Here is a 144,179-nt window from a genome sequence, read left to right as displayed (position 1 = left end):
CTAGATAGGTTTTAAGGACTAGAACTTTACATTTTTAAATGATCTGCATAGGCACAACACCTTAAACAAGAGTAGAAACACATATACAGTATGTTCTCACAAAAATAACTTTAAATTTGTGTCAATATACAAAAATCCATACCAATGTAAAATATTTAAGATTAATAGTTGATTTTTAGTTTAAAAATAGATTCAATAATCTACCTTTTGTCCTATCATTCCTATATCCCCACTTTTCCTTTTCAGAACAAAATCCCTGAATATAATAACTTTTGCTTAGTTTCTTCCCTGACCGTGACGAATAACACCTTGCAACCAACCCCCCTAAATAATGATGAACATCTAAAACCCACCAGCAGACCAAAAAACACCCACCCCACCTCTTGGGAATATGGATATCATGTTCTTAAAATAACTTCCTTTTGCCTCGGGGTGATGGTATCTTTAAGAGATCCTGAGAAAATTGAGAACATGGTCAAATTCTGGGAGAGCTAGCTGCTGTCCAGTCTTGATGTGATGGCAAAATGTAAGGCTTATTTGAAGTCCTGCCTGAAGTAGACTATGAGGCTAGACCATTTTAGCTAATGCTTTAAAGTTGTCCTGAACAGTTTGTAGTCCAAAGTTCATCTTTGGATGGTGTTTGACAGCTTAACGTTGTTATCACAGTCCAGGTAAATTTGTCATTTCAGGGTCCCATCTGCTTCTTGGGGACCTCCATGGCAAATGTCAGAAATGGTTACAGTTCACTATAGAAAATTTAAACCTGTTCACTGCCATATGCAGCAGATCTTAGAGAGGTTAAAGGATCACAATTTGTTAAACACATCTAGGGGTAAAAAATGTGGTTCCTAGTCACCTGTTTCAGACACAAGCCCAAAAATCACATACAGGAAGCTAAATGAAGCCTATTTCTAGAATTAGCTAGTATTCTATATGCCCATAAATATCACATCAGAAAGTTTATATATATATATATATATATATATATATATATATATATATATATATTAGTCTTATAAATATTGAGATAATACTTATACCTTAAAAAAATTTTTAAAGAATCAAAATAAAACCAAAAGATTAAGAGATTAGTGGCAATAGAATAGTCCCTTAATGTTGATTTTTCTGCTGTCCCATACCAGATGACTCTTCTGACATGAGACAGAGATCTTGGATTTTTATTTAACAAACATGCTTGGGTTTAGAAAAGAAGAGAGCCACACTACAATTCCAAAGCCAGCTTTAATTTTTAATTGACTTGAGAATACTAAAAGACCATTTGCCCTACATGTCTATAGAGAACAGCAAAAGCAAACAGTTGGCAAGATGTATGAAAATGTATCCTGTTGGAAGTGTGCTATACTATTAGGCCAATTTATTCTTTTCCGTGGAACATTTTCCTTGATGTTTTGTCCTTCTTCCAATGTCTCATTTGCTCAGTTGTCTTCCAATTCTTTAAATGAATCCTTTTGTTTTCCTGGAAACACACACACACACACACACACACACACACACACACACACACACACACAAATCCTGCCCCAACCCTAACTTTTGGGAATTCAATTTTGGCAGGTTATATCTGATTAAATAAAAAGCATTTGTTAGTTTCTTAAATTAGTTTAGATTGAGGGGCCAAACTGTTTGATGAATTAGTACCCCTTCTAATGAAGAGGTCTCTCCTGTTCAAATCTAATCTTTATCAATCTTGATAGTGTCCATATCTTTTCTTCTCCTGTAGAAACAAAAGCAAAACTTCTTCCCCAACATACCACATAACCTGTTTTCTATCCTGAGGTCAACTCATCTTTAAAGTATACAGGATAATTTAATTCAACAGGTTTTTTTCTCTACTATCCAATGTCTCACCATAGCTGTCATTCCTTTCTCACTAGCATTTAAAAAATTTAAAGTCAGGTGTGGGAGAGCTGGCATGGGCCTAGGAGAGCTAGCTCTGCTCCTCACATGAGAGGGTTGTCCCAACGGCCCGGACTGAACACCTCAGCTACCACCCAGACCCCACATCCTGGGCCTTGGATTGACCATCCTAACTCTCTCTACAATATGCTGGGGTATTCAAGTGGTCTGGTCCTGCAGAACAGCAACTGCACAATCTCCATGACTTGAGGCAACAACAGGGTATCCTAGAGGAGTTTGATGAGGTCCCAGTGATGATGGTGCGCTAGAAAGAAGAGGCCTTGAACCAGATGAATGAATCATTGCAATGAACATTTTGTGGGTGGGGCTGACTGGAAAAAAGGCGTATATAGAGTAACAAACCACAGCTCAAAATGCCACTCTGATGAATGAAGAAGTATTTGAAAGATGTAGGAGCGCGGTGGGTTTTTGATTGTTTGTTTTGTTTTGCTTTTAATTAATGTGGGGGCATAGTGCAGGGGCAAAGGACAGTTATGGAGAGACTGGGAGGTGAATGAGATTGGGGTGCATGGTGTGAAATTTCCAAAGAATCAATAAAGAATTATGTTTAAAATTTTAGAAAAAAAAATCAGAGAGAAAATAAATAAATAATTTAGAGTTACTAAAGCTACCAAAAGGGGCTCTTTCCTATTTAACCTGTGCCTTTATTGCCTTGCTGCTCTGCCGTCTCATTGGCTCTTAGCCCAGCTACCTCACTTCCTTGTCACTGCCTGTCTGTACAGACCTCCAGGTCTCTACGGTTGGCACTGGGATCAAAGGCGTGTGTTACCACACTTGGCTCTTCCCTAGTGTGTCCTTGAACACACAGAGCCCCTGCCTGCCAAGTGATTGGATTAAGGGCGTGTGCTACCACTGCCTGACTTTTGTGTTAATGGCTTGCTGTTACCTCTGATCTCTAGGCAAACTTTATTTATTAACATAAAAATAAAATATCACCACAGGATGGAAATAAAAAGAACTATTTTTTTTTTCATCAGAGAAGAAACACTTCATGAGTAAAATATAATCTGAAATTAGGGAACCAATGAACATACTTTTACAAATATAAAGCAAACTGTAGTAGGATATGCAATATTTATATTAATAGAATGGAATTTAAGTCAAAAGCATAAAATGTGGCAAATGAAGTAATTATATAATAAAGGAAACAGTTTAACAAAGAATATTTCTCGGTTTCCTGTCTACTGAATAATTGTGAATGATGAAGGCAAACAAGGCCTGTTGTATAAGAATGGGTTTTCACTCATTCTTTATCCCATCCTTTCTCCTGCTGAGAGGGCACCTGTTCACCATTCTCTGAGGCAGATACAATATCATTGTTGTTGCAGCTGATAAGGGCAGAAATGGATGACCAGTGAGGTGTTAATATCCAAGGAGCCCATGCCCCAAGGCCCTCAGCTGCAACTAATGCTCTGGAGATCTTTAGAGCTTCTCTCTAACACAGAAAAGTAACATATGTGGCAGCTGGGGCACCCAAAGCAAGCATGTTTTTGTTAGAGTCTGCATCACTGTGGGAGGATAATGTGAAGTTTGGAGGCAGTAATAAACTCCCAAATCCTCAGGCTCCACTCTGCTGATCTTGAGTGTGAAATCTGTGCCTGACCCACTGCCACTGAACCTGTCTGGGACCCCAGATAATCTGTTGGAAACCTTGTAGACAAGGATCTGTGGAAACTGGCCTGGCTTCTGCAGGTACCAATGCAAATATGTGTGTCCACTACTTAGTAGGAGGCTCTGACTAGACATGCAAGAAATGGAGGTTTGATCTCCAAGGCTAACAGGCAGGGAGGTTGGAGTTTGGGTCATCACAACATCACCTCTGGAAGCTGACATAAAGACAGAGAAGTATAAAGTTAAAGATACACTTCATGAACAATTTTTTGGATTCTTTTTTGATATTTATTTTAACTGAGATATTTATTTTACATATAGTTCTTTATACACTAAAATTCTCTTTTTGACAAACAAGTGAATTGAAATCCTAAGACCATCCCATTCAATCTGTATCATACTCTTCATTATAGAACAGGTTCTTTCTAGTCAGAAACCTTCCTTTCACAGATGTAAACCCCACAGGCCCCATCCTGGAGGTTAAGACCCATCTTCTCACACATGGACAGAACACATGTGATTATCAGTAGAACCCTGGGCTTACTCTCCCTACCCATCCTCCTTTCTCACTTTCCTCTGTCCTCACCAGGCATCCAGAGCAACAGCAGCACTAATAGCATAACAGGCAACTTCATTTTGAGGAGGAAGCCTGAGGAGACTGGTAAGTCACTGCAAGATGATGACTGAGCTTTTATACAAGAGTAGCCAGGGTGTGTCCTCCTTAGGGAGCAATATGTAAAGGATGGGTCAGTGCTGTGATATAGAAGGAAGACTGATGCAGATTTTTCATGGTTTCAAAAACCACAGAAAGTATCTTCTATTTCAAGGGTGACAATAGTAAAACAAAATGTGGTGCTTGTTGGGAAAATGCTCAAAACTGTCAATCTGGAAGACAATAGACACAAGTGCTGTATTACAGAAACCCTGGAAGGAGTAATGAAGAGATGTATGCAACCTATCAGAGGGTCTATGACTTTTCTAGCTACAGGTTCTTGGTCCCAATAATTGTGTCAGGTATTGGTTTTGTCTTATGGAATATTAATTTAAGATGTGTTACATGAGTTCGTGGGGTGACGGCCTCCCATCCAGCGCGGCCACGATGCCCAAGAGGAAGGTTAATGCGGACAGAGTGGCGAAGGCGGAGCGCCGAGACTGCCTGCCAAGTCTGCCAAGCCCGCCCCTGCCAAGGTGGACGCTAAGCCGAAGAAGGCCACGGGAAAGGATAAACCATCAGACAAAAAAGTGCAAACAAAAGGGAAGAGGGAAGCAAAGGGTAAACAGGCTGAGGTGGCACACCAGCAAACCACAGATGTGCCTGCAGAAAATGGAGAGGCTGAAAATCAGAGTCCAGCCTCTGAAGTCGAAGAGAAAGAAGCCAAGTCCCACTATCCATCGTGTCTGTCAGTGTCCCCGTCTTCCTTCTTGTACAATCCAAAGGAATATTTTTATCAACTATTTTGTAAATGGGCACCTTAATTTACTTGGAGATACCAGTAGAAGAGTCTATGTAATAAAATTGTCTTCAGTGTGAATAAGCGTTTTCTCATCTTCATGACCTAGTGTAACAGATGACTAATGTAGCTAAAGTTTTTTTCCCAATCAAACAGAAGTTCCAGCAAATGAATGGCTAATGTTCACAGACACGAACTTCATGGAGATGGGGGAGTGGCTGTGCAGTTACTTCTGTGTACTTCCCGGGTTAAATGATGCTGAGGTGGGGAGTGAATCAAAACATACAGCACACTATGAGAGAGTGGCCCACACAAAGTGGTGGATTAAGCTGTCAGATGCCCTGAGGAGGTTCCTCTGACAAGGTTCAGCCCAGATGCTGACAAGACAGTAACTTGACACAGGAAATGAAAGGTACTGGACAAGTGGATCCTGTCTCTAGCCACTGTGAGCATTAGGAGGTATAAGGTTAAGCACTGGGGATTTCATTGTCTGAGGCTTTTCTGTTGCTTAGAAATATGGATGAGGTTTCCTTACTCTATAAACCAAACTGTGACTAAATAATTAATGGTCAAATTTAGGGACATTTGTAAGCAATAACTAGAACTGTATGTTTTGAATTTTATAATGGTAGTTTGGAAATAAGTCAACTCAAGGTAAATTCACACAGGCAGCTTTGGCTGGTTTACATAACATTACTGTGCATTGGATAAACTTGGTTAAGTGGAATCTGTGCAACCAAACTGCCCCAAACCACACTCCTTTAGAGTTGAATAGATATTCAAATTCATCATCACCATCTCTGGACTCAATGAATGTTATCTTTAAATTAAAAAGAGAGTTTTTGTTTGATTAAGAAAATCAATAAGTAAGGGAGTATCAGAATGAATGTGAACACAGGAAACCGTTGGAACTAAGGTCTGGATTTCGGCATAGACAGTAGTGATGGCTTCATGAACTTGTACACTGTCCTCCAAACTCCATCACATTGTGAAGTTGACATATATATTATATATATATATATATATATATATATATATATATATATATATATTCTACTCATGTAGCCACACTTCAGTAAAATGACTTTCAGAAGATGGCAAAGAATTCCAAGGAACAGAGAGAGATTTGATAATTGCAGGTTGGTGGAACACGTTCTGGGTTCTAAGCAACTATGATAAAAGCAGGTGGCCTATTCTAAAAACTGTAAATCTTTCTTCTTTTTCCTATCATGGTAAAATTTCCATTTAGGGAGCTCGAGAAATGGGTCAGTGGTTAAGAGAACTGTATTTTCTTCCTAGAACCAACTTGATAGCTTATGACCATCTATAATTTCACATCCAGAAGTTCTGACACCCTCTTCTGGGCTTCACAGGCACCAGGCACTCATGTGCTGCACATGCTGGAAGAATACTGATGCACATAAAACAATTTTTATTTATTTATTTGTTTGTTTGTTTGTTTATTTATTTATTTATTTATTTATTCATTGGTTTTTCAAGGCAGGGTTTCTCTGTGTAGTGTTGATGCCTGTCCTGGATCTTGCTCTGTAGACCAGGCTAGCCTCGGAACTCACTGAGATCCACCTGGCTCTATCTCCCCAGTGCTGGGATTAAAGATGTGTGCCACCACTGCCCAGACTCATAATTTATTTTTAATTTGCAGTAGTATCTATTTTACTGTCTCCCATAGGTTTTTGCATTTGTCATTATTTTATATAGCTTATAGAATATTGGTATTAATTATTTTTAATAAAATCTCTACACAATAATTTCATTACACTTAAAAAATGAGGAGAAAGGTATGTAATATTTATAGGAAATGTTAGAAGACAACTACTCTTGGTGGCACTGTCTGTATTGAGACAGGAGTGCAAAGTACTTTAAAGGAACGTGTCTTGAAAAGCGAAAAAAACAATACTGACCACCTCAAAATTATATTCTGAATTTTGAAGTTTTCAATTATTGAATTAAATAAATACTACTTATTTTGTTAGATTTTTTTTTCAGAGCTGAGGACCGAACCCAGGGCCTTGCGCTTGCTAGGCAAGCACTCTACCACTGAGCTAAATCCCCAACCCAAGATTTTTAAATAATTATGTGAAGTTTTTAAGTTTTATTTTACCAATTCCACTATAGTCTAATTGCATTTTTCCTAAGATTAAATATGAGATATTTAATTCTCTGTATTTATAATTATAATTTACTTTTTATTGTAGTTACATGAAATCAATTTTTTTAACTTTGAGTCAAATGATTTCATATTCTCTTGTTGATTCTAATAATTTAATTATAGATTAATTTGCATTTTTCATATACATAATCCTTTCACCTGTAAAGTATAATAGTTTCCCTCTTTCTTTTTTATATTTGTCATTTGTAGTTAAAGCTACTCTATTATCATGGCATGAATACCTTCAAAGATATCTGTTCAAATATATTTGATTAAAATATCCAAGAATGACAGAGAAAATCTTGTTAGCAAATTTCTCTTGACTATGGAACATCTCTATATATTCTTACTTATCTTTGAAAATTTCCAAGCTCTTTCCCCCTTTTTCTTTTGAATGTAACTATATTTAGCTATTCATTATGTCACATGTCAAAAATTTCCAAATGTCTATCTTCCTCCTGAAGTGTCATTAATCTCCTTTGTGTTAGTTTCTACTTCTATGAAACTATGAAAATAATAACACTTATTTAGTAGTATACTTTTGTAGTTTTCAAGTATCTTTGATCCATAGCTGTGGTGGAGGTCATCATTCTAGTGATTTTACTTTAATTCACAAATCATACAGGCATTCAATCTTGGATTTTCTCAAGTATCTTCTTATTAATGTACTGTCAAAATTCTATCTTCAGAAACTGACATGTGACATTGTCCTCCTGTCTTACACACTCTTTACTCAGATTTTTATTCTTATCTTTCACTGATTTCAACCCCATGGCTTGTGTTACTGAAAAGTGACCATTGTCATTCTGGTTTATACATTGTATGATTTCTCAAACAATTCCCTTATGATTTTATCATATATTATACTTATGGGCAATTATATAGCACAATGTTTCATGAAATAAGGCTTTTTTATAAATCACTGATATAATAAATTTAACTTTGCTTATTCATTGGGCCACATTCTGACGAAGCCTCTAAATTTCTATCATCCCAGGAGTCCCATTAATCACCTTAATGAATTTAAAGAGTCATAACAAGGCACATAATGACATAAAATTTAATAACAACCTATAGCAAAATGGAATAGAAAATCTTGGCTTGTTTTCCATAGATTAATTATGTGCTTTTCTTTATGGATGGATAGTTGGATGGACAGAGAAATAGACATTATCTATCTTTCATGTAACTTGTCAACATGCGTGCACTGGAAGTCTCAGAACCTGAGGGTTACTAATTTAAAAAATAGTTATGTTGTCTCTAGGCGTTCAGACTTATTTCTATTATAAATATCATAACTGTAATGATGGCTACCACATTGCCCTAGCTTTGAAAATAGCTAAGGAATTAGTTAGCACAGCAAATTAGAAGAACAACAAACATTCTCTGAAATGGAAACAATGGAAGAAGTAAAGGCTCATATTGTGATCCTCTTGCTGTTATGGTTAAGGACCACAAGAAGTGCACATAGTAAACAAAAACCAATATGGCTCCCCTTAGAGATGAGCATATATCATTACTATTATCCTCTGACACCATAGAAAAATGTTGTCATTTTATTTAAAATATCTTTTCTACTAAAGTAGTTTGATGTGTAGTGCGACAGGGATGTAATGGAAAAGAAGACATTTTATTTTAATATCTCTTCCTCATTTTTCTGCTCCTCACCTTCCTCTTCTGATTCTCCACCTTTACCACCTTATTTACCTATGATGCATCATGGCCTAGTTGAATATATTTCACAAGACAAAGGACATATTAATATTATACAATGTATCCACATAGTATGCTTCTGAAAATTAAGAATTGTACAATTCTTATATTTTTGGTTGTGAGCCTAGCCTTTAACGGCTGAGCTATCCCTCTGTTTGGGAGGCATCTAGGCAGTGGTACCAGGTTCTGGGCTCATTGCATTAGTTAGCTGTGTGAAACCTGGGACTTATGCAGGGTCGTTGGCTCATTCTGGGAGGAGGGGACTGGACCTGCCTGGACTGAGTCTACCAGGTTGATCTCAGTCTTTGTGGGAGGCTTTGCCCGGGAGGAGGTGGGAATGGGGAGTGGACTGGGGGGAAGGGGAGGAGGGCAGGAAGGGGGAGAACAAGGGAATCTGTGGCTGTTATGTAGAACTTAATGGTATTGTAAAATAAAATAAAATAAGAAAAACAAAGAAAAAAAAGAATTGTATAATTATCTCTATAGTATCTTAAAAACCATTTTATGTGAGTGTCTTAGAGTTTCTATTTCTGTAAAGAGACACCATGATGACAGCAAATCAAATGAAGAAAACATTTAATATTGATGGCTTGTTTATAGTTCAGAGGTTCATTCCATTATCATCATGGCAGGGAGTATGGTAGCATGCAGGCAGACATGGTGCTGGCTACAACTTCATCAGAAGGCAATACAAAGTTGACTGAGCACATCATCTTAAGCATATATGAGACCTTCAAGCCCACCTCTATACTGACACACTTCCTCCAAGACCACATCAACTCCGACATGACCACAACTCTTAATAATGCCACTGCTTTGGGGGACCATTTTCTTTTAAACCACCACAGGAGTAATAGGTAGTCATGATAAATCTCTAAAGAAGCAAAGCATAGTGACAAAATTATCTTACTGTCATGTGCTGTCTATAAAGCTCAGGAAAATATAATGCCTAGTAAAAAAAAATGTTGGACATTTTATACCTCAGATTACAAAACAAAACAAAACAAAACAACAACAACAAAAATCAAAATGTCTGCTGTCACCATTTGTATCTAAACCAATAGCACCAATAGCACAATGTATGAAATGTGTGGGGTCATGCCTCACTCTCCAGATAAGGGATCTGGGACCAAGGAACAGTAAGTACACCACTCGCCCTTTCCCTAGCCTCCCTTTTTCCCCTGGGAGATAATCAGATGCAGCAGGGAGCCAAGTTAAGCAAGGACTCATTTATTTAAAAACAAGCTCTTTTTAAGCATAAAGAAAAGAAGGCTGGGGGGAGTAGATGCCCTGTTGGACCAATCAGCTTAAGGGTTAACCAAACATGTGCCTACTCTAAGGTATTTATAGTGTTGCCAATGAGGGAATCATGTACTGACATCATCTTTCTTGACCTGAAGCTCCAATCATATCTTTTTGTAAACAACTTGGGTTCCACCCTCTACACTTTCCCTCTGAGCCATCTTTTCTAGCACCTGGATCCATAGGCCCCCTCCACAGAATGTGGTAAGAATTGAGCAAGGAAAGACATGAAATAAAATATTTGCTAATAAGTTTAGTACACAAATTAATAAAAAATGGAATCTCAACATGAATATTTATAGGTGATTGCAAAAAAACTCTACATACAACAAGGATAGCCAAATTACCTACTTATTAAAGATTATACAAGTGAATAGAGAATATATGTGTGTTCATAATATGAACCAATTCTAAAAAATATTTCATATGTCTGCCTGCTTGCATGTTTTTAAGAACATTCTGTGCATGTCTGGTGCCCTCAAAGGCAAGAAGAGGGTGCTGGGTCCCTGGGAACTTAAATTTAATATAGCTGTGATTCACCATGTGGATGTTGAGAATCAAACCTAGGTCCTCCTACACACTGGGAATTTTCTCCAGCTCAACAAACCACTTTCAAATGTATATTCTCCATTTGGCATATAAACTCAATATAACACAACTAACATTTCTGAAGGGGTTTCTAAGGTTGATTAACTCAATATAGAATTTATTTAGAAAATCAGACAGCATAAGAAAGAAAATCTGAATCTTTAAAAGTAGTATTATATCTTCTGACCTGATTGTTTTGTTTCATGTAAAACTACAGGAATTAAGTCTGCAGGTTACTGTAGATATATAGATAGGTATGTAGATTAAGGAAGATCATGAAGACACAGGGAATAGATCTTACACCCCTAAAAAAAAGAATAGTGAATAGATCACTGTTGTAGTGTTGTTTCTAAAATTATGTTCTGAAATGTCAATTATTCATTAATATTTTGGAAAGCATGTGAAAGATAACCCTTTCCAACACTTACAATGTCATATAGACAAATCTATATTCTACTTCATGCTGTGGGATTAAAAGCCATAGGAGTGAGGTTCAATATTATTTGATTCTTGTAAGCTACCAGTGGACATAGGAACCATTAGAATTCTATGGGAATTGCTGCAGAAAGCTGAGAACATCAACACTCACTGCTGGAATTTAAGTCACAGCAGAGGATCATAGTTAGACAGCCTTCTCTTTCTCTGACATTTGTGCTCTAGCTGTTCTGGGAAATCCAGGAATGCTCTCTGCTGTCAACTTCTCTCTATAGTATTTCTCTTCCTTTAAATACTGGCGCTTAGAAACTAATTTTCTGTATTTAAGTAATGTATTCTGGGATGTTCAGAATAGTTTCCACTGTTCTATGTGAGTCCAAGATGGAGATACAATTCAGATTCCACACAGGGAATGACTGTGTGCTCTGTTAAAGCAGAAGGGCATTGGTACACTGTAGGGATGGAGATGATGAAGGAAGATATTTATTGTACAGAAAAGACTGTTTAGCCTCTTCTACAAAAACAAATGATTTTCTGTGAACTTTACTAAAAATCGTGTGACATCTGAGAAATTGTTTCAGTGAGTGATTCATAAGGAGGAACACCAGCAGCCCAGCCTCTCACTTCTGCTTCCATGGAGGTTTATGTTATGACTTGTATCACTGTGGGAGGTGTATAACCTTGTTGACAGTAATAAGTTGCAATGTCTTCAGACTCCAGGCTGCCAATGGTGAGGGAATAATCTGTCCCAGACCCACTGCCACTGAACCTTGATGGGACCCTTTCTACCAAACTATTTGTATTATAGATAAGGAGTTTAGGAGCTTTCCCTGGTTTCTGCTGGTACCAGTTTAAATAATTGCTAATGCCCTGACTGGCCTTGCAAGTGATGGTGACTCTGTCTCCCAGAGATGCAGACAGAGAGGATGGAGACTGGGTCATCTGGATGTCACATCTGGCACCTAGGAGTGGAGACATAATAATAAATGCCCACATAGTTAAGCATGAAAACAAAGAACTGAACCCAAATGCCAATCAACAATAATCACAGTGTAACAATGAAATTTCCATTTTAGTCCTTTTTCACCTGGAAGCCATAGCAGCAGGAGCCCGAGGAGCTGAGCAGGGGCCCTCATGTCCATGCTGAGTCCTGACTGCAGTGACAACTGTACAGGGTGTGACTGGTATATGAAGAAGTCCTCAAGGCTGTGCAGTGAGTGCATGCAAATCACTGGGAACCAGTTAGTATGGGCACAGTTGCAAGGCTTGCTCAACTCAGCAACTTGGCAAATGTCCGTGGTTCCTTGATACCCAAGGTCAGACCACAGTTAATCCCTTCTAAGAAGGGAGCTACTGTAAAGGAAATATTACAATCAGAGAAGTGAGATCATCTCAAAATAATCCTGACCTCAGCCAGTACATGACCTAGTAATATTTATAGATGCTTCCAAATAACATTACAACCATTTCTTGAAATGTTTTTAGGGAAAAAGCTTTTGTGGGTACCTGAAAAAAGACTCTATGGCCATCTTGACCCAGCCTTGGTCCCTCTTCATACAAGGGAGGTTTATGGTGGCTGTGAATATTTGCCCACTAAACCCTTCTCCTAAAACTCTGCAGCATTTTCAGCTAAGACTACTGGGTTTCCCCTCCTCTCATGGCACCTTAGCTGTATTTAACACAGTGAGAGACTGAGTCAGTAACATTCTCCATCAGCAAGTGTATCACTAACAGACAGGCCCACCATCATTCAAACTGCAGGACTCTTTCACACTCAGGTTAAGAGGACTTGGTTTAGATACCACTCCAATGTTGTGGGATATTTGATCACATTGTGAACCATGAATTTGTGTTCATTAAATGAAACCATGGATCAGAAGGTGGAGCCAGCAACTAGTTGACAGGAAGAAGCTATACAGAGTTAAGGAAGTCCAAAGAATGGATAGAGAAACATACAGGAAGTCATAGGGAGGAATTTTGAGTTTGGCCATCTTTTTTGGTTTAGTATCATGGAAGAGAATCCTTCTTGCTGGGTCACTATCTAAGGAGGAAGATAACTAATTGTTTCTCTGTGTTTCTGAGCTAGCAGATTTTCACCTAAGCATCTGATTGCCGGATCTTTATTGGTAAAATAGAATGATAGAGACTTAGTTAAAAACTAAATATTCCTGGAGAGGCATAGGCAGTTCTGACAGGATGTATAAATTCACTCAGCATCTACATGAGCAGTGGAGCAGTGATTGTGGAATCACAGTCAGTAGCTGAAATAACAGTAGATTCAGGAGCAGCCACTGTGGTGACAATAAAACAACACCCGATTATACATTATCCTAATGCTTATAGAAAATCTATGACCTGAACTGTCACTCCTCCTTTTCTAAATGCATAAGATCACTCTAAAAAGGCTTGATGTGCACTTCACAATTGCTCATTTTAAATAATATTTTTAATAATTCAAAAATATTTTCAAAGTCTCTCTCTCTCTCCTCTCTCTCTCTCTCTCTCTCTCTCTCTCTCTCTCTCTCTCTCTCTCTCTCTCTCTCTCTCTCTCTACCTGTGTGTCATGAAAAGACCATCGCCCCCACTTTTGATCATCTGTATCTTACAAACTTTTCTCCCCTCTTCATTGGTGTTACAGCTGGATAGGAGATGAGTAGAACTATTGATTGCTTTTCTCCACTAGGAGTTTTTCAGTGAATTAAAACTTAAATTTATTTTTACTCTCTCCAAAAGGGGGAAGCATTTAGCAAGAAGCAAAAATCTGTGTAGGAATCACTCAGGCCCTGCAACAAATAGATCAAAGGTCACAAATCACATTCATCCATCTTCCATACATATTAAAATCCCACATGATTTTTTGAATTATTTTATTCTTTAGAGATCCTTTGTCACATTAAAAGTTGAAGGAGATATTTCTTTGATGAGGAGTGATGTGAGTATAAGGAGAAATATTGAAAATGTGGTTAGGGATTACACTGGTTTAGTTAAGTGTGAGTTGTTATGGTTCTCCAAGGTGACCTAACTATCTCCAGGAAGTTGAATAGTTTTCCACTACCAGACATGATTTCCTTTTTGTTTAGTGGGCCTTATACTCAATTAAAAAGCTGCTGGTAACCTCCAAGGTATGTGGATGACTACTGTACTGCACCTGTTTTAGTTCATAGTCATCACAACTGATAGGACTATTGTAATGTCAAGGTGGATTCCCTTCCTTGACAGCTTGCTTAGCACCTTCTAGAACCATAAACGCAAATAACTTGGAGGAGGCTTGCTATACTTATGTTTTAATTTCAAAACAAGTGTTTAAGCTAAAGAAAGAAATTTATAAAATCTCTATCACAAAATATATCTATGACAATGTATGGAAACTAGGAATGCTGAATTTCAATTAGTATTAAATTATAATATAAAAAGGAATTTGATATATAACATAAAGTAGTTTCATATTTTGAACACATAGTTAAGATCAGTATACTTATGAGGTCCTCATACAACTGGTGGAGAATTGTCATCACAAGGGCAGTGAAAAGGCATGTTGTAGTGAGGAAAAAGGACCTTAGAACAGAGTTTGGGGAATCTTAGAGAAGAGAAGGCAGAAACTGATTCTTTTATGAGGACATTCATCCTGGTTTGCTTTTAGCTCAGAAACAGAACTAGGAGATCATCACTTTCTGATTCTGGAAGATGGTGAGGTTGTAGTCATTTATCACAGAAGATACAGAAAACAGATGAATTAAATGTCCTTTTCTTCTTTGTTAGAACCCATTTGGGTTTCCTTGTGGCTTTACCCAGCAGGTCTGCGTAGAGAGGATGATTGGACCACAGGCCTGAGTACAGGTGTCTGAGGTGGCCTGCACTTGGCTGTGTTGGGGGGAGGTCTCTTGCTCCACCCCTTGGCATTTCTTTAAATACCCTAGGGCAGAGACAGTCAAGGCCTGATGGATTAGGGATCCAGGTTCTCCCAAGTCTATCCTGTGTTTTCTCTCTATTTCTCCCTGCTCTAGCCTTCCATCTAATATTTTCTGATGCTCCTACTTATGAGTACTCTGGGGAAATGTGGGGGTGAGGGATAAACCCCACACAGATGGCACTACTGAACAGAGACTAAGAAAATAATAATAATAATAATTATTATTATTATTATTATTAATAATAATATAATAACCAGAGTTTGGTAAAGTAAAAGTTAGGGTCTGCCAGTTGAAGAGGTACCAGGTCAGTGTTATAGTGAAAAAAGTTAAATAGGCCAGGGGGTTTCATCCTCAGGAGAAAAGGAAAAAAATGAACTGGAAGGATGTCCAAAGCTACAGCATTGAATCTTCTCTATCAAGATTTCTCTCCTTTGGTCTCTCTTAATTTTTATCTATGAAAAATAAGGAAGAAATTTAGAGTAAGGTAGTACAGAAAAATTTAGTAAAATAGCATAAAGGAAACTTGGGATACAACAGAGAAACTAAATTTGTAATTTTCTAGCTATGAGCACAAACTTGGAAAAATCTGTCCTCTTTGAGCTTAATGGATGAAAAAAAGCTCTTCTTTGAGCTTATGCAGCAGAAAAAAGATCCCCGTGGGAAGCTTTTGGTCCCAAGCAGCCGGAGAAAGTAATTCTTCCTGAAGCAAAATGTGGGTGTAATAAGTCAAAGTTGGAAGTTTTGGGAAAGCTCGGTGGTCTTTCTCTCAAACAAAAAACTTTCTTAAAAAAAAAAAAAAACTTAATCTGCCTTTTAAAAACTAAAAGCCTTTCAGAACTTTCTCTCTCAGAATTTCTTTCTGTAAGGACAAAAATAAGAATCATCTTGGATATTTGTATGTGGAAAAAAAAAACTGATTAGTTCTAAGAAAAAAGAAAGACCTCTTTATTAAAATGGGGCATGAAAATAGCATGCAAATCTTCAAAGAATCACTTGTAGAAAGATTAAAAATAAAGGGGTTAAGGTGGAACTGCAACAAGTACAGAGGTTCTTAAAGTTTGTAGAAGAATTGTGTCCTTGGTTGTTTGATTATGGGAAGCTGAAGGAAGATTCCTGGGGGTGGGGGATTGGAGTTGAAATGCAAAAATATTGTGGAGAACATGGACCTGAAAAAAATTCCAATGGAATCCCTTGACCTGTGAGCATTGATTCAGGACAATTTAGATCCAAACCTTGAAAAACAGGAGGGGTCTTTTCCTAAGGTAGACAAGGCAAAGACAAAACCCTCTGCTCTGCCATCAGAACCTGAAAACCCTTGTACAACACTGTTTAAACAGAGTTTCTATTGGCCATGAAGCTAAGTTTAAGGAAAGAAGTCTTGGGATAAGGCAAGGGAGGAACTGAAAAGCTTGAAAAGCTTAGTAACTTCTTTCACTCAAAAAATTAGGAACTCTTCAAGTCTCTCCTCTTCCCTCTGTATGGGTGAAATTAGACTGACCTGGGGTGACATCTTTTTTAATGTAAAAGCCACCTGTAATTGTCCTAGTGCAAAGATCCTCTGAAGCAATATGAACCCTCTCTGTTGACACTGCACCTCCTCTTCAAGCTAGCCTTCTGGAAGCTGCTATTAAGGGGAAGAAATTCAAAGTTTTCAAATGTGCCCTGTCCTGGAAGAGCAGGATGGCCAGGATAATATTAGATCATGTTCCATTTCCTTTCAAATAGCTTAAGGAGCTAAAAACAGCATGTAGTCGATATGGTGACACAATCACTCCTTTCACAACAGCATTGTTAAAAATCCTTGCCTTAGATGCTTTGCCCCTGGGTTATTGGAAACAAATGGCTCAAGCATACCTATCTGGAGGTGACTATCTGCTGTGGGAAAGTGAGTTTGTGGAGCATTGTCAGGCCACAGCTGAAATAAATCAGGCACAACAGATTCTCAACACCTTTTATATGCTTTCTGGGGAAGTCCCTTATGGTGAGACAGATCAACAATCAAATTTTGAAATACCAGTGTATACTTAGTTTAATGCTACGGCCAAGAGAGTTTGGAATACGATTCTGTCATCAGGAAGGCAAACTGAGGATCTGTCTAAAATAGGATAAGGGTCTGATGAGTTACTTTAAGATTTTGTTTCCAGATTAATGCAAATGTCAGGCAGATAATTAGTGATTCAGAAGCTGGACTTTTACTTTTAAAACAACTTACATATGAAAATACCAATGCAGCATGCCAGAACACAATATGCTCTTTTAGAAAGAAGGGAAACATTTCTGACTATATCCAACTTTGTTCTGACACAGGGCCTGAAGTTTTCCTTTGACCCTGCCTGCCATCAGTCAGGATAAATCTCTCCCAATTGGGTTACCAAGTAAACACACAGAGACTTATATTACTTATAAACTGTATGGCTGTGGCAGGCTTCTTGCTATCTGTTCTTATATCTTAAATTAACCCATTTCTATAATTCTATATCTTGCCATGTGGCTCATGGCTTACCAGTATCTTACATCATGCTTCTCCTTGTGGCAGCTGCCTGACTGAGCCTTCTTTCACCCAGCATTCTCCTCTCCTTGTCCTGCCTACACTATTCTTCCTGCCTAGCTACTGGCCAATCAGCATTTCATTTATCAATCAATCATAGCAACATATATTCACAGCATACAGGACATCCCACAGCAAGGGCCATCAGACAATCAAGGGATAGTCATGGCAACAGCATTGCAAGGAAAAACAGTTAGGGATGTTCTGTACCAGCAAGGACATGCTAATTCTAGACAAGAGAAAGTCTCTCTAAAGGAGCTGTAGGCAAGCTTTGCTTTAAGTGCTTTTGTTTCTTTTCACTGTCTGGCTGAGGCAAATGAACAAGCCTTGAGGCAATTTTAGAATTAGTAATGCCTACCTCAGCATGCGCTAATAAGGCAGGTGTGATCTGGGGCCAGTGTTGGATGAAAGAGAAACACCTGTTGAGCCCAGCTCAGGGAGAACAAAAAATCTTTTGACTCAAGAAACCTCATGTAGTCAAGAAAAAAAGTTCATTTACTCTTGACTTTTCAATACAAAAGCAAACCTAAAAGGGAACAGGAAATTGACTCCTGGGCCTGAAAAGAACTATGAGAAATAAAGTCCAAAAGGTAGTGCTTAACAGCAGGCTGATATAAGAGAAATGCATTCTAGGAAAGGTAGTTTTCTGCTAAAGATGGCAGTGTTGCCTGGAAAAACGTTTCAGCTAAAAAATGCACATAGTAAACTTAAAATATAGTTTTTAAATACCTTAGGCCAGAGACAGTGGATTCCCAGTGGACTAGGATCCAGGCCCTCCCAAGTCTATCCTGTATTTTCTATATATTTCTCCTCCCTCTATCCTTCTATCTAATATTTCCTGCTGCTCCTACTCAAGAGTACTCTGGAGAAATATGGGGGTGAGGGATAAACCCTCATACTACTTTGAGAGGCAGGTTGCCCTATGATTTTGGAAATCTTTTCACATAGTCCCACCTAAGAGGGACAACTTCAGTTTAAGTATATACTAAGAGAAAGAAGAAGTAAGAGGATTGAAGAGGAAAGATTGGTAACATTTTAGTTACATCAAATGATTTCATATAAACCGGGGCCACATAAAATTGCTTGACCAAAAATAACACACCAAAAGTTATTTCTCTACATCTATATCTATATATTTTTAAATTTGGCTACCATGAACCATCTTACCTCTTAGCTATGCAGCTAGACTCATAAACAAATTTTGTCACTATTTATACAAGGTAGGGAGGATTCAAACAGACATAAAGTCAGCTTTTCTCTCTTCATGCTCAGCTGATCTGAAGGTCCTAGGACATTCTTCATGTTGCTGCTTCTTATATAATAAAAGAATGTAGGTATTATCAAGTGGTTCCTAAGGAATAGACAAGGCTGTTCTTGTCTACTAGTCTCAAGTTTAACCTACTCTCTGGATGTTTCAGTCTGATCCTCCTACATACACTTGAGAATAATGTTGCACTGTTCCCATAATTAAAACACGTGAGACAAGTGAGCCATGTAAGGCAAGATTTTTGTTGCAGTCTGTATCACAGTGGTAGTAATACACATAGCACGCTTGTGACTATAAACTTCCAGGCAATTCAGGCTCCATTCAGCTGATTTGCACTTTGAAATTAGTCATTGACTCAGTGTCACTGAATTGGTCTATGATACCAAGAAACATGTTGGAAAGTCTATTGCTGAAGATCTAAGGAAACTGGTCTGGCTCTAGCATGCACCAGTCTAAATTGTGTTTCCATTACTCTGTATGTGATCCTGACTTGATCTGAAGATATGGAAACAGCTTCTCCAGGGCCAACTGGCAGAGTGTACACAGTCTGGGTTATCATGGTATTACCACTGGATACTAAAAGTATAAAAGAGAAGTGTTATTTCATATACAGACATAGCAGAATATTTAAAAATTATTTCCTCTTATTCTTTAATATCTACTAATCATGTTCAGAGCTTTGGTTCATATTATAAAGAGAAGCACATTCAAAAAGAAGAATGCTAATATTTACAAATCATAAAATGTGCTCCAGAATTAACCTGTACCATACTCTTCCATCAATAGCAGATCTATGACAAGAACACCAATTCCTGTTCATTCTGGCACCTCTTTCAGTTAGATAACCAAACCCACATATCCATACTAGAGCATTACCTACCATCTCATACATTAACAGATCATGGATAAACAGTGGTGGAATCTCATAGCATTTTATTCTGGATATCTGTCTTAGTTAGTGTCTCTATTGTGGCAAAAAAATGACAAAAAACAAGTTTAAAGACTAAAGGGTTTATTTGTCTTATATTTCAACATTGTTGTTCATCACTGAAGGATGTCAGAACAGAAACTCAAACAGAGCAGGATCCTGGAGGCAGGAGCTGATGCAGAAGTCATGGAGGGAAGCTGCTACTGGCTTGCTTTTCCTGACTTACTTATCCTGCTTGTTATGGAATCCAGGACCACCAGCCCAAGGATGGCATCACCCGCCATGGTCTGGGACCTCTCCCATTGGTCACTCATTGAGAAAATGCCTTACAGCTGGATCTCATGAAGGCATTTTCTCAACTAAGGCTCCTTTCTTTCTGATGACTCTAGTTTGTGTCAAGTTGACACACAAAACCAGCCAGTACAACATCCATCTTGGCACCCATTAGTTATCTGTCTCTGACTCCAATTCCTGAAAGATAAGTTCCCAGTAATTCTAACTCAGTGACTCTCACCCCCAAAATGTGTAACCTTGAACATCTACTTGTTATGATATCACCTTTTTATTCATAAGTGAATTTTAACTTTGAACTGTCATATTTGAACAATTAATATGGTATCTGTAAGGTTGGATTTAGAAAGATCTGGTTAGAGAATGATTGAGAAGAGAACATGAAGGGAGAAAATAGTAGAATGTGTATTGTGTGAAAGCAGACAGTACGAATAGTAGGGGCCAAGATGTTTAAGTAGGAATAGGGCAGGGAATAGTGGGGAGGAGAAGTTGAGTAACCAAAAATAAGGGTGTATGAAAAAACCCTATGGAAACACACTATTTTCTTACTCTATTTTAAAAGGAGTACAATTAACATAGGTGAAAGTTCATTATATTAATAGATATAAAACTATAGGCAAAATAATAATTAAAAATTCAAGGTATAAGTGTGTATATCAGAATGAACATAATAATTCCTAAACATAAAAAGAAACTTTTTAAATATTCATTGATTCTAAAATTAAAATAAATCAAATTGAGATAAAATGTTATGATATACATACGCAATGTGCTGTGCTTCTCGTGGAACACTTGAAGTCTGGGCCATACCAAAAAGAAAGTTTTCGTTAGTGTCTTTGTTTTTGTGGGTGGAATATGTGTAGCTTCCATGCAGTAATGAACTCAAATATCCTCAGCCTCCACTCTGCCCAGATTTCACTGTGACTGACTCTGTGGTGGTTTGAAAGAAATTGGCCCACAAAGGGAGTGGAATATTAGAAGTTATGGCTACGTTGGAATGAATATGGCCTTATTATTGGAAGTGTGTCACTGTGAGGGCATGCTTTGGGGTTTCCTATGCTCCGGATACCAACCAGTATCTCAGTTCATTTCTTGTTGCCTGCAAGATATAGGACTCTTAGCTACTTCTCCAGTACCATGTCTGTCTGCACGCCACCATTCTCCCTGCCACGATGATAATGGACTGCACCACTGAACTGTGGGCCACCACCTCAATTAAATGTTTTCCTTTATAAGAGTTGCTGTGGTCATGGTGTCTCTTCATAGCAATAGAAACTATAACTAAGATAGGCCCACTGCTACTGAACTTGTCAGGAAAAACAGATTTTTGGCCAGAAGCCTCATATATAAGGAGCTAGGATGACAATCCCTGTTTCTGTTCATATCACTTCAAATTTATGTCACCATCACTATCCAGATAGCTCTGAAAAGACCTGCAGGAGATGGAAGCTGTCCATTCACAGGTGATTAGCAGGGAGACTAGAGTCTGGATCATCACAACATCAATTATGGTAGCTCAAATAATAAGATCATCTTGAAAAGATCATCTTGAAAATTCATGAGCAATATTTAATATTATCTTCATGTCATAATTTCAAGTGAGATTTTTACATGTTGTGAATAAAATGTTTGTCACTATAACAAACACTTTTTAGAAAAGCACGTGAGTATATCATTCTAAAGGGATTCTCGAGTTAATATAGACTAGATCATTCAATTACATCTCTGTTAAAATCCTCCCTGTATAATACATACTGTTTCATCTGACATCTTACTTTTACAGATCTAAACCTCACAAGTCCATCATAGAAGACAGGACCTTCCATTTCAAATGTGGGTAGTAAATACTTGGACTAGCCGGGCATGCCTTTAATCCCAGCACTCGGGAGGCAGAAGCAGGCGGATCTCTGTGAGTTCGAGGCCAGCCTGGGCTACCAAGTGAGTCCCAGGAAAGGCACAAAGCTACACAGAGAAACCCTGTCTTGAAAAATAAAAAAAAAAAAAAAAAAAAAAAAAAAAAGACTTGGACTTTAGCTACCCTAGAGATCATCCTCTCTGTTTTCTTTCTTTATCTCCTTTATATCCTTATCAGGCATAAATAGTAACAGTCAGCCTAGTGACTGAAAGGGGCTTCTCATTGTGAGAAGATGAACTTAGGAAACTAAACAGTCAAGGCAAGAGTACTGATGAACTTTTATTTTAGACCAGCAAGGGAAGGTCCTCCTATATACAAATATCATGGTAGATGTAGCAGTAGATAGAGGGAACAATTATTCACAATTTTTTTTTTTTTTTTTTTTCTTTGTTTTGATTTTATATTGTAGGTCTGATACGAGATATGTCTGTGATTATTATTGTCACAGGATTTTTCTTATGTTTGAAAAGTCACATAGAATAGCTTGAATATCAGGGACAAAAAGAGTAAAATTGGCTCATGAATGCTGAATAGCAAAATCCTGAAAGATAGTCAAGATGGAAACACAGTACCTGAGACTCTAGTTCTCCTCTTGGTGATGTGTTACAGGTAGATGAGATGGAATGGTGGTAAAGAAAAATGTTTTCAGGTCAGTCTGTGGGGGGTGAGCAACCGTGATGCTTTCTGCTGTCTAATTGATTTTACAGATTAAGAGCTGATCCTAGTTCTTGGGCTGATCTGAGGAGTCAGTCAGAATTGGAACAAGAGAGTTGAGAGGTTTTTGTTCCAAATCTGGTACCTTGTAAACCTTTACAAAATGTTAATTGAAGGAGTTAGGGACTATCATTACTGAAAATGAAATGAATTACTCTCTTGTGACTATAAAAGTAAGCAAAAATAGTAGAAAAGTATTTCTTAATTGTTTATCACAAAAACATAAAAGCAAAAATGAAAATTAGAAATAATAGCAATATAAATAGAGTTGAGAAAACTCTGGGACATTACAGAAACGTATCATCTATGGGGTCACTGTTAATGTTTATACAACTTTATCTCATACACATTTTTTTACATGCACAAAATATACATTGCATTTATATGAAGGTCATAAATCAGTGAAGGGCTTTCAATACCATATTGTGACATAAGGTTGAAATCCCCTGTCATACATATATAGAGATCTAATTTGAAAATAATGGGTTACACTTATAATAGCCATGCCATAATTTCACTATGAATCATGTATTCTTTACTTTTATAACAATAGGGAAGCATTGGGAGTTTGCATAGCCTTTTTGTGCTATAAAATCCATGTGCGTGAAGTTTTCAGGTCTGACCCCATCTGAATTCTCTACATGCTTCACCAAATGTGTCTCCACCATAATGAATCTCCATCTAGTTCTGGTGCACAACTAAGAGCAGTGTAAATGGCCTGTATCATATGAGGAGCCTTAAGGATCCCCTGGACAATAAATCAAAGGATGGTAACTCTCCCCTAACATTGTATATTTATTCATCCAGTAGCTTTGTTAGCTACCTTTCAGTGACTATGAATTAAGAGCTCTTGCAACCTCATTTTCCTGAGTAGAATGTTACATACCTATTATCCATTTGTATGCTTTGAGAAATGGCTATTTAAATCCATTGCACAATTTTGAATTTATTTGTTGTTATGATTGAGTTTTGATTAAGCATACTGATCTATAATATTTCCTTTTGTCCTTTTATTTTGCATAGTTGTCTAGGTTTTCTATCAAGGTTATGCAAACTGTGTGGAATGTACTTAGGAGTGTTCTTTGTCTTTGATGCTGTATAATAAAACGAGGAATATTTGTATTATTTCTTCAAATTCTTATTAGAATTCAGCAATATGAGTGAGTAGGAAAGCTACAAAAAATTCACCAACTTGTCTGTTTTATAGAATTTGCTTTTATCTCTGAAAATAGTAACTTTAATATTTTAGTCACATGCAAATGAGGCAAAATAACATAATCAACTCTGCTGTGATTACCTCTACACAGACAACACTAGTTAGTCATACTGGCAGCCACATACTCAAGTCTGCATCTCCCATCTTCCCTCTGCACAGTGATATGGGATAACGACTGTGTGAAACTTTTATCACAAGAGGAGGTGTTTGAACAAACTGCTTTAGTTGGGTTCAGTGTGTGGTAGTGTCATATTGTAGAAATGGGCCAAATGTGCACTGTTTTCTCCTTTCCTTCACTTGTGAAAGACCAGTTCATTTGTTCTCTGCTGGGAAATTGTACCTATTATTCATTTGTCACATGGTTGACAATGCTTTAAAGTAGCATGGGACTTTTGAATGATTCTATTTCTCCTAAAGGTTGGATGCAATTCAAATCCAAGAACACATCAAAAATCATACACCATACTCAAGTGTGCTGCATCCCAGAACCTGTTAGTTTTCTACTGAGAGGTAGAAAGGGCGTGGATCCTGATGGAATGGTAGGAGGGGACAGACTGGAAGAAGTAGAGGAAGGGAAAACCATAATGAGGTTATAACATGTGAGAAAAAGCTATTTTCAATAAAATGATTAAAAAGAAAAATATATAGTCTAAATTAAATAAATAGAAATAGTTCTGTTGTCTCAAGACATATTTTTTCTATTATGAGCATCATAGTTATTATGATGACCACCACAAATCTTTTAAAATAGTCAAGGAATTAAAACAGTGAATATTTACTAAGATGGAAACATTGGAAGTAGGAAAGGCTCATCCAGTGATTTCATTGTCATGGTTAGGGACCATAGGGAGTGCACACAGTAAACAGAGATGAGCTAATATTAGCACTAAAACAGCTGTCACCATAGAGAAATGTTGATATTTTATTAAAATGTCTTGATAACAAAGTTGTTTTGAAGGATGTAAGGTGAGACAGGGATATAAAGGAAAGGAACAAATAAAGGAAAGGAACAAAATAAATTTTATATTAGTGTGTCTTCCTCCTCTTCCTTCCCTCCTCTTCCTCCTTTTAGCCTCTGCCTTTACCTCCCTGTCTTCATCTCCCATAATGCATCAAAACCAAGTTGAATGTATTTTACAAGAAAAAGTCATTTTAAAGATGTATTGATATAGTTCATCCTTCTGACAATTAAGAAAGAAAACTATATACTTATCTCTATAGTGTCTTAAAAATCATTTCTATTGGAGTCAAGAGCTATTTATGATAAACTTCTAAGGAAGCAAGCATAGTCACAAAAATATCTTGCTTTCATGTATCGTCTATATAGGTTAGGCAAATAGCATAGTCATAAGTGAAAGAACATAGGGCATTTTTATCTCAGATTACACAAAAGACCAAGATGTCTACTGTCACCACTTGTATCTAAAATAATAGCAAAGATACACCAATTGTATTCAGAAATGAGCAGTGAAAGACATGAAATAAAATTTCTGATAATATTTCATACAAGTTCATAAATAAGGAATCTCAAAATAAAGATTTAGAAATAATTACAATAAAATCTATACATATACAAATGGTAGTAAAATAATCCCTGTATGTTAATAGGCATACAAATAAATACATCATTATCTGTGGCATAGCATGAATCATTTTTAAAAATATTTTTACATGCAGAAGTGTTTTGCTGGCATGTTTATAAGAACATTGTTTGCATGTTTGGTGCCCTAAGAGGCCATAAGAGCATTATGGACTTCCTGGAAGTGAAGTCAAAGATAGCTGTGGGTCACCATGTGGGGGCTGAGAATCAAACCCAGATCCTCTTCAAGAGCATCAAGTGTTCTTAACCACTGGTCATTCTCTCCAGCTCTATGAACCACTTTTAAATGTATATTATCCCAATTTTTGCACATAAACTCAATGCAATTCAACTAATATTCTGGAAGGAGTTTCTAAAGTTGATTAACTCAGTTCAAAATTTATGTAGACATTCCAAAAACAGCAATACTTAAAAAAATGTGAAGCCCAGGAATGTTGTATTGTATCTTGTGACTTGCTCTCCTTTGTTCAAAATCATACTAATTAAGTCTGTGTGTACTCTACATGCACAGACAGACACATATACGAATGAGACATCATTAAAAAAAAAAAAACACGGGAAATAGATATTACCCAACACAATGTAAAAAAAAAAAAAAAGACTTGGAGATAGATCACTGTTGTTGGGCTGATGTTTCGTTTCTAAAACTATGCAATGGGATATAAATTCTTCAACAATATCACTTCTGGAGACATGTTCAAAACAGCCCATTACTCTCTAAAATTTCATATCAACAAATCTACAGTGAACTTCACACAGAGGGATTGGGTCATATGAGGGTGATTCAATTTTGTTTGATACTTGTAAGCAGACCAGTGGGCATCAGAGCCAGAAGAGTCCTAGGTGGAGTGCTGCAGACAGCTGAGAGTATCAGCACCCGGGGGCTGCAATATCAAGGCACCAAGGAGATCACCATTAGGCAAATTCTCCTTTCTCTGACACATGTGCTCTAGCTTTTGTGAGAAAATCAGGAATTCTTTCTGTTGTCAGCTTCTCTCAGTAATATTTCCATGCCATTTAAATGCTGATGCTTAGAAGCAAATTCATTGAATTTAAACTTAAGTGTGCTTAGAATGTCCACAGAAGCTTCTACTCTTTTGTATGAGTTCCAGCTGGTAATACAATGCAGACTCTCACAGGGAATGGCTGTGTTCTCTGCTAAAGCAGAAAAGGCGTTTTTAATCTATAGTGCTGGAAATAACGAGAAGGAAGATATTTAAGGTACAGAGAGGATTTTTTAGCCTCTTCCAGAAAAACTAATGTCTCTCTGTGAGATTTTGTAAAAATCCTGTGACATCTCAGAAACAGTTTCAGTGAGTGAGTCATGAGGAACAGCTGAGGGAGCCCAGCCTCTCACTTCTGCTTCCCTAGAGGTTTATGTTATGACTTGTATCACTGTGCGAGGAAACTCAGAATACTGTAGACAGTAATATGTTGCCATATCTTCAGACTCCATGTTGCTGATGGTGAGGGAATAATCTGTCCCAGACCCACTGCCACTGAACCTCGATGGGACTCCTGTGTGCAAGTTGGATGTCTTATAGATTAAGGGTTTAGGAGCATTCCCTGGTTTCTGCTGATACCAGTTTAAATTATTGTAAATGTCCTGACTGGCCCTGCAAGTGAGAGTGACTCTCTCTCCCAGAGATGCAGACAGAGAAGATGGAGACTGGGTCATCTGGATGTCACATCTGGCACCTAGGAATGGAGACATAATAAATGCCCACATAGTTAAGCATGATAAAACAGGACCTTGCCCAAAATCTAATCTTCACTAATCACAGTGTAACAGTGAAATTCCCATTGTAGTCCTTTTTTACCTGGAAGCCAGAGCAGCAGGAGCCCAAGGAGCTGAGCAGGGGCCCTCATGTCCATGCTGAGTCCTGACTGCAGTGACAACTGTACAGGGTGTGACTGGTATATGAAGAAGTCCTCAAGGCTGTGCAGTGAGTGCATGCAAATCACTGGGAACCAGTTAGGGTGGGCACAGCTGCAAAGCTTGCTCATCTCAGTAACTGAGTACAAGTCCTGTGTCCCAAGATGCCCGAGGTCAGACTACACATTTGCCTTCAGAGAATGCATTTCATTTTTTAAGTTTTGGATGTTTTTGAATTTTTTTACTGTACCTAAGCTCTTTTTTAATAATATATTTTGAATATATATTAGCAGTAATATAGACAAATATCTGACTATCAATGAATATACAACAGAGGAGGGACTATTAAATTTTTAACTCACTCAAATAACTCCTATGGATTAAAAAAAACTGTGTCCTTCTTGTGAACTCTTTGTTTGTTTGTAGTGATCATTTCTACAAATTAAAAGAATAATTTATCAGAACCATTTAGATTGCATTCTTCTTTCATATATCTCAACCACAGTTTTCTTCCCCTCCTCTTCCCTCAGTCTGTTCCCCTATCTCCTCTCTTCCCCAGGTTCATCCCCCCTCTTCATCTACACTCAGAAAAGAGCAGGCCTCCCAGGTTAATCAACCAAACACAGCATAATATGCTACAATAAGACCAGTCATGGGCCATAACGTCAAGGCTGGATGAGGTAACCAAGTAGCAGGAAAAGAGTGTCATAGGCAAACAAAAGAGTCAGAGACAGTCCCTGCTCCCACTGTTAGGAATCCCACAGGAACACTAAGCTACTCAGTCATCACATATATATAAAGGATCTTTGTAAGACCTATACAAGCTCCCTGATCTTTCTTAGCCCTCGTGAGTCCTGGTCAGTTGATTCTGTGGGCCATGTGTCATTACATGTATGTGAAGGATCGATGTAAGATTCATACAGGCTCCCTGATCTTTCTGAACCCCCATTAGTCCTGGTCAGTTCATTTGGTAAGAAATGCTTGTCTGATGTCCCTGAATGGTCTGATTTCTCTGATTTATTCTCTCTCTTCAACAGGACTACAAGAGTTCTGCCTAATGTTTGGCTTTGAGACTCTGTGTCTGCTTCATTAGTTGCTGAATGAAGTCTCTCTGGTCTCTTCGATGACCTGTGAACTGCAATAGTGACACAGATATTATGCATAAGCATAAGATGGTAAATAGGAGATTCTCCCTAAAAGTTCACTTAGAGGAGAATCAGCCTTCTTGCACATAGACTAACAAGAGATGATTCAGACCAGTCCATCTCTCTTGGCTTCTGGTTGTGTTCCATCAGTGTCATTAAGGGTTTACTAAGAGTAATAATTTATTTCAGTTATTTGAAACAGGTATATGTGCAGCCTGACACAAGTGGAAAGTCTCAGGATGTGGGAAAAAACTAGAGAAACACTGGATATGTGCCTCACAGAGGGCAAGATGTGGGAGGAAACAAGAGATGGCAGCTTCAGTGAACATTCCAGCTTGTCTCTGACTCCTCAGCAATGAACAGCTCCCTGGTCTGTCCACAGGGAAAGGTAACGTGTCCCTTTCATAAAGCTTAGGCTCAATGGGAGGATATGTGGTGATGTCGCTATGGTGGGTCACTAATCATGATGTTTCCTTTGTCAGAATTAGTAATAATATGTTATACAAACAATAAAATAATTACTTAATATAATAATTTAATAATTGCTTATATACAGTGGGTCTAGAGTTTCATTCTTTCTTTTTTTCCACAATTGCTATCCTCACTAAGTGAAATACACTAGAACTGAGACCTTATTCTGGCAGGGTATTGTTTTCTGATCCTCTTTGTCTTTGGACCTTGAAGATCAATGAGAACTAAACTTTAGAGAGCAGGGTCAGCAGAATTGTGCACACCTTTGAGGTGCTGATTCCCATCAAAATATGTAAGCCATAGTCTGAGTAATAAACAATGCCAGACTATGTGTCTTCCGTGTTCTCACTAACTAAAACCTTTCCAATCTTTTGATTGACTTTTTCTTAGAAATAAATACATACTTTTTTCTATTGCCCACTAAAGATGTTTTTATTAAAAATTTTTTCATTCATTTTATACACACCAATCAAATATCCCCCTCTTCCCTCATCCTGCCCCCCCAGTCTCTCCCCTCAACCCATTCCCCACTCCCCTCACTAGAAGACAAGGCCTCCCATGGAAAGGCACATCCAGTAGAGGCAAGTCCAAGTCCTTCCCCCTGCCTCAAGGCTGCATGAGGTGTCCCATCATAGGTAGTGGGCTCCAAAAAGCCCCTGCATGCACCAGGCATGGATTCTGAATCTATTGCCTGCCCCCCTCCCAAGCAAATCAAGTTGTTGACCAGCAGGGAAAAATCCTTCAGTCAGCCCCCCATCAAAACCCCCCATCAAAACTCCCCATCAAAACCTCCCATCAGATCCTGCAATCTATAAGTTCCATGCCCTACCCCAATATCCATCTTCCTGTGACCAATAAAGACTTGATTCATAAGTCTGATTACCATATTAAAATTACAGACTTAATTTTTTATTTTTAAAATTCTTCTGGGAAATTTGAAATGCACCCACCCTTTTATATTAATATGTTGTGGTTGAGAATATTCAATTTTTTGACAACAGTTTTTTGTAACTTTTTAAAACTCCAATGACAAAAAAAACTTAGAATATGAAAACCAAGTATTTTCATTGAACAGTTGTACATAGTGGTGAAAGCACCATAGTAAAGAATTACATGTGCTATGAGAAAATAGAAGTAGGGACTATAGTGTGTATAATATGGAAGGAACCAGGATAATTTGCAGTCTTTTCTTTGTAATTGAAGTCTTTTTAACAAAATAATTTTAAAACATACTGGAAAGAAGTCTTGTTAAAATTGGAGACTCAAACAATACAGTAAGTAAATTGTGTATCTCAATAGCTGACAGAAGAGAAATGGAAAAGAGGTGGAGAGGAAGCCAAACCCTTTGAGTTACCATGGAGGTCAGTAAGCAGCTTTGTGGCTGAAGAAGTAAAGGAACTTCAGACAACAATGAGAAAAGCCAAGAGTGAATGGAAGAATGCTTAGGAAAGAGAAAGAGAAAAGGACAATTTTCACTTTTCTTAGCAGCTAAGAAAAGATGGCAGGCACTCCATGGAGACCTCTATAGGAGATTTTACAGTGGGCAGTCTGGGAAGGACAAAAAGACATTGTCCCATTAAGGAGCAGTCTGTCTTTCTGTGTTCTCCTTGTTCATGTCTGCTGTTATATCAGCCATCAGAATATCAGCAGTCTCAGAAACAAGGCTGAATGCCTCAATCTTAATATTGGAGCTGAGAAGCCATGGACAGACAAAATAAGTCTACAACTGAGCTTTGGTCTCAGACTTGCATGGATGGATCACCCTAGGGAAAAAATATTCAATGTTCACACATATGCAGCTCTTTGAGAAAAGCAGAACATTAATAAGGACCACCTTTCTAAGGAAATTAATGTAAAATGTCTTCTTGTCTTCAGCACTGAACAAAAAGGACATCAGGGTGAAATTCTGGATTAGTGATAGGAGCACTAAGTGCACAAAGCAATTGCTTTCTAAGACAGTATCAGAGACACAGGCATTGGACAATGTTTGGAAAGGCTGTGGAAAATCTGCATGGAGTGCACCTAACCTACAGAAATACAAATCACATACCCTCTTTCATATTGATACTCAATGGATTTTATTCATTAAAAACATGAACTGTAGCTTTAAAGGTTTTCTGATATTTGTTTCTCCCAAGATAACCATTCAGCAATATGGTCAACAAATCTCAGAAACAGTCATTCTGTGAGACATATTAAATCCAACTGTAAGAACACACAGGCCTAAAATAGAAGGTACTATAAAATTTGACAACAGGAACAAAACAGCATTTAAAGATAATATGCTAAATTTTCATGCATACTATATTATCTTTGATGTTATTTCCTACTATACCTCCTCTGTACTTCCTTTTCTTCCCATTCCCATTAGTCTCTTTTCTACAAAAATGTGATGTTTGAATCCAGTGGCAACTTTAGAACAGCTCTCTAAACACTCGTGGATACTGACTTTGTGCTCTACAGGGACATTGAAGATGGAAGCTCTCACCAGGGAAATGAGGTAAGATAAAATGATTCTGGTCTTAAGATATTGGTACCAGGCACATGCTGGTACGCACTCTCTTCTTTACCTGGGAATCAAAGAGCTTGGCTGCAGGCTCTTGCTGTAAATTTTAGCAGTCTTTAGAAACAAGTCCCACTTCTCTCAGGTGTTCTCTGATTCCCTGCAGAGACCCTGCCATGCTGTTTGTCTCTGGTGCTGGGAACTAAATTCTCCCTGCAGCACCCTGCCACACTATTTCCCTTGGTTTGTCTGTCCACAGTATTGATAACTGTTAGGGTAAATACCTTAAACCTCGGTTATTCACCTTAGTCTACTCTGAAACCAAAATGCCACATCCAAAACCTAAAAATTTGTTCATATAGAAAGTTTCATTTCTAAATTGTGTCATATGCACATATGTGATTATATGTATCTATTTAATAAATAATAAATAAAAATGAGAGTAAAAAATGTGATAGTTCTCATTCTGGTACTCACTTAATTCAAGTAATATATTTACCTTCAGTTACATTCAGTTTCCTGCAATCACAATAACTTGATTTCTTCATTGTTAACAATCCATTTCTTTATTTGGATACAGAGAAAGGGAAATCATAAAATTTCTAGGGAAATAGATATAGATAGGAAAGATTGTATTGTGTAAGGTAATATTTTGAATTGTGTGGTTAATGTGGAGTAGTTGATGAATCCTGAAACCATTGTAGTGGGGAAGGGAAAGGAAGATACTAAGTCGGGGCGATAGTGCACAGGTGACATGAAAGGGGAAAAGAAATAATAGACAGGCAATGTGAAGTGTGGGGATGCATGGGAGGATGAGGCTATTGTGGGAGTTAGGGAAGGGAAAACTATCATTAAGGATGTTGTAAAAGGCCATAAAATAACCTATTATTTGATAGTTATCATACATATTCTTACTAATATAAAAGAGTTTAAGTAGTTAAACTATGCTGAGCATTATGCTCATTCCGGAAGCTATAGGTTGCCAAATAAAAATCCCTGAACCAGGTTTGAGACACTTCTCTTCAAGACATTAATCAGAAGCATACTGAAGATTCCCAAAACAGTGAGGGAGGTTACCATTGTTCTTGGTTGCTGTAGTGGTTTGAATGAGAAAGTACCCCAGGGTTTCAAGTGTTTGAATATTTGGTTGGTCACCAGTTGCTCTCACTGTACATACTGGGTTTTCAGGTTGCTGGAAGAAGTATATTACTGGTGGCAAGATTGAAATTTCAAAACTATACATCATTCAATTTTTGTTCTTTACTTCCTACATGTAGTTCAAGAATTGAGCTCTTACCCGCTGCTCCAGTCACCTGCTCTCCACTATCATGGATTCTAATCTTGAACTGTAAGTCAAAATAAATGTTTTCTGTAAATCGCTTGTGGTCATGATGTTTATCACAGATACTGTATTCAAAGTAAGACAGTTTCCAACCAGAATTTTATGGTAAGATATTATTTCTACAGACACTACCCACATTTGTAAAAGGATGTGGAGCAATCAAGTCAGTATTGACAAGAGAGAAGGGAGACAGTGAGGTTAGTTTTTGCTGTAGTGCAAGGTGTTATATGAGCTGCTGAGGGGCAAAATATAAATGAACATTCTTACAAAACTGTGAATGCTGTGAACTGCAATAATGACCTGGATGTAAGACTTGATCATTTGACCAACATTAGCACATATGTTATGTGTTATCCAAAGCTTTTTTAAATTCAGTTTAAGGCCTGCCCCACAGGAAGAAACACATTCCTGGTGATGCAAATCTGCCCAAGCTCCAAATGTTTCAGAGATCACAGGCCTCAAGAGCCAACCAACTATTATTATTTTGCTAAATAGACTCAGTGTCAAACTATCTTCCAAATTTATATCTATGCACATATATACTAGTGCATCTTTCAGACCTCAGTAGAGATGTTTCTTCTTGCAGTGGATGGTGATTCAGACAGAGACTCACAAATGGTGAAAGTGCAGAGAATAAGTTTCAGTGCTATGCTCAACTACAAATAGGGAATCTATATCAGATCTCACTTCCAAGGTTAGGGAAACATTACAGAAGAGGTTGGAGAAAGATTGTAAGAACAAAGATTGTTTATTGTTCATTTGTATTTTATTTTTTGAGAACTGTCATTTCATTCATGCATTTATGGATTGGGTTGTTAGATTTCTTGTTGATTAATGGGTTGGTTGCACTTTTAGCTCTTTGTCTATTTTAGATAATAATTCCTTTTTTAATATAATGAGTACCACTTGTTCTGAAGACTCAGCTACTTCTTAGTGGAAACTTTTAGCAACTTCCTCTGACAAAGTCTCAGAGAATCTCCTCTTGCTACATAATGTTGGATCATGTACTCTGCCCTGAGTCTGGCCTAGAAGCCTGTCCTTAACAAGCAAACTTGAGAGTAAAAATCAGAAAATAAAATTTTATTCAATGTGGGCACATTGTTGAGTGGGAAAAATATATCCATAGAATTATCTGAGTCTTTTGCAATCCTGAAATGAGATTAAAGTTTAAACACAGGGCCAAAAATATATCATCACTCAGGATGATTATTTTCTAGTTCCATTCATTTGCCTACAAATTTCATGATGTCATTGTTTTTCTCTGCTAAGTAGTACTCCTTTGTGTATATGTACCACATTTTCTTAGTCCATTCTTTGGTTTAGGGACATCTAGGTTGTTTCTAGGTTCTGGCTATTACAAATAATGCTACTATGAGTGTAGTTGAGCATGTGTCCTTGTAGTATGATTGAGCATTCCTTAGTTATATGCCCAAGAGTATTACAGCTGGGTCTTGAGGAAGATTGATTTCCAATTTTCTGAGAAAACTCCATACTGATTTCTAAAGTGGCTGTATAAGTTTGCACTCCCACCAACAGTGGAGGAGTGTTCCTCTTGCTCCATATCGTCTCCAACATAAGCTGTCTTCTGTGTTTTTATCTTAGACATTCTGACAGGTGTAAGATGTCAGAGTCATTTTGATTTGCATTTACCTAATGACTAAGAATATTAAGCAATTCCTTAAATGCCTTTCAGCCATTTGAGCTTCCTCTGTTGAGAATTCTCTGTTTAGCTCTATAGACCATTTCATAATTGGACTGTTGGGCATTTTGATGTCTAATTTCTTGAGTTCTTTATATATTCTGGATATCAGCCATCTGTCAGATGTGGGGTTGGTGAAGATCTTTTCCCATTCTGTAGGCTGTCACTTTGTCTTGTTGACCATGTCCTTTGCTCTACAAAAGCTTCTCAGTTTCAAGAAGTCCTATTGATTGATTGTTTCTCTCAGTGTCTGTGCTACTGGTGTTATATTTAGGAAGTGATCTTCTATGCCAGTGCATTCAAGACTACTTCCTACTTTCTCTTCTATCATGTTCAGAGAAACTGGATTTATGTTGAGGTATTTGATCCACTTGGGGTAACTCTAACTAAGCAAGTGAAGGACCTATATGACAAGAACTTTAAGTCCCTGAAAAAAGAAATTGGAGATGTCAGAAAAATGGAAAGAGCTCCCTTCTTGAAGCGGAAAGATTGTAAAGGCCAGTGATGGTAGTGACTTCAAAAAAAGAGCATCATTCCATCATGTGGCTGATATACACATAAACTCACAAAGACTGGCATAGTGCACCCAAACTTGCAGAACTTCAAACCAAACAAAATTCTAGCAGGGATAAGGGTAAGGGGAAGTAAACACAAAGTTCCATCTCTAACCAAGAAGCTATTTGCAACTAATACCTGCTGCAGGTATTATAAAAACAGAAAATACGTGAGGTAAGAAATAAACACAGCAAGATACTTTTATGATTTTTCTTTCATTATTTTCTTCCTTTATATCTTTACTCTATGAAATTTTTTAATATACAAGGAATATGTTTACAAATGAAGAGGGACTTTAGGTATCTTCTATGCTGGCTGTCACCATCTATCAGTGCCAGAGTATACCCCAGAACATGTATCCTGGATCCTTCTGACATTTTTTTTACCTCAATAGATCTACTCTCCACATGCTCCTTCTAAAGGAAATACCCCACATATTTCACATGTACACAGAACACGCACTGAAAGTGAAGGGTCAAGAAATATGAAACATCCACCCATTCTCATTTCACTTACCAAGGATCCATAACATCAGTAATCCCAGGAGCTGGCTTGGGCACCTCATCTTGTATAGTGTTTTATCTGTGAGGTTACAAATAAAGGAAAGAAAATAGAAGGAAAGGTCCTCCCTATCAAACAACATGCCAACCCCTTAGAAGAAGCGCAACAGTATTCAAAGCCAAAGAGAATTAAGGAAAGCTCTCATGAGGAATGGTCAAGTGTCACCTGTGTTTGGAGAAGACCAGTGCAGTCCATAGTACTACAGCAGTTGAAAGAAGGACTCCAGAGTAAGAGTGTTGATCTGTGGGAGGACATGATGCACACACCCCTTCCATCCTGAGACAGCACTAGACATAACCATACTGGCATGGACACTCATGTCAATCGCACAGAGGAAAATGACCACCCTGTGTGGTTCACAGTTATCTTTTCACTAAAATATAACACCCACACACAAACATGAGCTATTGATACTTCTGTTGAACTTTCATTGAGCCTTATTATGGCTTGAGCTCATTGAAGTATGATCTGATATCTTTTGTCATAAGGATAATTATTTTAGTGTGTTCAAAAATGTTTAGAAATTGTCTATCCATGAGACTTCTAAATATAACAATGCAGGAGAATTCAATGACAAAGGACTTGAGAGGACATGGAGAGCTCATGGCCTTTTGCAAGGCAAGAGGCACAGTAGAAATTATTTTATCCCACAGAATTCAAATATACATTCCATGTAAAAATTTAACAATGTAACCCTCTGTCATACTTCTTCATTGTGTTTGTATGTAATGAATACTTTCAAGCACTTCTTAAGAACTCTCTTCTAGAAAGTGATTTAGAATAATTAAGAAGGTTTTTACTTATTTTGTTTGAGTAGTGCATCTGAGTGGTCTTCATGTAGAATCATGTGGTTTAGTTTATTTTTTTTCTGCCCAATGGAAGAAACTCAGTCTCTCATCTACTCTCTATGTGGACTAGCTACATCCAAGGGTCCACAGTTCACGAAGTTTGTGTAACATTATAGCAAAGGAACAAGTAAATCCACATATTTTAGGTATGTATTTGTTAAATGCATTGGTAGAAATATCAAGTACGGAGGTTATATCAAAGTAAAAAAAGTTCTGTCCATGACCCATATGCTATATGATGACATTCTCAACTTTGGGGCAAGTGGAAGCTGTGTATCTGTTAATACATGAAAATTCATTTACATAATAGTCATAAACAAGTTAGGTCACACAAAGAATTAGACCATAAATGCCTGTCTAAGGGATTAACAGAACCCAAAATGATCTATTGCTGTATCTGTTATATTCTACCACCCCACAACCATCAGAAATTCTGATCATAACCAAAGCCTGACTACCTATCACAGGAGGAGATATGGCTGCATTCTGTCTAGCCCAATAATGCTCTAATTAAATAGGAAGGAACCAGATGAATTTTGAGTCTCACTAATCCCATAAGCCCTTTCCTATCTATTTTCCATGCATTCTTACAAAGCTGTTTTTAATATAAGCTATAATGCTGAAAATATTCAGCTCTAGATCCTCTTGTATAAGACACTTAAAGTGTAGGACATCTCTCTTCCTAAGAAACACTTAAGAGTAATTACCCAATTGTGTTTTGGGACAGGGACTGAAGTCTCTCTCTCTCTCTCTCTCTCTCTCTCTCTCTCTCTCTCTCTCTCTCTCTCTCTCTTTCTCTCTCTCTCTTTCTCTCTCTCTGTGTCTGTCTCTCTTTCTCTGTCTCTATCCCTTCTTCCCCCTTTCCCTCCTTCTCTCCCTCCCTCCCTCTCTCTCTCTCTCTTTCTCTCCTTGCCTATGTTGTCTATGGTGTTAACAACTCTTAATAAAGCCCTTTCCTTAAAGGATGCTCCATCTCTGCATCCTTCACTGTCAAACCTCTCCTCTTCCTCCCTAGAATCTAACACATGATAGACAGTATGTCTTCCTTCTTAAATGCTGATTTAAATTAAGTCCTTTCTTTAAGTTGTTTTAATCAGTTTCTTTTGTCATAGTGATGGGAGAACATAACTACTATGCATGGTAACAGGTATGCATGTTTAAACTGGTTCAACTTATGCTGTCAGGGCTCAAGTGATTAGTTCTATAAATGGTAACCAAACCAATCTCTAACCTGTGATTCATTTAATTAGACAGAGACAAAACTAACAATGACAACTTGGGGTAATGAGCAATCCCTGAGTTCAAACTACATGAACAATCATAAATCTTCTAATTGTGACACAAAATTTGCTTTTTAGAACAAATTTTAACTGAGTAATTCCAAAATTACTAAAACCATTCTTATAAGCTGTGAGTGTTAATGTCGACTGTTAACATAACAGAATATAGAAGCACCAAGGAGACACTTTTGAGCACATATGTGAAGGATTATGTAGATTGTTAACCTCAGGGCATGGCTGGTGGGGGATTTCTTTGTAGGTTAGTTGAAGTAGGAAAACCCTCCTTAAATGTGGCCGGCTCATCCTGTGGCTTGGGATGTGCACTGAATTAAAAGGAAAAAGTGAGTTTAACACAAGCCTTTGTGACTTGCTGGTGCCTACAGATCTTGCTACTGTTTTTTTCCTGGCATGAAAGACTGTGAGTTCCAACAATGAACCCAAATAAGCTTTCTCTCCCTTACGTTATTTCTATAATTTTATCATAGTAGTAGAGAAAGTAACTAACCTATCGAAAGCATGAAGCTATAACCATGAGAAGTGATCATAAATCTGAACTTGCATTATTAGAGTATTTAATTTTGTACTTTTAGAGAATGAAGTAAAATGTGTTTTCAACATGTGACCTGAAATATATTTTCTAAAACTTTCATTAGGTAAAGTAAATATCACCTAAATTACAGCTGCTTAAACCACCAGTGGATTCTTTTTACCTTGTTTAAGTAGAAATTTTCAGTCACTTGGTATAAGGTAGGTCTCTGCTTACATTTGTAGTGATCAATATTTAATGGCATGATTCTACTATTTTAATTGCCTTGGGTACACAAATATACATAGAGAGAAAGTATGTTGATAGCTTCATTTAACTTTTGGGTTTAAAATTTATTGTATTAACTAAAATAAAGGTCACACTCCTCAATTTGTTTGCCAAATGATTACTATTTGTGTTTGTAGTAATTTCTCATTATTTTATTTATTATATGTCAATGAACTTTTTTTTATATTATGCCAGAATGGTCAATAAAATTTGGAATACCTCATCCTTACACTTCTGTTGCTCTAGAACAACTTCTGTTCCCAAATTTGGTATTAACCAAAGTTCTCTAGAGAAGCAGAACTGATAGAATGAATATATATATGTGCATTTATGTATAAATGTTGTACATATATATGGTGTGTGTGTGTGTGTGTGTGTGTGTGTGTGTGTGTGTGATTTATTAAAATGGATTACAAGATGTGGTCCAGCTAGTTAGTTCAGCAATACCTCTTTTGAGAGTAAGTGAAAAAATCCAATAGTTGCCCCTTCAATCCATGAGGAATGGATGTCTGGCTGGTCTTCAGTATACATTGTATACATCTGCTGTGGATATTGCTCTATATAAATAAAGCACTGATTGGTCAGTGACCAGGCAGGAAGTATAGACGGGACAAGGAGAGGGGAAAATTGAGAAGGAGGAAGGAAAGAGAGAATGACCTGGAGCCGCTGCCAGGACAAGGAAGATGTAAAGTACTAGTAAGCCACGAGCCACGTGGCAAAGTAAAGATTAATAGAAATGGGCTAAATACAAGAGTAAGAGCTAGACAATGATAGGCCTGAGCTAATGGCCAAGCAGTTTAAATAATATAAGAGTCTGTGTGTTTATTTTATAAGTGGGCTCTGGGACTCACAGGACTTGGCGGCTAGAGCTGGAGAGAAATTCTCCAGCTACATATATGGTCATCCTAAAGAAGTAGACTCAAACACCAGAGAAATAATTAACTTGCTAACAACAGTGCAGGCAAACAGGTAGAGAAAGAGCTTCCTTCTTCCATGTCTTTATATAGGCAGCCACCAGAAGGGTTGACCCAGATTTAAGGAAGGCTTTCCCACCTCAAATGATATAATCAAGAATTCCTCACAGGTATACCTAGAAGTTTGAGGTTTAGTTAATTCCAGATGTAATGAAGTTGATGAAGAAGAGTAGTCATCACAAGTTTATCTTGGTTTAACATCTAACTGCCAAAATTCATGCTGGGACATGATGATCACAAAGGACCATAAGGTGTTAATTGCCAGCATGAAAATAATTCTGGAACCACATGTTTCACTTTCCTTTTGTCCTATTTGTTCTCCTAACAAAGTGTTCAATGGGAGGCCTCTGTGAGATTTAGAAGAAGAAAATCCAATACTATTCCATCAGGAGAGAAGGTAGGACATATGATGAAGATTGATAATCTCCAGAGAGTTGACCAGGCATCTGAGCAATCAGCTTTGTCACATTTGGTCTTCTCAGCAAAGTCTACAAGCTAGATGGCAAGAAAGTTTAGCTCTTGGGTGACAGATACAAGCTGGCCACTGGTGAAGTATCAGACAATTACCCTGTTATTAGTATTTGTACGCATTACCATATTCCCAAACTTTGTGTAGGTAATAATATAATCATTTTAATTTAATTTACTATTTACTTGTGGCTATATTTTCAACATTTGGGAATGCAGCCTCTCACTGTTTGGAACACAAAAATTTGACCACTAAGTGGTGCATGGATTATTGTCTAGGGTTCTTGATAGAGTTCATTTTCTCTGCCAGTTAAAGAATTAAAAGGCAGGAAAAGTCTTGAGGAAAACAAGTAAGAGCAAGGAAAACATCAGCTGCAGCAACAGAATCAATAGATGAAGGGGTGAAACACACAGCAAGGCACACAGCACACAGAGAAGAAGAGCCTCTGCAGAGCAGAGGGAGGACTCAGGAATTCCGGTGTCTCCCTGAGGGCTCTGCATTTTAAGAATGTCTGGGGGGTCTCCGCCGCCGCTGCCAGTTTATGATTGATCATCTTTCACTAGGACAGGGAGGCTGACAGTCTCACAACTTTGAGGCAAATGTGTCTTGATCCAGCCTTGAACTTGAACAGCAGTTCCTGGTGGCAGAAGAAAAAGCCTGCCATATCTTTAGACCTTGGCCACCTGTCAAATCAGAAAATGGGCAGAAGTTTACCATCTTTATCATCTGGATATTTATCATTTTTATTATCTATTTGTGGCCCCTGTTTTTGTCTTTCTGCCTATCAGTGATCTGTCTAACTCCTAATCCTTCACAAGATTGTATGTTCCAAAAAATCTTTTTAGAAGGCTGTAGACACTTATTCCCTTTCTTCCATCTTTTTGTAAATCTCCTTTGAATTTTTTCTTTGATGTGTAAATTCAAATAGATGTCTTAACCCAGAAGCCTTCTGAGTCCTGAACAGTATTACCAAATCAGAATTTACCTCTTGCGTCTTTGCTGCTAGAGTTTAAGAACAGGAGTAGCCTTCATAGTCTCTTATTCAAAGTCACTCAGAGCTCTTCAATACCAACTTCATATGCATAATGATCTCAGCAGGTGGAAGCACCAGGAGGAGCAGCTGAGGCAGCCTGGCTTGCACTTCTGTTTTGTTGAATGGTTTATGTTATGACTTGTTCCACTGTGGGTGGGTAACTGCTGTAATGTTGACAGTAATAAGTTCCAATATCTTCTGGTTTCAAACTGCTGATGGTGAGGGTAAAATCTGTCCCAGACCCACTGCCACTGAACCTGGATGGGACTCCAGCATGCAAACTGGATGCAGCATAGATCAGGAGCTTAGGTGAGTTCCCTGGTTTTTGCTGATACCAGGCTAATGCTGCACCAATGCTCTGACTGGCTTGACAGTTGATGGTGATTGTGTCTCCTAGTGATACAGTCTGAGATGGAGACTGGGTCATCTGGATGTCACATTTGGAACCTAGCATTGAGAAAGAAAGAAAAATACAACACAGCAACCAAAAACATATAATGCTGCCTTTAAAGGTCAATGTGTAGAGTTCCCAACAAGCCAGGCAGCTCTGACTGCACTGAGATAAGCACTGCTGTTCTCCATACCTGGGATCCAGAGCAGCAGAAGTCCCAGGAGATGAACAGGAGCCTTCATGGCTGTGCTGTGTCCTGAATAGTACTGAATCCTACACAGTGTATTATCAGCCTATTAAGAAATCCTCAGAAGTGTGGGATGTTCTGTTACATGCAAATTAGCAGGGTCTAGATGATGTGGTCACAGCTACACGGTTGTCTCTCCTCAGGGACTAACTCTATGCCAGCCTCAGGACCCTATGTTCTGGGGCAGATCAAGACATTGTGGGATTGTCTACAGAAATTTGGTTCTTTCCACAACTCAGAAGAAAGACTGACTCTGATGTCCTGAGAGTGAATTATTTTTTGTTTCTACATGATTTGTGACATGAATTTCTGGCTAGCCTTACATATTCATCCATCATCCCAAAGGCAATTCCAGAAACTGGAAGATGGTTTAGAAGTCATCTTCATTTTGACATGTGGATATTCTTGAGTCCAGAGAGAGCTCTTTAGACCATATTCCAGAATTCTGTACTATGTTTACCCCTGTATACCACCAATCAGTGGTGAAATATGAGATAAAAATATACTTTTAGCCTGGTGCTAGTGGCTCATACCTTTAATCCCAGCACTCGGGAGGCAGATCCAGGCAGATCTCTGTGAGTTTGAGGCCAGCCTGGTCTACAAAGCAATTTCCAGGACAGCAAGAGCTGTTACACAGAAGAACTCTTCTCACAAATTTAAATTTTGAAAAAGATAAAAATATGTGAACAAATAATATATGCAAAATTTTTTTATAGTCTTCCCAGTAGGGACCCGCCATAGAGCATATACCACTATGAACACATTGTCTTCAAACTGTGGTAGTTTTCCTCCCTTTTTAATGTTCTTTCCTCTTCTTTTTTTCTCAGCAAGTGTTCAGCTGTCCTACAATATACCTCATTCCTCAAAGCTACCCATCCTTCTGTGGCCATCCCTTAAAGTTCCTACTAAAAAATAGTTATTCATGCCTGGTTAAGATGTGTGACCATCCCACTTGAAACTTGCAACTGTTCACAAAGATAAAATATTATGTAAAGCAGAGGAATCCCTGAGTTAGTGAAGTTCTGTGTGAATGTGTATTGTTTACATGGGTATGGTCATGTTTCAGACCTTGAGCTCGTGAAACATTGGCAAAGCCAATTCCTAATATGAGTCAGGCACAAGAGGGTTGGCAAAGATCCTCTTGGGAGTCCAAGTGTGAGTCTTTATGAACAATTGAGCAGTGTGTGAAAGAACTTCCTACCCCTGGATTTTCATAGCCTGAGGCTTCTGGCCTACAGAGATGTCCTGTGGAGACCAGCTAACTCCTCCTTCTATACTTGACCTAATAAATATTCTGAGGTTCTTGGTTGTGGAGGGAAGCAGAATTCCATCTGTCTGTCTGTTTGTCTGTCTGTCTGTCCTTTCTTCATTCCCTCACTGCCCCCAGTCCGGTTCCAGGACTCAAACTGTGCTGGTCTAGCACGTGGTACAGGGCACTGGAACGAAGACTGTGTGTAAGGCATCCTCTCTATGACATAGGCAGAAAAACAGATGGTGAGATGTGAATATGAAGCAGCAATGGGGTGAAGAGAGTGTCTCTACATGGCAGTAGAGCATATAGGGCACCATCCACTCAGTAGTAGAAGACTGAACATTGGAGAAAGAGGATCAGGGCATTTATAAAGCACAGAATACCATCCCTCACCATATAAGAATAAGATATTTACTGCCAATGGACAAGACAACCTTGTCCTGGGGATGAGCCGCATCCATATGTTAACCGTGGTCTGAAATCATAGGGCTCATTGACAACAACTGCCAGTGGGCAGAGTCAATTCTTGATTTAAGAACATGCTAAATCCCATATCACTACTGCCATTTCTCTTAGTATCCTACAATCCACTAGTATGACTTCAATGGTTATTGATGGTCTATCTGTATTTTTGTCACAATAAAATCATGATTGCAGTATAAAGGAATGAGCATGAATTTTAGAACTAACCATGTTTAGTCCTGGAAAGGGAAATAGAGATGAACATGGTGAGCCTATGAATCTAAATTTAAAGGTTTTGGATTCTAGAATAACACCACTGTCCTAGAAAATTCTATTTGAATATTCCCAAGAAGATCAAATTTATCATTTTTCTCCACTGACATGAAGGTGCAGCTTTGAAACTATGCCTGGATTGTGAGGAACAGAAAAATTTGATTCAGACATGTTCTCCTGAGAATCAGCTATCCAAAAAATCATTTGATTCTGAAGCCATTTGCACAATAGCAGAACAATGGTTTAAAACTGGACATCAAAATGTAGAACATAACTAGCATCCTAATCTTCAAGTGCTGACCTCAAACATTTCCTAGTCTATGCTGTGCACACAATACACCAAACGTTTGAGGTTTTAAATTTATTAGTAATAGTTCCACCTAAAACTAATTTATTTTCTCTTAAGGAAGTCCTGTATATTTCATGAAGAAGAATGTACTGAGAAATGCTTATGTTATATAAAACATTGTTATGTCAGCCCCAATAGACCATTTTTATTAGCAATTTTGCTCTGATTTTTATCTAAAATATTTGTGTATGTTCAAGTCCATTTTCATTCTACATTGATTGTATATCAAGTTCCTGTTTATGTGAGTGATTGTGGCAGAGACAACTATTTGTGATTAAAAGTCAGGCTAAGAGGACCTAATTATTTCAAATCTCAAATATTTCTGTTACTATTGTGAAAAAAATATTTTCCATATATAGGAAATATGATTACATACAATTTTGTCCTGGGTTTTAAGTAATAACCTAGACTAAGGGTTGATCTATTTTAAAGCATGGCTCTTCCATGGTCTTTTTTGTTTATCCTGTAGGATGAGAAATTAAATGGGGATGTTTCCAAGCTCATAACCAAAATATACTCACTTAAATCAACACACATTCAACACAGACCCACTGACAATAGCACAAACCTCAACTTACATGCATTAAAGAGATTAATGAAACCAAAAATAATTCCACAGAGAAAGTCTTCAAGAAAGCTAAATCCAAGCCATTCTTGTGTTGCTGTAATTCAGTTCCTCCCCATGTGTATACCCTCTCCCTGTTGGTGTTCACTGACTGGCCCTTCAGCTCTGGGAACCCTTAACTGGAAAGACATGTGTTTATGGTGACCCCTGCTGGACAGACTGGCAAAGGGATGGAAAAACCAGCTCATTATTCAAGATTACCTGAAATCTATGTCCTTAGTGTTACTTACTTGTCCTTTTATTTTCATGCAGTGTTCACAACCATTTTCCATAGTACTTCTCATATCTACTAACAATCTTCTTACTTCTTTTATCCATTTCAAATTTCTCCAGTATTATGCATAAAATGGATTCTAGGATCTTGAAGATAAGCAGCTTAATAATATTGAAGAATGTATTTATCATTTCTTCCATCCATTTGCAGACCTAAGCATATTCAAGAGTCCCAGTATACTGGTTATTTTTGTCATGTTGAAACAAACATATATATAAAGAAGAAAATTTGGTTGAGGAATTACCTCCATCAGATTGCCCCAGGAGCAAGCTTGATTTTCATTCATGATTGATATGGAATGGTTCAACCCACTATGGGCAGTGTCATTGCTAGATGAGTGATTATAGGTCAGAGTCCATTGTCTCTCTTTCAGTTCCTGCCTATGGGTTTCTGCACTGAATTCATGCCTTGACTTAGCCCAATGGTGCACTATAAACTGTAAGCTGAGTGAACCTTCTCCAAATTAATGGTGTGTGGTTTTGATCCTCATAAAATGACAAAGATGTGACTTCAACCAATAGAAACAGGCTTGAGCACACTTACAGGTAAGGTGGTGGTTGGGAATAGGGGATTCTCATTGCTCCTTGTATGTGTCAGTACAAGTTGATCCAGCTTCATCCTTCCCAACCCAGAAACTCCCCCAGAACTGACTCTCCTGTTTCAGCCATTGCCATCTCTCTGATTCATTTACCCCAGTTTTTCTGTGATATGTGCAGGAAAGGGCCTCAGTTAAATTTTGGAGTCCAATTATGCCCCCTTCTCTGGTACCATTTTTTTCCTTTACTATGTCCCTGATCATTAAACTTATGATAGTTTTTATCACACCTCCCAGTAAAGATTTGCTATCATTTTTTATTTTTTTAAAAATGAACATGGAAGGTGGTACAGAATGGCTGTAACTGTGAGGCATAGAAGTTTTGGTTGAACTAACTGTGGCTCATCTGTAATGGGTGCTGTCTGGACACCACAAATATCAATTTGTTCTAGGGAACTCTGTGATTAGTGGTACCAAAGTAGAAAGAGGAAGAGATATCCAATGCTCACCATCAAAGGCCAAGTCCTCCCTCTGGGTATTTGCAGCTAACCTGAAGACGGGAAGAGATGTCTAAGACACATGATGAGGCAGTCCAGAAGAGTTGTTCATCAAAGGGGGAAGGAAAGAAGCAAAGGGAAACTAAAGCTTTTCTTGTGCTTTTAGAATCTTGTCTAAGAAAACAATTATGCCCCAAGCATTTCAGCTTTGTTTTCTTTTGCTATTTTCATACTTATATATCTTAGGTATAAGTCCTTATTTTAATATTTAGTAAGTTGCTTGTAAATGCTGTTTTCCTGACAACATTCATTTAAAAACTAAATGAACACACAGAGCAGCCAGCCAGCAGGTGAGAGATCTGCCTGTAGGCTGCACCAACACTGCTACCACCCATTGGGTTTTATTCCCCCAAGTCCCACTCTGCTGCCCACCCCACCTGCCTCATCATCTTCCCCATGGTCAGACACCCCCTGAAACTCCAGTAGGTTCCATAGACACAGGCACAACCTACAGCAGTTAGGAGAACAGGCAAGTGTCTGGCCTCCCAGCTGAACTGCCCCAGCCTCCAGATTTTAAGCCCCAGGGCACATCCTGTCACTCTCTCTCCCACCTCAACACCAGCAAGGCAGCTGGGCTCTGCCCCCAACTCTGGTTGAACTCCGCTACTCTGGTGCAGTACCCAGCAGCGGGCCAGAAGATGAGAAACCTGCCTGCAGGCTGCACCACCACTGCCACTACAATCCATTGGATTCTGTTCCCCAAGATCCACTCAGCCACCCAACCCCAACAACCTCATCATCTTCCCAGTGACCAGCCCTCCTGAGAACTTCAGCAGACTCCATAGGCACAGGCACAACTCAGGGTAGTTGGGAGAACAGCCCACATCAGTCAGAAGAACAGGAGGATACACTGGATTTAAGGCACCCAAACCCCAGCAAACCTAAGCTGAGATAAACCTACTGGACCTGAAGACTTGCCACTTACCAGAACTTTTGGCCATCCGGGCCAGAAAACAATAAAGAAAACAGATAATAAAGGAACAAAACACCTATCCAACAAGGACATCACAAGAATCAATACCCATAACTCTAATTATCCCAAACCCAGATGCACAAAAGCCAGTGTAAGAATTCGTTCAACAACAGAAAAGGAAATATTGTAGCACCAGACCCTGATCATCCTACAACAGCAAGACCTGAACATTCCAATGCAGCTGAAGCACAAGAAAACAACCTTAAAAATAATTTTATGAAGATAATAGAGGCCCTTAGAGGAAATAAAAAAATCCCTTAAATAAATTGAAGAAAATACAAACAAAAATTTGAAACAAATCAATAAATGCCTTAAAAGTAGCCAAGAAAAAACAATCAAATGTGTGAACGAAACAGTTTAAGACTTAAAAACTGAAATAGAAGCAATAAAGAAAACACAAACCAAGGAAATACTGGAAATTGATAATCTGGGTATGTGAACAGGAACTACAGATGCAAGCATCACCAACAGAATAAAAGAGAACAAAGAGAGAATCTCAGGCATTGAACATATTACAGAGGAAAGAGATTCATTGATCAAATGGACTGAACCAAAAAATAGTCCCCCTCACCACATGATACTCAAAATACATACAGAATAAAGAAAGACTATTAACAGCTGCAATGAGAAAGGGCCAAGTAACATAAAGGCCAATCCATCAGAATAACACCTGACTTCTCAATGGAGACTCTAAAAGCCAAAGGTTCTAGACAGATGTTCTGTAGACACTAAGAGACCACAGATGCCAGCCTGGACTACTATACCCAGCAAAACTTTGAATCATGACAGACAGAGAAAACAAGATATTTCATGACAAAACTAGATTTTAAAATACCTGTCTACAAATCCAGTCCTACAAAAAGTACTTGAAGAAATACTCCAACCCAAGGAAGTTAGTTGCACCCATGAAAACATAAGCAATAGATAATCCACAGCAGCAAAACAAAAAGAGGGAAAACACACACACACACACACACACACACACACACACATACACTACCACTAGCATCACCACCACAACAACAAAATAACAAGAATTAACAATCATTGGTCATCAATATCTCCTAATATCAATAAACTCAATTCACCAATAAACACATAGGCTAACAGAATGGATGTGAAAACATGATCTATCCTCCCGCTGTATACAGGAAATACACATCAACATCAAAGATAGTCATTACCTGAGAGTAAAGGTTTGAAAAAAGTTTTTCCAATCAAACACATCCAAGAAGCAAGCTCTTGTAGTGATTCTACTATCCAAAATCATAGACTTCCAACCAAAACTAATTAAAAGAGATGGGGAAAGACATAGCATATCTATCAAAGGTCAAATCCACCAAAATGATGACTCAATTCTGAATACCTAAGCCCCAAATGCAAGGGCACCCACATTTATAAAAAAATTACTAAACTTAAATCATAAATAGAACCACACACATTAATAGTGGGAGAGTTATCCCACTCACACTAATGGACAGGTCATCCAGAATGGTTCTAACAAACATTATGACTCAAGTGGATTTAACAGACATCTACAGAATATTTCACCCAAATGCAAAAGAATATACCTTCTTCTCAGCACCTCATGGAACCTTCTCTAAAATTGACCACATATTCAGTCACAAAGCAAATCTCAAAAGATATAAAAAACAATTGGAATAACCCCCTGTATTTTATCGGATCACCTTGGATTAAAGTTAGAGTTCAGCAGCACAAACTACACAAAGACCACAAACATGAAAAACTGAACAACTCTCAGTTGAATTAACACTGGGTCAAGGAAGAAGTAAAGAAAGAAATTAAAGATGTTCAGAATTCAATGAAAATGAATTCACAATATACCCAAACTTATGCTAAGAGGAAAGTTCATAGCACTAAGTGCCTATATAAATAATTTGGAGAAATCTCATATTAGGGACTTAACAGCACACTGGAGAGTTCTAAAACAAAAAGAAGCAAACTCATCCAGGAGGAATAGACAGCAGGAAATAATCAAACTCTGGACTGAAATCAATAAAATAAAAACAAAGAGAATGATACAAAGAATCAATGAAACAAAGAGTTGGTTCTTTGAGAAAATCAACAAGATATGTTAACCCTTACCCAATCAATCTAAAAGGCAGAGAGAAATTTTTCTTGGTAAATACCACCTCCCCAAAATAAATCAAGACCAAATAAACAATTTAAATAGACTTATAACCCCTAAGGAAATAGAAGCAGTCATTAAAAGTCTCCCGAGCATAAACAGCATAGGACCAGATGGTTTCAGTGCAGAATTCTACCAGAATTTCAAAGAAGAACTAATAGCAATACTCCTCAAGTTGTCTCATACAATAGAAACAGATGGAACATTTTCAAGTTCTTTTTATGAGGCTACAGTTATCCTGATACCCAAACCACACAAAGATGCAACAAAGGAAGAAAATTACAGACCAATCTCCCTCATCAACATTGATGCAAATATCCTCCATAAAATACTGACAAACTGAATTCAAGAACACATCAAATAAATCATCTACTATGATGAAGTAAGATTCATCCTAGAGATACAAGGATGTTTCAACATAGAAAAATCTGTCAGAGTAATCTACCATATAAAAATGGAAAGGAAAAAAAACACATGACCAACTCATTATATACTGAAAAAGTCTGAGACAGAATTCAACAGTCCTTCATGATAAATGTCTTGGAGAGATCAGGGATACAAGGAACATATCTAAACATAATAAAAGTAATATATAGCATGCCAACAGATAACATCAAATTAAATGGAGAGAAACTCAAAGCAATTACATTAAATTCAGGAACAAGACACAGCTTTCTACTCTCTCCATATCTAGTCAATATAGCACTGATATCAGGGTGAAAGCTGAAAGATCAGAGAAGCAGTACAGCCACCCACTAGTTCTTACCTCTACAAAATCTTCAGTTTAAAGAGAGTGAGTTCCTGTTTCCTCACCCCTTATAAGCCTTTCTCTGTCCTGCCATATTACTTCCTGTGATTAAAAGTATGTGTGCTTCCCAAGAAAATGCTTGAGATCTCAAGTACTGGGATTAAGAGTGTGTGCCACCACTGCCTGACCTTTATGTATAATCTAGTGGCTGGCTCTGTCCTCTGATCCTCAGGCAAGTTTATTAGGGTACACATTATATCACCAAACTGTACAGTTTATTTTGAATGCTGACTTCAATACCTATATCTAAACTACATTCTTTAGATTATTTAAATTATTCTTCCTTTTATTGTTATAAAATGTTATATATACTTAATGAACAGGGAAGAGGAGTTTTCATTCCCTTCCTCAATATTTAAATTTGTCTGTTTTTGCTGAAGAAAGCATCTGATAAGACATTCTGACATCTGAAATCTTCACATACCAGTGCAAGAGCACTTGCAGCATATTATTGAGACTATTATAATACTACATATTGCCAGGTGGTGGTGGCGCACGCCTTTAATCCCAGCACTCGGGAGGCAGAGCCAGGAGGATCTCTGTGAGTTCAAGGCCAGCCTGGGCTACCAAGTTAGCTCCAGGAAAGGCACAAAGCTACACAGAGAAACCCTGTCTCCAAAAACCAAAATAAAAAAAAAATACTGCATATTGTCTTCTAATCAGAGAATACCAATGAGCCAAAATTACTTGATGACAAGAAAGAAAGGCAGAGGCTTTAGCTTGTTTCATTTGAACAGGTGTTTAGTAATAAATAAAAAGACTCATGTGTTCATGGCAACCCCTAGTGGTCAAACTGGCAAAGTGATTTTCAGAATCACAGAAAAGTCAGAGCAGAATAAGCTCTACCGAAGCTTACCTGAAATCTGTTGTCCTTTTATTTTCATTCAGTGTTCACAGCCCTTTCCCACGTACTTCTTATATCTACTAATAATACATCCTCTCACTTCTTTTATTCTTGTATAATTTCTCCAGTGTTATGTGTAAGGTGGATTCTAGAAGCCTGATGGTAAACAGCTACAATCATGGAGAATGTATGTATTACTTCTTCCGTCCATTTGCAGACCTAATCACAGTCAAGTGCCTCAGTATACTGGTTATATTTGTCAACTTGACACAAACATAGATACATTTGAGAAGAGGGAAATTGTTTAAGGAATTACTTCCATTAGATTGTCCTGTGAGCAAGTTTGTTCTTTATTAATGATTGATGTGGAGGATTCAGTGAGTACTATTACTGCTGGACAGTCTTAGTTTGAAGTCCATTGTCCTATCTTCAGTTCTTGCCCACAGGATTCTGAACTGAATTTCTACCTTGATTAACCCAATGATGGACTATAAACTGCAAACTGAATAAAAACTATTCTTTTCAAATTAAAGGGCTAGGGTTTGTGATCCTCATGAAATAGCAAAGATGTGACTTCAGCAAATAGAGGGAGTCCTTAGAACACTTACAGGTAAGGTGATGATGATTAGGGAATGCTGAGTGCCCCTCGTGCAAGTTGAGCTAACCTAGAAACTCTCCCAGAGCTGACACTTCCCTTCCAGCTGTTGCCTTCCCTCTGATTCATTTACTCCAGTTTTGTGTGGCATGTGAAGGAATAGGCCTCAGTTAACTTTGGGAGCCCGTTTACTACCCCACATTTTTTGACATTTGTTTCCTTTAATATGACCCTGATCATCAAATTTGTGATAGTTATGATCACACACACCTCTCAGAAAAACATTCCAATTATTTTTCATTTAAAGAAATGAACATGGAAGTAGGCACAGAAGCTTTGACTGAATTATCAGTGACTCAGCTGGGGGAGTGTTTATTTGGCCATCACAAATATTAATTTATTCTAGGGAATTCTGTGATTAATGACACCAGAGCAGAAAGAAGAAGACATGTCCAATGATTACCTACAAAGGCCAAGTCAGAACAGCAAACTCCTTTCTCTGGGTATTTGCAGGTAACTTCAAGATGTCCAGGACACATGCTGAGGCAGTCTACAAAAGACATGCATTAAAAAGAATAGGAGAGAAGGAAAGGAAACATAAAGCTCTTCTTGTGCTTTTAAAATCTTGTGTGAGAAAATATAATGTCCTGAAGCCTTTCAACTTTTTATTCTTTTAGTATTATTTCATAATTATGTATCTTAGGCGTAAGTCCTTAGTTTGATATTTAGTAAGTTGCTTGTAACTGGTCAGTTTTCCTGACAACATTTGTTCTAAAAAGAGAGAGAAAGAAAGAAGGAAGGAAGGAAGGAAGGAAGGAAGGAAGGAAGGAAGGAAGGAAGGAAGGAAGGAAGGGGTTGAGAGAGGGAGGGAGGGAGAGAGAGAGAAAGAGAGAGAGAGAAGGAAGGAAGGAAAGAAAGGAAGAAAGAAAGAAAGAAAGAAAGAAAGAAAGAAAGAAAGAAAGAAAGAAAGAAAGAAAGAAATCCTATATCCCAGATGAGAAAAGAGAGATTTCTCCATGGAAAAATTTACAGGTAAAGACTCTTGCTCTACAAGAGGCCACAATAGTATTAGGGATCCCAAGTAAATCACTGCCTACTTCAGATTAATAACCTTTAAATTTAGACTATTAATCATCCCAGAGAAAGCAATCAATGTTTAAAAAGTACTAAAGCTTTTCGCTCAAATAAGAAGGGTAGTATTATAATATATAATGTTGTAAGAGAGAGAGAAATGTTTGTCAACCAAATAGGACCCATGAAAAAGCTAAAATAAATTTGACAAGAATTGGTTATTAGTTGAGAAACCAGTTTAAATCTAGCTCTCCAAAAAAGCTAGGTCAGAGGATCTATAATATCACTACTGATTAATTATTTATTTAGTTATTTGTGTTTTATAAATTGATTTTTTGGTACAGAGAGTCTAGTCTATAAGAGAACATTGGATGCAATATCCAAATTAGATAAGTAATACATAATACATATTCATAAATGAATTATTTGCTATAAACTGAGAAGACATTTTACATTGTGAAGTTATTCTAACATCTATAAGTCTTTCTGTATAGTTACATCTTATGTAAATGACTTTGAACTATTTCAGTTTAAAAACAGTATGAGAAAATAAGATGAATCCCTGGTCCCTTCTCTGAGTTTACAGTGTGTCCCTTTGCCTGTCAATGCCAAAGGTGATAGACATGATTCTCCAGATAGAATGCATGCTTCTCCAGATAGAGGAAGTCTGAGCATAATGAATAATCTAATACAGTCTTTGATGAATGTGCACCTCTCTGAAAGAACAGCACCTGATATTCTTGACCCGGTGCAGGCTTAAGTGAAGTTCCTTGCAGTTTTTCATACTATTGGCTGGCAAATATTTAATTAACCAAGCATTCCATAAAGAATCCTACCATACAGCATGATGATAACATTATGTTATTTAAAATTAATGAATTAAAAAAACTGCAAGAATTCCTGTGTCTCAGAATTATATTCTCTAGAGGTTGGTACAGAAATCTAAAATTTGTAGATTTGTGCCATTGGAGAAGAATTTCAGATGTCCAGATGTCAAAAATGTCCCTTTAACTTATGCCAGATTTAAAAAGAAAAAAAAAACTAATATTGTATCTTGTATATCTTACCACTGAGAATTACTCAGAGTGTTATGTGGGCAACTCATACCTAATACATAGGATTGATTGATGTGTCACATCATCTAAAAGACCCAATTGGATTCAAAATAGATCAGGAGAGGACAACTCCACATGTTTAAGTTTTGAGTAATGGCATTTCACTTGTCCCATTAACCAACCTGTGGCACATTTGTTATAAGGATAATGTCTTGATTAGGTCTGGACTTTGTGAAATTCTTTAATCAAGAGTCACAATATCAACTGCTGTGATTTTAGAGAAACACTGTACCATCATCATAAAACACAAACCAATAGTTCTTTACTCAGAAAAAATAATAGCTTCCAGGCTTCAGTGTCCTGTTAGATGTGTTTGTGAATTTTAAGTTTCAGCCAAAACTGGGAATGTTAGGCCTGCCCAAGATGACAGCTTGACTGAGCTGAACAATAGTTAGCTATAAGGTGGAAGGGGTAGTTTTACCATTAGATCCTAGCAGATAAAATGGCTACCTTAATTTACTTGGAGATGTTGGTAGAAGTTTCTAAGAGTTTGTAGTAAAAATTCCTCAGTGTGAATACCTTATTATTTATAAATTTGAATGCAAAGACTTGTATCCTGTTGTTAAGTCTAGTAAATTTATTGTAGACAAATTTCCATTTTTTCCTGTACAAAATTTTCTCACCTATGAATAATGATAGTTTCCCTCTTGCTTTCTTGTATTTCTTCTTTGCTGTTAAGGCTTCACATTGTCATGGCATGAATACCTTCAAAGTTATCCATTCAAATATGTCTGATTAAAATATCCAGAAATGACAGAGAAAATATTGTCAGCAAATTGTTCTTCAGAAACAAGATAGCAAAATAGATAAGAAGGGCTAAAAGTGAAGAGTGAGCAGGGCAGCTGTGGTTCAGAAAGGAAGCAACTGTAACAGAGGTAAACAACATTCATGTGGAAGTTTGTTTTTTTTTTTTCATGTTTAATCACTTTGGAATATTCTTGACCATACTGATAACAATGATAGACTGTAGTATCTTCAAGTTCCAGGCTACTGATTGTGAAGGTGAAAGCTATATCAGACCCACAACCACAGAAGCAGGCTAGGACTTCATTGACCTTGTGTTGCATCTTTGATGAGGAAACTAAGAGCATGGACAGGATTTTTGAGGTACCATGGCAAGTAGCTGCTGACACTCTGAGTGGCCCTGCAGGTGACAGTGGTTCTTTCTCCAACACAGAGAGAATGATGCATGTAAATAAAGCTTATCTGCTGTCTGAGATTGGAAATAAAACAGAAAAGTCACCATTGAAATCTAGATCACTTGTTGTACTGCACAAAAAGGCTCAGTGATTTACATTGGGATTTAGATTCTGTGCTAGCAAAGCTGAGTTAGAATGATGATGAACTCAACACTGAGTTTACATAAACTTGTAGAACAGTCAAAATTTGCCCTTACCTGGGATACAGAATAACTGGAGACAGATGAGTTGAGCTGGACTTTTCTTGGTTCAGTATGAGTTCTACCAGAGGCAGAGCTTCCACATGACTTCTTATCTTTTTAAAGGATGGCAATAAAAAGGTAAAAACAACCAGGGGACACTTCACTGTACCTTGGCCTGCCATGAGTGAAATGAACTAGGAAGGTGCTCTTAGCTGCATTAATAATCTCTTTAAGTTCTTTCAGGTTTTAGGTAGAAATTCCTGTCACCACCACATCTGAGTTTCCCTACTCAGAAACTGCTTTTCTACATTTAAATAAAATGTGTGCTGGAATGTTCACAGGAGTTTCCATTGTTATGTATGGGTTCCAACGAGTGATACAAATTCAGACTCCTCACAGGGAATGACTGTGTCCTTGGTTAATGTAGAAAACACTTTAGTACTCTAGTGCCAGAGATTAATGTAAAGAAAAATAGTTACAGTAAAGAGAGGACAGTTAACCTCTCTTTATTCTACAAAATCGCAACACATTTACAAAAACTAATGTCTCTGTGAGCTTTGCTAAAAATCCTATGACATATGAGAAAATGGTTCCAGTGAGTGACTCATGAGGACTAACAGTTGGGGCAGCCAGCCTCTCACTTCTGCTTCCACTGAGGTTTATGTTATGACTTGTATCACTGTGGGAGGAAGCTCATCATACTGTAGACAGTAATAAGTTGCAATGTCTTCAGACTCCAGGCTGCTGATGGTGAGAGAAAAATCTGTCCCAGACCCACTGCCACTGAACCTCGATGGGACCCCATCTTCCAAGTTGGATGCTCTGTAGATCAGGAGCTGAGGAGCTTTCCCTGGTTTCTGCTGGTACCAGCTTAAATAATTGCTAATGCCCTGACTGGCCTTGCAAGTGATGGTGACCCTGTCTCCCAGAGATGCAGACAAGGAGGATGGAGACTGGGTCATCTGGATGTCACATCTGGCACCTAGGAATGGAGACATAATAAATAGCCACATAGTTAAGTGTAATTAAAAAAAAGACTACCCCCAAATTTCTGTCAACAACAATTACAGTATAACAGCAAAAATTCTCATTATATTTGTTTTTTACCTGGTAACCAGAGCAGCAGGAGCCCAAGGAGCTGAGCAGGGGCCCTCATGTCCATGCTGAGTCCTGACTGCAGTGACAACTGTACAGGGTGTGACTGGTATATGAAGAAGTCCTCAAGGATGTGCAGTGAGTGCATGCAAATCATTGGGAACCAGTTAGGGCAGGGCACAGCTGCAAGGCTTGCTCATCTCAGCAACTGAACACAAATCCTGTGTCCCCAGATGCCCGAGGTCATACCACACATATGCCCACAGAGACTCTATTTCTTTTTTAAAGTTTTAAAATTATAGGTGACATTTTGTAAGTTATTTGAAAATTTCTACTATACCTAAGCTCTATTTTAAATAATATATTTCAAAGATATACTAGAGGTAATATAAACAAATATCTGACTGCCAAGGAATATGCAACAAAGAAGGGACTATTAAATCTTCAACTCATTAAATAATTCTTATAGATTAAAAAAAAAAACTAAGGCTGGGTGGTAGTGGTGCATGACTTTAATCCCAGCACTTGAGAGGCAAAAGCAAGTGGATATGAGTACAAGGATAGCCTGTACTGCAGAGTGAGTTCCAGGACAACCAGAGGTAGTAAACCCCATCTAGCAAAGCCAAACAAACAAACAAACAAACAAAAACAAAACAAAACAACTCTGTGCTCTCCCTTAAAAGTGTTTGTGTTTTTTGAGTAATCATTTTTTAAATTAAAATAATAATTTACAAAACCTCTTTTAGTGAATTGAATTAGCAGACTTAACCACACTTACTACAGTATAAAGAGAAGTACACAGTATGTGCACATTTAGCACTTTGATCCCAACAACTTGTGTTACTTGAACTTCTGACTCCAAGTGAACATGAAAGTACTTTCATACTCCCCAGATTTATATGGATTTCACCCTTTTCTCAGTTTAGGATCCTCCATATTTGGCCACTTTTCTGTCATTTGCCTCTGTTTCCAGAATTCCTCAGCATGGACTGACTAGTAACAACAGACGTAAATACCACAACAGAAAACATTACTACTCAGTACATGTCTCCCCTATGTTTCACTGCTATGTCTTGAGCAGTAACTGGAGACATCATCATGATTCAGGAATAGCCAGTCTGCATGTGTGTCTCAGTCTCCGAACTACAGGCTAGATTACAATACACCAGGAATTTAAGCGTTTCACTAAGTTTATGCTAGGTGATACTTCCAATAGTTGCTAATATTCTGATTGGCTAGCAAATGATGGTGACTCTGTGATGCAGACACAGTGGATGGAACTGGGTCCATATGGCACCTAGGATTGGATACGTAATAAATTTCAACAAAATTAAGCACAGTGAACAAGGACTTTCCAAGTGAACCTGGCAACATTGATCACAGTGTCACATTTAATTTCCTATAGTAGTCCTTGGGAATTAAGAGGGAGTTATCATGATCATGCCATGTTCTGTCTGGGCCAACACTTACCCATTGTGTTACCAGCCAATCAATTAGTCCTTGTAACAGTGGACTGTGCTTTGGACACATGCCAAAGAGCAGAATATCATCAGATCTAGGTAAAGCTGCAGAATTGTTTATCGTCTCAATAACTCAGTGCAGGCTTGTGCCCTAAGTGTCACAGGCTAGACCAGGACAATCCAAATTTGTCTCCAGAGGATGTATTTCTTCTATAAAGGTTCTACTCTACTAGAGACATTTTTGAGACTATTTTCTAAATTTGTAGGGAACATAGCACTAGTTGACACAATATTTAATTGTTAACAATAAATAAGGAGAATATTTTCAGTGGAATTACAGGAGATCACAGGCTACTAAATCATTAACTCACTCTTTCAGATTTTTTTTCATTTTAGGAAGATAAAAACTAGTACTACATTGTTGTATTGTGGAAGATTTTACAGGTAATACAACCTTTTTGGCTTTTTATTATTTATTTTACATCCCAATCACTGCTTCAACTCCCTCCTCTCCCTCATGTCCCCTCTCTTCTGACTTCCCCCTCCATGCCTCTTTCATTTTTTATTTATTTTATAAATTATACATACCAACCACAGATCCACCTCTCATCCCTCCTCCTGCCCCTCCCAACTCCCGCCTTCCTCCCCTACCCTTCATTCCCTCCTCCAACAAGATAAGTTCTCCCATGGGGGAAGTCAAGCCTGGAACATTCAGCCAAGGCAGGACCAAGCCACTCCCTGCTTTATCAGGGGTGAGCAAGGTGTTCAAACATAGGTAATGGGATCCAGAAAGCCTGCTCATGCACTAGGGATAGATCCTGATCATATTGCCTGGGACCCCTCAAACAGATCTAGCTACACAACTGTCTCCCATATGTAGAGGGTCTAGCCCAGTCCCATGTAGGTTCCACAGCTATTGGTCTCAAGCGCATGAGTTCTTTTGAGCTTGGTTCAGTTGCCTCTGTGAATTTCCCCATCATGTTTTTGCCCCACCCAAACAACCCCCTTGCTCATACCCTCTTCCCTTTCTTTGACTGGACCACCAGAGCTTGGGCTGGTGTGTGGTTGTGGATCTCCACATCTGCTCCATCAGTTACTGGATGAAGGCTCTATGGTGACAGGGTATTCACCAATCTGATTACCAGGGTAGGCACCAGTTCAGGCACCCTCACTATTGTTGCTAGTAGTCTAATCTGGGGTCATCCTTGTGGATTTCTGGGAATTTCCCTAGCACCAGGTTTCTCCCTTACCCCATAATGTCTCCCTCTATCAAGGTATCTCATTGCTTTCCCACTCTGTTCTTCCCCTTGCTCAACCATCATGTTCCCTCATGTTCTTATTCCCCATCCCCTAACCTCTATTCCGCCCCCCCCAAGTCCCCAGTTTACTCATTGGGATATCCTCTGTTTCGCTTTCCCAAGGTGATCCTTATTATTTCTCTTAGGGTCCTCCCTGTTAGCTAACCTCTCTGGAGCTATGGGTTGTAGTCTGATTATCCTTTGCTTTACATCTAGTATCCACTTATGAGTGAGCACATACCATACTTGTCTTTCTGAGTCTGGTTTACCTCACTCTGGATGATATTTTCTAGTTCCATCCATTTGCCTGAAAACCTCATGATGTCACTGTTTTTTACAGCTGAGTAATTCTCTATTGTGTATATATACTACATTTTCTTTATCCATTCTTCAGTTGAGGGTCGTCTAGGTTGTTTTCAGGCTCTGGTTATTATGAATAATGCTGCTATGAACATAGTTGAGCAAATGTCCTTGTGGTATACTTGAGCATCCCTTGGGTATATGACCAAGAGTGGTATAGCTCTGTCTTGAGGTAGATTGCTTCCCAATTTTCTGAGAAACCACCATACTGCTTTCCAAAGTGGCTGTACAAGTTTGCACTCCCACCAACAGTGGAGGAGTATTCCCATTGTTGCACATCCTCTCCAACATAAGTTGGCATCAGTGATTTGATCTTAGCCATTCTGATAGGTGTAAGATGGTATCTCAGAGTCATTTTGATTTGCTTTTCCCTGATGACTAAGGGAAATTACTTAAATGTCTTTAGGCCATTTGAGATTCATCTGTTGAGAATTTTTTATTACAATTGTTTGGTCTTTTGCGGTCTAGTTTCTTTAGTTCTTTATATATTTTGGAGATTAGCCCTCTGTCAGATGAGGTGAAGATCTTTTCCCATTCTGTAGGCTGTCAATTAGTCTTATTTACTATGTACTTTGCCTTACAGAAGCTTCTCAGTTTCAAGAGGTCCCATATCTTAATTGTTGCTCTCAGTATCTGTTCTACTGGTGTTATATTTAGGAAGTGATCTTGGGTGCCAATGCATTCTAAGATATTTCCTACTTTCTCCTCTTTTAGGTTCAATGTAGCTGAATTTATGTTGAGGTCTTTGAGCCACTTGGATTTGAGTTTTGTGTATGGTGATAGTTACTGATCTATTTTCAGTCTTCTACATGTTGACATCCAATTATGCCAGCACCATTTATTGAAGATGCTTTCTTTTTCTCCATTGTACAGTTTTGCTAACCCATTTTTAATTGGAATATTTGGTTTATTGGTATCTAGTTTCTTGAGTTATTTATATATTTTGGAAATCAGCCAGCTGTCAGATTTGGGAATGGAGAAGATCTTTTCCCACTCTGTAGGCTGCCATTTTGAGAGTGTCCTTTGCCTTAGAGAAGACTTTCATTTTCATGAAGTCCCACTTATTAATCATCAATATTTGTGTCTGTGCTATTCGTGTTCTTTTAAATAAGTTATCTCCTGTGCTAGTTACTCCTCGGCTGTTTCCCATATTCTTTTCTATCAGGTTCAATTATCTGGATAAGTGTTGAGGTCTCCATCATGTGGCTCAGCTTTGCTGGATCTTTGTCAAGCAGCTGTGCTAGCTTTATGACTTCTGCCATTGCATTCAGATAGGGCTGTGACAGAATATAATTCTTTCAAGATCTGTAAAGAATTGTTTTAGGATTTTGATGGGCATTCCATTGAATCTCTTTCAGTAAGAGGGCCATTATTACTATGTTAATCCTACCAATCCATGAGCATAGGAGATCTTCCCATCTTCTGATATCTTCTCCAATTTCATTTTTTCAAAGATTTTAAATTCTTGTCATACAAGTCTTTCATTTATGGTTAGAGTTACCCCAAGACATTTTATATTATTTGAGGCTATGGTCAAGGGTATTGATTCTCTGATTTCTTTGCCAGCCCATTTATAATTTGTATATAGGAGATTTACTGATTTTTAATCTTGTAGAGGTTTTGGGACTGCTTATATATAAGTTTGCAGGTTCATCCGCAAACAGTAATACTTTTACTTATTTTCCAATTTGTATCCCCTTTTTTCCTTTAGTTGTTTTTCTGCTCTGGCTAGAACTTCAAGTATTATATTGAATTTTGTAGAAAGTAGACACCTTGTATTGTTCCAGATTTTAGTGGAATTGCTTTGAGTTTCTCACCATTTATTCTGATGTTGTTAGTAATCAGCTTGCTGTATATTGCCTTTATTATATTTGCTTATGTCTCATATGTGGTTGATCTCTCCAAGGCTTTTATCATGAAGAGGTGTTTGATTTTGTCAATGGCTTCTTCAGCATTTAACAAGATGATCATGTGGGTTTTTTTCTTTCAGTTTGTTTATATGGTGGATTACATTGACAGATTTTTGTATATTGAACCATCCCTGTGTCTCTAGGATGAAACCTACTTGGTCACTGTGGATGAACTTTTTGATGTGTTCTTGGATTCTGTTTGCCAGTATTTTATTGAGTATTATTACATCAAAGTTCATGAGGAAAACTGGTCTATAATTGTTTCTTTGCTGAGTCTTTGTGTAGTTTGGGTATCAATGTGACTGTTGTTGCCTCACAGAAAGAATTTTGTAATGCTACTTCTGTTTCTGTTTCATAGAATATTTGAAGAGTAATGGTATTAGCTCTTCCTTGAAAGTCTACCTTAAAACCATTTTGCCCTGGGTTATTTTTTTTAATTGGGAGGTTTTAATGGCTGCTCCTATTTCCTTAAGGGTTATCAGTCTATTTAAATTGTTCATCTGATCTTGATTTAATTTTGGTAAATAGTATCAGGAAATTTGTCCATTTCTTTTAGATTTTCCAATTTTATTGAGTACAGGTTTTTGAATTATGACCTAATGATTGCCTGAATTTCCTCAGTGTCTGTTGTTATGTGCCACTTTTTCTGAATTTGTTGAATTGGTTACTGTCTCTACCTTTTAATTATTTTGAATAAGAGTTTAATCTATTTTTTTAATTTTCTTCAAGAATAAACACTTTGTTTCATTGATTATTTGTATTTTCCCTTTGTTTCTATTTTATTGATTTCAGCCCTCAGTTTGATTATTTCCTAATGCCTAGTCTTTGTAGGTGTGTTAGCTTCTTTTTGTCCTACAGCTTCAGGTGTGGTGCTAAGTTCCTTGTATGATTCTCTCCAAATTCTTCATGAAGGCGCTTAGAGCTATCAGCTTTCCTCTTAGCACTGCTTTCATAGTGTCCCATAAGTTTGGATATGTTGTGAGTTCCTTAAATTCTAAGAAGTCTTTAACTTCTTTCTTTATTTCTTCCTTGACCTAGCATAAATTCAGTAGAGAGTTATATAGTTTGCATGAGTCCATAGGCTTACTGTTGTTGTTGAAATCCAGTTTCAATACATAGTGGTCTGATAAGATACAGGGGTTTATTTCATTTGTGTGTGTGTGTGTCTGTTGAGACATGCTTTGTAGCTAAGTATATGGACAATATTGGAGAAGGTCCCAAGAGGTCCTGAGAAGAAGGTATATTATTTTGTATTTGAGTGAAATGTTCTGTAGATATCTGTTAGTTATATTTGATATCTGTTAGTTCTGTTATTTCTCTGTTTAGTTTCTGTCTGTATGACTGTTCATTGGTAAGAGTGGGGTATTAAGTCTCCCACTATTATTGTGTGGCCTATGTGTGGTAAATTTCAATAATGTTTCTTTTACAAATGTGCGTGCCCTTACATTTGGGACATAGATGTTCAGAATTGAGACCTCATCTTAGTAGTTTTGTTTTTCCTTTGATAAATATGAAATGCCTATCTTTATCTCTTTTGAAGAATTTTGTTTGGAAGTCTATTTTGTTAGATATTAAGATAGCTACATCAGCTTGCTTCTTAAATCCAATTGATTGGGAAATCTTTTTCCTACCCTTTACTGTGATGTAGTATCTATCTCTGATGTTGAGGTATGTTTCTTGTGTGCAACAGAATGACGGATCCTGTTTTCATATCCATCCTCTTAAACTGTGTCTTTTATTGGCAAATTGTGTCCATTGATATTGAGGAATATTTTTGACCAATGACTGTTAATTCCTATTTTGTTGTTGGTCATGGTTGTGTGTGTGTGTGTGTGTGTGTGTGTGTGTGTGTGTTTCTGTGTTTACCGTCTTTGTGTTTTGGTCCTGTGAGATTATCTATCATCTGTGATTTTGTATGTATAGTTAACCTCCTAGGGTTGGAGTTTTTCTTCTAATACCTTCCGTATGGCTGGGTTTATGCATAGATATTGTTTAAATTTGACTTTGCCATGAAATATCTCATTTTCTCCATCTATGGTGACTGACATTTTTTCTGGGTGAATTAAGAATATCTGATTTGACCCACATTATAGTATGGTACTATTTCTCCTAACCATTGCGTCGCATTATATATCTGGAATCTTGCTTAATGAACCTCTTCTCTCTGAGACTGCATTTATATCACGTCATATATTATTCAAATCCAAGCAGTCAACTTTGTGATTGATTCAGAGAAATAAATGCCAGTTTCCATAGTATTTCATACTGTAATTCTCACTCCACTACATCCCCATCAAAATTTATCAGCTATAGGATATATACTAAACAGTTCCAGACTACGTACCTACCATGGTCTCACTAACTAAAACCTTCCAATCTTCTGAATCACTTTTTCCCTATAAACAAACCCGTGTTTTTGGTTTGGTTTGGTTTGGTTTTACATTCCATTAAAGATTTGATGTGTAAGTCTGGTTCCCACACTTAATTTGCAGGCTTGATTTTTAATTTTGAAATTGATGGAAATTTGAGAAAATGTGTTCTTTTACATTAACACATTGTGGTGGAGAAAATCCAAAGTTCTTTGATCAGAGTCTTTGTCATGTTTAAAGAACACTTAGAATTTTGAAACCCCATTAATTTCATTGGACAGTTTTACCTAGTGGTATAACAGACCTTACTGAAGAATTATGTATGCTGTGGGAAAGCAAGAGGGATTGTAGAGTGTGAAGTTATGGAAAGAACCAGGAAAAGTTATGCTCTTTTCTTTGGAGGCAAAGTCTTGTTAATAAAATAATTTAAAATAATTTAAAAGCAAACTTGAAAGAAAGCTTATTGGAGAGTCAAGCAATAAGGTAATCAAAGTGTATATCTCAGTAGCTGACAGAGAAGAGAGATGGAAAAGAGGTGGAGAGGAACCAAGTCCTTTGAGTAGTTAGTCATGGAGACCAGCAAGCCACTACATGGCAGAAGGAGGAAGGGAACATCGGAAAACAGAGAGAAAAGCCAAAGAGTAAATGGAAGCATGCTTAGGAAAGAGAAAAGGGAAAGTTGGACTTTTCTTTCTTTCTTTCTTTTATTTTTATCTTTATTTTTCTTGTTGTTGTTCTTTCATCCCAATCAAAATTTCCCCTCCCTCCCCTCTTCTCAGTTCCTGATCACATTTCCTCTTCCCCCCAGCCCCATCCACTGCTCCTGGCCTGTTCTCCTCAGATACAGGTGAGCCTCCTATGGATATCAGCCAGCCATGGTATCTCAAGTTGCAGTGAGACTAGGGACCTCCTCTTCTATTAACACTGGATGAGGCAATCCAGTAGGAGGAAAGGGTCCCCTAATCAGGCAACACAGTCAGAGACAACGCCTGCTCTTACTGTAAGAGTCTCACAGAAAGACCAAGTTACACAACTGTAACAAAGTTGCACTTTTCTTAGCAACTAAGAAAAGCTAGCAGGCTTCCATGAAAAGCTCTGAGACTCTACCAAGAGCAATCTGGGAAGGACAAAAACACACTGTCCCATTAAGCAGTTGTCCTTCTGTGTTCTCCTTGTCCATATCTGCTGTTCTTATTAGCCATCCAAAATATCAGCAGTCTCAGGAACAATGCCTGACGCTCTGATCTTAATTTTGATTGAGGAGCCACTGGTAGTCAAGGTAAGACTACATCTGAGCATTGATCTCAGACTTGCATGCATGAATCTCCTTACAGAAAAATATGCATGCTCAGATGTATGCAGCTGTTTGAGAAGTGTCAAGCATTAAGTAAGGGCAACCTTTCTGAGTAAGACGATGTAAAATATCTTCATGCTTTAAGCACTGAACAAAGAGGACATTGTTATGAAATGCAGGATTAGTGATGGGGGCACTGGGTACAGAAAGCAGTGGCTTTCTAAGACAAGGGAGAGACCATTGTATTAGACACTCTTTGGAAAGATTATGGAAAATCATCTTTGACCACTCCTTAACATATAGAAGTACAAACACATACATACTCTCTCATATTAATATTTGAAAGTTTTTATTCAGTAAAAGCATGAACTTGATCTTAAGAAGTTTCCTGATATTTGTTCTTCCCAAGATAACCACTTAGGGATATGATCAACAAACCTTTGAAATAGTCATTCTATGAGACATATTAAATCTAACTCTGTAAGAACATTCAGGTCTAAGGAATAGAAGGTAGTATAAAATTTTACAGTAGGGATCAAACAGCATTTTAAAAAATATCACTAACTTTTCATGCTTGTAAATATTATCCTTGAGGTTATTTTGTCCCTTATGCCCTCTGTACTTCCTTTTCTCCCCTTTCTAAATAGTCACTTTCCACAAAAACTGTGATGTTTGAATCTAGTAGTGAATGTACAGCTGCTCTCCCACTCTTGTACATATTGACTGGTGCCCTAGATGGACATTGAAGATGGGAGCTCTCCACTGGGAAATGAGATAAAAGGATGCTTTTCTAAAGTATTGGCACCAGGCACATCCTGGTCCTCACACTCTTCTTTACATGGGAATCAGAGAAGTTGGCTGTAGGCTCTTGCTGTAAACCTCCCCAAATCCTTAAACTGTGTAGAAACAGATCCCACTTCTCTCATGGGAGCTCTGATTCCCTGCAGAGACCCTGCCCTGCTGTCTGTCTCTAGTGCTGAAGACGTCCCCACCATGTTATTTCCATCATTTGTCTGCACACAGCATTAATAACTTTTATGATAAATGCCTTGGTCCTTAGTTACTCACCTCAATTTTCTCTTAAACCATGACAGCACATCGAAAACCTGACAGTTTGCTCCTCTAAAAACTTTCACCCCAATTTGTGTCATATATACACACCTGATTATATGTTTCTATATAGAATCTAAAAACACACACATGAAACTATATGATAGTTGTCATTCTGATATTGACTTAATTCCGATAATATGGTTATCTTCACTTGCATTCATTCCTGCAATCATGTAACTTACTTTTCTTTATTGTTAAAAAATCAATTTCTTTCTGTCAGACCAAACCAGGAAAAGTAAGCTATAGTTCAGAGCTGTTCTATTCCATTTACTATGCAAAGCCATTCTTGGCGTTTGCAACTCTCAGCCCCTTTTGAGTATTCTTGCAAATGCTCTATCAAATACTGGAGAGAAATAAAATGTGGCTTATTCATACAATAGAATATTATTAAGAAATAAAAATGAATGAGAAACTGACAGATTAAATGACTTTGGTGAACCTTCATAATTTCATTTGTAGATCTTTCCATTTCTAATTTATAAATACATTTGGGGGTTATAAATTATAAATGTACTGCCTCCTGTCAACATTGTATACTTCTATTTGATGATTTCTGTGTCAAACATTATATGGAAATGTTCCCAAGTATTTTCTGTATTAACTGTGAATGAATAGAACAAAATAAATTGCCTGTGATGGAAAAAAATCAATTTCTTTACTTGAATTCAAAGAAATGTCAAATTATAAAATTTCTGTGAAAATGTATGTAGCTGGAAAATATTGTATTGTTTGAGGTATTCTGTAGAGTTATGTGCTTAAGGTGAAATAGTTGATGAATCTGGGAAACCAATGTGGTGGGAAGAGAGATCCTAAGCAGAGGAGTTAGCACCCAGGTTACATGAAAGGGGAAAGAAGAATAATAGATAGGCAGTGTGAAGTGTGAAGATGCACAGGAGGAAAGGACTAAGGAGGGAATTGGGGAAAAGAAAACTGTCATCAAGGATGTTGAAAAAATCCCTAAAATAAACAATTATTTGGTAATATTCATATATATTCTTACTAATATAAAAGAGTAATAATACAGTTAGCCTATGCTGGGCATTATGCTTGACCCAGAAGCTGTACCTTGCCAAACAAAAATCCCTGAGCCAGGTTTAGGATACTTCTTTTCAAGATGTTGATAAGAGGAACACTGAAGATCCCCCAAAACTGTGGGTGATTATCGTTGTTCTTGGTTGCTGTAGTGTTTTGAATGAGAATGTACGCAGAGGTTCAAGTGTTTGCATACTTGGTCACCAGTTGCTCTCACTGTACATATTGGAAAGGTGGGGGAAAGGTTTGAGATTTCAAAGCTGTACATCATTCAAGTTTTGTTCTTTACTTCCTACATGTAGTTAGAGAATTGAGCTCTCACCTGCTGCTCCAGCCACCATGCCTTCTCCACACTATCATGGATTCTAATCTTGAACTGTAAGTCAAAAGAAACCCTTTTTATAAATTAGTTGTGGTCATGATATTTATCACAAGTATTGTATGAAAACTTTTTTGCTGTAGTGAAAGGTGTTATATGAGCTGCTGAGGGGCAAAAATAAATTAACATTGTTACCAAACTGCAAAACCTGTGAACTGCAATAATGACGTGAATGTAAGATTTGATCACATGACCAAGAGTGGCACAGATGTTATGGGATTTCCAACAGCTTTTTAAAACTCAGCTTAAGGCCTTCCCCACAGGAAAAAACACATGCCTGATGATGCAAATCTGCACAATAATCAAAGGTTTCAGAGTGCACAGGTTTCAAGAGCCAACCAACTATTAATATTTTGCTAAACAGACTCAGTTTCAAACTGTCTTCCAAATTTATATCTCTCTACACATAGGTTAGTGCAACTTCCAGACCATATCAGAAAAGTATCTTTGAGCAGTGGATGGTGGCTGGGACAGAAACTCACAAATAGTGAAAGTGCAGAGAAAAAGTGTCAGTGCTATACTCGACTACAAATAGAGAATCTATATCGTGTCTCATTTCCAAGGCTCAGGGAACATTACAGAAGAGGTGGCAGAAAGATTGTAACAACAGAGGTTGTTTATTGTTCATTTGTTATTTTAGTTTTTCAAACTCTCTATTTCATTAGCCCATTTCTGGATTGGTTATTAGATTTCTTGTTAAATAATTGGTTGGTTGTATTTTTAGCTCTTTGTCTGTTTTTAGATAATAATTCCTTGTTAAATACATAAGTACCACTTGTTCTGAAGACTCAGTTACTTCTTAGTTTTAATTTTTCATCAGCTCCCTCTTACACAGTCTCAAAGCATCTCCTATTGCTCCATAATGTGGAATAATATACTGTGTCCCAAGCCTATCCTATCAACCTGTCCTCAATAAGCAAACTTGAAATTAAAGTAAAAAAAAAAAAAAGAAAAATTTATGCAATGTGACCATTTTGGAAAGTGGGACAAATACATCCATAGAACTATCTGAGGCTTGTGCAGTCATGAAAAGAAATGAAAGATTACACACACTGGGCAAAAAATATGCACACTGAAGTGGTCCTTCTCAAGATGCAGTCCCGTCTACCATCTTCCATAACTGACTACACTTTTAGAATCCAAGCTGCTGCCACTCCTTCTCCCAGCATGAATTCTCCTGAAACCCCCCTGTGGTGGTATTCTAATTGTACTGAAATGTGATTTTGATTGTATGTTAATAAATAAAGTTGCCCAGAGGTCGGAGCTATTAGAGCCCACAGCAAGAGTGTGGTGGTGGTGGTGGTGGTGGTGGTGGTGGTGGTGGTGGTGGCACACGCCTTTAATCCCAGCACTTGGTAGAAGAGCTAGGTAGATCTCTGTGTATTCAGGGATACAGCCAGCATTGGAGACATATGCCTTTAGACCTGGGGGGCTGTACATACAGACAGTGACGAGGTAGTCACGTGTTAGGGTTTACAACCAATGAGAAGGCAGAACAAAAGACTATGAAAAGATTTACACAGAGGAAATAGATCTCTTTCGGGAAGCTAGGACCACTACAGGAGGAAGGGTGAGATTTTAGCTCTGAGCTCTGACCTCTTGGCTTTCTCTTTTACATTGGTTCTGTGTTTCTTATTTAATAAGACGGTTGGTCACATCTACAACCCCCTCTCCCAGGGGTTCATTATGTGATAGCTGAAAGTCAGAGGAAAACAAATGTGTCTTAAGCATATTTCAGCCATGTTGACTGCACCATGTTGCACCAAAACAAGGAAATTATGTGGCAGCTTCATCAATTCAAGCAGGGAGGTTTTTGTTCAGGGATATATCACTGTGGGAGGATCTTCTAGAGCTTGCTGACAGTAATAAACACCCACATCCTCAGGCTCCACTCTACTGATTTTCAGTGTGAAATCAGTTCCTGACCCACTGCCACTGAACCTGTTTGGGACTCCTGAGGCAAGGTTGGACATCTGATAGATCAGGAGCTGAGGAGACTGGCCTGGTCTCTGCAGGTACCAATTCAAGTAAGTGATGCCATTGCTATATAAGAGACTCTTACTAGACCTGCAGGAGATGGAAGCTGACTCTCCAAGAGTAACAGGACTGGAGAGTGCAGGCTGGGTCATCACAATATCCCCACTGACCCCTGAAAAAACAGAAATGAAAGGTTATGTGCAGACAAAATGATACAATAAAATAATTTTCCTTCCTATTATTTTCTACTTACTCTATTCTTGAATTTTATTTATATTCTAAAACTGTTTAACAAGAAACACCTATGTAGAGACAGCATAGAAACTACCTAGAAATCAGCGGTACCATCTGCATTGGTACTTGTCAGAGTTGCCACAAGAGCACAAGTTCTCCTCCCTTCGCCCTCTAAACCTCACAAGCACTTTCCTGGAGTATAATACTGGCAATATCACACATGTACAGAACATGTGTCTGCATCAGTAGGGTCCCTGAAATCCCCATTTCCCCCCACAATCTCCTTCTTCATCTTTGTTTCTTCCTTACCAGGGATCCAGAACACAAGCAGCCCCAGGAGCTGAGAAGCACACCTCATTCTGAGAACTTGGTTTGAAGAGTCCTGAATAATGAGGGCAGAAAGAGGGGCTAGCTTTTGTCCTGGACCTGCAAGGAGAGGTCCTCCCTAAGGAGCAATATGCAAATCATGAGGTTAGTATAGCTGTGTGAAAAGAACCAAGAGACAGAAAAGACCACTATTAAGAGTGAAGACACAGGCCAGGCAGTGGAAGCCCACACCTTTAATCCCAGCACTTAGGAGGCAGAGCCAGGTGGATCTCTGTGAGTTTGAGGCCAGCCTGGGCTATACAGAGTGAGTTCCAGGAAAGACGTCAAAGCTATACAGAGAAAGCATATCTCAAAAAAAAAAAAAGAAAGAAAGAAAGAAAAAAGAAAAAGAAGAGACAAAAGATGTGCCCTATGTTCATAGAAAAATGGATACAGTCTCTGCTGTCTATACCAGGGGTGGGATAGATTGCACTGTGAAAACTTGGATCTGTGTGAATGGAAACATACATGGTCTAAATGCCCAGGGCATGCCAAGAGAGCACCTCAGAACCAAGGCAATCTTTTCAACACTCTTTGTATTTGCCAAAGTTTTCAACATAGCATCTTCCTGTCTAAGCCTATCTGATTTTGTTTATTTGTTTTAGTAGCAGAGAGCTAGGGAGGCCCACAGAGATCCACAAAGATACCCCCGCAAAAGACTGCTGGCAATGGTCGAGAGACAGCAGGAACTGACCTACTCTGGTGATGAATGGCCAGACACCCTGATAGTTGTGCCATAAACCCCATCCAAGGACTGAGGAATCTGGATGCAGACATCCACGGCTGGGCCCCTGGTGGAGCACTGGGAGTCTAATTAGTGAGAAAGAAGAGGGTTTATATGAGCGAGAATTGTTGAAGCCAAGGTTGGATAAAGCACAGGGACAAATAACCAAATGAATGGAAGCACAGGATCTATGAACCAAAGGCTGAGGGGCCCCCAAATGGATCAGGCCCGCTGAACAGGTGAGACAGTCATTTGGCTTGATCTGTTTGGGAGGCAGCTGTGCGTTGGTGCCGGGTCCTGGGCTCGTTGAATGAGTTGGCAGTTTGAATCCTGGGACTTATGCAGAGACGCTTGGCTCAGTCTGAAAAGGGGGGACTGGACCTGCCTGGACTGAGTTTACCAGGTCCACCCCGGTCCTCGGGGGAGACCTTGATCTTGAGGAGGTGGGAATGGGGGTGTGCTGGGGGAGAGGGAGGGGGGCGAGAGGGGGAGAACAGGGGAATCTGTGGCTATTATGTTGAACTGAATGGTGTTGTAAAATAAATTAAAAAAACAACTGGAAAAAAAGTCAGAAACTGATAAAGAAAACTAAAGAGACAAGTAATCTTCATTTCTACATGACAAAGGACTCTCTAATGGCCATTTACAAGTATGTTGAAACATTAAAAAGTAAAAAAGAAGAATGTAGTTATGCAAACACATGTATAATTCCCAATAGAATTTGTTATTTAAGTCAAATCTTAGCTAGATAAACCGAATTTCTAGCATTTAGTTATAGGACTCAAATAGGCAAACACATCAATCCATGAACTAATACAGTTTGAAGATTTAAATGTTATTTATTCCATATTAGAACTTGAGAAATTGCTACAAATTTTCTGAGACTCAAGTCCTGACTTTAGCTTAGCTAAAGAATATGTGTTCAAATCTATATAGTGTTATCTTTTAGAAATTTATATAATTATAAATTTTGTGTTTATTATATAAGAAGCAATAGTGTATGCCACTATTGCTATAGAAAACATGTTTCATCACATGTTGGAAATTTTGGGGCATGGAGAGAGGACATATCACACATGGTTCAGTGAGCTTTTTACTTGATATTTTCAGTCTGGTCTGGAAGTTTTTTTTTTCCTTTGACAATTTCAAACATGTGTGCAATAAAACATGTTCATCTCTCTTCCCCATTTTCTACTCCATGTGCTTTTCTAATTCCTTGACCTCCTAATACTATGTCTTCTCTTTTTGTTTCGTGTTGTATGGTGCTATTTTATTTGTGCTGAAATGTGATTTTATTTGTATGTTAATAAATAAAGCTGTCTGAAGATCAGAGGTCAAAGTGAGCCATAAGCAGAGCTAGGCAGTGGTAGCACATGCCCTTTATCTGATCACATGGCAGGCAGAGTGTCTGTGTGGTCAAGGACACAGTCAAATGGTGACCCAAACCTTTAATTGCAGTACCAACCATAGATCTGAAAGTCTGTATAGACAGGCAGTGATGAGGAAGTCATGTGGTTGGGTTTAGAGCCAATGAGAAGGCAGAGCAGAAAAAGCAATAAAAAGACAAGTCAGACAGAAAAAAGCTCTCTCTGTGGAAGCAATGTGGCAAGGTGGTAAGATAAGGTAGTCGTGGCTCTCTGATCTTGGCTATTAACTCTGTATTTGGCTCTGTGTTTCTTATTTACTAAGACTGTTTAGGATTTCATCTACAGTGTTGTTTCTTGATAACACATTAAGTCTAAGTGTTACATTCCATACGGTCATGGGGGTAGGCCTATACACTGGATCATGAGAAACCTACCAGTGGACACACTCTAAAAAGTAACAAATCTCCCTCCTCCAGCATCACTCAACTGCCAGGAGAAATTCACAGAAAGGTATGGAGGCTGGAGAGCACTTCCCAAATGCATGGCTAAATTTTGGTTTCCTTGACCGTGTACCGGTAAGAACAGCAGCTGTGACTGCATGATGCTGGCATTTACTAAATAGTTGTGCTGGCAAATTGCTTTCTGAATACTTACATTTATACCCACTGCCCTTGGTTGTTCATAACCTCAGTTAGAGAAGCTTCTTTTTGCAACAGATAGCACTCAACGCAGAGATATGTAACCATTCAAAGTGCTTACAATAAGAGACTGAGTGGAAGGTTCTAAATGTCACATTTTTATCACCAACACTGCACCACACTCATGCATATCACACAGCCAGGAAAAAATATTTTTAATTGAAAATAGATTTTTATATCATATTATACTTTGCAACCATAGTTTCCTTTTCCTCCACTCCTTCTAGCTTCCCCTCATTCCCTCTCCCCCATATCAAATCCTTCTCCATTTCTTCATCAGAAAAGAGCAGGTCTCTAAAAGACACCAGCCAAACAGTACAAAACAGGATACAGTAAGACAAGGTTAAAACCCTCATATCAAGGTTAGACAAGGAAACCCAATAGGAAGAAAAGTGTCTCAAGAGCAGGCAAAAGAGGTGGAGATACACCTGCTCCCACTGTTAGGAGTCCTACAAAAACTCTAAGCTGACATCCTTAACATATATGCAAAGGACCTGGTGCCGACCCACAAAAAATCAATATGCTTAAAGTTGAAACTAAGATATGAAACAGTGACTTGGGTTTCAGTTCTAGGGATCTTGTCAGAGGTGATCCAGACTCCCCCATATTGCTCAGATCATGACCCTATGTACACATTCAAAAGTTAGAAAAACATGGTATTTTCTGATTACCTTTTTAGCTGCTTGTATTATATAGTACATTGTAAGAAATAATGGGGATTCCATTACAGTAGTGAGGTGTAGTACATTTAGGCTCCAGGATGGATAAACTGAATGTGAAATGTGCACTGACCATGAGAGAATTTCAGAGAAAGGCTGTACAGAAAATGGCATGTAGATCTTTGGAGGCTGATCCAGTTTCTGCTGGAACCAGTGTCAGCTTGTGCCTTGACTGGCCTGAAAAGGATGGCAGTCCTATCCTCTGAAGCTATACACAGAGAATAGAGACTAGGTCTACACAATTGCACTGCTGCAGCTGAAATAAAATATGAAACACAAGCAGACTTGACTGTGCTGGAGGTTACTTCTGCAAACCTATGAAAGAAAAACGATTCATTCTAATTCCTTGACAGGCTGTTCAATATATAAGGAACTCAAAATCAGTATAATAATGAAATGTTACTTCACAGTAACTAATAAGAAGCTAATGGAGAAATCATAAATCATTATATTGTTAGTGGGCATGGAAATGATGTAGGGACCATAGAATTCAAGGGATATGCCTGCCATTTGTCTGACCAGATCCACTCCAAGGTATATTCAGGAGAACCAAAGTTTAAAAGCAGTGTGAAAGTTTGCACCCTACTGTTTACATCATTATAGGCAAAGAAGGGATAAAGAAATTCTGTAATAGACAAAACAATGAATTATAGAAATATCAGTATACATTCATACCTTGCTTAATAATAAAAAATGAATTGCATCTAATGAATCATGAGACAATATTTTTCCTTTTATTTTATTTTACAATACCATTCAGTTCTATACAACAGCCATGGATTCCCTTGTTCTCCCCCTCCCTGCCCCCCTCCCCTTCCCCGCAGCCAACCCCCCATTCCCACCTCCTCCAGGGCAAAGCCTGCCCCGAGGACTGAGATCAACCTGGTAGACTCAGTCCAGGCAGGTCCAGTCCCCTCCTCCCAGACTGAGCCAAGCGTCCCTGCATAAGTCCCAGGTTTCAAGCAGTTAATTCATGCAATGAGCACAGGACCTAGAACCACTGCCTAGATGCCTCCCAAACAGATCAAGCCAATCAACTGTCTCACCTATTCAGAGGGCCTGATCCAGTTGGGGGCCCCACAGCCTTTGGTTCATAGTTCATGTCTTTCCATTTGTTTGGCTATTTGTCCCTGTGCTTTATCCAACCTTGGTTTCAACAATTCTTGCTCATATAAACCCTCTTTCTCGCTAATAAGACTCCCGGCGCTCCACCCGGGGCCTAGCAGTGGATCTCTGCATTCAGATTACTCAGTCCTTGGATAGTGTTTATGGCAGAACGATTAGGGTATTTGGCCATCGCATCACCAGAGTAGGTCAGTCCTGGCTGTCTCTCGGCCATTGCCAGCAGTCTTTTGTGGGTGTATCTTTGTGGATTTCTGTGGGCCTCTTTAGCACTTTGTTTCTTCCTTTTCTCATGTGGTCTTCATTTACCATGGTCTCCTATTCCTTGTTCTCCCTCTCAGTTCTTGGTCCAGCTGGCATCTCCCGCTCATACCGGCTCACTTTCCCTCGACCCTCGCCCTTCATTACTCCCACTCATGTCCAGGTTGTTCATGTAGATCTCAGCCATTTTTCCGTCTTTGGGCAATCCTCATGTCTTTCTTGGGGTTCTGTTTTCCAGGTAGCTTTCCTGGTGATGTGAGTAGCAGTCCAGTCATCCTTGTTCCACATCTAGTATCCTCCTAGGAGTGAGTACATACCATATTTGTCTTTCTGAGTCGGGGTTATCTCACTCAGGAAGATTTTTTCTAGATCCATGCATTTGCCTGCAAACCTCATGATGTCATTGTTTTACTCTGCTGAGTAGTGCTCCATTGTGTATATGTGCCACAATTTATTTATCCATTCTTCAGTTGAAGGGCATTTAGGTTGTTTCCAGGTTTTGGCCTTTACAAAAAATGCTGATATGAACATAGCTGAGCAAATGGTATTGTGGTATGATTGAGCATTTCTTGGGTATATGCCCAAGAGTGGTATACTGGATCATGGAGGAGATTGATTCCCAATTTTCTAAGAAAGTACCATATTGATTTCCAAAGTGGTTGTACAAGCTTGCATTCCCACCAGCAGTGGAGGAGAGTTCCCCTAGTTCCACATCCTCTCCAGCATAAAGTGTCTTCAGTGTTTTTGATCTTAGCCATTCTGACAGGCATAAGGTGATATCTCACAGTTGTTTTGATTTGCATTTCCCTGGTGATTAGGGATGTTGAGTAATTCCTTAAATGTCTTTCAGCCATTTGAGTTTCCTCTGTTGAGAATTCTCTGTTAAGTTCTACAGCCCATTTCTTAATTGGACTGTTGTTCATTTTGTAGTCTAATTTCTTGAATTCCTTATATATTATGGATATCAGTTCTCTGTCACATGTGGGGTTGGTGAAGATCTTTTCCCATTTTGTAGGCTGTTGCTTTGCCTTGTTGACCGTATCCTTTGCTCTACAAAAGCTTCTCAGTTTCAAGAAGTTCCATTGATTGATTGTTTCTCTCAGTGCCTGTGCTACTGGTGTTATATTTAGGAAGTGATCTCCCATGCCAATGCGTTCAAGACAACTTCCTACTTTCTCTTCTAGCAGGTTCAGAGTAGCTGGATTTATGTTGAGGTCCTTGATCCACTTGGACTTAAGTTTTGTGCATGGTGACAGAATGGATCTATTTGCAGCCTTCTACACTTTGATAGCCAGTTATGCCAGCACCATTTGTTGAAGATGCTTTCTTTTTTCCATTGTACACTTTTGACTTCTTTGTCAAAAATTATTTTCATAGGTGTGTGGGTTAATGTCAGGGTCTTCAATTCGATTCCATTGGTCCACATGTCGGTTCTTATGCCAATGCCAAGCTGGTTTTTTTTTTTTTTTACTTTTTTTTTTTTTTTTTGTTTTTCAAGGCAGGGTTTCTCTGGGTAGCTTTGTGCCTTTCCTGGAGCTCGCTTTGGAGACCAGGCTGGCCTCGAACTCACAGAGATCTGCCTGCCTCTGCCTCCCAAGTGCTGGGAATAAAGGCGTGTGCCACCACCGCCCGGCAGCCAAGCTGTTTTTATTACTGTAGCTCTATAGTAGAGCTTGAAGTCAGGGATCATGATGCCTCCAGAGGTTGTTTTATTGTACGGGATTCTTTTGGCTATCCTGGGTTTTTTGTTTTTCCATATGAAGTTGAGTATTATTCTTTCCAGGTCTGTGAAGAATTGTGTTGGTATTTTGATGGGGATTGCATTGAATCTGTAGATTGCTTTTGGTAAAATTGCCATTTTTACTATGTTGGTCCTTCCTATCCATGAGCATGGGAGATCTTTCCATTTTCTGACATCTTCTTCAATTTCTTTTTTCAGGGACTTAAAGTTCTAGTCATATAGATCCTTTACTTGCTTGGTTAGTGTTACCCCAAGGTATTTTGTGTCATTTGTGGCTATTGTAAAGGGTGATGTATCAATGATTTCCTGCTCAGCTTCTTTGTCCATTGTATATAGGAGGGCTACTGTTTTTTTTTTTTTTTTTTGAGTTGATCTTGTATCTTGCTATGTTGGTGAAGGTGTTTATAAGCTTTATCAGTTCCTGGGTGGAATCTTTGGGGTCACTCAAGTATACTATCATGTCATCTGCAAATAGGGAAAGCTTGACTTCTTCCTTTCCAATTTGTATCCCCTTAATCTCCTTATGTTGTCTTATTGCTCTGGCTAGAACTTCAAGTACTATATTGAATAGGTATGGGGAGAGCAGACAGCCTTGCCTCATTCCTGATTTTAGTGGAATTGCTTTGAGTTTCTCTCCATTTAATTTGATGTTGGCTGTTGGCTTACTGTAAATTGCCTTTATTATGTTTAGGTATGTTCCCTGTATTCCTGATAGCTCCAAGACTTTTATCATGAAGGGGTGTTGGATTTTGTCAAGTGCCTTTTCTGCATCTAGTGAGATGATCATGTATTTTTTTTTCTTTGAGTTTGTTTATGTGGTGTATTACATTGATGGACTTTCATATGTTGAACCACCCTTGCACCCCTGGGATGAATCATGGTTGATAATTGATTTGATGTGTTCTTGGAGTCTGTTTGCCAGTATTTCATTGAGTATTTTTGCATCAATGTTCATGAGAGAGATTGGTCTGTAGTTCTCTTTCTTTATTGTATCCTTGTTTGGTTTAGGAATCAGGGTAATTGTAGCCTCATAGAAGGAGTTTGGTAATGTTCCTTCTGTTTCTATTGTGTGGAACAATTTAGAGAATATTGCTAGTAACTCTTCTTTGAATATCTGTAAGAATTCTGCGCAGAAACCATCTGGTCCTGGGCTTTTTTTTGGTTGGGAGAATTTAATGACTGTTTCTATTTCCTTAGGAGTTATTGGACTATTTAAATAGTTTATCTGGTCTTGATTTAACTTAGGTATGTGGTACCTATCCAGAAAAATGTCCATTTCTTTTAGGTTTTCCAGTTTTGTAGAGTAGAGGTTTTTGAAATATGACCTGATGATTCTCTGGATTTCCTCAATGTCTGTTGTTCTGTCCCCCTTTTCATTTCTGTTTTTGTTGATTTGGATTCTCTCTCTCTGTCTTTTAGTTAGTTTGGATAAGGGCTTGTCTATCTTGTTGATTTTCTCAAAGAACCAACTCTTTGTTTCATTAATTTTTTTATTGTTCTCTTAGTTTCTATTTTATTGATTTCACCTCTCACTTTGATAATTTCCTGGTGTCTATGCTTCCTGGGAGACTTTGCTTCTTCTTGTTCTAGAGCTTTCAGGTGTGATGTTAATTCACTAGTGTGAGATTTCACCAACTTCTTTATGAGGGCCTTCAGTACTATGAATTTCCCTCTTAGCACTGCTTTCATAGTGTCCCATAAGTTTGGGTATGTGGTGTCTTCATTTATGTTGATCTCTAGGAAGTCTTTCATTTCTTTCTTTATTTCTTCCTTAACCCATTGGTGATTCGTTTGAGCATTATTCAGTTTCCATGAGATTGTAGGTTTTCTGTAGTTTTTGTTTTGTTGAAATCTGACTTTAAACCATGGTGGTCTGATATTACACAGGAGGTTATTCCAATTGTTTTTTATCTGTTGAGATTTGCTTTGTGGCCAAGTATGTGAGTGATTTGAGAGAAAGTTCCATGGGGTGCTGAGAAGAAGATAGATTCTTTTTGTTAGGATGGTATGTTCTGTAGATATCTATTAGGTCCATTTGGGTCATGACATCAGTTAAGTCCTTTATTTCTCTGTTAAGTTTCGATTTGGGAGATCTGTTGAGTGGTGAAAGTGGGGTGTTGATATCTCCCACTATTAATGTGTGGGGTTTTATATGTGGTTTAAGCTTCAGTAATGTTTCTTTTACATATGTTGGTGCCCTTGTGTTTGGGGCATAAATGTTCAGAATTGAATTTTCATCTTGGTGGATCTTTCCTGTGATGAGAATGTAATGCCCTTCTTGATCTCTTTTGATTGATTTTAGTTTAAAGTCTATTTTGTTGGATATCAGGATGGCTACTTCTGCTTGTTTCTTAAGACCATTTGATTGGAATGTCTTTTCCCAGCCTTTTATTCTTAGGTAGTGTCTGTCTTTGAATTTGAGATGTGTTTCTTGTATGCAGCAGAAAGATGGTCCTGCTTTCATATCCATTCTGTAAGCCTGTGTCTTTTTATAGGTGGATTAAGTCCATTGATATTAAGGGATATTAATGACCAGTGATTGTTCATCCCTGTTATTTTTGGTGGTAGTGTGTGTGTACTTCTCTTCTTTGGGGTTTATTGTTGTGGCTTTATCTATTGCCTGTATTTTCGAGGGTGTATCTGACTTCCTTCGGTTAGAATTTTCCTTCTAGTGCTTTCTGTAGGGCTGGGTTTGTGGATAGGTATTGTTTAAATCTGGCTTTGTCTTCGAATGTCTTGTTCCTTCCGTCTATGATGATTGAAAGTTTTGCTGGGTATATTAGTCTGGGCTGACATCCATGGTCTCTTAGTGTCTGCATTACATCTGTCCAGGTCCTTCTGGCTTTCAAAGTCTCCATTGAGAAATCGGGTGTTATTCTGATGGGTTTGCCTTTATAGGTCACTAGGCCTTTTTCCTTTGCTGCTCTTACATTCTTTCTTTATTCTGTATGTTTAGTTGTTTAATTATTATGTGGCGAGGAATCTTTTTTGGGGGTCTAGTCTGTTTGGTGTTCTATAGGCTTCTTGTATCTTCATAGGCATTTCCTTCTTTAAATTGGGAAAGTTTTCTTCTATGATTTTGTTGCATATATTTTCTGTGCCTTTGAGTTGGTATTCTTCACCTTCTTCTATCCCTATTATTCGTAGGTTTGGTCTTTTCATGGTGTCCCAAATTTCTTGGACATTTTGGTTCATGACTTTCTTGGCTCTAGTGTTTTCTTTGACTGATGAATCTATTTCTTCTACTGTATCTTCAATGCCAGAGATCCTCTCTTCCATCTCTTGCATTCTGTTTGTTATACTTGCATCTGAAATTCCTGATCTTTTACTCAGGTTTTCTATTTCCAACCTTCCCTCTCTTTGTGTCTTCTTAATTTTTTCTATTTCCCTTTTCAGGTCTTGGACTGTTTCATTTGTTTGTTTCATTGCTTTTTCATGATTTTCTTTTAGTACTTTATTGTTTTCTTCCAGGACTTTATTGTTTTCTTCCAGGACTTTATTGTTTTCTTCTAATTTGTTTGCCCTTTCCTCTAGTTGTTTACAGTGTTCTTCCAATTTTCTTGTCTTTTCCTCTACATAACCTTCTACTTTCTCCATGATGTTATTCATAAGGCTGTTTTCTTCTGCTTCTTCCAATTTTTGATGTTCAGGTCTAGATGTTGGAGGCGGGCTAGGTTCTGGTGATGCTGTATTGCTCTTTATTTTGTTGTATGTACTTCTGCGTTGACATCTGCCCATCTCCTTGTGTTTCGTTCTTGGTCTTATCAGCGCACTTGGTTCAGACAGAGCTGACAGATTCAGGAAGTCTCTCTCTTGTCCAGATGGGAGCTCTCTTGTCCAAATGGGAACTCTGGGGCAGGATGGAAGCTCTTATCTAGAGGGGAATTCCAGGACAGGATGGGAGCTTTTTTCCAGACAGGAAGTCCGGGGCAGGATGGGTCCTCTTATCCAGAAGGGAAGTTCAGGGCAGGGTGGGGACTCTTGTCCAGAAGGGAATTCCAGGGCAGGATGGGAGCCCTCGCTGGTCCAGAAGGGAATTCCAGGGTAGGATGGGAGCTGGGGGCCAGTCTCTAAGTCTCAGGAAGTGGCTAGGGTCTTGGGTGGATGTACATGGGGGCAGGGCGTGGAGATTGCAGGGTCTGCCGGGGGTCTTGGAGAAGAGGATCCTTCCCAGTGGGGCTAGAAGGGAACTTGCCTGGTGGCCAGAACCTGGTGCCAAGTTGTGCAGGTCTTCCCCGGAGTGGCTGATGCCCAGGGATGGGGTCCGGGCTGTGAGACAATTTATTAATTGTGTAAATCACAGATATAACTTATATAAGCCTAAAATATAAAGCTCTCTACCCACCCAGGCTTTGGTTACATGCCATTGTTCCTAAGCAAGGCACCTGTAGATAAAATGAATATATTGGCTATTGGCCACAGTAATAGTACAATGTAGGCAACTATAGATTTAAGCATATCTAAACAATCAATTGATGCAGAGTATATTACAATATTAAAGGTAAAATATAGTACACCTATAGAATGTACATGTTGTAAATGGACATTGTAAAAGTTCCTCTGAAAAAATCAGTGAGTGGCTAGAGGCTGAAAGCAAAGGTTTTTGCCACCACAGTCACTTCAGTGTCAAAGTCATGTGTGATGTGTTACCTGTCCCTGAGCGTACAGTTACAAGAGTAAATAACTTGCAGTTCTGGGATTCTCCACTGGAAATACACCTCAGTTTATATCTGGTTCATCACTTAGCACTGACTCACCTGCTTCCAAAACCCAATGTGTGTTTTAGACTCAGTGTGTGAACAACTGACTCCCACGTGTGCATTTTATGGTCTCTTTACTACCTTCAACCAAAGTCTTCAAACTCTTTATTTTCCTTAAGATCTATCCAGGACACTATCTATAGGACACTTGTTTCTATTCTGTCTCCAGTTACTTCCTAATCTTGCCCTTTTCCAACTCCTAATTTGAAATTCTTATAACAGCCATTTTATTTCAGCATGCTGTGACTGATACTGCTCTAAACATTTACACACTAGGCTTTCACTCTTGAGCAAGTTTAATAAAACTTATCCTGAAATTTACAGTCAGAGGGGGATTGTTGAGAATAAGAGTTTTAGTGTTAGAGAGAACAGGATAATTGGAGGTAAAAACAAAAATATAAAATAATCATTATTTTATGTTTTTAAATTCCCAAAGTATATAATGAATTAAAATAAAACAAAATTAAAAGAATGAACAACATAGGCAGTATATGGGACACCATTAAATGAACACAAAGTTATATTTTGGGCTTTCTAGAAGGAGGAGATAAAGGACAGCATAGAGAAAAACATATTTAATGAAGTTCAATGAAGATCCCGGTCATGGAAGATAAAGGTCTCTCAAATAAACTCAATGCAAAGCACCTCTCCAAGAGATAAAATTCTAGAAAGAAAATAAAACAGGATATAAAAGGGGCACTAAGTTACATGTAAGAGGATCCTGATAGAATGACAGCAATGTCTCAATAAGAATCTAACAGGTAGGAGATGACTGGGTAATACAGCCAAAGTTGTGGCCAGAAACAGCAAAATTTCCCTGCTCACCAAAAAATACCAATACCAGAAAACTTCAGAAATAAATGAAAAACAAACACTCTCTGGAAAAAAGAAAGGTAATTTAATATGAAAACAGGTTTGCAACAAATTCACTAAATTTACACAAATGAAGAAGTAAAAATTAAAACATTATAAATCCATAAAAACACTATAAACGAATAAGAACAGAGGAAAGAAAATATTCCAAACATCCAGGAAATACTAGCATGAATATGTTCCTACCCATCAGTAATTGTGCATGTAATTTGGAATAAAACATGGAGTCAAAAGAGTAACAACAGCTGCATGAAGATAAAAAGAACCATTTGTTCATCAGTAAAAAGAGACTTCATTAGTAAAACACAGTCTGAACTTAGGGAGTCAATGAACATACTTTACACAAATAGGAAACAAAATAGAGTAGGATATGCAATATTTACATTAATAAAATGGGATTTAAGTCAAAACATAAAATGTGACAAATGAAGTAATTGTATAGTAAAGGAGACAGTTAAAGATTAAGTCTCAGTTTCTTGTCTTCCATACTGGCTAATTTTTAGTGACACAGGCAGAAAAGGACTCTTGGATCAGAATGGTTTTCACTCAGCTTACCCCATCATTCCTCCTGCTGAGAGGGCACCTGTTCACCATTCTCCTGAGGCAGATGCAATATCATTATTATTGTCCTGATGAAGCCTGAAATGCATGACTAGTTAGCTGTTAATAACTTAGGCATTCATGCTCTATGGCCCTCAGCTGCAACCAATAACCTGGACTTCCTCAGCACCTCCCTTTGTCTCAGAGATAAGTAACATATTTAGCAACTGTACCATGCCAAGTAAGGGTGTTTTTGTTAGGGTTTGAATCACTGTGGGAGGAAGATGTGAACTTTGGAAGCAGTAATAAACTCCCAAATCCTCAGGCTCCACTCTGCTGATCTTGAGTGTGAATTCTGTGTCTAATCCACTGCCACTGAACCTGTCTGGGACCCCAGAAAATCGGTTGGAAATCTCATAGATGAGGAGCTGTGGAGACTTGCCTGGCTTCTGCAGGTACCATTCCAAATAGGTGGCTCCATCACTATCTTCAAGGCTCTGACTAGACTTGCAAGAGATAGAGGCTTCATCTCCAAGACTGACAGGCAAGGAGGATGGAGTTTGGGTCATCACAACATCTCCTCTGGAAGCTGAAATAAAGACAGAAAAGAACAAACTTAAGGACACACTTCATGAACAAACGTTATGCATTCTTTTTTGATATCCATTTCAACTGAGATGTTTATTTTTACATACAATTGTTTATACACCAAAATTTTCTTTTTGACAAGCTAACTGAATTGACAGCCATAAGGATAACTTAATTGAAAGCCTAAGCATAACTTAGGCCATCCCATTCCATCAATGTCATAATCTTCATTGTAGCCCAGGTTCTCTCCAACCTGAAATCTCACTCTTACAGATGTAAACCCCACAGGCACCATCCTAGATGATAAGACCCCTCTGTCTTCTCATACATGAACAGAGCACATGTGATCAGCAGTGGGACCCAGAGCTCATGCTCCCTACCCATCTTCCTTTCTCACTTCCCTCTGTCCTCACCAGGAATCCTGAACAACAGCAGCACCAACAGCAGAACAGGCAACTTCATTTTGAGGAGGTAACCCAAGGAGACTGGTAAGTCACTGCAAGATGATGACTGAGTTTTTATCCCAGAGTAGCAAGGGTGTGTCCTCCCTAGGCAGGAATATGCAAAGGAAAGGGTTAGTGCTGCAATACAGATAGAGAGAGGAGTCGTGAAGGATTTTTATGCTCAAAAACTACATAAATATCTTCTATGTCAGGAATGGCAATATTGAAACAGAATGTGGTACTTGGTGGGAAAATGCTGCAGACTGTCGATCTGAATAACATTAGACACTTAATAAGTGCTGTATTAGAGAAACACTTGAAGGAGTGAAAATGAAGACATGTATGCAATCATTCTCTATGAGTAAAAAAAAAACTATGCTTTTGCTCTTCTTTCATGAATTTTACAGAGAAATGCCTTTTTATGAATGTTAAATGTAGAAGTTAGGAGCTGTCTTTCCTGTGGTTTATTTAATTTTCTCTGTGGAATCACAAAAATAAATAAATGTACTAGGAAGGTATAGCTTAAGTGTTTGTCATGAAAAATGTATACTGATGGATAATAAATATAATTGTCATAGGAAATATGGGTTAATGAAACTTTGGAATGGAGGTATGGATCTCTGGTGTTTTGGGCTAATGATATTTCATAGGTGAATTTCAACTCATTTGTTTTCTATGAATTAAATATATATAACTTTTTATTCAGCAGTTATACCTGAGTGAAATTATCTTTTTACATTTGTTTATTTATTTGTTATATGTTTGTATGTATGTTTGAAGGGATGTTCATTCCCTGGAACACAGGTAGGGGTCAGGGGACAACATGTAAGAGTCAATATAGTCCTCACCTACCATAATGATGCAGGGAAAATATCAAGTTGTTTTCTTCAATGGCCGGAGCTTTTGTTGAGTCATCTCACCAGCTCACTCAGTGAACTGATTTTAATATCATATTTTGAGAGTAGAAAATTTTCTCTGGAGCTTGATAGATGGCTCAGCAGTTAAGAATCCTGGCTGTTCTTCCAGAGAGCCTGAGATTAGTAATTAACACCTATACTGAGTTGCTCTCTATTGCCTATAAGTCTAGCTACAGGGCCCTACACACCCTTCTGTCCTATGTAGTTATCTACATGCATGTGTGTTAATACATAGAAAAAGATATAAGCAAGTATACACTTTTTTAATTTTTAAAAAAGAAAAATCCTTTCTCACTGATAGAAATCTAATAGTTCTGTGCAAACACAAGAGTAAAGGAAAGTTTTTATGCCTCATGAATGGAATATGGAGTTCAGGACAGGCTGCTATTACAGTCTGATAAAAGCCCCTGTCCTGCTTGTTTTTATCACCTTGATAAGGGTTAGGGGCATCTGTGAAGAAGGAACTTCAGTTGAGAAAATACTTCTATCTTATTGACCTCTAAACAATTCTCTGGGTTATTGTCTTGATTAATGATGGGTGTGAGAAGGCCTGGCCCAATGTGAACGGCGCCAACCCTAGGCAGATGGTCCTGGGTGGTATAAGAAATCAGGCTGAGCAAACTATGGTGAGTAAGTTAGTAAACAGCACTCTTCCATATCCTCCACTTCAGGTCATGCCTCCTGGTTCATGACATGCTTGACGAGTTCTGTTCTGTTGAGTTCCAATCATGATGGTCTGTGATGTGTAACTGTAAACTGACCTACTTTCCTCCCCAAGTTGCTTTTGGTCAGGGTGTTTATCACAACAAAAAGTCATCTAAGACAGCCCTCCATAGTTATCGTCTGTCTTCTATATCCAATTAGTAAGAGAGGCTTCTTAAGAGGACAACTCTCTTAGGAGCATAGGAAAGAATGAACAGTTACAGTTTCATATTTTTTCCATATTGAGTCTTAGGAAAACTCTTCCCCTCCAGAGGTTTTCTCTATAAGGAAAATGAAATTCTGTTAGATTCTTGTTAAATTTGAGTGAGATTCTTTTCCCTTATAGGCCTCTGTGTTCTGTAGCCACAACAAAGGATTCCAAATTCACAGTTGTCTACATCAAGGTGAATAAAAACTAAATCTACTCTTTTAATGCCTCTCGGTTATCTGTGAGTGTCCTGTCCCTGTCCCCTGGGTCTTCATTTGGCAAAAGTCACTTGGAATTTTGATGGTGAATCAGAGCTACTCAGTAGAGTGAGTCTGCTGCTTTACCCTGGTCAAATGGGGAAAACATGTTAATTGATTGATACTCAAGCCCATACAGGTCATTTCAAACTAAATAGAACTAGACAATTTTTTCAACTTCACGTGGCTTAGAAGGACAGTTACTGGCCAACAACCATAATAACAGATGAAACAAGAATAATGTGGAACTGTGTAAAATATTGAATAATTTAATTACAAAATACAAATTAATTGAAACAAAAGGGAGATAGTATATACAATTTTCAGTATAAAAACAAAATGGTCATATTTTCAAACATACATGTTTAATTTATTTTATAAAACACAAACCCATAACATAAAAACATAGTATAAGTATAAATATATATTCAACTATAAATTTTAATTTATTGTATAAATCATAGGTTTTGTGCTTAGGACCCAGACAAAATATAATAATATTATAAAGCAAAGAGATGCAATACTCTGTAATAATTTTTAGTTCTCAGCCATCAATATTGCTAATACTTATTATTAAAAAAGAGTAGCATAGACTACTGTGCTTTAACCTAATCCAATCTAGTATATCCAGACTTTATCCCAAAAACATTTCCAAAGGAAATTTTTTCATCATGAAAACTAACCAATACAATTAACATAGGTGACAGTTCTTTCATATTAATAAATATTAAACTATAGACAAAATAATCATTAAAATGCAATGAAAAATGTGTGTATATATATATATATATATATATGAATGGACACAATAACTCATAACATTACAAAGAACACTTTTAAATAACTCAGTGAATCAAAACTAAAATTAAAACAAATTGTGACAAAAATAATATGTTGCACATCTGAAATGTGCTGCACTTCTCTCTCGAGACAAGCAACACACTTGAAAGCTGGAACACACCAAGAAAGAAAGTTTTTGTTAGTGTCTTGTCACTGTCACTGTGGGTGCAAAATGGGAAGCTTGCTTGCAGTAATAAACTCAAACATCCTCAGCCTCCACTCTGCCAATTTTCCATGTAAAACATGCCTCTGATTCACTGTCACTGAACCTGTTGGAAACCACAGATTCCCAGACAGAAGCCTCATAGATAAGGGTCTATGGTAACTGCCCTGGCTTCTGCTGGTATTTGTTCAAATTTTTGTCACCATCACTACCTAGAAGGCTCTGAGTAGACCTACAGGAGATGGGGGCTGTCCATTCGTGGGTGACCAACAGGGAGACTAGAGCCTGAGTAAGCACAATATCAATAATGGAAGCTTAAATAATAAGAGGAAAGTACAAAATCATGTGCAAAATGCATGAGCAGAATTTAAGATTATCTTCATATTATATATTTCAAGTGAGATCTTTACAGGTTGTGGATAAAATTTTTGTCAGTGCAACAAACACTTTAAAAAAATATTAGTACATCATTGTAAAGGAATTCTCAAGGTAATGTAGACCAGACCATTCAATTACATGTGTGTCAAATCTTCTGAGTATCACAGATACTGTCCCATTTAAAATACTAATTTTCACAGATCTAAACCTCACATGTTCATCCTAAAAGACAGGACCTGCCATTTCATATGCCCACAGTAAAGACTTGGACTGTGGCTACCTGAAAGTTCACCCTCTTTCCATTTTTCTTCTGTATCCCCTTTCTCTTCTTACCAGGAACCATAGCCTTAGCTGCCTCAGGAACCTCATTGTGAGGTACCTCAGGGTACCTCATTGTGAGAAGATGATCTTAGGAGACTGAACAGTCAAGGCAAGATTACTGATTTACTTTTATCTCAGACCAGCAAGGGAAGGTCTTCTCTGTGAAGCAATATGCAAATATATTGGTAAATTCAGTGGCAAATTCAGTGGTAAATTTAGAAAGGAACAATTATTCAGGATTCTTATGTTTGAAAAGTCAAATAGGGCCTTCAGACCTACCTGACTCCATTACCCCAGAACCAGTTCTCAGAGTCATACCTACCTCAGCAAAAGAACACCAGCAGAAGCTTCCCATCCCACCTGTACACATCTCCTGTGGATCCCACAGACCATCTCCCACTGCCTTTCCCTTCTGGCCTCATCTCTGTGTCCTAGCACCCAAACCCCTGCTCAACCACAAGCAAGCCTGCCTGAAGACCAGGCAGGCTTCAAGAAGACCTTCCCCACTCTATATTACCTCAAACCTAATTCTCATGGTCACTCCTACCTATGCAAAAGAACACTAGGGGCAGCTTCCCCTCACTTCTGCCCATGCCATCTGCATATCTCTCCGTGGTCTCCTCTTCTCCCAGCCTCCAAAACCAGCAACTATCCTCCGTGCTTTCCCCTTCACCTTGAACACACAAGAATAGCACGCAAGTAAAGCAGGCAAGAATCAACCAACACACTGTCTGAAATTCCAGAATGAAAACAGAAACCAAGGAATAAAACTCTCACCCAAACAACACAAAACCCCCAAATCAGAACCTAAACCTATAATCACCCAAAACACAGATGCCTAGTTTCGAGCGACAGAACACAATCAGTAACACTCAGGACACTGTCACCACCAGAGATCATCTATCCTACCATAGCAGGCTCTGAATATACCAACATACCTGACACACAAGAAAAATACCTTAAAACCAACTATATGAAGATGATAGAGGTATATAAAGAGGAAATGATAAAACACTCAGGGAAATCCAGGAAAACAAATAGATAATTCAAAGAAATGAATAAATACCTTCAGGAAAGCCAAGAAAAAATAAACAACAATTGAAGGAAACAAATAAAGCTGTACAAGACATAAAAATGGAAATAGTCGCAATAAAGAAAACACAAACTGAGTAAATCCTGTAAATAAAACATTTAGGAATGAAAACAGGAACTACAGAGACAACCTTCACGAAAAGAACATAAAATATGAAGAGATAAGGTCAGGAATGGAAGATACAATAAAAGAAATGAATATATGGGTAGAAGAAAATATTAAATATAAAAAGTTCCTGACACAACACATCCAGGGAATCTGGAACATATGAATAATAGGAATAGAGAAAGGAGAAGGATCCCAGCTAAAATGCTCAGAAAATATTTTGAACAAAACAATAGAAGAAAATTTTTTTAACCTACAGTAGAACATACCTATAAAGATATAAGAAGCATACAGAACACCAAATGTATGGTACCAGAAAAGAAAGCCCACCCCCACTACATAATCAAAACACTAAACAATATGAAGAAAGAATATTAAGATGCAAAGGAAAAAGACCAAGTAACATATAAAGGCTGACCTGTTAGAATTACACCTGATTTCTCCATGGAGACACTAAAAGCCAAAAGGGCCCAGACAGACATTCTGAAGACTGTAAGAGACCACAAATGCCAGCACAGATTGCCATAACCAGCAAAACTATAAACAAGTATTCCGTGATAAAGTCATATTTAAACAATATCTACCTAAAAATCCAGCCCTACAGAAGATGCTAGAAGGGAATACCCAAACCAAAGAGGTTAACTACCCCCATGAAAACACAGAAAATGATCTCACAGCAGCAAAAGCAAAGAAGCGGAATTACAGACACACACACACACACACACACCACACCAGCACCACCACCACCAACAACAATAACAACAAAATAACAGGAATTAACGATCAATAATCATTGATACCTCTCAATAACAATGCACTTAATTCCAAATCGGAATCTCATTTAAGAATGTTGCACTGTGTAAATATAAGCTGCATAGCTGCCCTTTGCATTATTCATATAACATAAGGTTTAATATTTAGTCCTTTCATTTTCATCTGTGTTCCAATATTTTATAGCTTCCTTGCTTATTTCTTCTTCAGGTCCATTTACTAAGAAGTGTGTGTGTGTGTGTGTGTGTGTGTGTGTGTGTGTGTGTGTGTGTGTGTATTTCTGTTATTTTTTTATTTTTTTATTTAATTTGATTTTACATATCAGCCACGGATTCCCCTGTCCTCCCTTCCCCCATCCCACGCCCCATTCCCATGTCCTCCAGGGCATTGACTCCCCTGGAGATTGAGTTCAGCCTGGTAGATTTAGTCAAGGCAGGTCCAGTCCCCTCCTCCCTTCACCCAGGCTGAGCAAAGTGTCCCTGCATAGGCCCCAGGTTCCAAACAGCCAGCTCATGCACTAAGGACAGGTCCCAGTCCCACTGCCTGGGGGCCTCCCAAACCATTCAAGTTAATCAACTGTCTCACTTATCCAGAGGGCCTAATCCAGTTGGGGAATCCTCAGCTATTGGTTCATAGTTCATGTGTTTCCACTAGTTTGGCTATTTGTCCCTGTGCTTTTTTCAATCATGGTCTCAACAATTATCACTCATACAATCCCTCCTCTTTCTCACCGATTGTGTGGCAATGGTCAAGAGAAATCCCAAACTGACCTACTCTGGTGATCAGATGGCCAAATACCCTAACTGTCGTGCTAGAACTCTCATCCAATGACTGATGGAAGCAGATGCAGAGATCCACGGCCAGGCCCCAGGTGGAGCTCCTGGAGTATTTCTGTTATTTTTACTAGTTTTTCAGGTGTCTTTCTGATTTCCCTTGCAATTACATCCCATTTTTATCATTGATAAAAAGAAGATTTGAGTAGCTCAGGTCATAAAAAACTTTCTGTACAACATGAACACATGAATTTGATCCTTATAACACATCTAAAAACATTCCAAGGACAGTTGTAAATGATCATAATACCAGCCTGTAGCATGGAAGAAACAGGAATAAACAGACAGGGGGCTCACTGGCCACCCCATCTAGCTTACTCAGCAAGCTCTAGACAAGTATAAGCCCCTTTCTCAAAAACAATACAAATTGTAAATAATGTAAAATACATCAGTGGATCAACCCAAAATGTCGAACTGGACCTCCAAATTTGCTGGTACACCCACATGTGTGCACACACATATTCACTAGTTGCACCCTACATGTGCAGATGAAAAGAATATGATTTGCATTTTAAAACTTTTAAAGTTGTTTGAGATTTTTTTGTGACTGATGCATACTATATCTCAGAGAATAGCCCATGTGTTCTTGGGGAAAATGTGCACCCAGCTCTTGCAGACAGAGTGTTTAATGTTAAGTTTGTTAGGTCTAAATGGTCTAAAGTGTTAAAGAAATAATGACGTCACACTTTCCCTTACTGATGTATTTTGTGCACTTCTGAAGTAAAATGCAGAAATTCTCTACCATTATTGTTTTGTTGTATATGTCTCTGCTTGGTTATCCCATTGGTTCTTTCCCATACTTTAGAATTCTGAGATTTGGAGAATAGATACTCACAGCTCTTTTATTTTCCTGGTTACCAACTTTATGTTTGGAGTAGTTAAATCTTGCTGAATCAAGTCTTCTAAAAGACATTGATTTCTTCTGCATTCTCATTCTCCTTTCTCTTTAGTAGGGTCTGGTATCCCAGTTGAGCTACAATTGGCACTTCTCCAAAGGCCTCCCTCTTGCTCCTTCCAGGGCCTGTGGTATTTTATAATCTTCCAACTGGAGTGTTCTTTGGATACCTGCCCCAAGATATTGGTTGTCCTTCAAATGGGCGTCATGTCTTTTTTAATAAGCCTTGTTGGTGGTCTACTTGCTTTGTTGTCTCAACCATTGTCATGATGTTTGCTGTTTTCCCACTGCGATTCAGGTCCTGATTTCTGTTGCTTCCTTGAATTCTGAATGAATTATTCCTAAGTTTCCTGTAGGTCTTGCCAGCATCTTGTGTTTGAACAGGAAATGATTTTACTTCTGAGGGACACTGTAGTTTTCTCTCTGTTGCAGGATGTAAAGTCAACAAAAGGAACTCCCACTCCCCATCCACAGTGAAACCAGGGTCCTAGCCACAGAGCATTTCCCTCTCCCTTCAGTTTTTAAAATGTTTAAAATGCCTATATTTGTTCCATGTGATACCTTAATCTTGGTCACAAATGCCTATGGTGTTAAAAATATAAATAGTGTAGGTGAGGAACTAAATATTTAATTTTAACTTCTATTTTTCTACTACAATACTCTTAGAACTTACCATATTATAGCATTTAACATAATGATTAGCCTTATCACTATGCCAACCAAGGTGTTAAATATGAGGCTGGGGCCTGTCTCACAGCCACCACACCAAGCTAAGGAATGAACTGTATCTGTTATAGACACAGCAGCTACATCATTGGAAACTGTGCTTCTAGGATTTTTCACTGAAGATATGTGTATATTATAATATACATATGTATATATAATATATATGTATATATATATATATATGATTGAAAGAATAGTAATAACAAAATGTCATCAAATTGACATGTCTGCATTCTAGATGTTGAAAAAGGTATAAGCATAAATTCCTGAAAGAAGCTTTGTCTCCAAACACAGACTGACTGATAAGAATGACAGTGATATGGAGAGGCTAGAATGTTGTTAGGACAATACTTAGTCCCCAGGAACAGGCTTCCAACAAACGACTTCCTCATACTGGACTATGTTTTCCCCCATTCCACATCCTCCCAATGTTTTCTATTTTTTATTTTTTTTATTTTAAATCCCTCAATGTATGTGTTATATCAGAGCCTCCCACACCCATTATTAATAAAACTCTAATCCTCCAAGCCCCACATAGAGATTCACTGTAGTAATTCCCTGTGAAGTTCTCAATCCCATCAATGAAGGCATTCATAGACCTGTACAGATCTTGTCTGCTGCACCTGGGATCCGAGGACCTCAAAGAATTGGGCAGACTACAGTCCAATGATGTAGACACCTTTGCTTCAGGTTTAGTGTACTCTTGTACAAGAATGAAACAAAGAAAGCAATGATCCAAGGAAGGTTATTTAAGTTCAGAAAAAAACATGATCAAAAAATTGTAGTGGGTAGCCATTCCAGCTTTGGTCTAGAAGTTCCAACACCCATTGAGGCTTCGGTAACTATCACGCACATAAGGGAGGGCCAAGGGAGGGTCTGAAGACCCAAGATCAGGACATGCTGCGCTCTCTTGCTGCTGGGAGCCCAGATGCTAGAGGTGGATGGAGGAGAGTTCTCCAGAGAACATCGTCGGGCTACTGCTGCATCTTTCCCAGAACCCTCAACTTACCTATTCCTTCATTTGTAAGTTATGTCATTAAATAAATCTCCTTTTAACTACGTGGAGTGACCATAATAATTTAACCAATATCTGGCGCCCAACATGGGGCAAATTCCAAAGGTCTGGGTGGCTCCCACCTTCAGCTCCTTCCCCAGCTGGTGGGTACCTAAACCCACCTGCAAAGTTCCATATAACCAGGGAATGCCTACACGGTTCCATTCCCAAAAAAGGGTGCAACTAGTCCTATCTCAGTTCCCTAAGCCTAGCTCCGAGACCAGCGAAAAAACCTCTGTGAGTGAGGCATTCCTCTGCTCCACGTACCAGTTCCAGCTCCCCACCCTCTGGATTCCTGCTTTCATCTGTTGTCGGTCAAGGTTGCCAGCAGGCCCAGCTTTGGAGCTGTACCAACACCACCTTCTGACTGAAAAGTCCTACACCCCCAGAACCGTGGAAAGGTAAGCTAGTGTCTTATTTCAAGTAAAAGTACTTGATAATTTTATATTTTAAAATTGACTAACAAATTTTGAGTAATTCTTGTAATATGGCTGACAACATTACCTCACAAGAATTTAAAAACCTTTTTGCCTGTATGATGAATGACATTCTCCTGGAAATATACAACCTTCCTCAGGCATATTTGGCCTGTACCATTTTGGCATTCATCGTAATAATTCACACAGTGTTCAAACATTGGTTTAATAATAAGAACAAAGATGAGTCATTATTGGGACTGATACAGGCTTTAAAAGATAGCAATGAAGGCTTACAGAAAAAGAACCTTATTCTGGAATCTGCTTTCAAAGATAGCAATGAAGGCTTACAGAAAAAGATTCTCTTTCTAAAATCTGCTGTAAAGATAACAATGAAGGCTTACAGAAAAAGAATCTCTTTCTGGAATCTGCTTTAAAAGATATTCTATTATGAGCATCATAGTTCTTATGATGGCTACCACAAATCTTTCAAGATAGCTAAAGAATTAAAACAATGACTATGAACTAAGATGGAAACATTGGAAGAAGGAAAGGCTCATTCTGTGAGCTTTTGGTTGTTATGGTTTGGGACCACAGAGAGTGCACACAGTAAACAGAGGTGAAGTGATGTCAGCACTAAACCTCTGACACCATAAAGAAATTTTGATAATTTATTGAAAATGTCTTATAACAAAGATTTTTGAAGGATGTGTAAGGTGAGACAGGGATGTAGAGGAAAAGAACAAAGTTAATGCTATTTTAGTGTTTCTTCCTTCTCTTCCTCCTCCTAGCCTCTGCCTTTTCCTCCCTGTCTTCATCTCCCATGATCCATTATAATCTAGTCAAATGTATTTCACAAGACAAAAGTCATTTTAACAAAGTATTGATATAGTCATCCTTCTGACAATTAAGAAGAAAAACTATACAATTATCTCTATAGTGTCTGCAAAATCATTTCTATTGGAGTCAATCAATATTTATGATAAACTTCTAAGAAAACAAGACATACTCACAAAAAATACCTTACTGTCATGTATTGTCTATAAAGGTCAGGCAAATATCTTAAATAATGAGAGAAAGAACATTGAGCATTTTTATCTCAGATTAAAGAAAAGATCAAAATGTCACTCTCACCACTTGTATATAAAATATAGCACAGATACATCAATCCTATTGGTAAATGAGCAATGAAGGACATGAGATAAAATATTTGCTGATAAGATTAGTATACAATTTATAAATAAGGAGTCTCAAAATAAATATTTAGAAGTAAGTACAATAAAATCTATACATACACAAAGGGTAGTGGAATAGCTCCTGTATGTTAACAGGCATACAAGTTAATATAGACTTTATCTGTGTCATAACATGAACCACTTTTAAAAAAATATTTTCACATGCCTGAATGTTTTTCTTGCATGTTTATAAGAACATTGTTTGCCTGTCTGATGCTCCTAGAGGCCAGAAGAGGTGTTCTATCCCCTGGAACTGAAGTCAAAGATAGCTGTGTGTCACCATATGAGTGCTGAGAATCAAACCCAGTCCTTTTCAAGAGCATCAGGTACTCTTAATCACTGGCCATTCTCTCCAGCTCCATTAAACCACTTTTAAATGTATCTATTCTCCAATTTGCACATAAACTCAATGTAATGAAACTAATACTCATGAAGGAGTTTCTAAAGTTGATTAACTCAGTCCACAATTTATGCAGAAAATACAAAGACAATAAAACAGAAAATATGAAGTCCAGAAATGTGGGATTATATCTTGTGACTTGTTCTATTTTGTTCAAAATCATAGTAATTAAGTCTGTGGGTACTCTACATGCACAAACAGACACATATATGAATGAGACATCATTAAAGGACAGGAAATAGATCTTACCCACTCACAATTTTAAAAAAAATCAGAATTGAAGATAGATCATCATTATTGGGCTGGCGTTTTGTTTTGTTTCTAAACCTTTGCTATGGGATATAAATTCTTCAATAATACCACTTTTGGAGGCAGGTTCAAAACAGCCCTTTACTCTCTATAATTTCATGTCAACTAATCTACATTGCATTATGCACAGTGTGATTGAAAGTCAGAGGAGGGAGGTTCTATTTTGTTTCATACAGGAAGTGAATGGGCATATGAGCCAGAAGAATCCTATGTGAATTGCCACAGATAGCTGAGAGTATCAACACTTAGGGCTGAAATTTTAAGTCACAACAGAAGATCACGGTTAGGTAACTTCTCCTTTTCTGACACAAGTGCTCTAGCTTTTGTGAGAAAAACAAGAATTCTTTTTTACTCTAGTTTCTCTCAATAATATTTTCCTGCCACTTAAATGCTGGTGCTTAAAAGCAAATTCATTGAATCTAAATGAGGAGTGGTTGAAATGTCCACAGAAGCTTTTACTCTTCTGTAGGAGCTCCAGATGGTGATACAACTCAGAATCCTCAAAGGAAATGACTGTGTCCTGTGCTAAGGCAGAAAAGGCATTGGTGCTCTGTGTGGCTGGAAATGAAGGGGGAGGAAGATAAAATACAGAGAGGACTGTTTAGCCTCCTCTGGAAAATCAAATGTCTCTCAGTGAGATTTTGTAAAAACCCTGTGACATCTCAGAAACAGTTTCAGTGAGTGAGTCATGAGGAGCAGCTGAGGCAGCCCAGCCTCTCACTTCTGCTTCCATGGAGGTTTATGTTATGACTTGTATCACTGTGGGAGGGGTATTATAATCTTGTTGACAGTAATAAGTTGCAATGTCTTCAGACTCCAGGCTGTCAATGGTGAGGGAAAAATCTGTTCCAGATCCACTACCACTGAACTTCGATGGGATCCCTTCTTCCCTGTTGGATGCACCATAGATTAGGAGCTTAGGAGATTTTCCTGGTTTGTGCTGGTACCAGTTTAAATAATTGCTAATGCCCTGACTGGCCCGGCAAGTGAGAGTGACTCTGTCTCCCAGAGATGCAGACAAAGAGGATGGGGACTGGGTCATCTGGATGTCACATCGGGCACCTAGGAATGGAGACATAATAAATAGCCACATAGTTAAGCTGATAAGAGAGGACCTTCCCCAAATGCCAGTCAATAATAATTACAGTGTAACAGTGAAATTCTCACTATAGTCATTTTTTTACCTGGTAACCAGAGCAGCAGGAGCCCAAGGAGCTGAGCAGGGGCCCTCATGTCCATGCTGAGTCCTGACTGCAGTGACAACTGTACAGGGTGTGACTGGTATATGAAGAAGTCCTCAAGGCTGTGCAGTGAGTGCATGCAAATCACTGGGAACCAGTTAGGGCAGGGCACAGCTGCAAGTTGCTCATCTCAGCAACTGAACACAAGTCCTGTGTCCCCAGATGCCCGAGGTCAGACCACACATATGCCCACAGAGACTCCAATGTCAAAGACCACTTAAAATATTGAAAAACAAGTGATGTCGTTGAATGATTTACGTAGTGGTGAAAGCACTCTACTAGAGAATTTATGTGTGCTACAAGAAATCAGAAATAGAAACTGTAGAATATCCAGTATTGTGAACTAGTGAAATCTGCAGTCTTTCCTTTGTATTCAAAGTCTTGTTAATAAAATAATTTTAAAACATATTGGAAAGAAGTCTTGTTAGAATTGGAGACTCCGCCGGGCGGTGGTGGCACACGCCTTTAATCCCAGCACTTGGGAGGCAGAGGCAGGCGGATCTCTGTGAGTTCGAGGCCAGCCTGGACTACCAAGTGAGTCCCAGGAAAGGCGCAAAGCTGCACAGAGAAACCCTGTCTCAAAAAACCAAAAAAAAAAAAAAAAAAAAAAAAAAAAAAAAAAAAAAAAAGAATTGGAGACTCCATCAACAGTAAGTAAATTGTGTATTTCAATAGCTGACAAGAGATAAATGGAAAAAAGGTGGAGAGGAAGCCAAGCCCTTCAAGTTTTCAGGGAGGTCAGCTAGCAGCTATGTGGCAAAAGGAAGAAAGGAACTTCAGATAATAATAAGAAAAGCCAATGAGTAAATGGAGGCTAAGGAAAGAGATAGAAAGAGAAAAGGGCAATTTTACTTTTCTTCTCCTCTAAGAGGAGATAGCAGGGACTCCATGGAGACCTCTGCAGAAGATTTTACAGTGGGCAGTCCGGGAAGGGCAAAAATACAATGTCCCATTAAGGAGGAGTCCCTCCTTCTGTATTCTCCTTGGTCCTGTTTGCTGATTCTATCAACTATCCGAATATCAGAAGTCTCAGAATCAAGGCTGAATGCCTCAATCTTAATATTGAAACTGAGGAGCCATAGACGGTTAAGTCAAGTCTAAAGCTGAGCTTTGCTCTTAGACTTGCCTGGATGGATCTCCCTAGGGGAAAATATATGATGTTCAGAACTACATAGCTCCTTGAGAGAAGGTAGTGTGATATTTGTTAACAGGGACAAAACAAAATTTATAGATAACTTGATAAATTTTCATTCATGCACATATTATCATTGAGCTTATTTCGTACTATGTCTCCTCCATATAACCTTTTCTCCCCATTCCCATTAGTCTCTTTTCTACAAACATTTGATGTTTGAATCCAGTAGCAGCTTTAGAGCAGCGCTCTAAACACACATGGATATTGACAGGTGTTCTATAGGGATGTAGAAGATGGGAGCTCTCACCAGGGAAATGGGATAAAAAAAAATGATTCTGGTCTTAAAGTATTGACACCAGGCACATGCTGATAGGCACTCTCTTCTTTCCCTGGGAATCAGAGGTTGGCTGCAGGCTTTTGCTATAAACCTCCCCCAGTCTTTAGAAACAAGTCCCACTTCTCTCAGGTGGGACTCCCTGCAGAGGCCCTGCCATGCTGTTTGTCTCTGGTGCTGGGAACTAAATTCTCCCTGCAATACTCCACCATGCTATTTCCCTTGGTTTGTCTGTCTGCAGCATGAATAACTAGTATAATAAATAACTTAGACCTTAGTTCTTCATCTCAGTTTACTCTGAAACCATAATACCACACCCAAAACCTAAAAACTTGTTCATATAGAAAGTTTGATGTCTAATTTGTGTCATATGCACACGTGATGATATGTATCTATATAAAAATGGTAAACTCGAAGTAGAGCAACAATGTGAAGGTTTCCATTCTAGTATTCACTTAATTCAAGTAATATGATTATCTTCATTTGCATTCAGTTTCCTGCAATCACGATAACTTCATTTTCTTTATTGTTAAAAATCAATTTCTTTATTTAGATACAAAGGAATGGAAAATTATAAAATTTCTAGGAAAATAGATACAGCTGGAAAGATCATATCGTGTAAGGTAATCTTTAGAGTGGTGTGATTAATTTGAAGTACTGAAGAATCTGAGAAACCATTGTGGTGGGGAAGTCGGGGAGAGAGTGCACAGATGACATGAAAGGGGAAAAGAAATAATAGACAGGCAGTGTGAAGTGTGGAGATGCATGGGAGGATGAGGCTATTGAGGGAGTTAGGGAAGGGAAACTTATCATTAATCAGATTATTTAAAAAGCCATAAAATGCCTTGGCAGTGATGGCAAACTTCTCTAATAACAGCACTTGGGAGGCAGAACCAGGGGGATCTCTGTGAGTTCGAGGACAACCTGGTCTACAGAGTGAGGTCCAGGACAGGCACCAAAACTACACAGAGAAACTCTGTCTCAAAAAAACAAAAAAAAAAAGCCATAAAATAATCTATTATTTGATAATTTACATATGTATCTTTACTAATATAAAAGGGTTTCAGTATATTTAGCCTACACTGGACATTATGCTCATCCCAGAAGCTGTAGATTGCCAAAATAAAAAATAAAAAATTCCTGAGCCAAGTTTGGGATACTTCTCTTCAAGACATTGGCCAGAGATATACTGAAGAGCCCCAAAAGAGTGAGGGTGATTTTTATTGTTCTTAGGAACTGCAGTGGTTTGAATGAGAATGTGCTCCAGAAGTTCAAGTGTTTGAATACTTGGTCCCCACTTGCTCTCACTGTACACATTTGTCACTGTATTTATACAGGTAGAGAGGGTTCGAACAGACATAAAGTCAGCTTACACAGGTAGAGAGGGTTCGAACAGACATAAAGTCAGCTTTTCTCTCTTCATGCTCAGCTGATTTGAAGGCCCTTGATCCCTCATCAGGTTGCTGCTTCTTACATAATGAAAGAATGTAGGTATTGGCAGGTGGTTCCTAAGGAATAGCCACATCTGTTCTTGTCTACCAGTCTCAAGTTTAACCTACTCCCTGGACGTTTCAGTCCAATCCTCCTGCACATACTTGGACACCCTGCTGTACTGTTAGCCAAACTAAAAACACATTAGGTACCTGAGCCATCTAAGGCAAGATTTTTGTTGAAGTTCATATCACAGTGGTAGAAACAGACATAGTATGCATCCGACTGTACACTTCCAAGTAACTCAGGCTCACTCAGCTGATTTGCAGTATGAAACTGGTCATTAACTTGCTGTCATGGAAGTGGTCTGTGATGCCAAGAAACTGGTAGGAAACTCTATAGAGCTAGGGAGACTGGAATGGATTCAGCATGTACCAATCTAAACTGTTTCCATTAATCTGTATAAGATCATGACTGACTTGATACACAGATATGGAAACAGCTTCTCCAGGGCAGAGTGAGCACAATCTGGGTTATCATGATATTAGCCCTGGATATTAAAAGTATAATAAGAGAAAAATGTTATTTAATATTCAGACATAGAAAATATTTAGAAATTATTTGTTCTTATTCTTTATTTCCTACTGATTATGCTCAAAGCTTTAGTTCATATTCTAAAAAGTAGTTCATTCAAAAGAAGAAAATACAGAGATTTACAAATTATAAAGCATGCTCCAGAATTAACATGTACCATAGTCTTCTATCCGTGGCAGATTTATGACCAGAACACAAATTCTGGTTCTTCTGTCTTCTCTCTCAGTCACATATGTAAATCCACAGAACCATACTGGAACACTAGCTGCCATTTCACACACTGACAGATCATGGATGAGCAGTGGTGGTGTCTCACAGCCAATTTTATGCCAAGCACCTATCTTAGTGTTTCTATTGCTGCAAAAAAAATGACCAAAAAAATGTTTAGGGAGCAAGGTTTCATTTGGCTTATACTTCAACATTGTTACTCATCATTGAAGGAAGTCAGGACACAAACTCAAATAGCGCAGGATCCTGGAGGCAGGAGCTGATGCAGAGGTCATGGAAGGAAGCTGCTTACTGGCTTGCTTTTCCTGGATTGCTCATCCTACTTTCTAATAGAACCCAGGACCATCAACCCAAAGATGGCACCACCCACTATGGCTGGGCCCTCTCCCATTGGTCACTAATTGAGAAAATGCTTTGTAGCTGGATCTCATATAGGCATTCACACAACTAAGGCTCCTTTCTCTCTGATGACTCTATCTTGTGTCAAGTTGACACACAAAACCAGTCAGTACTGCATCAATCTTGGCACCCATTAGCCATCTGTCCATGACCCCAGTTCCTGAAAGATAAGTTTCCAGTAACTTGAACGCTTTTGCCAAGTTTGAAGATCTGAGTTTGATACCTGGAACTAAGTGAAAGGAGAGAATGGGCTCAGCTAGAAAGAGGAGTCCTCTGATACCCATATATGTGCTGGGGCATGTGTACCCTTCAAACACACAATAAGTTAATATAATTCATAAGTGAATGCATATGAGCTGGAGAGATGGCTCAGTGGTTAAAAGTGCTTGATGCTTTTCCAGAAGACACCTGTTTTTGTTTTGCAGAGCCCACATTTTGGTGGCTCACATCTACCAGTAACAACAGCTACAATGGATTCAGTGCCCTCTTCTGGCATCTGTGGGTACTTTCACACCTGTGTTCCCACACACAGAGAGACATATGCTCAAAATCTAAAAGATAATAAATATTTAAATTTAATTCATTTTTAAAAGATTGCCCATTCTCCAACAGTGAGGTCTTAGGGTCTTAACTTAAACAAAATCATGTGACAGAATACTTCTAGCCTGTCTAATCTACTCCATTAGTCTATGTGTTTGTTTTATGTCAGTACAATATTGACTTACTACACCTTTGCATTATGTTTACATGTACGGTAAATCAGGTCTCCTGGTATGTTATTTATACTCAAAATTACTTTGAACATTTAGAGTGTTTTGTAATTATGTATGATTTTAGCTTGTTTTAACAAGTCTTGTAAATAGTATTATTATTTTGAAAGAAATTGCAGTGAATTTGTAAATAATGTTGGATAGTACATAAATTTTAATAGTATTGACTCTTCCAATCTGTTAATAACACATGTCTGCTGTGGATCTCTGTTTGCTATGAATGTGTTGCTCTGATTGGTTAATAAATAAAGTGCGGACTGGCCAGTAGCCAGGCAGAAAGTATAGGCTGGACAAAGAGAGAGGAGAATTCTAGTAACAGGAGGGCTGCGTCAGGAGACACTGCCAGTTGCCCCCATGAGAAGCAAGATGTGAAGGCAGAACCAGGAAAACATACCAAATCAACTGGCTAAACATAAATAAGAATTATGGGTTAATTTAAGTGTAAGAGCTAGTCAGTAATAAGCTTGAGCAAATAACCATACAGTTTGTAAATAATATAAGCTTCTGTGTGTTTACTTGGGTCCAAGCAGCTGCAGATCTGGAAGGTGTGACAGATTTGTTCTGACCATAGGCAGGCTGAGACACAGGGAAACTCTAGCTATACATGTCTTTCCTCTATCTTTATACTTTAGGATTTTGCATCCATGTATTAAATGGTATAGTCATATGCTGGTTAATCATCAACTTAAAACAAGCTGGGCTTATCTGGGAGAAAAGAGCCTGGACAATGGACTTGATTCCATCAGATTTACCTATCCATGTTGCAGAATACTTGATCACACTGTGAATTCCAAGATTGCATTATTTACTGGAAAAACCTGCTTCTATTTGTGGTGTGGTTCAGCCCTAGCACACGCATTTAGTCCAAAAGCTTACAGCTGAAAATTGTAAACAGGATTATATAAAATCAATTAGGAAGAGAAGCAAGCAACCAGTTGACAAAATAAAAAAACATAACATGTAAGAGAGAGTCAGAATATACATATAAATATATAGAGAGAGGGGAGATGCACAGGAAGTAGATAGGAGGAACACCCTGTCAGTGGGAGGAATTTTGTTTGAACTGACATAGGAGAAAGTTCTTTATGGGATGGCAGCAGAAGAAAAAGCAGCTGGGTGCTTTCTCTGCTTCTGTCAACTATCAGGTTTTCACCCAAGCATCTGGCTCCTGAGTCTTTATTGGTAAAATCAAATGATTGAGATTTAATTGAAGACAACATATGGGCAAGAGAACATATGTGAAACATTTTTATGATTGGTAATTGATGTGGGAGAGCCCTGTGCACTGGCAGTGGTGCCAGCTCTGGTCAGATGGCCCTTGAATGTATAAGAAAGATAATTGATTCTTCCCTTTCTCATGTGGTCTTTATTTACCATGGTCTCCTATTCCTTGTTCTCCCTCTCTGTTATTGATCCAGCTGGGATCTCCTGCTCCCCTAAGCTGTCTTTCCCTCGACCCTCGCCCTTCATTACTCCCACTCATGTCCAGGTTGTTGTGGGAGCCCGTTCTTGGGTTCCTCGTGGCTTTACCCAGCAGGTCCGAATAGAGGATGATCAGGACCACGGGCCTGAGTGCAGGTGTCTGAGATGGTCTGCACTTGGCTGTGCTGGGGGAGGAGGTCTTTTGCTCCACCCCCTTGGCGTCTCTATAAAAACTCTGGGCCAGAGAAAGTCGGGGCCCATTGGAATAGGTTCCAGGCCCTCTCGAGGCTATCCTTTATTTTCTATCTGTTTATCTCCTTAACATTCTCCACTATAAATCCTTCTTTCTAATATTTCCTGCTGATCGCACTCAAGGAAACTCTGGGAAGCTGTGGGGGTGGTGGGTAAACGCCCCACAGAATGTCGCCTGAACAGGGACTAAAGAAAAAAGAAAAAAAAAGGGGGAACAAAAAAGGGGGGGACTAAAGACAAATAAACAGGGACTAAAGACAAAGTAATAGGGACTAAAGATAAAGGAAAATAGTTTTATTACAGAGTTTTTGGTGAAAGTGCTTAGTCAACTCTGCCAGTGGAAAGGCATGCCAGTGTTATGAAAAAAATATATTTTTTATATATATTTTTGGAAGGCAGGGGTTTTATCCTCGAGAGAAAAGGAAAGCGGACTGGAAGGATGTCCGATGCTGCAGCGAAATTCTCTTCTGTCAAAAATTTCTATCTTCTATCCCTTTCTCAAATTCTATCTGTGAAAAATAAGGTATAGGGTAGTAATATAGTTTAGGAAAAACTTAGAAGTGTAAGATTGTGTAGGAAAAAATAAGTAAGGCAACTAGACAGAAAAACTCTTCAATTTTCTAACTTTGGGGGCTTTGAAAGCAAACTGGGGAAAAAAATCTTTCTTTGGGCTTTACAGGTAGTAAAAAAGCTCTTTGAGCTTATGGGGAAGAAAAAGTTTCCTATGGAAGCTTTTGACCGGAGGACAGCTGAAATGCTAAGTCCAAGCGGCAGGAGAAAGTAATTTCTCCCTGAGGCAAAAATGGGGGTGTAAGAAGTCAAAGTTTAAAGTTGGGAAGTTTTGGGAAAAGTTGGTCTTTCTCCTGGGGGGGGAATCTTTCTCTTAAACTCTAAAGCTTTTCTTGGAAAATTTGGGGGGGGGGGGCTCTCTAAAAAGCCTTAATCTTTCTCAAAAGCTCTCAAACTTAAAAACTAAAGCCTTTCAGAACTCTCTGAAGGACAAAAAATAGACTCACCTGAAGATATTAGTATGGGGACCACCTGTGATTAGCTCTAAGGGAAAACAGCAAACCTCTTAAGACAGCAAAACCTAAGTTCTCTTTCAAGCTTTTACAATCCTCCCTGCAATGCAGGAGGCAGGAACGAGTTTCTAAAAACCCCTTCTAAGCTCTGTCTCTTCAAGCTAGTAAAAGACAGTGGGTCAGAGTACCCTGAGGGAAACACTTGGGGAGAGTAAGGGTGAAGAGCTATAGAGAGCCCCAAAGGGCAGGAAACTTTGCCTGAGAAAAGCAGAAAAACCAAGCTTTTCAGTTACAGCAGAGCTGAGGCAGCAAAGGTTCTGAGTGAGCGTTTCAGAATGAAAAGGTGCTCCTAATTGTCCTATGCAAAGATTCACTGAAACTGTTAGCATTGTATCCTCGCTTCTGAGCAAAAACCCAGAGGCGAATGGCCAGCGACTCTGAGTTGGAGTGCATTTCGGGGATACTAGGGTTCCTGCAGTGTTAAACTTCCTGGAGCACAGAGCTGAGGCAGGAAGGTGCAGGACCCAGGGGAAGATTACTAATGAACAAAGCTAAAGCTGGTGGGAACATCACAGTTGTCCACTTTCCTACAAGTCCCGGGTTGATAGGTCCACAGCTGCAAAAAGAAATCTGAGAAAAAGCTTCCTATCAGAAAGGACCTTTCTGAGAAAACAATAAAGCTGAACTGTGTCTGAAGCAGTCATGCTGCCGAGTCAGAACGCTGTCTGGGGAAAGAGCCCAGCTAGGGCAGAACAGAACTATCCAGGAGAAAAGCTTTCTTTTCTGTCAGAGAAAGCACCTCTTTGAAAAAAGCTGTGTTTCAACTGACTCCCTGAGATGAGGGAGTATAGCCCTGAGGGGTGATTGCCTTCGGCATAAGCTCTGTTCTTGAGCACCCAGACAAGCAAAAGCAACCCACTGGGGGACTGGGCCAGGTGAAGGCCTGATGAGGCAAAGCACCTGTCCTAATGGGAGTTTAGAAATGGCAAAAACCTCCCTTGTTAAATTTTTCAGTCTGTATGCAAACCACACAGACCTCGAAAACAGAAATGGACAAAAAGCCCCCACCTTCAGTAGCAGGGAAAGCCACCACTGTAGTGTTGGAAACTGTTTCTGGGGTAGAGGGGATAAATTGAGACCAAACTGGGAACTGTCTGGGAGAAAGACTCTGAAGAAACAGAGAAGGGACATAATCCTCCCCAGAAAATGCATGACCTGACAAAGCTGCTAGAGTTAGAGGCAGATTTGGGGGGGAGAAAAAAAACCCTACCTCCAAAGGCAGCTAGCAGAGGTACAGAGCCGCAGACAGATACCTGAAGCTCTGCATCTGGGGGCGAACGAACAAGCAAAATGAGAATAAAACCAGTGGGAGAAAATCTCTCTGAAAGAGCTATGGAAAAGTTGTTGTACATGATCTTGTTTTTCACTGACGGGCTAAGGCAAACATAAGCCCCGAGGAAAGTTGCCCTCAGAAATGCCAGCCTCAATGCACACTAACGAGGCAGGTGCGGTTCTGATTCGGGGGCCAGTGTCAAATGAAGGAGAGACACCTGTTGAAGCCAGCTGAGAGACCAGAAACCTCCCAATGTGCCATAGCTGAAAATGTAAAATGCTTGTTCAAATCTCCTACTGCAAAAGCAAGAGACTTTGTTCAAACCTCCCGGGCAAGAATTTGTAAGCCATTAATAGTTATTTTTTAATATATTAAGAAGGGGGGACCTGTGGGAGCCCGTTCTTGGGTTCCTCGTGGCTTTACCCAGCAGGTCCGAATAGAGGATGATCAGGACCACGGGCCTGAGTGCAGGTGTCTGAGATGGTCTGCACTTGGCTGTGCTGGGGGAGGAGGTCTTTTGCTCCACCCCCTTGGCGTCTCTATAAAAACCCTGGGCCAGAGATAGTCGGGCCCGTTGAAATAGGTTCCAGGCCCTCTCGAGGCTATCCTTTATTTTTTATCTGTTTATCTCCGTAACATTCTCCGCTATAAATCCTTCTATCTAATATTTCCTGCTGATTGCACTCAAGAAAACTCTGGGAAGCTGTGGGGGTGGTGGATAAATGCCCCACAGGTTGTTCATGTAGATCTCAGCCATTTCTCCGTCATTGGGTGATCCTCGTGTCTTTCTTGGGGTCCTGATTTCCAGGTAGCCTCGCTGGTGATGTGAGTAGCAGTCCAGTCATCCTTGTTCCACCTCTAGTATCCTCCTATGAGTGAGTACATACCATATTTGTCTTTCTGAGTCTGGGTTACCTCAATCAGGATGAATTTTTCTAGATATATCCATTTGCCTGCAAACCTCATGATGTCATTGTTTTACTCTGCTGAGTAGTATTCCATTGTGGATATGTGCCACAATTTATTTATCCATTCTTCAGTTGAAGGGCATCTAGGTTGTTTCCAGGTTTGGGCTATTACAAACAATGCTGATATGAACATAGCTGAGCAAGTGCCCTTGTGGTATGATTGAGCATTTCTTGGGTATATGCCCAAGAGTGGTATAGCTGGATCTTGAGGGAGATTGATTCCCAATTTTCTAAGAAAGCACCATATTGATTTCCAAAGTGGTTGTTCAAGCTTGCATTCCTACCAGCAGTGGAAGAGAGTTCCCCTAGTTCCACATCCTCTCCAGCATAAAGTGTCTTCAGTGTTTTTGATCTTAGCCATTCTGATAGGCGTAACGTGGTATCTCAGAGTTGTTTTGACTTGCATTTCCCTGATGATTAGGGATGTTGAGCAATTCCTTAAATGTCTTTCAGCCATTTGGGTTTCCTCTGTTGAGAATTCTCTATTTAGTTCTATAGCCCCCACCCCCCCCAAAAAAAAGAAAGATAATTGAGCAATCCACGAGGGATAGCCCTTAAGCAGCATTCCTATGTGGTCACTACTTTAATTGCTGTTTCCAGTTTACTACATGAGTTCCTGCCTCCACTTCCCTCAATGATGAGCTGTAAACCCATCTGAACAAGCATCCTCAATAAACCTCCAAAATGGTTTTGGACAGTCAGTTTTTTATCATATGAACAGAAACATAACTGGAACAAGGCATTTTTCTCCTTTGGTTAAATATATTTCTAAGCCTCCCTCATCTACTCTTCCCCTCACCCCTTTGCCTCAATCCTATAGTTTGTTTATTAGTTTTTTTTTATTTCTTTTCACTCCATTATTGCTGTCATGTAGCAATGCTCTGCGTATTTTTGGATGTTGAGTTATATTCTGAAATGTGGCCAAATTCTTTGCTTGTTGGTGAGTGCCTTTACATACAAACCAAATGCTCAGATGCTAGGTTGATGGATTCTGTTGTCTTTAAGGTGTTAGATGTCCACTAATTAGTGGGATACAGGTGAGAGAATTATACCTTTCCATTGCCCTGGTATGTCTGATATGTGATTGCACCAAAAAGGAAGTTTCTATTTTCATTCTTTAATGAGTCAACAATGCATTTTGGTTGCCCTATGAGTTTTCTTTAATGTGTTAATGGACACATTTTGGTGCCTCCTGTGAGGAATATATAATAAAATACTAACACCAATAATAAGGAATCACTTTGCAAACAATTATATCCTTAATGATGCAAATGAGCAAAAACAACCATGTTTTTGAGATTCATTCTATGGGCAAATGGGTAGAAGGGAGCATAAGTGGAATACATATTAATATGCCCTCCAGATGTGCAAAAACATGACCAAAAGCACTTTAAAAATTTCAATCTACAATGGATTTGTAAATTTGGACATTCTGAGGCAGAACATTATGATGGTGTATGCACCTGGTAGAGGCAATGAACTCCATGACACAAAAGAGGCTTTGAGCTCTCATCCTATCAAGGCCAAGGATAAAACCCCAAGATAGGGAAATGATGTTCCAACCAGGTCCAGTTTTGTACTTTTCACCAGCTCTCCACAAGTCCTTCATATGATAAAACAACTAAGGGATTACTCCATTAATTACACTGGATGTTTCATGATCTGTTCATCTCTGGAAATGACCTCAGAATATTTCTGGAAGGGTGTTGTCTGCTAGTCTTTACTTTCTCTGATTTCCTGTAGAGTTGCTCAATAAAGATCATTGCTGAAATATGAAATCAAAGGAAAAGATTTTCCCATCCACAGACACCTGTGGTAAACCACATGAGGCAAGGGTTGAGCCTCTCCTGTGTTATGTTGCATGCAGACTAAAATATCAGCAATGTCTCCTTGAACTTCCCAGACCTATCCAGGGACCACATGGTTAGGCAGGGTTTTTTTGCCTCTATTGTGTTAGGTGCACACTAGATGCTGGCAGAGGACCACAGAGAGAAGGATTACTATGTAGATATCTGGGCTCTTTCAAGCAAAACTATTTCTTGACATGCAAGCAGTCTGAGCACATAAAAAAACAAGGAGCAGCAGCTGGGGCAGCACAACTTCTACTTCCTTCAGTGGTTAAGGTCATGACTTGTATCACTGTGGGAGGAGCACTGTAATGCTGCAGACAATAATAAGTTGCAACATCTTCAGGCTCCACGCTACTGATGGTTAGTGTAAAACCTTTCCCAGAATATTGGCCACTGAACCTTGATGAGATACCAGATTGCAAATTAGTTGCATAATAAATCAAAAGTTTAGGAGCTTGTCCTGATTTCTGCTGGTACCAGTTTAGCTCATTGCTAATGCCCTGACTTGCCAGGCAATTGATTGTTACTCTTTCTCCTAGAGATGCTGACAGAAAGGTTGGAGATTGTGTCACTTGAATGTCACATCTGGCACCTGACAATAGAAAAACAAACAAAAAATAACATAATTAATAATGTTATAGTGGGAATTACCTGATTAGAAGGATAGTGATGACTACTCTGGGCTGAATCAATTTTCTGTGCTGTGTAACTTACCTGAGAGCCAGAGTAGCCAAATTGCCAGGGCCTGAGCAGGAGCCTTCATGGCCATGCTGTGTCCTGACTGTCACTGACTACTGCAGGGACACTCAGCAGCCAGGTAAGAATCTGTCAGTTAAGGGAGATATGCTCTGGGCACATGCAAATCAGCAAAGTTTATCAGGCCTAGGGACAGCTGTAGGGTTTGCTCAGCTCAGTAACAGAGGAAGTCTCAGTCTATGGGGACCCTCCATCAGACCTGGGAGACACACACTTGCTGCTTCGAAAGTGTTTCCCATGGGGATTACAGGATATATTTAGTCCAGGGTCCTTTAAGTAGAGTGGTTTTGTTTTGTTTCCTTTTGTTTTGCTTTGCTTTGCTTTGCCTTGCCTTGCCTTGCCTTGCCTTGCTTTGCCTTGCCTTGCCTTGCCTTGCCTTGCCTTGCCTTGCCTTGCTTTCTTTGTTTTGTTTTGCACTGCACAGATGAAATATTTTTCTTTCAAATTTTGAATATAAGATGGATGGTTGGAGATTTAATTCCTTGGAAACTGCAAGCAATACAAGTTGAGGCCAAAGTGTTGTCTTTTTTTCTCTGCAGTTTTATTTAATAAATCATCAGGACAAGTGATGGACAGAGACATAATTTTGACTGAAAGTTAGATGCATAAAGGCAACCAAGGGAGGTCAGTATATATACATGCATTCATAGCTAAATGGTAAAGTAACAAAATGTGAAAATACCCTTTGATAAACACAGTTTAATAATCTGTAGGGAAGGGCCTAGATATTGAGTGTCATAACTAAATTGTGACCCTCACATAAGTGTTGTCCTCTATTTCTCAAGGACATTTTTCATTCAGCCAGTTTATGCAGTTCAGTGCAGGACATGTAAAGGCATCATAGAAGAACTAGGAACTGGGCACCAGGAGCATGAAGCCCCTAACCAGAAGCTGAAGTAGTTATCTCTGCACATCTGGCAGAACTCCTCCATGGTCTGGCAGTAGGAACATTACCCAAGGCATGGTTGTGACTGACCAGCACCAATGCAATATCTTGGTCAACAGCCTTTAGTACTTGCTGCAGGTCCTTAGTCTGTAATTTCTGCCAGCGAGTTCTTGGAATGGTTGGAGGTGGTCACCACAGAGAACAAAGAATTTGGGTTTTTGTTTCAGCTTGCTAGTGGCCTCAAAAGCAGGAGATGGATCTCCTGCTCCCACTCATCACTGACATTTTCACAATCCCCAGTGGACCAGGCCTTCATCAACCCAAACTGGGTACCCTCACCTTGGATGAGATAGAATGGGCCTTTCCATTCCCCTCCTTTTCTGAGGAAAATGAATTCAAGGTCCTGCCCCAGGCTCTGTGAAAAACATTCCCCACCTCTATAGAGCAGTTGTGATGGCTAGCGACTTTCTAGCCTTGCCTGGGCACATTGTGTGGGAGAACAGAGCTACTCCACAGCACCCTGTAGCACCACCTGAACAGTGTCCATGAAAGCAATGTTTTTTAATGACTGAGGAGAATATTTTTATTGTATATTAATGAAAAATACATCCAGAGTCATCTGGAATATCCAGAACAAGGAGAGAAAGTAGTTGACTAAACAAGCCAGTAGACTAAACAAGCCAGCAGACTGAACAAGGTCATGGGGTAGGGGTAACAAGAGAGGAATACAAAGAGAGTATATACAAAGGAAACCAAGAGACAGAGACAAGAGAAAGGGTCAAGGGAGAAGACAAAAGAGAAAGCATGACCAAAATAGTAGGCTTATATGGGAATGAGAAATTGGGAGAGGGAGGCACATGAGCTGGAAAAGTTTAGGGTCCTGAAAGCAATCCTTAAAGGCTGAATATTGAACATGCCATCCAAGAAAGTTCAGAAGCAATTCCAAATAACCATGTACTTGAGAAGGCAGGCAGCCAGGGTACTGCATGAGCAATGGAGTATGGGGAAGAACATCACACTGTTGGGTACATGAGAAAGTGACTAAAGACTGTGTATGGTAAAATACTATGAAGAGAATATTTCACTAGGGGAGTTCAGGATGAATTACTGGCTACTGAAATATTGTCTTTGTCTTTAGTTGTGTATTCAACAGTGAGTCCACTAATCTCAAACAGATAATTACAAACTAAAAATCAAAGAGACATCCTAATTAAACTCAGTGGTCACAAAATAAAGCAAATGAACAATAGATATGAATATTGAAAGTGGAATTGTGTGGTGGAGAGAAAAGACAATATATGAGTGAGAGCAATAACCATGTAATATATGAATGTATAAAATTGTCAAAGAAAAATTACATCAATAAAAAGTGCTGGGCATGCTGTGAATGTGTTACTCTGATTGATAAATAAAATGCTGATTGGCCAGTAGCCAGGTAGGAAGTATAGGCAGGACAACAGAAAAGAGAATTCTGGGAACAGGAAGGCTGAGTCAGGAAGAGTCTGCCAGCCGCCACCACCATGATAAGCAGAATGTAAAGCACCAGTGAGCCACGAGCCACATGTCAAGGTATAGATTTATAGAAATGGCTTAATTTAAGATATAAGAACAGATAGCACGCAGCCTGCCACAGCCATACAGTTTATAAGTAATATAAGTCTCTGTGTGTTTGGGGGACTCTAGTGGGAGAGATTTGTCCTGGTCCTGGGCCAGGCAGGACCAGGAAAACTTCAGCTACAAAAAAAATAATATTTAAAGCATTGTAACACATGTTGCAGAAAATAAAAGCAATGAAATAGTTCAACTATAAGACCAATCTAAAAAACTTTAAGAGAAACCACTAAAAAGGACTGGAATGATGGCTCAGCAGTTAAGAGCATGGACAGCCATTTTTATCCTACTGTAATTACACAAATTGTGTGGATAAATACAGACAGAACTCAGGAGAAAAGAGAATATGGCTGAGCTTTGAGGTTTCAGGGTCTTTCTTCACAGAGTTGATTGGAGCTAAGCCACAAGAGTGGGCAGCGTTTTTTCTTGGGACATTTTTATGAAGTCAGCATTAAGAAATCTTACTAAGGGGGTGGACTAGACATGAAGAGTAAAGCCTTCAAAATGCAGGGTTTCACCACTGGGGTGCAGCAGTTAGTGTTGGAAGTTCCTCTCACTACTGTTAGTTCTGTTCCCTGTATGCTAGCCCTGCCTTTCAGACATTGTATTGTTAGTCCAGGTCCAACATCTTGAGGTCTCTGTTGCAAACCAGGCTTCATTTTTACATCTTTATGATGGGCCCCTCAGGGCTTCATGACAGGGAATCTAACCCTGCCATAGGGATATCTGGCTTCTGAAGCTTTCTGAAGCTGCAGAGAAGAATCCATGTCCCCCAAATCCTGTATTTTCTTGGTTTCCACACTGTCATATGAATGATGCTGTCAAGTTTTCCTGTCAGCTAGGGATGAAGACTGCTCCTCTTGGACCACAGTTGCATTTCTTAAATAACGTTTGAAGTCCATGGTTGTCTAATCTTAATTAGAGTTGCCTTAAGGCTCAAATTGCTAAATACAAATATAAGACCTTTCTCCTCCATCAGTAGCATCTAAATTACAAACATTTCAATTTCATGGGCTCCATGAAAAAGGCAATGGCTGAGAGGTATGCATTCAATAAAATTTTGTTTAATGGGTTTCTCTTGTTGCAAAGAAGATTTAAGCTGAGAGTATTTTGATTTTTTAAAACAACATTTCCAAAGGAAAAAAAGTGAAAAATCAGATAATTGTGACAGTGCATATAATCTTCCAATGACAACAAGTTTGTTCCAAAATTCCACAACTTCAAGGAAGTAAATGAGGAATGATTAATACTATCAGATAAATTAATACACCTGTTTCCTAGTACATAATAACATTCTAGATGATAAATCCAAATGAAAATAACAACTTTTTGGAATTAGTAACAATAAGGTTTCAAGTTTCCATAGAAGTAATTTCCTTTAATTTAAATTCAATTCAGTACTCATGACTCTAGCTTCACATAATTAAGACTTGTAGAGAGAAAAAAGGGCAGATAATGAGAAACCCATTAGAAATAACAGGATTCACACTACCAAAACAAGAAAATGAGATGTTGAACATGAATTAAGTAAACACCACAAACAATAGCATCTCAAGGAGACAGTGAAATACAGAGAGAGAAAGAGAGGGCTGTGGGGGTGGTGACTGAAACAAGACAAATGTCTGCAGACAATCAGAATGGTGTGATCCCTAATGAATTGTGAAGGGCCAGGTGAAATTAAATGATAGAGAAATGAGGAGTGTCAATACCACATTTAGACCCTTCTAAGAAGGGAGCTACTGCATAGGAAATGTTACAACAGGAAAATCTAAAAATGATCCAGACTTCAGCCAACACATGACCCAGATCATGGATGAGCAGTGGTGGAGTCTCAAAACCCATTTTATGCTAGATAACTGTATTAGCTGGGGTTTCTATTGTGGCAAAAATAAGTGATAAAAATGCAAGTTTAGGGAGTAAAGGGTTGACTTGGCTTATACTTCAACTTTTGTTCATCTCTGAAGGAAGCCAGGACATGAACTCAAACATTACAGGATCCTAGTAGCAGGAGCTGATGCAGAGACCATGGTGGGAGGCTCCTTACTGGCTTGCTTTTTCTCGCTTTCTCATCCTGCTTTCTTATAGAACCCAGCAACACCAGCCAAAGGATGGCACCAGCCGCCATGGGCTAGGCCCTCTCCCATTGATCCATAACTGGGAAGATGCTTTATAGCTGGATTTCATGGAGGCATTGCCTCAACTAAGGCTCCTTTCTCTCTGATGACTCTAGCTTTTGTTGAGTGGACACACAAAAGCAGTCAATACAGCATCCACCTTGGCACCCATTAGTCATCTGCTGCTGACTCCAGTTCCTAAAGAAAATCAGTTTCCAGTAACTCTGAGTCAGTGACTCCCACAAAAAAATGTGCAGACATGAACAACTAGTTGTTATGAAACCACATGCTCATTCTTATAAGTGAATTCTAACTTTGAACTGTCAGATTTGAATGATTAAACTGGAGACTGTAAGGTTGGAATTAGAAAGGTCATATCAAAGAATGATTGAGAAGAGAACATAAGGGGAGAAAATAGTAGAATATGTGTGGTGTGAAAGAAGACAGTAAGGATAGTACAAGCCAAAAAGTTTAAATAAGAATAAGGCAGGAATTAGGGCAAACGAGAAGACTTTGAGTAACCAAAAATAAGAGTATATATATATGAGAAAAAAATTATGGAAAGACCGTATGTTATTACTCTATTTTAAAAGGAAAATCAATGATCAATGAAGCACAATGCATGGCAGATAATCCTTCTCTATAAAACACAAGTTATAAAACAAAGATCCTAGTGTTCATGTATAAGAATGCTCATCATGAGAGAGGCCCCAGACTACAAAACAATACAGGCCATTGTCAGTTTTTTATTTCTTGCCCACTAAAATTAGATCACAGATACTACTGATAAAGACACTATACATTTTGGGTGCAGAACATAGAGAAATGGTGATGGACTTCAGCTGTAAGGCTCCTCCTGGGTGGTTAGATTTTTCAGTTCTGGATTGCTCGGCAAAGCCCTGATGTAGAAACAAGTTATCAAATATATTGCTCAGCTTGTACTTCATAACCTGGAATGATGGCCTTCTGCCTGGCAGGATGCTAACTGCCTCAATGATCCTTATCCAAGGCTAATCTAGAACTTTCTGGTTAGATCTATGACCCACTCACTGGCAGAGATCAAGTGTCTGGTATTGCAAATCCACTCCAGAGTCCACGGTTAGGAATGGCATACAAATAATGAGATAACACACAACTGTTTTTTTCTGAATAGACATGGTGTCAAATTGTCTTCTTAATTATTATGTTTATACCTACTGATTAGTGATGTTATCACCTTCATCAGAAAAACTCTTTTATGTGGTGGGTGATACTTATTCTAGAAGCTCACAGATTTTGAAAGTGCTAAGAATAACTATGGTGTGTTCACAATTATCCTCAATGGAATGTATATATCACCCCGTCATTTTAACAACAAAAGGATTGCAAGGAACTCTGTGAAACAGAGGGTTCTGGGCATGATCATTTTACTTGTAAACTCACTGCTGTGGTTCCCTGCACAAATGTTGATTGGATCCATCAACATTTTATCATGAATGGAGGAGAGCCTGACGAGTTCCTACTCTTCACTAACAGACTGTTAACAGTTAATGGCTCTGGGAAAGGCTGTGCCCTTCTCCTCAGTGTTGTAGCCATTATTGCTGTTAGCTGTTAACAAGCTGCTCTGTTACAGTACATAAGACCCAGCTCATGTTCATGCAAGCAAAGAAAATGAACTCACTGACTCAAAAAAATCATTGCAGTTTGAGGAGGTTGTTGAGAATAAGAGTTTCAGTGTTAGAGGGAAGAAGATAATTGGGAATAAAAATAAAAATATAAAATAATCATTTTAAAATCTCCAAAGTATATAATGAATTAAAATAAAACAAAATTTAAAATATATATAGGACACCACTGAATAAATAGAAACTTACATTTTTGGGCTTATGGAAAGAGGAAAGAAAAGTGAACATACAGAAAACATAGTTAATAAAGTTCTATGTGAACACAAAGGTCCTACAAGCTAAAAGCCTTTGACAAAATCCAACACTCCTTCATGATAAAGGTCTTAGAGAGATCAGGAAATCAAAGACTCTCAAATGAATTCAATGAAAAACACCTGTCTAAAAATCAGTTCTCAGGAAAAAAGGAAGAGAGACAGAGAGACAGAGACAGAGAAGTTACATTGAAGAGATAAATTACATTGAAGGAAATCCTACTACATTGACACTAATTTCTTAATAAAAATATAAGAGGTAGGAGGTAACTGGGTAACATAGTCAAAGTTCTAGCAAGAAACAATAGCAAAAATTGTTTCCTGCCGCACTCAAATACATTTAGCAATAAATTTCAGAAATGAAAGAAAAATAAGAACTCTCTGGGAACAAAAGAAAGGTAATTTAAGCTGAAAATAGGTTTGCATTAAATTCACCAAACTTACACAACTATAGAAAAAAATATAAAATTTTATCAATACCTAAAATCACCAAAACAAAAAACAATTTGGAACAATGAAAGGAAAATATTAAAAACAACCAGAAAATTCTAGAATGGATATATTCCTACCCATCATTAACTGTGTATATACTTGGAATAAAACATGGAGTCAAAATAGTAAGAAAAATTGGATGGAGATAAATAGAACTATTTGTTCATTAGAAAAGAAAGTCTTCATGAATAATATAGCCTGAACTTAGGGAGTCAATGAACATATTTTACTAAAAAAAAAAGAAAGTAGAATATATAATATTTGTATTAATAAAACAGAATTTAAGTTAAAAGAATAAAATGTGATAAATGAAACAATTATACAGTAAAGGAGACAGTTTAACAAAGAAAAATGCCTTAGTTTCTTGTCTATTTTATGGGATAATTTTGAATGATGATGGCAGACAAGGGCTGTTGGATCAGAATGGGTTTTCACCCAGCTTTACCCCATCGTGCCTCATTGCTGAAAATGCATGTGTTCACCATTCTTGGGGAGGCAATTTCATTGTTATTGCAGCTGAAGACAACTGAGATGCATGACAGGTGGAGTCAAGACAGGTGCTCATGCTCCAAGTGCCTCAGCTGCAAGCAATAATCTTGAGTTCCTCAGCAGTAATCTTTCACAGAGATAAGTAACATATTTAGCAGCTATTTTTATTAGGGTCTGCATGACTGTGGGAGGATTATGTGAACCGTGGAAGCAGTAATATACTCCTACATCCTCAGGTTCCACTCGACTGATTTTGAGTATGAAATCTGTGCCTGAACCACTACCAGTGAACCTGTCCAGGACCTCAGAAAATCTCTTGGAAACCTTGTATATCAGGAGCTGTGGATACTGTCCTGTCTCCTGCAGATGTCATTCCAAAAACATGTTTCCACTTCTTAGTAGGAGGCTCTGACTAGACCTACAAGAGATGGAAGCTTCATCTCCAAGGCTGACAGGCAAGGAAGGTTGGAGTTTGTGTCATCACAATGTCACTTCTTCAAGCTAAAATAAAGACAGAGAAGTACAAAGTTAAGAACACACTTCATGAACAATCTTTAAGTATTCTTTTCAGATATTTATTTCAAATGTGATGTTTATTTTTACATACAATTCTTCATACACTAAATTTCCTTATTGGCAAACCAAGTGGATTGAAAACTCTAAGATGATTCAAGGCAAGAATTATATCATCCCATTACTTCTGTGCCATAATCTTCAGTATAAAACAAGTTCTCTTCTATCTGAAACCTCCCTCTAATAGATGTAAACCTCACAGTCCCCATCCTGGAGGACAAGACCCCTCTCTCTTCTTATAAATGGACAAAATACATATAATCAGCAGTGGTTCCCAGGGCTCATCATCCATATGCATTCTCCTTTCTCACTTCTCACTTCCCCCTGTCCTCACCAGGAATCCAGAACACCAGCAGCACCAGCAGCTGAAAGACATTGTCATTTTGAGGAGGCAGTGTTTGGAGACTGATCAGTGGTCACAGGATGCCAACTGAGCTTTTATCTCAGACTAGCAATGGTAGTCTCTCCCTAGGGAGCAATATGAAAAGTCCTGTGTTAGTGTTTCAATATAGATATAGGAAAGAGTCCTGGAGGCTTCTCATGATTGCAAAAGTCATATAACATATCTTCTATGTCCTGGTGAAAATAATAAAACAAAATGCAGGGCTTAATAGGAAAAAAAACATGCTAAAATGTCAGTCTGTACTACAGTAGACATTCAATATGTGTTGCATTACAGAAACACTAGAAGAAGTGAAAATGAAGACATGTACACAATCATTCCCTATGAGCTGAATATTTATGCTTTTGTTCCTCTTTCATCAGTTTTACAGAAAAATGCCTCTTTTTATTAATGGTAAATGTAGAAGTTAGGAGCTGTGTTTCCTGAAGTTTATTGAATTTGTCTCTGTAGGAGCACAAAATCAAATAAATATATGAGTAAGGCATAATTTCTGTTCATCTATCCACAGTTCTCAGTGATAAAAAATGTCAAAGATTCTCTATTCTATATTTTTAGGATCATTTATATGTAATAACTGACTGTTGTTAACACACTGTTCAGGAGTTATGCAGTGCCTTTCTTCCTGTTAAACTGCAATCAAGTTGTTATTGATAAATCTTCATCCATTCTTCCCAACTCAGGAACCTGCATTGATGACAACCATTACAAGGTTAACTTCTAGGAGACTACCTGTCTTAGTTTCCACGTCAGTTCCTATGGCATTTGTCTTTCGTTACCTCTTCATTTTCTTCTAATTTTTAGCTCTTGTCAAAAGTGGAAACTAAACTCAGAAGGGGAGGCATACACTAAGAGAAAGTAGACGTGGTAGGAGTGCATTACAACAGCAAGAACTATGTTTTTAACGTGTGACCGCATTACATAACCATGACTGATGTTTTCTAGTATCTTCTTACAGTTACTCATAAGCAAAAGGATGTTGGGTCACATGCAGCAAGATGTCAATATCAGACTTCTATTTTCCACAAATATGAGAAATAATTTACTAAGTAAAAATTTCTGACTTTGACTGTAACATAATCCCCTAGGTGACCTAAGTGACTAAATGACCCTCAGCAAAATCTGTTCACAGCAAAATGGGTATTGATGTTGAGGGTTAACAAAGCAGCACAAGTGTGATCAACGTTTGTCTCCATCTGGGCAACAGAAGTGCCTGAAATGTTTTTGACAACTGTGAGAATCCTCAAATAGGAGGAAGATCTCACAGCTGAGGGACAAGCCAGTTTTCTCTCTGTTGCAGGATGTAAAGTCAGCAAAAAGAACTCTACACTTCCCCTCCACAGTGAAACCAGGGTCCTAGATAGAGAGCTTTTCTCTCTCCCTTCAGTTTTTAAAATGTTAAAAATGCCTACACTTCTTCCATGTGATATCTCAGTCTTAGTCACATATGTCTATGGTGTTAAAAATATAACCAGTGTAAGTGAAGAACTACATATTTAATTTTATCTTCTAGTTTTCTAGTACCATATTCTTAGCATTTACCATATTAAACCATTTGACAAAATGATGATCATTAGCCTTATCACTATGCCAACCAAGGTGTGAAATGTGAGCCTGGAGTCTGTCTCACATCCACTACACCAAGCTATGGGGTAAACTATGTGAACTACGTCTGTTATAGACACAGCAGCTACATCCCTGGAAACTCCTCTGGAATATTGTGCCTCTGGGATTTTGACTTTGGAGACACATACATATGGAAGATTAAAAAATAGTAATAACAAAATGCCATCAAATTGACATGTCTGCATTCCAGATGTTGAAACAAAGACAAGGTATGGACAAAAAGTCCTGAAAAGAAGCTTTGTCTACAAATACAGACAACTGATTAGAACTCCATTGATGTGGAGAAGTTAGAATGTTGTTAGGACAACATTTAGTCCCCATGAATATGCTTCCAATAAAGTACTTTCTCATAGTGGGCTGTGTCTTTCACCATTTCACCACCTCCCATTTTTTTTATTTGAACCCCTCAATGTATGTGTTATGTCAAAGCCTCCCAACCCACGATTAATAAAACTCTAATCCCCCCAATGCCCACATAGAGGTGTACTTTCTTGGAAATTTCTCAATCCCATCAATGTAGGCTTTTGTCTACCTGTACAGATGTTGTCTGCTAGACCTGGGATCTGAGGACCTCAAAGAATGAAGCAGACTACAATTCAATGCTGTAGACAACCTTACTTCAGTTTCAGTGTGCTCTTATACAAGAATGAAACAAAGAAAGCAATGATCAAAGGAAGGTTGTTTGAGTTAAGGGAAAAAAATATGATCAGAAAAACACATAAATAAATGTCAGGAATCACATACTAAATATTATCAAAGTGCTCTTTACCAGAACTTTCTCAGGACAGACCAATTTAAACACAATTGCCTGAAGCATACAATAGCTTATATCTGGGAAAGTATAATAGAGAGGAAGAAGGCCATATCCGGATTAAGGGTACACTGACCAGATTGAGTTCTAAAGCTATCTTCTGACATCCAACAAGAATAAACATGTATTATAAATTGAATGTAAATGTTTGTTTCACAAGGCAGGAAATTTTATCCAAGAATAATCTAGAGAACACAATGTAACTGAGATAAATGGACTTCTGCTTTTTTCATGGGTCCTATCTCACCTTTCCCCAAGGGAATGACCACCATTCATCATTCTTTTGACCATGTTGTGACATGCAAGGTTAACCATCATATAGATCAAATAATAGGATCACTAGAGTGCATGATAGTTCTATTTTCAATGTTTTCAAGAATCCTTATGGTGATTTGCCTAATATTGATACCAACTTACATTATAATGAATGGTTTTCCCCTCCCTCTAGAGAGATATTTCATTATGATATTATTGGCATAACCATCATGATTAGTAGCATTGAACATTATTGTCATATACCTATTAGCCATTTGTATGTTTTCAAAAAAGACTGTTTAATTCTGTTGCACAATTTTGAATTTGTTATTATGATTGAGTTTTTATTAAGGATATTGATCTATAATGTTCCCTTTTGTCCTTTTATTTTGTATAGTTGTCTGGGTTTTCTATCAGGGTTATATTAACAGTGTGAAATGTACTTGGGAGTATTCTTTGTCTTCGATGCTGTATTAAAATGAGGAATATTTATATTGGTTCTTCATATTTTTATTAGAAGTCAGCAATTTAAGTGAAAAGGAAAGTTAAAAAAAATTCACCAACTTGTCTGTTTTATAGTATTTGCTTTTACCTCTGCAAACATTAACTTTAATATTTTAGTCACTCGCAAAAGAGGCAAAATGACATAATCAACTCTGCTGTGATTACCTCTACACAGACAACAGTAGATGATCATACTGGAAGCCACATGCTCAAGTCTGCATCTCCCATCTTCCTTCTTCACAGTGATAGTGGATAATGACTCTCTCTGAAACTTATCACAAGGGAAGATGTTTGGACAAACTGACTTAGTTGGGTCCAATCTGTGGTCAGTGTCATATTATAGAAAGGGGCTAAATGTCCACTGTTCTCTCCTTTCCTTCAATTGTCAAAGGCAAGTTCATATTGTTCTCTGCAGTGAAATTGTACACATCACTAGTTTGTCACACTGTTGACAATGTTGAGTGGTATAGGACTGGAAAGGGGAAATAGATGAGATTTCCTGAGTAAACTGGGGGTAAAGGGATAACAGAGTGGAGGGAATGGGAGATGAGAACATGAGAGAATAGGATGGTCAAGCTGGGAGAGGGATGGAGTGGGAACGCAATGAAAGAGATATCTTCATAGAGAGAGACATTATGGGATGAGGGAGAAAATCGATGCTAGGTAAATTCCAGTAATCTACAAGGATGACCCCAGCTTAGACTACTAGCAATAGTGGAGAGGGAGGCTGAACAGGCCTTCCCCTGTAATCAGGTTGGTGAATACCCTAACTGTCATCATAGAGCCTTCATCCATGAACTGGTGGAAGCAGATGCAGAGATTCAAAGCCAAACACCAGGCTGAGTTCCAGGACTCCAATCAAAGAGAGGGGAAAGGTATTATATGAGTATATGGGGGTGGTGGTGTCAAGATCATGATACAGAGGTCTACAGAGACAACTGAACCAAGCATGAAGAAACTCATGAACTTTAGACTGACAGCTGTGGAGACTGCATGGGACCAGACTAGGCCCTCTGCATGCAGGAGACAGTTGTGTAGCTTGATCTGTTTGAGGGGCCCCTGCCCTGGCAGTGGAATCAGGATTTATCCCTGGTGTATGAGCTTGCTTTTCAGAGCCAGTTATCTATGGTGGGACATCTTTCTCAGCCTTGATGCATGGGGGAGAGGCTTGGACCTGCCTCAACTGAATATACCAGGCTTTGCTGTCTCCCCATGTGAGGCCTTACCCTTTTGGAGAAGAGGATGGTGGGTGAGTCGGGGAGTTTGCAGGGGTAGAGCAGGAGGAAGGATGGGAGGGGGGACTGTGAATGATATGTAAAATGAATAAAATTTTTCTTAAATAAAGAAAAACAACCCTGTGGTGATATTGTGTTCCCCCAAAATATTGTGCACCCTAATAAACTTATCTGGGGTCAGAGAACAGAATAGCCACTAGATAGACATAGAGGCCAGAAAATGGTGGCACTCACACCTTTAATTCTAGCCTTCTGGAGGCAGAGATCCAGCTGGATCTCTGTGAGTTCAAAGCCACACTGGATACAGCCAGGCATGGTTACTCACACATTTAATCCCAGGAAGTGATGGCAGGAAGCAGAAAGGTATATAAGGCATGAAAACCAGGAACTAGAGCAGGTTAAGCTTTTAGGCTTTGAGCAGCAGTTCAGCTGAGATCCATTTGGAGGAGGACTCAAATGCTTCCAGTCTGAGGAAACAGGATCAGCTGAGGAATTGGCGAGGTGAGGAAGCTGTGGCTTGTTCTGTTTCTCTGACCATTCAGCGTTCATTCCAATACCTGGCTCTGGGTTTGTTTTTATTAATAAGACTCTTTAATATTTGTGCTACACAACCCTTTACTCTCTATAATTCCATATAAACAAATATACATTGCACTTCACATGGTGGGATTGAGAGTCATATGAGGGTGATTCAATTTTGTTTGATACTTGTAAGCAGAATAATGGACACTGGGGCCAGAAGAATCCTAGGTGAAGGGCTGCAGACACCTGAGAGTATCAGCACCAATGCCTCCAATTTCAAGGCACAACAGAAGATCATGGTGAGCCAATTTCTCTTTCTCTGACACGGGTGCTCTAGCTTTTTTGAGAAAAGCAGGAATTCTTTTTACTCTCAGCTTCTCTCACTATTTCCCTGCCATTTAAATACTGATGCTTAGAAGCAAATTCATTGCATTTAAATAATGTGTGCTTGGAATGTCCGCAGAAGCTTCTACTCTTCTGTCCAAGTTCCACCTGGAGATACAATTCAGAATCTTCACAGGGAATGACTGTGTCCTCTGGTATGGCAGAAAAGGCATTGTTATTCTGTTGTGCTGGAAATAAAAAGAAGATAGGGTACAGAGAGGACTGTTTAGCCTCTTCTACAAAAAACAAATGTCTCTCTGTGAGATTTTGTAACAATCCTGTGATATCTGAGAAATAGTTTCAGTGAGTGAGTCATGAGGTCCCAGCAGTTGAGGCAGTCTAGCCTCTCACTTCTGCTTCCATGGAGGTTTATGTTATGACTTGTATCACTGTGGAAGGGTCATTAGAAACTTGCAGACAGTAATAAGTTGCAATGTCTTCAGACTCCAGGCTGCTGATGGTGAGAGAAAAATCTGTCCCAGACCCACTGCCACAGAACCTCGATGGAACCCCATCTGCCAAGCCATTTGGATAATGGATCAGGCACTTAGGAGCTTTTCCTGGTTTCTGGTGGTACCAGTTTAAATATTTGGTAATACTCTGACTGGCCCGACAAGTGATAGTGACTCTGTCTCCCAGAGATGCAGACAAGGAGGATGGAGACTGGGTCATCTGAATATCACATCTGGCACCTAATAATGGAGACATAATAAAGAGCCACATAGTTAAGCATGTTATGAAAGGACTGCCCCCAAATGCCAATCAGCACTAATCACAGTGTAACAGTGAAATTCCCATTATACTAACGTTTTACCTGCTAACCAGAGCATCAGGAGCCCGAGGAGCTGAGCAGGGGCCCTCATGTCCATGCTGAGTCCTGACTGCAGTTACAACTGTACAGGGTGTGACTGGTATATGAAGAAGTCCTCAATGCTGTGCAGTGAGTGCATGCAAATAACTGGGAAACAGTTAGGGCGGGCACAGCTGCAAGGCTTGCTCATCTCAGTAACTGACCACAAGTTCTGTGTCTCCAGATGCCCATGGTCAGACCACACATATTCCTATGGAGAATTCATGTTTTTATTTTAAAATTATATAAATTATATTTTTGAGTTTTCTTTGAAAATTTCTATTATACATAAGCTCTTTTTGGAATAATATATTTCAAATATATATTAATGGTAATATAGACCAATATCTGACTGACAATGAATATACAACAGAGGAGGGACTATTAAATCCTTAACTCAGCCAAATAATTGATAATTAAAAATCTATGCATGTATTTAAATTAAAGGAACCATATGGCACGATTCCATTTTGAATTGTCACCATTTTTAGTCAGTTTCATGTCTGGCAGCCATCTTTGCTAGGAATAGAAAAGATAGAATTTAAAAACAATGCTTATTTAATAGGATTTTAAAGCTACACTGAGTTGGCAATTGAAAGAGATGGAAAGTTACTTGTTGGCTACCTAGACAGTCATCCCAGGGTTTCCATGGTCATTGAAGGCAGAGGTCTCAGGGCAACAACATCAGTCTTCGGCTGCCAGTCCTAGGCCTGCCAGGCCTCAGCAGATCCAATAGTTGTGGGGTAGGAACTTGTGGGGAGGACCAGACTACCTTGTCTAGGCAAAGGTGAGGCAATGGATTCCCCAGAGTCCTGTTGTCCATGGTCTAAAGAGTGCCCTGGCAGCAGTTGAGGTGAAAGACAATTTTTGCTCAGTGGCTGGTGTTGCCACTCTGGAACAAGTTTCAGGTGCAGGTTTTTCTGTGCCCACTCATCTTCTTTGGAGGAAATAATGGAGCTACCAGGAGCCAACATGTCTATGTCTCATGAAAAGCTTTTTCATTAAACATTTTAAATGCCATATTCTCAGATCTCTTGAGTATTTGAGGACTGTCTGTCTATTAGGTATGAATGACTATCAATTTCTGTTCCCTAACAGTTTTCAATGTTAGCAGCTTTCACAAGACTAGGACTTTAAAATTTATTTCTATCAAGTTGAGCCCTAAAATTAATGATTTTGAATTGAAGCTCTTCTAGTATCAAAATAGGCAAATAGAAATGAGTTTTCCTGCTCCTGGTACTAAACATACATCAATCATAAAAGAGTGGCCATGAGTGTAAAGAAAACTTTTACTTTCTAAGAAATTGTTTTCCATTGATTAAGGTATGAATAAATATTTGGATTTATTCTTTCAGCTCTTGAACAAGTTACAAAATTGCAATCATTAGTTACCTGCACTCTTTTATATACTTTCTTGGCAAGGCACTGTTACTAAGGAACAAGGTTTCTTTACTGCGGTGTTTGTTGTCTATTTTGTTCAATACTTTGTCCAAGTGTCTTTATTTACAATTCCTATCATAGGATCTATGACTTTTCTAGCTACAGGTTCTCGCCCCATGATTGTGTCAAGTATTGGTTTTGTCTTACCTAATTGGCCTTAATTCCAATCAGAAAGTATTTGGTTATTGAATGATTTTTCATGCCACTATTGTTAAAGTTGGCATGCTTTATAAGACTGGTCATTATTATAGCTCCTCAGGTGAAACAGAATGTAATGTTACTTTAGTTTTCCTATGTTTTTGAGACCTGCTTTGTATCTTTTAAAAAATTATAATAAGTTTGTTAGAGTGGAGAGAATCAGTATTCTTTAGGGGTTGGCCCCTGGTAGGTTAGTCTCACACCAATGTGTATAAGGGAAGTACAAACTGGATTCAGTGGGTTACATAAAAGGGGGGAGGGTTTATAAAGTCTGAAGAGAGTGAGGGTGAAGAATATGAGAAGGAGTGGGGTGAATGCAATCAAAATACATTGTAGCATGCAAGAAATTCCAAAGGGTACTTTAAAATTACATTAAAAATATATGACCATGGGAGACCTTGACTTGGGAAATGTGGGCATGAAGGGTGTTGGGGGGGAAGGCTGGGGTGTGAGAAGAGAGAAGGGGGGAATCTGTGGTTGGTATATAAAGTGAATAGAAAATTTCTTAATAATAATAAGAAGAAAAAATATATAAGCTGGGCAGTGGTGGCACATGCTTTTAATCCCGGCACTCAGGAAGCAAAGCCAGGCAGATCTCTGTGAGTTCAAGGCCAGCCTGGTCTACAGAGTAAGATCCAGGATAGGCACAAAAACAACACAGAGAAACCCTGTCTTGTAATATATATATATATATATATATATATATATATAAAGGAGCCAGGGATGGAGGCACAGGCTTTTAATTTAATTTTAATTTTTAAGCACTGGGAGACAGAGGGAGGCAGAATGCTCAGTTCGGGGCCAGCCTGGTCTACAAAGTGAGTTCCATGATAGCCAGGGCTACACAGAGAAACCTTGTGTCGAAAACCCTATATAAAGATAATAGAATAACTTAGTTATTAATAAGATAAAAATATACTTTTAAATTTTGAATAGATAAAAATATGTGAACAAGTAATATATATAGAACTGTACTATACATTCCCAGTAGGGACCAACCATAAGAATATATACCATTGTCCACTTATTATTTTCTAATAACTACTGGTTATTGCCTTCTTATTTAAATGTTCTTTCCCACTCCTTTTGGCTGAGGTAATCAGCATCAGGGATTTTCTGTCATTAGGCCTAAAGATATATAAGCTACTTTCTAGCTCTGTGGCCACAATGGATGTCCTGTCTTAATGACTCATGAGCTCTTGTGGGGCTGTTCGTGATTCTTCCTGCTAACCACAATACCTTCTCAGAAGCTGATGTGCTCATGGCAAGCATTCAGCAATGCTAGAAAATATGTTGCTCAACAAAGCTGTGCATCACTCTGTGGCCCATGCCTTATAATAATACAAGCAATTTTTAATGCCAGACTAAGGTGTGTGACTGACCGTCCAACTGTTCACAAAGTAGAATTTTGTAAAAATATATATATAAAGCAGGGGAAACCTTGAGTTAGCAAGGTAATGAGTGACTGTATATTGTTGACATGGCATGACAACAATAATGAGTATTCCAAGGCTTTGGTCTCAGAAAACTTTAGCAAATCCAGTTCTTAACATCAGCCAGGCTCAAAGGGCTTGGAAAAGGTCTCTTTGGGAATCCAAGAAAGAGTATTTGATCAGTGTGTGAAGAGACATCCTCTGTGTGAGGTGGAGGGATAAACAGATCATAGAATGTGAAGCAGCAATGGACTGAGGAGAGTGTCCTTGCAAGGCAGTTGAGCATATGGGTGTGCTCTCCATTCAAAGTACAGGATTGAACCTTGAAGAAGGAGGAGCAGGGCTCTCAGATGACACTAAGTATCCTTCTTTACCCTATAAGAACAAGAAAGTTACTGTCAGTGGACAGGAAAACCTTGCCTTGTGGGTGAGTAATATCCAGATATACCAGGGTCTGAAGTCATAGGGCTCATTAACAACAACTGCCACTGGAGAGAATCAATTCTTAATTTAAGGACCTGCCAGATCCTGTACCACTATTGCCATTTCTATTAATATTATACAAGCTACTACTGAAACATCAATAGTTATTCATTGATTATCTATGCTTTATAAAAATAAAGTAATGATTAGCAGTATAACAAAAGGACCATGCATTCTAGTGTTATCCCTGGCTAGTCATGGGCAATTCGATGGAAATGGATATATATACATATAGATGATGAACCTCTAGAAATAAATTTAAAAGTTTGAATTCTGGATTAACAATCCTGCGCTAGAAATTGCTATTTTAATATCCCCAAGAAGATAAAAATTTATCATTTTTTACCACTGACCTAAAAATGCAGCTTTGAAACTAAGCCTGGATTGTGATGAACAGGAAATCTCAGTTCAGAAATGTTCCCCTGAGACTTAGTTGTCTAAAAGGGCATTTGATACCAAAGCCATTTACTGAATGGCAGGATAGTGATTTGATTTGTAACAGGACATCAGGACATAGAACGTTACCAGTACCCAAATCCACAAGTGCTGACCTCAAACATTTATTGTATTGTGTGCACAGTCTAGATTAGGAAAGCTGGGCTTCTAGGCTTATACTCTGCCTTGTGTGTCAGTGATAAATCAAGTGCCATCTCTTAGGTAAACAAGTCTAATTTGTTGTCTTTTAACTTCTGTATTTTAAATTTATTACTAATAGCTTCATTAAAATACAACATATTTTCCTTTAAGGAAGTACTGTATATCTCACAAAGAAAACTACACTGAGAAGTGCTTGTATAATATAAAACATATTGCTATGACAGCTGAATGGATCATTATTAGCATCAATTTTGCACTGATTTTTATCTAAAAAATGTTTGCATATATGTTCAAAATCAATTTTCTTCTTCACTTACTGAATATCAAGTTCATGTTTATGTGAGTGTTGTGGCAGAGACAACTATTTGCACTTAAAGGTAAGGAAAAGATGACTTAATTATTTCAAACCTCAAATATTTCTGTGAATATTGTAAAAAAATATTTTCACACCTAAGGAACATGATTATATAAAAATTTCCCCTGCATTTTCAATTACACCCTAGACTATGAATGGATTTATCTTAAATCGTGATTCTTCCATGGAAGTTTTTGTTTATGTTGCAGTGTGAGAAATGAAATGGAGCTGTTTCCAATCTTATGACCAAAATATACTCACTTAAATCAATATGTATTCAAAAAGACACACAGACAATCCTCAACTTATATGCATTAGATTACTGACATAAAAGATAATTCCAGAGAGAAAGACTTCAAGAAAGCTAAATGCAAGTTGCTCTTTGTATTGCTGTGATTCAGTCCCTCCCCATGTGTACTGTGTCCTCCTTTGTGCTCACTGACACACACATCTGCTGGAGAACCTTTAACTGGTGTGTTCATGGCGACCTCTGCTGGAGAGACGGTCAAAGTGATGACAGAATGAGCCTTTATCCAAGCTTACCTGAAATCTGTCTCCTTAGTGCTAATTAGTAGCCCTTTTATTTTCATCCAGTGTGCACAACCATTTTCCATGATATTTCTTATATCTACTAACAATATATCTTCTCATATCTTTTATCCTTCCTAATTTCCCCAGAACTATGCATAAAATGGATTCTAGAAGCCTGAGGATAGGCAGGTATAATCATGAAAAATGCATTTATTACTTCTTCCACCCATTTGTAGACCTAAGTATACTCAAGTGCTTAAAGTGTACTGGTTATATTTTGTCATCTTGACACAAACACAGATATATATGAGAAGAGAGAAATTTGGTTAAGAATTACCTCCATTGGATTGTCCTATGAGCAACTTTGTTCTTCATTAATGATTGAGGTGGGAGGGCTCAGCCCACTCTGGGTGGTGCCACTGCTGGAAAGGTGGTCTTAGGTAATTGTCCATTGTCCCTGCATCAGTTCCTGCCTACAGGTTTCTGCACTGAATTACTACCCTGACTTAATTCAGTGGTGGACTATAAACTGTAAGCTGAGTAAACCCACTCCTCTCCAAATTAATGGTTTGAGTTTTATGATCCTCATGAAATGTCAAAGATGTGACTTTAGCAAATAGAGGAAGGTCTGAGGACACTATGGGTGAGGTAGTGTGTAAGGAGAATTACTGAGTGCTCCCTGTACAAGTTGATTCAACCTCATCCTTCCCTTCCCAGGAACTCAGAGCTGACTCGTCCTTTTTAGACATTGCCATCCCTCTGCCTCATTTACCCTTGTTTATCTGTGGTATGTGCAGGAAGGGAAATTTGGAAGCTGAATTCCCCCTTTTCTCGTACCATTTATTGTGGGATATTTGATCACACTGTGAAACTCCAAGTCTGTGTTAATAAAATCAACCTTGGACCAGGGGTGGGGCCAGCAACTAGTTGACAGGAATTAGCATTAGAGAGTATGGAGGAGCAAGAAACAGGGATAGAGAGATGCCTGGTAAGACTACAGATGGACTTAGAGTTTCACAGGGGTTTTTGTGTGTGTTTGGGATGGCTGGAGTGATGCTCTCTTCTGGGGGCTCTGGCCAAACAGGAAGGTCAGCTGGTTTCCTCTCAGCCTCTCTGATATAGCAGGTTTTTTACCCCAACATCAGACTCCTGAGTCTTTATTAATAAATAGAATGACTTAGTTAAAAACAACATTTGGTGTCCCAGATCAGGTACATATATCTAAGCATAGAGTAGCTGGCATGCTACCTGGAGAGAGTCTAAATGGAAATGCCTACCACAGCATGCCATCAGCAACTTCTCAGAGCTGGGGTGGGTAAATATGTTGCCAGGTTGTGCCTGGATATCATGTAAGAGGGAGTCAGGAAGACAGAGAGGGAGAGAGAGAGGAAAAGAGAGAGAAGGAGAGAGAGGAAGACACACAGAGAGGGGGGGGAGAGGGAGAGAGAGGAAGTAGATGGGAGGGACATCCTGTCAGTTGGAAGACTTTTGAACTGCCATAGGAGAAAGCTTTTTCTGTGATGGCAGGAGAGGAGAAAGCACCTGGGTGCTTGCTCTGCCTCTGTTTGCTATCAGGCTTTCACCCTGGCACCTGGCTCCTGAGTCTTTATTGATAAAAATCAAATGATTGAGACTTAATTAAAAACAACAATGGGCAAGTCTATTTTCTTGATTGGTAATTGATGTGGGAGAGCCCTGTTCACTGGCAGCAGTACTGTCTCTAGTGGAGTGGCCCTGGAATGTACAAGAAAGAAACCTGAGCAAGCAATGAGGGACAGCTGTGAGCAGCATTCCTCCCTGGTCACAACTTTAATTCCTGTTTTATTTCAGTTTCTGTCTTGATTTTCTCCCTTACTTCCCTCAATGATGAGCCGTAAGCCATCTAAACATATTTGTCAAATAAACACTTTCCTCTCGAAAATGATTTTGGTCAGTCAGTTTTTTTATCACATGAACAGAATATAGCTGGAACAAGGCATTTTCTCCTTTGGTTAAATATATTTCTAAGCCTCCTTCTACTCTTCCCTTGCCCCTTTTTTCTCAATCCTATAGTTTGTTTATTTGTTTTTTATTTCTTTTCATTCCATCATTGCTGATGCATGTAGCAATGCTCTGTATATTTTTGGATATTGATTTTGTATTCTGAAATGTTGCCAAATTCTTTGCTTGCTGGTGAGTGCCTTTACACACAAACAAAATGCTCAGATGCTAGGTTGGTGGGTTCTGTTGTCTTTAAGGTGTTAGATGTTCACTCATTAGTGGGATACAGGTGAGAGAATTATACCTTTCCCTTGCCCTGGTACATTTGATAAGTGATTGCACCAAAAAGGAAGTTTCTACTTTCATTCCTTAATGAGTCAACAATGCATTTTGGTTGCCCTCTGAGTTTTCTTTGATCTGTTAAGAGACACATTTTGGTGCCTCCTGTGAGGAATATTTAATAAATTACTAACACAAATAATAAATAAGGAATAAATTGGCAAACCATTATATCCTTAATGATGCAAATGAGCAAAAACAACCATGTTTTTGAGGTTCATTCTCTGAGCAAATGGATAGAAGAGAGCACAAGTGGACTACATGTTAATATACCCTCCAGATGTGCAAAAACATGACCAAAAGCACTTTAAAATTTTCAGCCTACAATGGATTTGTAAATTTGGACATTCTGAGGCAGAATATTGTGATTGTGTAAGCACCTGGTAGAGGCAATAAACTCCATGACACAAAAGAGGCTGTGAGCTCTGATCCTAGTCAGGTCAACGCACATCAATCAAGAATAAAACCCCAAAGTAGGGAAATGATGTTCCAACCAAGCCCAGTCCTGTGCATTTCACCAGCTCTCCACAAGGCCTTCATATGATAAAACAACTAAGGGATTACTCCATTAATTATACTGGATGTCTCATGACCTGTTCATCTCTGGAAATGACCTCAGAATAATTCTGGACAGGTATTGTCTGTTAGTCTTTACTTCCTCTGGTTTCCTGTAGAGTTGCTCAATAAAGATCCTTGCTGAAATGTGAAGTCAAAGGAAAGGATTTTCCCATCCATAGGCACCTGTGATAAATCATATGAGACAAGGATTGAGCCTCTCCTGTGTTATGTCACATGCAGATTGAAGCATCAACAGTGTCTCCTTGAACTTCCCAGACCTATCCAAGGACCACATGGTTAGGCAGTTTATTCCCTGTTGTGGTAGATGCACACTGAGTGCTGGAAGAGGACCACAGAGAGAAGGATTACTATGCAGATATCTGGGCACTTTGAAGCAAACTATTTCTTTCTTTCTTTTTTTCCTTTTTTTTTTTGTTTTTTGTTTTTGTTTTTGTTTTTGTTTTTCAAGACAGGGTTTCTCTGTGTAGCTTTGTGCCTTTTTTCTGGAACTCACTTGGTAGCCCAGGTTGGCCTGGAACTCACAGAGATCGGCCTGGCTCTGCCTCCCAAGTGCTGGGATTAAAGGCGTGTACCACTGCTTGGCAAAATATTTCTTGATATGCAAGCAGTCTGAGCACACAAACAAAGAGCAGCAGCTGGGGTAGCACAGCCTCCAACTTCTACTTCCCCCCATGGTTTATGTCATGGCTTGTATCACTGTGGGAGGAGCATTGTAATGCTGTAGACAATAATAGGTTGCAACATCTTCAGGCTCCACGCTACTGATGGTTAGAGTGAAACTTTTCCCAGAGTATTGGCCACTGAACCTTGATGGGACACCAGATTGCAAACTAGTTGCATAATAGATCAAAAGTGTAGGAGCTTGTCCTGATTTCTGCTGGTACCAGTTTAGGTTATTGCTAATGCCCTGACTTGCCAGACAAGTGATTGTCACTCTGTCTCCAATAGATGCTGACAGGGAGGATGGAGATTGTGTTACTTGAATGTCACATCTGGCACCTGACAATAAAAAAACAAACAAACAAACAAAATAACATAATTAACAATGTTATAGTAGGAATTCCTTGATTAGTAGGGAAGTGATGGCTACTCCAGGCTGAACAAATTTTCTATGCTGTGCAACTTACCTGAGAGCCAGAGTAGCCAAATTGCCAGGATCTGTGCAGGAGCCTTCATGGCCATGCTGTGTCCTGACTGGGACTGACTCCTTCAGACTCTGAACAGCCAGCTAAGAATCTGTCACTTAAGGGGGATATGCTCTGGGCACATGCAAATCAGCAAAGTCTTTCAGGTCTAGGCACAGCTGCAGGCTTTGCTCAGCTCAGTAACACAGGAAGTTACAGTCTATAGGGACCCTCCACCAGACCTGGGAGACACATACTGGGTGCTGAGAAAGTGTTTCCCCGTGGGGACTACAGGATATAATTAGTCCAGTGCCCTTAAATAGAGTGGTTTCATTTTGTTTTGTTTTGTATCTCACTACACGGATGAAATATTTTTCTTTCTAATTTTGAATATAAGATGGACAGTTGGAGATTTAATTCTTTGGAAATTGCAACAAATTTAAGTTGAGGCCAAGTGTTGTCTTTTTTCTTCTCTGGGGTTTTATATGATAAATCATCAGGACAAGTGATGGACAGAGATTTAATTTTGACTGAAAGTTGGATGCATAAAGGCAATAAAAGGAGGTCAGCATATATGCATACATTTATAGCTCTATGGTAAAGTAACACAATGTAAAAATACCCTTTGATAAACATAGTTTAATGATCTGCTGGGGAGGGCCTAGATACTGTGTGTCATAACTAAATTGTCACCCTCACGTTAGCGTTGCCCTCTATTTCTTAAGAACCTTTTTCACTCAGCCAGTTTAGGGAACTTACTTGTCCTCTGCCTTTTGAAAGACTCTGTCATGTCTCTTTCTCTAAGAACACAAAATAATTCCCAAATCAGTGTCTTCTACACTCTGGGATAACCATTCATTATCTTTCTTATTTGAGCTTTTCCTTGTTAGAAGCAAAGGCATGTTATACACACAAAGTCTATCCTTGTAGTAACTCTGATCCACAAACCTACAAATTCCTCATCAAATATCTCTTCTAGTTTTATTTCACACGATGGTGTTACTTTTATGTCAACTTGACGCAAGTTAAAGTCATCTGAGGGGAGAAAACATCAATTGAGAATATGTCTCCATTAGATAATGCTATATACAATCCTATGGATAATTTTTTTTAGTAATTGATGGTGAAGGGCTTAGCTCACTGTAGGTAAGGCCATCCCTGGACTGGTGGTCCTGGTTTCTATAAGACAGCAGGCTGAGTAAGCCATTAGGAATAAAGGCCTCCCATGGCTACATTATCAGCTTTTCCCTTCAGGTTCCTGTCCTGTTAGAGTCCCTGTCCTTTTTTCCTTCAATGGTATACAGTGATATGGAAGCATAGGTCAAATATACCCTTTCCTCCCCAACTTGGGTTTGGCCAGGGTCTTTCATCACAGTAATAATAACCCTAACTAACACACATATTGAAAGCAATCCTTTTTTTCTGTATTGAATAAATTAATTTTCTTGTGCTACTTAACAATGAGCTCTGGTGTGTCACCAATCTGCAACATAACTAAATTATTATATGTTTGTTCCATATGAATTTACATGTCTAATTATCTTTTTATTTAATTTCTCATGGTTTTGTACATTGACTTAAACTTTTTATTTTTTGGTTTTTTGAAACAGGTTTCTCTGTGTAGTTTTGGTGCCTGTCCTGGGTCTCGCTCTGTAGACCAGGCTGGGCTCGAACTCACAGAGATATGCCTGGCTCTGCCTCACAAGTGCTGGGATTAAAGGCATGCACTACCACGACCCAGCTTGACTTAAACATTTTAAGGAGAAAGTTTGGTAATTTAGTGGGCTTTGCATTTCATTTGCAGCCAGTGAGTGTTTAAAGTTGGTTTAGTATTCTCCTGTCCCACTTCAGGACACTGCAAAACTTCCCTGGCAGGGTATAGAGGCCTGGTTACTTGAGCATCAGGCCAAAAGATTCATGAAGGAAGAACCATGGGGATCAGAGATCCAGGAGGAGGCAACAGAGCAGATTCCACAGCAAAAAGGAATTTAAGTAACTTCACACTGTTTTTTTTTGTTTTTTTGGTCCAGGAGTATTGTATGTCTGTGACAATTAACATGGTATAGTTTGCCCAGAGACAGTTCTGTGTTGTTTCTCAGAGAAGTCTACCTCAAGTCCAGTTTTCCCACCAGGGTCATTGAAATAGACATAGCATCTATTCGATTATAAACTTCCAAACAATTCAGACTCCATTCAGCAGATTTGCAGTATGAAATTGGCCAGGGACTTAATGTCACTTAATTGGTCTATGATGCCAAATAACTGGTTAGAAAGTCTATAGCTGAAGAGATGGGGAAACTGGTCTGGCTTCAGCATGTACCAATCTAAACTGTGTTTTTATTCATCTATATGAGATCCTGACTTGATCTGAAAATAGTACAACAGCTTCTCCAGGGCCAGTTGGCAGAGTGAGCACAGTCTGGGTTATCATGATATTACCACTGGATACTAAAAGCATAATAAAAGAGAAAGGTTACTTAATATACAGGTATAGCAAAATATTTAAAGATTATTTCTGCTAATGCTTTGTTTCCTACTAATCATGTTCACAGCTTTGGTTCATATTCTGAAAGTTAGTTCATTCAAAAAGAAAGTATACAGAGATTTACAAAAAATAAGCATAGTCCAGAGTTAACCTTTACCACATTCTTCCATACATGGCAGATCTACAACCAGAACACAAATCCTTATCCATTCTGGCATCTCTCTTAGTCACATATCTAAACCCACAGAACCATACTGGAACACTATCTGCCATCTCACACATTGACAGATCATGGATGAGCAGTGGTGGAGTCTCAGAGCCCATTTTATGCTAGGCATCTGTCTTAGTTAGTGCTTCTATCACTGCAAAAAAAATGAAAAAATGTTTAGAGAGTAAAGGGTTTATTTGGCTTATACTTCAACATTGTTACTCATCACTGAAGGAAGTCAGGACAGGAACTCAAACAGCGCAGGATCCTAGAGGCAGGAGCTGATGCAGAGGTCATGTAAGGAAGCTGCTTCCTGGCTTGCTTTTCCTGGATTGCTCATCCTGCTTTCTAATAGAACCCAGGACCACCAGCCCCAGGACTGCATCACCCCCATGTGCTCCAGCCCAATGGATTCCCCATTGGTCACTAATTGAGAAAAAGGTTTATAGCTGGATCTCATGTAGGCATTTACTCAACTGAGTCTCTTTTCTCTCTGATGACTCTATCTTGTGTCAAGCTGACACATAAAAACAGTCAGTACAGCATCCATCTTGGCATCCATTAGCCATCTGTCTCTGACTCTAGTGCCTGAAAGATAAGGTACAAGTAATTCTGACTAAGTGACTCCCACCCAAAAATATGCAGCCATGAAATCTACTTGTTATAATATCACATATTCATTATCATAAGTGGATCCTAATTTTGAACTGTCATATTTGAATGATTAATCTGAAGTCTGTAAAGTTGAAAATAAAAAGGTCTGATTAGAGAATGATTGAGAAGAGAACATGAAGGGATAAAATTAATGTGTGTGATGTTAAAGGAGACAGTAAGAATAGTAGGGGCCAAGAAGTTTAAGTAAGAATAGAGCAGGGAATAGGGGAGAGGAGAAGATGTTGAGTAACCAAAAATTAAGAGTGTAAAAAATTAACCATATGGAAACATACTATTTTCTTACTCTTTTTAAAAAGGAGAATCAACAATCAATGAAGCACACTACATGGTGAGTGATGCTCCTCTAGAAACTACAGGTTATAAGGCTGTGACCTTCTCTCCAGTATTGTAGCCACTATTGCCTTTAGCTATTAACAAGCTGCTCTGTTCCAGTACATAAAACCCAGCTCATGTTCATGCAAGCAAAGAAAATTAACTCAATGACTCATAAAAGAATCTTTACTGTTGAAGGGGGTTGTTGAGAATAAGATTTTTCAGTGTTAGAGGAAAGGAGATAATTGGGAGTAAAAATTAAAATATAAAATAATCATTGTGTTTTTTTAATTTCCAAAGAATATAATAAATTAAAATAAACAAAATGAAAATGAACAACACTGTCAGTATATTGGACACCACTAAATGAATTCAAATGTATATTGTTGGCTTTATGCAAAGAGGAGAGAAAGGTGAACATGCACCAACCATTGTAAATGGAGTTCTATCTGACCATGAAGGTCACAGAAGCTCAAAGACTCTCAAATAAATTCAATGCAAAACACCTGTCCAAAATATCAAGTCTCATGTTAAAAAAAACATAGAGGTAGAAAGCAGGGGCTAAGTTTTATTGAAGGGAATCCACTAGACTGACAGCAATTTCTTAATAAGAATATAACATGTAGGAGATAATTGGGTAATACAGCCAAAGTTCTAGAAAAAATAACAGCAAAAAGTTCCCTGCCCACCAAAAAATACAATTACCAGAAAACTTCAAAATTGAAAGAAAAAAAAGCAGTCTCTGAAAACAAAAAAAGTAATTTAACCTGAAAATAGGTTTGCATTAAAGTCAACAAATTTACACAAATAATATATAAACTGAACTTATGGAGTCAATGAACAGACTTTACACAAAGAGAACAAAGGGGAGTAGAATGTGAAATATTTATATTAATAAAATGTAATTTAAGTCAAAAGAATAAAATGTGGCAAATGAAGTAGTTAAATAGTAAAGGAGACAGTTTAATAAAGAAATCAATGTCTCAGTTTCCTTTTGGCTTAATTGGTAATTTTGAATGATGAAGGCAGACAAGGCCTGTTGGATCAACATGGGTTTTCACTCAGCTTTAGCCCATCATTCATTGTTACTGAGAGAGCACCTGTTCACAATTCTCCTCAGCAGTTTCATTGTTATTGAAAATGAAGAGGACTGAGATCCACAGCTCTTGAGGTGTCACCAAGGCATAGCTCAGTAAAATTATATTTTATTTTTGTTCATTTATTTGTTTATTTTTATTTATTTATTTATTATTTGGTGTGTGTGTGTGTGTGTGTGTGTGTGTGTGTGTGTGTGTGTGTGTGTAGGTATATTGATTTCACAGCACACAGGGAAGACAGGAGACACATGTAGGAGTCAGTCCTCATCTACCATGTTGGTCCAGGGAAAACTCAAGTTGTTTCCCTTGATTGCAAGATCTTTTATTTGTTGAGATATGTCACCAATTCTCTCAGTGAACTGATTTTAGCACCATATTTTGAGAGTAGAAAATTTTCTCCAGGGGTTAATAAATGGTTCAGCAGTTAAGAGTGCTTGTTGTTTTCCAGAGGATCTGAGGTTAGTAACTAGCACCTAGGTTGAGCTGTTCACTATTGCCTATAAGTCCAGTCCATACCCTTTTGACCTATGTAGGCACCCACATGCATGTGTGCTTACATGCAGAAAAATACACCAACAAATACACATAATTTATTTAAACAGAAAAATCTCTTTCTCACAGATAGAATGGCAAAAGTTCTATGCAAATACAAGAGTAAAGGGAATGTTTTATGCTTCATGAATGGAATATGGAGTTCAGGACCAGCTGTTATTACAGTCTGATGAAAGCCCTTATCCTAGTTGGTTTTTGTCAGCTTGATACACGCTAGGGGAATCTGGACAGAGGGAACGTCATTGAGAAAATACTTCAATCTGATTGACCTCTAGACAATTCTCTGAATTATTGTCTTCATAAATGATGAATGTGAAAACATTCACCCCAATAAAAACAGTGACACCCTTAGAAAGTTGATCCTGTGTAATATAAGAAATCAGGCTGAACAAACCATGCGGACTAATTCAGTAAGCATCATCCTCCATTTCCTATCCTTCCTGCCTCCTGGTTCATGATCTGTATGAGTTCACGCTCTTAATTCCCTTCACGATGGACTGTGATGTCAAGTGTAAACTGACCTCCTTTCCTTCCCAAGTTGCTTTTGGTCATAGTGTTGATCACAATAGAAAACCGTCTCAGGCAGGCCTCCAGAGTTATCACATGGCTCCTATATCCAACTAGTAGGAAAGACTTGTTAGGAAAAAGGCTTGTAGAAAAACAGTTGGTGAATTTGTGCTCTGAAATGAGAATGACCAAAGTAAGCTTTTAAACTATCACTGCTCCATAGACTCTTCTTCAATGAAGGTGTTTGTGTACAAAATCTACAATACAAAACACACTAATCAAAGAGTGTACATGGACACTGAACACTTGAAGTATATGAGTGCAACTAGAGGTTTTGCATATACTTAAATCAAATTTAAATTTATATTGTCATGTGTGGCTAGTATTAACCTCATGGAACTACATTGTCTTAGCATTAATAGTCAGCAGTTTCATCAAGGCAGCCAATTGTTACATAGGGTTTACCTCATAGTCAGTGCTATAGTAATCATCAGAGACAGCTTCAGGTTCCATCACACCCAGATCCATTGTCACTGAGCTATGAGGGATGCTGGTCTATCTCTTGGGCAGTTGATAAATTTTTAAAACAGCTCATTCTGGTCTCTAATTGAAGCATTACAAGTAGACTTTTCTATCAGTGACCTTTTCCCTTATATTGGCCTTTCAGGTGATGGGAATGCTTTCAACAAGATTGACATCTCAGCATTTTACCAAGATGACAGTGTTTAGTTATATCTAAAAAGGTATCCAAATCAGAATCTCATTTAAGAATGTTGCACTGTTAATATAAGCTGCATAGCAGTCCTTTGCTTTCTTCATATCATAAAAGTTTTTTGTTTTTTTTTTTTTTTTTTTTTTTTTTTTTTTTTTTTTTTTTTTTCGAGACGGGTTTCTTTGTAGCTTTGCGCTTTCTGAATCACTTGTAGCCAGCTGTCTCGAACTCACAGCGATCTGCTGCTCTGCTCTGAGTGCTGGATTAAAGCGTGCCACACCTAATAAAGTTTTAATGTTTAGTCCTTCCATTTTCATCTGTGTTACTATATTTTATAGCTTCCTTGCTGATTTCTTCTTCAGGTCTATTTACTGTGTGTGTGTGTGTGTGTGTGTGTGTGTGTGTGTGTGTGTGTGTGTGTGTGTTGGGTGGGTTCTGTTATTTTTATTAGTTTTTCAGGTATCTTTCTGATTCCCCTTGCAATTACATCCCATTTTTATCATTGATAAAAAGAAGATTTGATTAGCTCAGGTCATAAAATGCTTTCTGTACAACGTGAGGACATGAGTTTGATCCCCAGAACACATCTAAAAATATTTCAAGGACAGTTGCAAAAGGTCATAATACCAGCCTGTAGCATGGAAGAAACAGGAAGAGACAGACAGGAGGCTCCCTGGCCACCTCATCTAGCTTACTCAGCAAGCTCCAGGCAAGTGGAAGTCCCTATCTCAAAAACAGTACAAAATTAAAATAATGTAAAATACATCAGTGGATCAACCCAAAATGTGGGACTGGACTTCCAAATTTGCAGGTACACCCACATGTGTGCACACATATATTCACTAGTTGCACAACCCCATATGAACATGAAATGAATATGACTTGTGTTTTACAAATTTTTTAAATTGTTTAAGATTCTTTTGTGACTGATATATACTATATCTTAGAGACTATTCCATGTGCTCTTGAGAAAAATGTGCACCCTGCTCTTGCAGGCAGAGTGTTTAGTGTAAGTCTATTAGGTCTAAATGGTCTAAAGTGTTAGAGAAATAATGATGTCACACTTTCCCTTTCTTACCTGTTCTGTGCACTTCTAAGTAAAATACTGAAATTCTCTACTATTATTGTATTGTTGTATATGTCTCTGCTTGGTTATCCCATTGTTTTTTCCCTATACATTCAAGTTCTGAGATTTGGTGAAAAGATACTCACAGCTCTTCTATTTTCCCTGTTACTAACTTTATGTTTGGAGTAGTTAAATCTTGCTGAATCAAGTCTTTCTAAAAGACATTGATTTATTCTTCATTCTTTATCTCCTTTTTCTTTAACAGGGTTTCAGTATCCCAGTTGACCTAAAATTTGTACTTCTCCAAAGTCCTCTCCCCTGCTCCTTCCCAGGACTTTGGTATTATTAATCTTCCCACAGGACTGCTCTTTGGATACCTGCCCCAAGAGACTGGTTTTCCTTCAAATGAGCATCATGTCATGTCATTTGTAATAAGCCTTGTTTGTGGTCTAGCTGCTTTGTTGTCTCAACCCTTTTAATAATGTTTCTCTCCTTGTCATTCCAGCCATGATTTCTGCTACTTTCTGGAATTCTGAATGAATTATTCTTGAGTTTCCTATAGGTCTTGCCAGCATGTTGTGTTTGCAAAGGGAATGATTTCACTTCTGAGGGATACAGCAGTTTTCTCTCTGTTGCAGGATGTACAGTCAACAAAAGGAACTCACACTCCCCCTCCCTGTTTCACTGAGGATCCTAGTCAGAGGGTCCTAGCCAGAGAGCATTTCCCTCTTCCATATATTTTTAAAATTTTATAAATGCCTATACCTGTGCCATGTGATATCTTAATCTTAGCCACATATGCCTTAAAAATATAAATAGTGTAGGTGAGGAACTAAATATTTAATTTTATTTTTCTATGTTTTTTCTAATTCTATTTTTCTACTACCTTACTCTTAGAATTTACCAAATTACAGCATTTTACAAAATGATTAGCCTTATCACTATGCCAACCAAGGTGTTAAATATGAGGCCAGGGCCTGTCTCACAGCCACTACACCAAGCTAAGGAATGAACTGTTTCTGTTATAGACACCTTAAATAAATCACTGGAAACTGTGCTTCCAGGACTTTTTCCACTTTGAATACATGTGTATATTACAATAGATAGATAGATAGATAGATAGATAGATAGATAGATAGATAGATAGAGATATGTGTGTGTAGAAGATTGAAAGAATAGTAATAACAAAATGCCATCAAATTGACATGTCTGAATTCCAGATGTTGTAACAGTGTACAGAAAAAATTCCTGAGAAGAAGCTTTGTTTACAAACACAGACTGACTGATTAAAAGGACAGTGATATGGAGAGGTTAGAATGTTGTTAGGGCAATATTTAGTTCCCATGAACATACTTCAATAACCTATTTTCTCGTACTGGGCTATGTCTTCCCCACTTCCACTTCTCAATGTTTTATTTTTATTTTTTTATTTTAAATCCCTCAATGTATGTGTTCTGTCAGAGCCTCCGACACCCACTATTAACAAAACTCTAATCCTCCAAGCCCTACTTAGAGGTTCGCTGTAGTGTTCCTTCCTCCTTTTCCTTCCCTCCTCTTTCTCTTCCTAGCCTCTGACATTTCCTCCCTGTCTTCATCTTCCATGATGCATCATAATCTAGTTGAATGTATTTCACAAGACAAGTCATTTTAACAATGTATCGGTGTTGTTTATCCTTCTGACAATTAAGAAGAAAAACTATACAAGTAACTCTATGATGTCTTCAAAATCATTTCTATTGGAGTCAATCACTATGATAAACTTCTAAGGAAACAAGGCATACTCACAAAAGTATCTTAGTGTCATGTATTGTCTATAAAGGTCAGCCAAATATCATAGTCATAATGAGTGAGAGAACATTGGACATTTTTATCTCAGATTACAGAAAAGATCAAAATGTCACTGTCATCACTTGTATCTAAAATAATAGCACAGATACAATTCTATTAATAAATGAAAATGAAGGACATGAGATAAAATATTGCTGATAAGATTAGTATACAAATTCATAAATAAGGAATCTCTAAATATTTAGAAGAAATTACAATAAAATCTATACATACACAAAGGATAGTTGAATAGCTCCTGTATGTTAACAGGCATACAAGTGAATGCAGACTTTATCTGTGTTATAACATGAACCACTTTTTAAGAAATATTTTTACATATATGAGTGTTTTACGTGCATGTTAATAAGAACATTGTGTGCCTGTCTGTTGCTCAGAGGCCAGAAGAAGGTGCTATATCCCCTGGAACTGAAGTCAAAGATAGCTGTGTGTCACCATATGAGTTCTGAGACTCAAACTCCAGTCCTCTTCAAGAGCATCAGGTGCTCTTAACCACTCGTCATTCTCTCCAGCTCCATGAACCACTTTTAAATGCATATTATCTCCAATTTGCACATAAACTCAATGTAATGGAACTAATATTCCTGAAAGAGTTTCTAAAGTTGATTAACTCAGTCCACAATTTATGTAGAAAATATAAAGACAGCAAAACTAAGAAAATGTGAAGCCCAGAAATGTGGCATTAAATCTTGTGACTTGTTCTCTTTTATTCAATCATAGTAATTAAGTCTGTGTGTACTCCATATGCACAGGGAGACACATATATGAATGAGACATTATAAAAAGAAAACACAGGAAATAGATCTGACACACACACACAATTTCAAAAAAATAAAACAGAATTGAAGATAGATCAATATTGTTGGACTGATGATTTGTTTTGTTTCTAAAACTGTGCTATGGAATATAAATTCTTCAATACTACTACTTCTGGAGGCATGTTCAGAACAGCCCTTTACTCTCCATAATTTCATATAAACAAATGTGCATTGCACTTCACACAGTGGGATTGAAAGTTGCATGTGTGTGGTTCTATTTTGTTTGATACTTGTAAGCAGATGAGTGGATGGACATAGGAGCCAGAAGAATCCCATGTGAAGTGCTGCGACAGCTGAGAGTATCAGCACCCAGGGATACAATCTCAAGGCACAACAGAAGATCATGGTTAGGCAACTTCCACATTCTCTGACACATGGGCTCTAGCTTTTGGGAGAAAAGCAGGAAATCATTTTACTGTCAGCTTGTCTCAAGAGTATTTCCCTGACATTTAAATGCTGGTGTTTAGTAGCAAATTCATTGCATTTAAATGTGTGCTCAAAATGTCCACAGAAGCTCTACTATTCTGTAGGAGTTCCAGATGTTGATATAACTCAGAATCTTCACAGGAAATGGCTGTATCCTCTGCTAAGGCAGAAAAGGCATTGATACTCTGTATGGCTGGAAATGAAGATAGTTAGGGTACCAAGAGAACTGTTTAGCCTCTTGTAGAAAAGTAAATGTCTCTCTGTGAGATTTTTTAAAGATCCTCAGACATCTCAGAAACAGATTTTGTGAGTGAGTCATGAGGAGCAGCTGGGGCAACCCAACTTCTCACTTCTGCTTCCATTGAGGTTTATGTTAGGACTTGTATCACTGTGAGAGGAGTATAATCTTGTTGACAGTAATAAGTTGCAATGTCTTCAGAGTGCAGGCTGCTGATGGTAAGAGAAAAATCTGTCCCAGACCCATTGCCACTGAACCTCGATGGGACCCCATCTGCCAAGTTATTTGTATTATAGATCAGGCACTTAGGAGATTTCCCTGGTTTCTGCTGGTACCAGTTTAAATAATTGCCAATGCCCTGA

General features: G+C 38.5%; 2 pseudogenes and 6 gene segments (V, D, J or C); 1 reads left to right on the top strand and 7 right to left on the bottom strand.

Annotated features, from left to right (window-relative positions):
• The first annotated feature begins 4,648 nt into the window (after positions 1–4,648).
• On the top strand, positions 4,649–5,025 carry LOC114686281 (annotated as a pseudogene).
• A 6,825-nt stretch (positions 5,026–11,850) lies between these two features.
• Positions 11,851–12,446, bottom strand: LOC114686282. The segment is given in 2 exon segments: positions 11,851–12,170; positions 12,296–12,446. Coding segments are annotated over 2 exon segments (456 nt in total).
• A 14,527-nt stretch (positions 12,447–26,973) lies between these two features.
• Positions 26,974–27,555, bottom strand: LOC114686310. The segment is given in 2 exon segments: positions 26,974–27,296; positions 27,419–27,555. Coding segments are annotated over 2 exon segments (459 nt in total).
• Positions 27,556–41,176: 13,621 nt separating this feature from the next.
• On the bottom strand, positions 41,177–42,129 carry LOC114686283. The segment is given in 2 exon segments: positions 41,177–41,615; positions 41,753–42,129. Coding segments are annotated over 2 exon segments (369 nt in total).
• A 13,599-nt stretch (positions 42,130–55,728) lies between these two features.
• LOC114686284 lies at positions 55,729–109,207 on the bottom strand. The segment is given in 2 exon segments: positions 55,729–56,051; positions 109,109–109,207. Coding segments are annotated over 2 exon segments (378 nt in total).
• A 723-nt stretch (positions 109,208–109,930) lies between these two features.
• On the bottom strand, positions 109,931–113,489 carry LOC114686289 (annotated as a pseudogene).
• Positions 113,490–123,336: 9,847 nt separating this feature from the next.
• Positions 123,337–123,861, bottom strand: LOC114686290. The segment is given in 2 exon segments: positions 123,337–123,659; positions 123,782–123,861. Coding segments are annotated over 2 exon segments (378 nt in total).
• An 8,567-nt stretch (positions 123,862–132,428) lies between these two features.
• Positions 132,429–132,992, bottom strand: LOC114686291. The segment is given in 2 exon segments: positions 132,429–132,751; positions 132,880–132,992. Coding segments are annotated over 2 exon segments (378 nt in total).
• Between the last annotated feature and the right edge of the window lie 11,187 nt (positions 132,993–144,179).

Source organism: Peromyscus leucopus, chromosome 3 (genome assembly GCF_004664715.2).
Source record: "Peromyscus leucopus breed LL Stock chromosome 3, UCI_PerLeu_2.1, whole genome shotgun sequence".
Classification (NCBI taxonomy): Eukaryota; Metazoa; Chordata; class Mammalia; order Rodentia; family Cricetidae; genus Peromyscus; species Peromyscus leucopus.
The sequence above is the reverse complement of the archived record's forward strand: the minus strand, read 5'-3'. Positions and strand labels throughout refer to the sequence as shown.